We start from the raw sequence: 135,075 nt of genomic DNA on the forward strand, positions 1-135,075 counted from the left end.
ATTCTTAGTAAGACTTAGTAAATTCAGCAGATCCCAGCGCGAATGTGTTAAGCTTTTTCATTCTTGTATTTATGAGAAAGATGAGCCTGATGTGTCCTTGCGATTTCTTCAATGTTTGGGCATGTATTTGAAAGGCAAACTCTCATTTCCTCATCAATACATTGAAGAATTCCTCTCTTTTTACTCTTAATTGTGTTGAGTGCAGAAAACCCCCACCATACATATCATCTTAACTTTACACCAAACAAAGGATAGAAGAAACTTGCCTTTAGTCTTTCCAGGGAACATGGGGGTTAAACAATCCAGCATCACAGCTTAACAGCCTTTTGCAACCTAATCAGGCAAGTGAGGTGGGGGGTTGGGCAGACTGTCAGCTTACAGCCAATTCCCCACACCTCTGTCCCCCAAAAATCTAAACTCTAAAAACTCTGTTGGTTTTTTGGTCCCCAATAGGCACATATTTCTCTGGAATACCATAGGGCACACCTGGAAATCTTCTAGGGCAGGGGTCCCCAAACTATGGCTTGCGGGCCGCATGCGGCCCCCTGAGGCCATTTATCCGGCCCCGCCGCACTTCCGGAAGGGACACCTTTCTTTGGTGGTCAGTGAGAGGAGTACAGGATGCGGATGCACAGGATGCATCTTGTGCTCCTGGAGTACTGTATGTGGCAGCACCGCAAAGCACAACATTGCTCACGTACAGTACTACTTCCGGTGATGCGGGATGCTTGCCTCATGGCTCTGGAAGCACGTCATATCACTTGTTACAGCTAGCAGTGACAAATATGGAACCAGACATTGCCCATCTCATTAGCCAAAAGCAGGCCCATAGTTCCCATTGAAATACTGGTCAGTTTGTTGATTTAAATTTACTTGTTTTTTATTTTAAATATTGTATTTGTTCCCATTTTGTTTTTTTACTTTAAAATAAGATATGTGCAGGTGTGCATAGGGATTTGTTCATAGTTTTTTTAATAGTCTGGCCCTCCAACGGTCTGAGGGACAGTGAACTGGCCCCCTGTGTAAAAAGTTTGGGGACCCCTGTTCTAGAGCGCACCAGTGCACCCTGGCGCATACTTTGTGAACCACTGCTTTAAGGGCTCAACCCCCCTGAGACAACTTCCTTCAGTTTACACACTTCCATATCCCTTATCTCATTTAATCACCCAAACACTTGTGTGAACTGAAACAAACAAACAAACAAACAGACAGACAAACTAATGGTGATACTGAGTCCAGGTGTTGGGAAGAAAGGTGTGAATCCATCCCTCCAGCCCTCCAGCACTGGCAGGGTGGCTAAGTGGATAGAGCGTCCTCCCTGCTCACTGAGGTCACTGGCTGGATCCCAGTCAGGGCACATATATGAGAAGCAACCAATGAGTGCTCAACTATGTAAATGAAACAACTAAGTAGAATAATGAGTTAATGCTTTTCTCTGTTTCTTTTTCTCTCAAATCAATGGGGAAAAAAATGTGGATCCATTCCAGCCTAGTGCGCTGTCCAGGCCACCATGCCATGTGCAGGAGCACTGTCCAGCTCAAATCTTGGGGGAAGGAACAGCATTTTCCTGGCGCCTGGTGAAGTGACATCAGTGACATTGTGTTGGACTATGGAGGGGGGGTGCTGCCCAGATAAGGTGTCACCATACCTCGTGGATCAGGCACGGCAGACCTCAAGAGTCTGGCCATGTATTATGAACCAGAGCCTGAATGCTCCTGCCTCCAGGGAACTGTCCCAGTGCTATTCCTTCCCTCTCTTATGCTCAAGCAGCTAAGAATTCTGTTAGCAGCAAGGTATAATAACAATAACACTGATGTCTCGGGCGACGTAGATTCAGAGCAGAAAGATGGCTAGAGCCTGAGGCAGCAGGTACTGCTGGCTGAGCAGGCACTCGCGTCGCAGAAAGGACGCGGCGAAAACCAATCTCACGATTTGTATATCCGGCCGGGGCCCTGCCGGGAGATAAATCTTCTACGGAGGGAAGTATTTAATACGCATTCAGCACTGTCGGAAGAAACTCCTTCCCGCCGGAGACGGTTTAGTTGGCGCGTGGGAGTTTTCACTTGGTACGCCTCCCAGCCCGCCGCCCGAAGGCAGGCAGGGCGTGCCGAACCGGTTGTCACATGCGAATTATAGTAGTATTTTGTTTGTTTCTGGAGGGTAGGGGGTGCTGTTAAGAATGAAAGAGACCTGGATTGGGAGCTAGGATCTGGCTCCCCCTCCGTCATTTTAGCACAAGATTCCTTCCTGACCTTGACTCGAGGCAAGTCGGGTCTAGGCCCCTCACTGGTTCAGAGTTTACGTGTTCAAAGAACGAGGATTTGGACTATGATCTTGTCTTTGCACAGCCAGGTGGCAAGTTTCACCTCCTCCCGCCCCGCAAAAAGCCATCCTCTGTTAGTAACCTTCAACGCCCGGCTGTTTTGGAGCTCCTCCCCTATGCTTTCTTTTCCTCTCGGGCTTTGGGGGGCGCTAAAAAGGCGAGAGGGTGGGCGGGGCTCCCCATCGCCCCTCCCACCTCCGCTGGTCCCGCCCCTCCCATAGTCCCCTCCGCGCCCCTCCGCCCTCGGCGCTGCGTTGAGGCAATCACGTGATTTCACATCCGGCGCGGGAGTCCCGAGCTCTCGGCGCGCGCTCCCTGTCCGCTCGCCGGCTGTCCCCACGGCGTGATCCGAGCGCCGCCGCGGAGGGGAGGGGGGATCGCTACGTCGCTGGCGGGGGGAGGCCGTTTCCAAGTGCAGACCGCCCCCTCCCCCGCCGCCTCCCCCTGCTGCCCTCCCTTGTTCTCGCTCTGCCAGGCTGCACGCCGCCGTCGCGGGCGCCGCAGAGGAGAGCTCGGACGCCCCTGAGCCCGGCTCGGCCCGGGTCCCGCCGCGGCGCCTCCCTCCCCTCACCCCGAGCCGCAGCGCGCGGCGGCGGCGGCGGCGGCGCCTCGAGCCCGAGCGACCCGCTGCCGCCGGCGCCCGCCGAGGGCGATGGGGCTGGGTTGAGGCGAGGCGGCGGCGGCGGCGACAGCGGCGGGCCCCGGCCCCCGGTGGCCACTGGCTGCTCGGGCCGGGAGGCCGCCGAGGAGACGGCGCAGCGGCGGCCGGTGAGTGCTGCGGGCTTTCTCTGGGAGCCGTAGGGCAGGGCGAGCGGAGCGTGGAGCGGTGGGTGGTGGTGATGAGGGAGGTTGGAGGAGGCGAAGGGCATTGTCAGGGTTGCGGGTTCCAGGTGATTTGACGGTCGGTTTCCTCGGGCCAGAATTGGGCATCACTTCTTGGGGAAGGTGTGTGTAGAGTCGGGCGGCGATCTCGAAGACCGCAGAATGTCCGCCTGGGACAGGTGAGGTGACAGGGAGGGATCCACGTTGTAGGTGTGAGGCCTGATTTGGACACGCTGCTGGGGGGAGGGCGAGCATGTCTCGGGGCTTGGAAGTGGGATGGGGCTCCAGCCCTTGTAGAAAGTTCGGGAGATGGTGTTGAAGGTAGAGGTGTTGGCAGGGCGCTTGATGGGTGTCTGCGGGTACTGACTGGAGGAATCTGGAGTTCGCCCTTAGTCACGGAGTAGCTACTTGCCAATCTCCGCGTTTTACAGATAAACGAAATGAGGCCCAGAGAGGAAAAATGACTTTTGATTTGCCTAAGGCCTCTCACTTTGACTCTCATGGCGAGGACTAGAAAAACCAGGCCCCTTTCCTCCAATACTTAGTGGCTGCTCTCTTTAGGACCTTTCTTTCTCTCTATTCCCTTCAAAAAGTTAGCTTCTGGATCTCCTTTTTGGGGGAACGGGATGATTTATGAATTGGATTGGTAATTGACAGTGGCTTCCCAGTTTTTAAAGGTTTTGTGACAGGTGTTTATCATTCCTCTTCCCGTAGGTCTGACAGGAACATCTTTGGATCTTGGTGTCTGGACATAGGAGGTATGAATCACATAATTAATTACTTTTAATCATCAGTGTCTTAGAGCTATATTTAGTGGTTATATTAGTGCAAAATGAATGGTAAACCTAGAAACAGAAACCAGTGTTTCCCACACATGGTTCTGAACCAAAGGAGAAGAACATTTGTGTATGTAATGACTATTTTAGGTCTGTGAGTCAGAAGTTAGAATTTTAAAATGCAGAACGTTAAAAGATTATTGCAAAATGAACACTGTCTTGTAAAAGCTTTGTTGCAAAAGTAAAGGTGTTCTAATTTGATTGTCTTTTGAAGGGTGATTACATAGTTAAAATGTTTTACCTTTGGTTATAATTAAGCCTCTCTACCAAGGCACCTGTATTCATTTTGTTTCACTAAGAATGTAAGTGGCATTCTTTTCTCAGGAGGCTGGTTGCCTGGCTGAATAGGCTACAGTTGCCAAAATAAATGTATGTGGGCACCCCATTCTGGTTTAGCAACCCTTTTTAAAGGCAAATCAGTTCCTGGAAGTTGTTTGAAATAGTATGCCTATTAATAATTGTTAAGGAAACTTACTTTTGCTACTGTCCTTCGTTTTGCAATAGATCCTTGAAATTTTTTTATGTCGTCCTTAGAACAACAAAGCTTGTTTTGGGTCAGGGGATTGGGTAGGAAAAGTGATGACACTAGTTGTCTCAATTTATAAATAAATAACAATATTAGGTAGCAGTTTATTTTGAAAATAAAGTTGAGAGTCTTCAATTTGATGTAGTGTTCAAATTATGTACACTACATAATTAGGAGGGCTAATTTTGTTCATGCCAACCAGGAAGCTTTATTTGGGGTACCTCTGGTAATTAAAAGTTTAATTTACAAATATTTTTAAGATAAATAGCATAAATTTCTACATAGGAAAATAATTTTACAGTAGTCAGAGCAAAGCTCTGTAAACCTGAATGTCTAAACAGTATCTTTTGTTGAGTTTTATACTTGGTTCTGCTTATTAGATATTAGAACTAATTTACTTCTGCTGGTTTAGTTAGCCTTTAATACTTACCTCATTTAGGTAATATTAGTTTTCCATCTATGTCATGTTTCAAGAATAAATTCTTACGTGGATAATAGGTGTGTTACTGGCAGCTATGGCATATTGTAGTAAAAAAAGCCTGCACTTGGGAATCAGACCTGAATTTGCTTTTTGACTTTTTACTAGTTTGACTTTGACCAATGCTAATTAATAGTTACTAAGTTAGCTTACTGTATACTTGGCTTTGAAGTTAATATATACTTGACATGAAGTGTTTAACTTAAACCTCATTTTACAGATGAGAAAACTGAGGTTCAGGGATGTTAAGTTGCCCAGTCACATACAGTTAACCTAGTAAACCTAGAAATAGATACCTCTGGTCACATACTATATTAGAGAGCTAGGATTCTGGCTGTCTTCAAAGTCCCTTATACTATAAGTTGCTTAACTTCTGTTTTTCTTCTTCCTTTTTTTTCAATTTACAAAGAATACTAATACTTACCTCAGAGTTTTGAGGATTAGCTGAGAACATATGTAAGAAAGTAGCACTCACTGTTCCTGTCACGTAATAAATAATTCCTTTTGCTTTTCCCTTCCATTTACTGAGTCAAGGTGTATCTGTATAGCATGGTGGTTTTGCACCCAGTGTGAATGTAAGGTTTTAAAATGTGAATGTACTTTATACCTGAGGTTAATAGCAGTCCTAGGAGATGGGCTATGGTTAGTGATATGAGGCTATCCTATGAAACTTTTTCTTTATTCTGTATTTTTTCTCTGATGGTCTGGGTGATAATGGAAATAAGAACTTCATGGTGGAAATGACAACAAGGTGGTTGTAATTTCTAAAATCTTGGAAGACAAGTTGAATTTCAAAATGATCTTGGTTACTTGGTTTATCTTAAGCTGGATTCTGTTCACAGGTATACTTGGTAATCTAAACTAACTACTGTCTATAAGTATTAAATGGGAGACCTTGTGAATGGATCATAAGGTGAACAGGAGTTAGCAGCTGATCACTTATTAAAGACAACCTCTTAAGACAATTTAGAGTGGTAAGCTAAAAGAAGATATGTACAGTATCTGACATCTACCTGACACATCATCAGAATGTTTATTTCAGCAATGGAATGTTTTCTGAATGTGCCATAAAGCTTCTTTGGTTAAATCTGGGTCCAAGAGATAGCTGACGGGATTTAGTCTTTGTTTTTAGAATGTAGGTAGTTTGAAATGAAACTAAGTATTCTATAGAGAGATTGTCTGTAGTCATCAAAACCATGTTTTCATGAACTCACCTGGCTAGTCCAGGAAACATGCAGGAAGAAAGGAAAGAGTTATTAGGTTCTTACTTGAATTTTGTTGATCATGTTTTGAGAGTAAAGAAATAAAAGCCCTGGCAGGGTGGTTCTGTTGGTTAGAGTGTATGCGGAAGCGTGGAGATTACTGGTAGATCCCAGGTCAGGGCGCATGTGGGAATAGATTGATGTCCCTTCCTCTCTCACTAAAATCAATCAATAAAAATTTTTTTAATAATAAAAAATAGAAATAAAAGAGAATCAGAATCAGGGCACATATTTTGAGATTTAGGTAAAAAAGTAGAAGGTTCTGGGCCTATTGAAAGAAAAAAGGATGGTATTTTTAAAAAGAATGCCCTAAAGTTAATGGTAATTAATAATTATAAAAGTTATGAGTTAAAAAACATTTGTATTAGTGATTAAAAATAGATGTAATGTGAAATGTCATGGAAAATGGTAATTGGAAAAAATGACCCCTGTTATAATAGTTAAGAATGATTTCATGGTAATCAGTAAGAAGGGGGAAAATGGAATGAAGGAAAGGGAGAGCTGTTCAGATCATCGAATGTCTGAGAGAGGAAAATTGAGGATGGGGATTGGTGAAAGTTCCATAGAGCACTTCTCCAGGGAGAATTGCCCAACACCAGATCTAGTAACATCTTTGACCCAAAGGCTCATATTGGGGCCTTCGCTAGGTCTGAGATGGTAAAACATTAACTCAAATAGCAAACTTTAAGACTGCCAGATTAAAAAAAGGATTTATGTGTTACATCTTCCTAAGGAAGTAGAGAAGCCATATTAGACCTATGGAAACAGAGTTCCTTCCAGACACGTTTCTTTCAAGGTACAGGTGAAAATGTATCTTTTTACCGCTTTCTGTCAACCAAAGGCCACGATACTAGTATAAACTGAGTGCAAGACTACCCTATGTTGGAAGTCTATTTATGTATGTGAGATGAGGTGAATTGAGTTGCAACTAATCTTTTAATCAAAATTCTTTCTTTTGTTGACTCTTTCACTTCTCTATATACCTCACTTTTAAATCACCTATTGGCATTCGAATACTAGTTAGATAAATTAAATTTCCAGGAAAAGTGAGTTAACTACGTTAACTGTGTAAAGTAGCATTTTCTGATTACATGATGTGGAACTTGCTAATGTCTGTGGAATCTTTCTCAGAAATTTTAAATAAAAATAATTATAACTATTGCATTATATGAAAGACAGTTCTAACCTCAATGATAAGTTAGATTAATTGACTCCTTTTTTTTCCAGCTTTTTTTTTTGACAAAAGAATTAGTGATTTGGACATTAAAGAGGTATGAGATTGCTGAATGGTCATAGGTAGGTCATAGACTAGGCATCCCCCCCCCTTTTTAATGTGCATGTGTGTGAGAGAGAGAGAGATAGGCAGGAAGGGAGAGAGATGAGAAGCATCAATTTGTAGTTGTGCTGCTTTAGTGTTTCAATGATTCCTTCTCATATGTGCCTAGACTGGGGGGCTCCAGCCAGGCCAATGACCCTTTGCTCAAGCCAATGACCAATGACCTTGGGCTTCAAGCCAGCGACCTTTGGGCTCATGCCAGCAGCCATGGGATCATGTCAACGATCTCACACTCAGGTTGGAGACGCCTGAGCTCAATGCGTCATGAGCCTGCATCCTGCATTTAAGCCAGTGACCTTAGGGTTTCAAACTTGGGACCTCAGCGACCCAGGTCAACACTTTGTTTACTGCGCCTCTACTGGTCAGGCAGACTAGTTCCTTCTTTTTACAGAAAAGGTAACATATCTGGAGAGGTAATTGGTGCTACTAAAATATCTGGGATTAGAAGCTTTCTCTTAGTTGGGTATTATTTTTTCTCTTGCCTTTATTTTGTACTCTATTAATGGCATGTCTCAAAACTCAATATGTATGTGTTTTATTTTTGCCTACTGAGAACCAACTTCTTTTTTTTTTTTTTTTTTTTTTAATCTTTCTGAAGCTGGAAACAGGGAGAGACAGTCAGACAGACTCCTGCATGCGCCTGACCGGGATCCACCCGGCACACCCACCAGGGGACGATGCTCTGCCCCTCCGGGGCACCGCTCTGCCGCAACCAGAGCCACTCCAGTGCCCGGGGCAGAGGCCAAGGAGCCATCCCCAGCACCTGGGCCATCTTTGCTCCGATGGAGCCTCGCCGTGGGAGGGGAAGAGAGAGACAGAGAGGAAGGAGAGGGGGAGGGGTAGAGAAGCAGACGGCGCTTCTCCTGTGTGCCCTGGCCGGGAATTGAACCCGGGACTTCTGCACGCCAGGCCGATGCTCTACCACTGAGCCAACCAGCCAGGGCCCCGAGAACCAACTTTTAAGGGTTGCTTTTGATTACTTAACAGACTTCTATTACATATTTAGTGTATTTTAAAATAAGTCATGGGCCTGACCAGGTGGTGGCGTAATGGATAGAGCATCGGTCTGGGATGCTGAGGACCTAGGTTCAAAACCCCGAGGTTGGCCCTGGCCGGATGGGTCAGCGGTAGAGCGTCGGCCTGGCGTGCAGGAGTCCTGGGTTCGATTCCTGGCCAGGGCACACAGGAGAAGTGCCCATCTGCTTCTCCACCCCTCCCCCTCTCCTTCCTCTCTGTCTCTCTCTTTCTCTCACACGTCCAAGGCTCCATTGGAGCAAGGTTGGCCCGGGCGCTGAGGATGGCTCTAGAATGCCTCTGGTTGCAACAGAGCAATGCCCCAGATGGGCAGAGCATCGCCCCCTGGTGGGCATGCCAGGTGGATCCCGGTCAGGCGCATGTGGGAGTCTGTCTGATTGCCTCCCCGTTTCCAACTTCAGAAAAATACGAAACAAACAAACAAACAACCCCCCCCCCCCGAGGTTGCCAGCTTGAGCGCGGGCTCATCTGGTTTGACAAAGGCTCACCAGCTAGAACCCAAATTTCTGGCTTGAGCAAGGGGTCACTTGATCTGCTATAGCTGCCCCCCCCCATCAAGGCACAAATGAGAGAAAAGCAATCAATGGCAACTAAGGTACTACAACAAAGAATTGATTTGATGCTTCTTATCTTCCTTCCTGTCTGTCTGTCCCTATCTGTCCCTCTCTCTTGTCTGTCAAAATAAATAAGTCATGGAATAGCTTCTGCGTGTCGCTGTTCTGTTTTTTTCTATTTTGATGGAATAGGTTGAAAAATACTTTAGTTTTTAACTTACTTTGATATTATGACAAATGATTGGGTTCCTAATTCTTTCTGATCTAAAGAGGTGAGTGGGGGCTTTGGACCTAACTTCTCACTTAAGGTAAGAATCTTGTCAAAATTACTCTTGAAACAGCCCTTTAGGAAGGCACCAGTTTGAAAAATAGTTAACTGATTATATTGTTTTTCAATTCCAATAGGCAGTTTTTCCTCTGGCTTTTAGAACAGGTTACTTTTTTTTGGTGAGCTATATTGTAATCAGCTGGGTAGGCTACAATTTGACAGGGACCAGGTTTTTAGGTAGGCTGAGGAACAGCACATTTATAGTCTCCACTGCATGTTTACTGTAGTTCAACGATGTAAGGAGGCATCCTGTCTCCAGTATTTAAAGTTTTTTTCCTCTCTTTTTTCCCTGTAGCACAGATAGTGAATGGGTGTAATTAAATATGTATGTGATATGATTCCACATTGTGAAAAATGGATAATGAAATTAGGTATTTATGGAAATCTGTCTCTCTAGGGTTATACCGAACAAAGAACCTAGCATAATTAAAAAGCTAAGGAATAAAATTGGGAATATTGGGGAACTGTTGATACTTTGTCTAATTCCAGGTTGATGTTCAGCTACTTGCAGTCTTTTTTTATTTTTCTGAAGCTGGAAACGGGGAGAGACAGTCAGACAGACTCCCGCATGCGCCCGACCGGGATCCACCTGGCATGCCCACCAGGGGCGAAGCTCTGCCCACCAGGGGGTGATGCTTTTCCCCTCCAGGGCGTCGCTCTGTTGAGACCAGAACCACTCTAGCGCCTGGGGCAGAGGCCATGGAGCCATCCCCAGCGCCCAGGCCATCTTTGCTCCAGTGGAGCCTCGCTGAGGGAGGGGAAAAGAGAGACAGAGAGGAAGGAAAGGGGGAGGGGTGGAGAAGCAAATGGGCGCCTCTCCCATGTGCCCTGGCCGGGAATCGAACCCGGGTCCCCCGCACGCCAGGCCAACGCTCTACTGCTGAGCCAACCGGCCAGGGCCACTTTCAGTCTTTTTAAGAGCTGTCTTCCTTACTGCTAGCAAAGTCTTCATTATTTTTAAAAAATCATGTAAGTTGTTAATGTTTTTCATGAAATTTAAAGTATCTGAATTTAAACATCATTTTTGAGATAACATAGTAAGAAAATACAAGTCATTTTTTTAGCAGGAGAGGCAGAGACAGAGAGAGGGACAAACAGACAGGAAGGAAGAGAGTTAAAAAGTATCAATTTTTTTTGTTGTGGCACATTTATTGTTCATTGATTGCTTTCTCATATGTGCCTTGACCGGGGCTACAGCAGAGCGAGTGACCCCTTGCTCAAGCCAGAGACCTTGGGCTCAAGCCAGCGACCTTTAGCTTCAGAAAGCTAGCAATCTTTGGGCTCAAGCCAGCGACCATGGGGGGGGGGGTCATGTCTATCATCCCATTCTCAAGCCAGTGACCCCGAGCTCAAGCTGGTGAGCCTGTGCTCAAACCGACAACCTTGGGGTTTCAAATCTGGGTCCTTTGCGTCCCAGGCCAATGGTCCAATCCACCACGCCACAGATTGATCAGGTAGGAAAATACCAATCTTCTTAAAAAAGATATTATGGTGGCTAAAGATGCTGTAGGAGAGGACTTGGTGGGTTAGTTAAAATGTAGGTTTAAGAGCCATTGACAGGTTATTTTGATTCCACCCTCATCACTTACTAGCTCTGCAGTTTGGATCAACTCAATATTTTTTTTAGGTTTTTTACTTGCTGAATAGAGATAATAAAACCTACTTAAGTATTGTGAGGATAAGAGGTTCAGTAAATGGTAATTAACTATTTGTTGATAATGTTTAACATATTATTCAAAACAAATTGTGTGTATGAGAGACAGTGTGAGGGGATGTGATTGAGGATTGCCTTTTTTTTTTAAATGTGTAATTCAGTAGGATTTTATGTGCCTTATTTTTATTTAAAAATAATGATTAATGAAATGTGTCTATATCTTTCCTTTAAAAAGAAGACTTGAAATTTTATTTTACTTCTGTGGCTTTTAGATTTTCTTTAAATGTGGGTTACAGGTTTTTCATAGACCAAAGATTTTTTCATTCATCCCTAGATTTTGCTTTAGCTTCTTAAACCATCAATTTTTAAAAGCTCATTTATAATTAATTTTTGTTTATGATTTCCTAATGTTTCTCTCTCTCTCTCTCTCTTTTTTCTTGTATTTTTCTGAAGTGAGAAATGGGGAGGCAGAGATAGGCTCACACACAACCCGGATCCACCCAGCATGCCCACTAGGGGGAGATGATCTGTCCATCTGGGGCATTGTTTGGTTGCAACCGGAGCCATTCTAGCGACCTGAGGTGGAGGCAATGGAGCTGTCCTCAGCACCCAGGCCAACTTTGCTCCTGTGGAGCCTTGGCTGTGGGAGGGGAAGAGAAAGGTAGAGAGAAAGGAGAGGAGGAAGGTTGGAGAGGCAGATGGGTGCTTCTCCTGTGTGACCTGACTGGGAATCAAACCTGGAACATCTATACACCAGGCGGATGCTCTACCACTGAACCAAGTGGCCAGGGCCCTAATATTTCTCTTTAAAAATGATTTTTTCTGGCCCTGGCTGGTTGGCTCAGTGGTAGAGCGTCGGCCTAGCGTGCAGGAGTCCCGGGTTCGATTCCCGGCCAGGGCACACAGGAGAAGTGCCCATCTGCTTCTCCACCCCTCCCCCTCTCTTTCCTCTCTGTCTCTCTCTTCCCCTCCTGCAGCCAAGGCTCCATTGGAGCAAAGTTGGCCCAGGCGCTGAGGATGGCTCCATGGCCTCTGCCTCAGGTGCTAGAATGGCTCTGGTTGCAACAGAGCGACGCCCCAGATGGGCAGAGCATTGCCCCCTGGTGGGCGTGCCGGGTGGATCCCGGTCGGGTGCATGAGGGAGTCTGTCTGACTGCCTCCCCGTTTCCAACTTCAGAAAAATACAAAAAAAAAAAAATTTTTTTTTAAATTTTATTTATTCATTTTTAGAGAGGATAGAGAGAGAGGGAGAGAGAGAAACAGAGAGAAGGGGGGAGGAGCAGGAAGCATCAACTCCCATATGTGCCTTGACCAGGCAAGCCCAGGGTTTTGAACCCGCAACCTCAGCATTTACAGGTCGACACTTTATCCACTGCACCACCACAGGTCAGGCAAAAAATTCTTTTTTCTTATATTTTCCCAAGCACATGAGATAGAATTCTTATTTACATGCCAACTGTAATAATATAATTTAGTTTACTAAATAAAGTATGAAGTACTACAGGTAAGTTGCTTACTATTGTCTGGAGCACTTAATTATTTGAAAGACGAGAATAACCTAGCAAATTCTTAGTTGAAATAAATTTTTATTTCATGGATCCTTTTGATACGAAAATATACTTTTTAAATAGTTATCACCACTGCGTTAGAGTCAGTTGATGAATAATTTTGAGCCCAGCCCTTCATTGGTTGTTTTCTATTCAGTTTTTGATAAGAATAGAATAAATTGCTTCATTTAGTTAGGTTCAAAAGCCCCTTAATGTGTTGTTTTCCCTGAATCCTTTCTTGTCTCTGGTGCAGCCCATTGAGACTGACCCTCATGTTTTCATTAAAAGTTGTGGCAACTACCAATTATTTTAGTGCATAAGGGTTGTTTGTGATCTTATAGGTAGTAGGAAAGGAGGCTTGGTTAGTGCCTCTTGATTATTCATTTAGGATTGTATTGGCACATTTAACTGTTCAATACTATTTCTGTATGTGCTAAACACAGGGCTAGATTCTGGGTATGTGTTGATGAATGAGTTCAGTTACTATTACTATGGTTAGCACAGCACCCAAATTCACTGATTAAAAAAAATCTTTTGGCCTGACCTGTGGTGGCGCAGTGGATAAAACGTCGACCTGGAAATGCTGAGGTCGCCGGTTCGAAACCCTGGGCTTGCCTGGTCAAGGCACATATGGGAGTTGATGCTTCCAGCTCCTCCCCCCTTCTCTCTCTCTCTCTGTCTCTCTCTCTTCCTCTCTCTGTCCTCTCTAAAAATGAATAAATAAATAAAAAATTAAAAAAAAAACAGCTAAAAAAAAATCTTTTAACAGTAGATTACAGAATGACTACAGAAAGTGAGAAAGTTCAGATTTCTATAATGGTTATACCATGAGAAAGGCCAGCAATTTAAAATGCTGTTTTTGTTTTTAAGAGAGACAGGCAGACAGAGACAGACAGGAAGGGAAAGAGATGAGAAGCATCAGCTCTTAGTTGCAGCACTTCAGTTCCCTGATTGCTTTCTCATAGGAGCCAATGACCTCTTGTTAAAGCTCGTGACTTTGGGCTTCAAGCCGCTGACTATGGGGGTCATGTCTATGATCCCACGCTCAAGCCGAATGAGCCTGTGCTCGAGGTGGTGACCTTTGGGTTTTGAACCTGGGTCCTCAAGAGTCCCAGGCTGACACTCTATCCACTGTGCCCACCACCTGGTCTGGCTAAAGTGCTGTATTTTTTAAGTATTTGTTAAATGCAGATGTTAAGGGCTTTGTACTTCCTTCCTATGCTGAATCAACATGAGTGGGTTTCAAATTGGGAAAAAGAAATAAAGTGGAACAAAAGACTAATTCACATAATTTTAAAAAGTTGATCTAAGTGCCTATCAGTTTTAAGTGTAAATTTGTAGAATTGTAATTTTTGTACAGAATAGTTTCCTAGTGATTTTGTGCCTTGTGTTTGGGTCTTTATGATGTCTGAGAATGAAATGTGAAACACTCTGTAGAATATATCATGAGTAAAACTAATTTTTCTTTCTTGCAAACATAATCCTGAAGTGAACTGTGATGGGTATTAAAAAAAATTAAATTTTTGGTTTGCTATTAATAAGAAAAATGAACATCTCTGGGATCTTTGTGTAACTCCTTAACATACTGAAGACATAGAAGTATAATTCTCCTGAAAGTTTTCTTTTGTTCCTTTCTCTTTTATTCTTTTCTACTCTTTCCTGTCCCCCATTTCTCACCCCACCATCTACTCATCCTGGCCCTTTCTACCCTGCTGCTCTCTTTGTTACTTATTTATTTACACTATTACTTTTTGTTTCAATATGCAACTGTTAGTGTAATCTTTTTGAATAGTTTAATCAGCAATTTTTTTATAGTAATATGCTTTTTTTCCCCTTTTTTTTCTTTTTTTTTTTTTAAAGATTTTTAGAAAGGGAAGAGAGAGAGAGAGAAAGAGAGAGAGAGAAGGGAGGTGGAGCAGGAAGCATCAACTCCCATATGTGCCTTGACCAGGCAAGCCCAGGGTTTCAAACGGGCGACCTCAGCATTCCAGGCTGATGCTTTATCCACTGCTCCACCACAGGTCAGGCCTTAATCAGCAATTTAAACACCATGCATACTACCAATAATGCATTTTACTCAGCTGAAATAGACAATATTATGAACAGTTGAGACCAACTTTGAGCTTGTGCATCAAGCACGCAGTGACCACAGCATCAGGATGGTCACCTGCCAATAGCAACAATAGCTTCATCTAAGGTTCATCCTGTTTTTAGCTGTGCTAAAATATGAAAGTATGAATCTTAGAATTAGTGAATATTTAAGTTTCAAAGACCATCTTTTAAATTGCTCTTTGAAATGCCAAGTTGCTAGGGATTTGGATTAATAGCATTACAGTTTAGAACAAGGGTCCCCAAACTACGGCCCGGGGGCCACATGCGGCCCCCTGAGGCCATTTATCCGGCCCCCCGCTGCACTTCTGGAAGGGGCACCTCTTTCATTGGTGGTCAATGAAAGGAGCACATTGACCATCTCATTAGCCAAAAGCAGGCCCATAGTTCCCATTGAAATACTGGTCAGTTTCTTGATTTAAATTTTCTTGTTTTTTATTTTAAATATTGTATTTGTTCCCGTTTTGTTTTTTACTTTAAAATAAGATATGTGCAGTGTGCATAGGGATTTGTTCATAGTTTTTTTTATAGTCCGGCCCTCCAATGGTCTGAGGGACAGTGAACTGGCCCCCTGTGTAAAAAGTTTGGGGACCCCTGGTTTAGAAGAAACCATCACTAATTTGCATTAGAATGGGACAAATATTTATTTATTAATTATTATTTTTTAAAACTTCATCTTACCTCTGAACTTAAAAGTGTAACTTTTAGTTTGAAGAGTTAGGCTCACTTAGCAATTTGGTTTCTTATACAAGCTGTTATTAGAACTCTTAATTTGCCCATTCCTATTGTATTAGATTCCCATTACACACAGTTTCTTTTGTGCTTGTTTGAAAATACTCTTGTTTCAACTAGATAATTTTCCTTGTAAGAATCCACTGTTGCCCTCAAAGAAAAAAAGCACAATACTTTTACTTACTTCATAAGTCTAACAATACAGAGGAATTTGAAGAAATGGTTAATGGTAACACACATGTATAGGTACAAGTGATAGGAATTTCTAATTGGGATTATTGGATCAAAGTATGTGCGGGTCTTAAATTTTAGTTTACTATTAGTTGGTTTTCTCAAAAGGTAGTTTTATTGATTTTAGAGAGAGGTGGAGTAGGGAAGAGAGAGAGAGAGAGAGAAAGAAACACTGATTTGTGTTCCACGTATGCATTCATTGGTTGATTTTTATGTGTGTCCTGATCCAGGATTGAACCTGTAACCTTGGCATATTGGGATGATGCTGTAACCAGCTGAGCTACCACTAAGGGCAAAAACAGTAGTACCCTCTTAACTACAACATATAAGGGTGCTCCTTTCCTTTCTTTCTTTCTCCCTTTCTCTCTCTCCCTTTCTCTCCCCCCTCCCCTCCCTTCCCCTCCCCCTCCTCTTCTCTTTTCTTCTTTGTGAGCCATGGGCAAGTAATGTTTTACTGTGCAATTTTGTACTTTACCTCATCTTGTTTTCTTAAAGGTTCATGTGCTTTTTAGTTATTACTGTCCTTCCCTCCTCCACAATATTTCAGATCTCTAAATTCTAGTTTCAGACAATTGTGAATTTGGGAGTAATCTATAGTATAAAGGGAATAGTAATGTACCTGCCTTCTACTACCCTCTCCCTATTATCATTTGTTTTGTATTTATTGCATGTCTCATATTCCTGTTGAGACACATGAAACTAAGGCTCTATTACATAGGAAGCTACTGCTTTCCCATATTACTACCTCCAATGATACTAAAAAAAAAAAAATCTGTAACTTGTTATTCATAATTACTGTTGAGCCGTTCCTCTGACAAGTTGTAAGAACTGTCAGCCTCCTTCCTTACCAATGTTGGACCGTCACCTAGTGGTGGAAGAGTGCAACAGCAGACTATATACAAAGGCAATACTTCTAGGTCAAAAACTCAGGGTTGGGCTGCATCATATGAATTATTATTTTAGTGAAGGAGTTGAAACCAAGACAATTGAAGGAATTTGCAAATAGTTCATGTTGAATAGTCATTTAAGGACAAATTAAAGCTGACTCTTGAGTTCTTTGCTTTTTACATTTGTTTTTGCTTTGTATTATTTATTTTGGGGTAAAGTTGTATATCTCCTACTGTTCCTAATGTTAATGAATATGGCATATGTGTTTATTTAGTGTTTATATATATAGTTTGATAAAATAATTTCAAATTTGCTGCTATTATACTTGTATTGCTGGCTCATATATCTCCTCAGTAGAGCCAAAATGTGAAGGGGATTTAAAAAAATATAAACAGCTAGCTGTAGCTTACTAGAAATGTACTTGTTAAAGGAGCCTTCAAAATGACTCCTTGCCAGGGTGATCAGTTTGTAAGTTAATATAAATGTCTAATCACTATGTTGTACACCTGAAACTAATCTAATATTGTGTATCAGCTGTAATTTAAAAATTCTTAAACTATTTTAAAAATGACTGCTTGCTTGGGTTAAAGTAACTTAATTTTAAGAGTGAGAGTCAGAGAATGTGGAGAATAGTCTGACTAGAGCACCATGAGTTTCCTACAGGTTCGGACCCAGGGTTGGCCGTTCATTGTAGAATTAGCAGTTTATACGTAGGCTCAGTCTTTCTTTTTGCAACTCTTTTAAAATATTATTTCACATAGACAGTAAAAGCATTCAGAAAGCACGAAAGTTTCTTCCTTACATCTATCCAAACACTTTCACCACAGGTAGCTGTTACAATGCTTGATGTTCTTAATATTGATTCTATGACAGATAATTGCGTTATCTTTCCTAATTATAACGTATTTTTTATAACTATCACATTGTTTTGTAACATACAAAAAAGTATAATTGCACAAAGACTGCACTTCACCAGTGTAAATACAGTCTTGCTTTGGTGTATGTTGGATACAATGGTCTTCCGTAAGCCTAAACACAGAAACAAAAGCATGCATTATAAGAGAAAGTTCGAGATGGGAAGTGATAAAATGGGTATTGAGTGGAGCTTTGTTAAAATTTAGCTGGGATCCTTGTAAAATTTCCATGTATTCATTAAATTATATTATGTCATTCTTATTGTTAGGACCAGACTTGTAGTAGTAGCTTTTGCCCTCATAAAGAGTTGTCACAATTTGGTTCCTGTAGTTGGGAGACTTGAGGCTTTTTCCTACTCTTTTAATACAAATATGTGTATAGATATTAAAATTGGAGTAGTTCAATGAACAGGGGAAGGATTTTAAATGTATTAAGTCACCTTTATTTCAACTGTAAATGTGGAACAGCTTTTGAATTGCAAGGGGTCATCTTAGTTGCTGGGTATGCTTCAAGTTTGACAGTAAAATAATACTGAAGATGCTGGCTGTGCCATTTATTACTTCAGGATCTTTAAAAAACACCTTTTGCTGAGTGGTCCTCACAAGATGGGTTTATCAAATTTTTATTTTAAATGGGTAGGTTTGCTTAATTCTCAGGAAAATACTATAGAATCACCAAAGTGGAAGGATTCATTCTTTTTCAACTATAAGTGGTAGCACAAACATCTTAGTTCAGTTTTTATTTTTACAACTCTGGAGGTATGTGTTACAAACTATAAAAAATGTCACTTGAGAATTCCTTGTGTACTAACTTATTTACTATAGTTTTTGAAGTTTGAATCAATAAAGTTTTTTTTAATATCAGTCTTGCTGAAGTTGGCAAATACTGACTGAAGTAAATTAAAATGTATTATTATTCAGAATTGTTTTGCTTGAAGTTTTACATCATTCTGTAAATCACCTTGTGCAATTACTTATTTTGGAATACTTGGCACACATGTCGAATATCCTTAAAGAAAACCCTCCATGCACATGTTATTATACCATTTGTACAGCTAATGAGAAATTCACATTCTGAAGCAAAGATGGCTTATCAGTTTGGGGATTTTGATGCCTGTTGAGGTCAACTTACCTTGTTTTAGGAAATGAGATGTGACTGTTGTCCTAGATTAAAGATGTACTTTAAATGGTTCCTAGTAATTATATAAAGTGAAAAATAAGTAGTCTTTAAAAAATTAGTATTAGATTTAGATTTATTTTTGATAGGTTCACTTTTTTCTGTGTTGCTGTGTTCACTCACAAAAATTCAAGTTCATTGTAAATTCAAGGAAGGGTTTGGTTAAGCACAATAGCCTATAAGCTCCTTGCTATTTAGATAACATCAAGGCTCAGGCATGCACTGTGGAATTGGGACTTCAGTGTGGTTAGCTCAGTATGATTTATTCAACTAATAGGAGCTCTAACCAGTGGTAGTCAGATGGCAGACGGGTGTATCTTCTGAAAATCCATTTAAAATTAGTGAATTTAAAAAAAAAATCTAAATTTTAACATCTTATTTTGGAAGCAGTTCAAAAATAACCAAAACAAATATTTGGCAGAAAATTTTTATTTGAATGGATTTTCATGCTTAGTTTTATTACTTTGTTTTCATTATTAAGAGCCAGCTGTTGAAAGCTCTGCTAGTATCAGCAATTGGAAGGAATGATATAGTACTATTGGTAAGAAAAATTTCATGCTTTTTATGATCTAGAAATTAATTTGATTAAAAATGTGTTTCAGCAAACCACCAAAGTTATACTTTTGTAAGTTAAATGGATTTTAGAAGTTTGATATTAATGCTTCAAATGTCTAGTAGTTTTAAATGTATTTTGATATTTATAAGCAATATGTTTTAAAATGTGTTTATATAGATTTTTATTTCTTTTGAAGTCAGATATATTAAAGGATTTCTATTTAGGTATGTTTTTTAAAATTTAAATATGCATTTACAATAAGTATGTTTTAAATGTAAACTTGAAATTGTTGTTTCATTGGATTTTACTGAAAGTTTATGTGAAAAGTGGATTCTTGATAATTTCCAATGAGGTATAATATGTTTAAAGAGAATAATAATTAGTGGTTTTTAGAGGAACTTTTTATTTAAATTATTTTTAATATTTCAACTTTGGTAAAATTTATTAAAAGTTAAGAATTTTGTTTAAAAAAAGGGAAGCTAAGTTTTGAAGAAGTAACACTTGTAAAAAGAGTAAGGAGATAATTTGGTAAAGAATTGTGTATTTTAAACTATGAAAATAGATTGTTATAGGCAGTGCACCATGTATAATTGGTCATTTAAAAACATTGCATTGGGTTTTTTTGTTTGTTTTGGCCAATTTTTTAACTCTAGAAGATGAGATTATAGGTTAAGGTGAACTCTTGTCAAGAGATATCGGAAGTTTTAAATAGTTGCAAATACATGGACTAAGTGAAAACATTAAATTTTAATGGTAATTTTTTTTCTAAAATTATGAAAAGCATGCTTATTTCTCTACTAATGCATTCTACAGTGAAAAATTGGGATTTACAAAAGTGGGGAAACACATCTATATTTCTAGGCAATGGATAAAAAATGAATAAAGAACAGTTAGGTTCAAAACCTAGCAGTATGAGTTTATTGATAATAGGTTGAGTTAGTTGATTTTGGACTTACAGAGGCAGAGCTCTTAAGTTTTATGGCCTTTGGTACTAGGAATCAAAAATTTCTTCATTTTAAAAGCTTCAGTTGGGTATTTTTATTGTTTTAAAGTAATTTACATTATGGCTAATTTTTACATTCTGAAAAGTAGATTAGTATAATGAACTCTCATGTACCTATTTCTCAGCTTTTAACTTGGCTTTAGCAGTATTAACTTATGGCCATCCCCTGACCAACAATGATAAGTTTTTAAGTTAATTTTTTAAATTTAGAAGTAAGTTTAAACCTGCAGAAAAGTTGGTATATTGATGTATAGTTGTTCGTTACATTCCTTAATTATCCTTCTGATATCTGCAGAATCTGTAGTGATGTCTCCTGTCTTATTCTAATTGGTAATTTGTGTCTCTCCCCTACCCTCTTCTCTTTGAGTCAAACTAGAAGTTAGAAATAATCAATTTTATTGACTTCAAAGAATCAGCTTTGGTTTCATTGGTTTATTTTGTTTCTTATTGCATTGATTTCTATTCTGAATTTTATCATTTCCTCTTAGTGTTTTCTACCTGCTTAAGATAGAAGCTGAGGTCATGAGTTGGGACCTTTCCTTGCAGGTACTGGAATGTAGTGCTGTAATTTGTCTAAATATGATACTATTTTAGTGACATCCCACAGATTTCATTTGTTTTTAAAATTCTATTTTATATTTTTTATAAGAGAACATTTATTTAGAAAGTTACAGAGGTAGAAGTGAGCAGTAAAGAAATAGGCTCAGAAAACAAGTTACAGAGGCAAAAGAAGGGGCCCTTGGAGCTTAAGAGAGAAAAGGGTAGAGGTAATGTGCCTGGGTGGGGAAAGGCCATGCTTCTGAGAGGGAGGAGGCTTCCCCACGAATTATAATATGATACATCTTCATTTTTATTCAGCTTAGAATACTTTGTTAAACAGACTATTTTTACGATATCTAAATCTACTTTTCAGTGATCGGTTCCCATCATCCAGCTTAGAATACTTTGTATTTTCCCCATTGACTTCTTTGACTTATGTATTTTTAGAAGTATATTATTTTGTTTCCAAATAGTAAGCCTTTTCTACTAACGTTTCTGTTACTGGTTTCTAATTTAATTTCATTGTATTCAGAACATTCTTTGTATAACTTGAAACATTTCATGTCCCAGAATGTGGTCTTTCTTGGTAAATGTTCTGTGTACACATTAAAAGAATGTATGTTTTCTTTTTAATTTTTTTTTAAATTTAATTTAATTTTATTCATTTTTAGAGAGGAGAGAGAGAAGGAGAGAGAGAAACAGAGAGGGAGAGAGAAGAGAGAGAGAAGGGGGAGGAGCTGGAAGCATCAACTCCCATTTGTGCCTTGACCAGGCAAGCCCAGGGTTTCGACCCGGCGACCTCAGCATTTCCAGGTCAACGCTTTATCCACTGTGCCCCCACAGGTCAGGCCAAGAATGTATGTTTTCTGTAGTTGTTCTATAAAGTACCAATTGGGACCAATTGATTATGTTGTTCAGCTCGTCTATGTTCTCTTTTTTTTTAATTTAATTTTATTTATTTTTTTACAGAGACAGAGAGTCAGAGAGAGGGATAGATAGGGACAGACAGACAGGAACGCAGAGAGATGAGAAGCAGCAATCATCAGTTTTTTGTTGCAAAACCTTAGTTGTTCATTGATTGCTTTCTCACATGTGCCTTGACCGTGGGGCTACAGCAGACCGAGTAACCCCTTGCTCAAGCCAGCGACCTTGGGTCCAAGCTAGTGAGCTTTTTGCTCAAACCAGATGAGCCCATGCTCAAGCTGGCGACCTCAGGGTCTCGAACCTGGGTCCTCTGTGTCCCAGTCCAACACTCTATCCACTGCGCCACCACCTAGTCAGACTCTTCTATGTGCTGATTAGTATTTTTTAATCTACTTGTTCTGTCTCAGGAGTGGTGTTGAAATGAACTCTCCAACAGTAATTGTGAATTTCTCTATCTCCTTCTGTTGTATCAGTTTCTGCTTTGTGTATTTTGAAGGTGTGTTAAATACATATGTATTTAGAATTATTATATTATTTTCATGAAATGACCCCTTTGTCATTGTGAAATGGCTTTATCCTTGGTAATGTTCTTTGCTTTGAAATCTGCTTTGTTTGATATTAATACATTTACTCAAGTTTTATTTTAAATAACTTTTGCATGGTCTATCTTCTTTCCTTTTACTTTAACCCACTTGTGCCTTTAATATTTAAATTGCATGTAGTTTCCTATAGTCTTTTCAAAAATACAGCCACAATCTCTGCCTTTTAATTGATGTTTAGACCATTTTTATTTAATGTGATTATTGATATGGTTAGGCTTTAATCAGTCATCTTGCTATTTGGTTTTAATTTATCTCTTATTTATTTTATTTTGCTTTTCACATCACGGGAGTATTTTTTATGGTTCAAGTTTAAACCCTTTGTTGATTTTTTTTTTTTTTGTATTTTTCCGAAGGTGGAAACGGGGAGGCAGTCAGACAGACTCTCGCATGCGCCCGACCAGGATCCACCCAGCATGCCCATCTGGGGCATTGCTCTGTTGCAACCAGAGCCATTCTAGCACCTGAGGCAGAGGCCATGGAGCCATCCTCAGCGCCCGGGCCAACTTTGCTCCAGTAGAGCCTTGGCTGTGGGAGGGGAAGAGAGAGACAGAGAGGAAAGAGAGGGGGAGGGGTGGAGAAGCAGATGGGCGCTTCTCCTGTGTGCCCTGGCCGGGAATAGAACCTGGGACTCCTGCATGCCAGGCCGACGCTCTACCACTGAGCCAACCGGCCATAGCCCCTTTGTTGATTTTTTAGCTATGACTTTTATTTTAGTGATTATTTGTAGAGTTTACAATATATTTCTCTAACTTATTACAGTTTACCTTTAAGTGATATTATACTACTTCATGTATAGTATAAGAATCTTACTAAGTAGACTTCCATTTCTCCTTGTTCTTTGTGTTTGTTATGCGTATTTATCCATATAGTTACCATTTCCAGTGTTCTTCATTCCTTTGTGTAGATGTATATTTCCATCAGTTATTTTTTTTTTTTTTTACTGCCTAAGGATTTTTTTATAATTGAGAGAGAAGGAGGGAGGAAGAGAGAAAGGGACAGACAGGAAGGGAGAGAGATAAGATTTTTATTTTTAAGTGAGAGAGAGAAAGGGAGAGAGGAAGGAAGGGAGGGACAGACAGACAAGAAGGGAGAGAGATGAGAAGCATTAACTAATAGTTGTGGCACTTTAGTTATTCACTAATTTCTTTCCCATATGTGCTTTGACCAGGGGGCTCCAACTGAGCAGGTGACCCCTTGCTCAAGTCAGCAACCTTGGGCTTCAAGCCAGCGACTTTTGGACTGAAGCCAGCAACCATAGGGTCATGTCTATGAGCTCATGCTTAATCCAGTGACCCTGAGCTCAAGCTGGTAAACCAGCTCTTGAGCTGGCAGTCTAGGGGTTTGAACCAGGGTCCTCAGCATCCCAGGTTGACACTCTGTCCACTGTGCCATCACCTACCTGGTCAGGCAACCTAAGGACTTTTTAAAACATTTTTAAATGGTGTAGGTTTGCTGATGGTGAATATTTTCAGCTTTATTTTACCTTTGAATGTGGAAGATATTTTTGATTGGTATTGAATTCTCTGCATAGTTTTTTTTTCCCCTCAGCACTTCAAAGATACTATTCTGTCTTCTCATCTGCATTATTTTTTAACCAGAAATCTGATATACTTATATGTAACATGCCATTTTTGCTGGCTCCTTTCAAGATTTTTTTTATCATTTGTTTTATACAGTTTGATGATGGCATGCTTTGGTATAAGTTCTTAATGTTTCTTTGCTTAGTGTTAGTTGGACTTATTGGATCTGTGGGCTTATGTACGTTTTTCCATTATATAATAAATTTTTTTCTTTTGGTCTCTCCCATGCTGTATGTATATTAGATTGCCTGAAGTTGTCTCACAGCTTATTGATGGTGGTGGTGGTAGTGGTGGTGTGTGTTTGTTTCCTAGTGTTTTTCCTTTTCATTTTTATTTTGAATATTCTATTACTGTGCTTTCAAGTTCATTGATTTTTCTTCTGCAGTTTCAGACCTCTTATTAATTTCACCTAGTGTACTTTTTATGTGACACATTGTATTTTTTATACAGTTTTGGTTTTTTTTTAATGTCTACTTAACATGCTCTGTTTTTCTTGGATTTTAAACATATAGACTATAATTACAGCAGCTGTTTTAATGTCCTCGTCTACTGATTCTATTATCTGTCACTTCTGGTTTCTTTTTTATTGACTGATTTTTCTTATTATGGGTTGTATTTTCTTTCTTCTTTGCATGCCTGTTAAGTTTATTTGAATGTCAAACATTGTGACTTTTTGGGACTAAATATTTTGTATTCCTAAAGATCTTGAACTTTATATTCTGTGAAGCAGGTCAGTTACTTAGAAACAATTTTCTTCTTTTTCTTTCTTTCTTTTTTTTTTTTGAGAGAGAATAAGAGAGAGGGCGGGAAGCATCAACTTTTACTTGCTTTCCCTTTAGTTGTACATTGAACTTCTTTTTTTCTTTTTAAATTATTTATTTATTTATTTATTTATTTATTTATTTTCTACAGAGACAGAGAGTGAGCCAGAGAGAGGGATAGACAGGGACAAAGAGAGATGAGAAGCATCAATCATTAGTTATTCATTGCGCGTTGCAACACCTTAGTTGTTCACTGATTGCTTTCTCATATGTGCCTCGACCACAGGCCTTCAGCAGACCGAGTAACCCCTTGCTGGATCCAGCGACCTTGGGTTCAAGCTGATGGGCTTTTCCTCAAACCAGATGAGCCCACACTCAAGCTGGCGACCTCGGGGTCTCGAACCCCAGTCCTCTGCATCCCAGTCCGACGCTCCATCCACTGCGCCACCGCCTGGTCAGGCTACATTGAACTTCTTATATGTGCTTTGACCGAGGCTGTGCCAGTGTTCCCTTGATCAAGCTGGCAAGCTTTGGGATCATGTGGACAAATGATCCCCTGCTCAAGTCAGCAACCCCACACAGATGAACCTGCGCTCAGAGCCAGTGACCTCAGGGTTTTGAGTTGACAATCTCAATACTCTAGGTTGATGTTTTCTTTTTTTTTGTTTTTTTTATAAATAAATTTTTATTAATTTTAATGGGGTGACATCAATAAATCAGGGTACATATATTCAAAGAAAACATGTCCAGGTTGTCATTCAGTTCTGCTGCATACCCATCACCCAAAGTCAGATTGTCCTCCGTCACCTTCTATCTAGTTTTCCTTGTTCCCCCCCCATAACCACCACACTCTTGTCTATGCCTTTTAGTCTCATTTTTATGTCCCACCAATGTGTGGAATCATTCAGTTCTTGTTTTTTTTTCTGATTTGCTTATTTCACTCCATATAATGTTACCAAGATTCCACCATTTTGTTGTAAATGATCCGATGTCATCATTTCTTATGGCTGAGTAGTATACCATAGTGTATATGTGCCACATCTTCTTTATCCAGCCTTCTATATATATACTTTTTACAGTGATTAAAGCCTTTAAGTAAACTCTTGGCCAATACAACAAGAATCCATAAAAAAGTAGTGTCCTTAACATGTTCACCAAGTCCAAGTTGACACCAACACCATTCCAAATCCCTGCAAATGCAAACCAACCCCAGTTCAGTCCGTTAGGAGCTATCACAAAGAGCAAGAGTCCAGAAAAAGGTCCACATCCAGGAAAAGTCCGCATAGCACTGGAATTGTTGTCACAATTCTATACTTTGCAGCTCACGTCCAAGTCCCAATGACCGCTGCTTCTAGCTAGTAATGATTCAGGTAGACTGGAAAAGCCATCTGCAGCATGTGTGGAGATGGAGCCTCAGTTCTCCTCTGCCTGGAGAGATGAGACCAGGGTGCTTTTCCCTGGAGCTCTGCGAATGTGGCGTGGTAAAGAGAACCTTGGGATACACTAAGCTGGGTGGCAAAGGTAAATTCACAATAGAAGTTGGCAAAAGGGGGGAGAGAGCTCTAAATTAGGAGTAGGTCCCAGCCTGAAATATGAGTGGGGCATTGAGATAGGAGGAATAAAGGAAACACTATATATTAAACAAAGCAGCAGAAAATAGGACTATCAACACCCACAACGGAGATCTTCGAGGGAAGAATAAAAAACCTGTGACTATTCAGGCAAGACATAGTTAAGTGGCCCTTGTGCAAATGAGATCAGTTTACCTGCTTCTTGGAAGAAATACCCTAGGCTCGTCCACAGTGTCGTAGATGGGGCCGAGGCCCTGGGCACCTGAACCCTTCAGTGGCAAACTCCAGCATTCTGGGCAAGGTTAGGTCATAGGTGGCTGGAGCAGGGCTGGAAGAGACTGAACCCTCCCTTAGAGGAGCAAGGGGGAAGCCTACCTTCCAGTGTCCCTTTTTCCTCATAGCAAAGGCATGTAAGCCTGGCAGGCTTTAGCTCAATGACCTTTTCACTATTGAAGCAGGACCCAGATGGATTCCTATGAGACCCCTTTGGGGCGTTGGAGCCTTTAAGGGCATATCCTAAAAACTGGTAGTTCACCTTATCTCTATTGGGCTTTTTCTGCCTCTAGGTACCTTAAAAGCCATGCTCAGAAGATCTTGCTGAGGGGTTTGAGGATCCCCATCCGCCTATATAAACCTTTTCCGTATTTCTGGAGCTATTTGGAAAAAGACAAACAGTGTTATTAGCTGGATTAAATAAAAGAAGGTAGAAGTTTGCAGGAGAAGAAGATTTGGTGTCTTCTGTTCATCAGCATTCAAAAGAAATTTAAAATTTTTAAGTAAAAAGCATGATATGGTAGACCCATAGGAGTTCCAGGATATGACTCCCCCCTTTTAAATTTTTTAAATTGACCTTAAAATATTTGCTGGGTATGCTTTAATAATACCTTGACTTTAAAGATTGTAAGAAATACCCATAATTTGAAAGGTTTGACAAAATACAGTAAATTTGCTACATATGCAGGAGCATTGTCAGTTTTAACCATTTTAGGAAATCCAATAATAGAAAAATACATACAGACAATGAGCTATAACCTGCTTAGGAGCCTCTCCTGTTCTGGTAGAGGTTACTATGTAGATAAATCCAGAATAAGTATCCACTGTAACGTGGACATAGGGCTGTTTGCCAAATGAAGGTATATGAGTAACCTCCATTTGCCAGAGTTGTCCTGGTAGGAGTCCTTGAGGGTTAACTCCAAACGAGGGGACAGATTATAGTATAGGACCCCTTGGACAGGATTTACCAATCTGCCGTGCTGCTTCCCGAGAAAGTTGAAGCTGTTTACACAGGGCTGCAGTGTTCTGGTGATGAATAGCATGAGACTGAATTGCTCGATCTGTCATGGTTGCTTCAGATAATTTTCTTTTGGGTAGCTTGATCAACAAGGTCATTCCCTTGTGCTAAAGCTCCAGGGAGCATGGAGTGAGCTCGAGTGTGTCCTATAAAACATGGAGCTCTATGTTGACATATAAGTCTTTGAAGAAGGAGGAACTGCTGAAATAGTACATCACAGCAGTTTTTATAGTGGAAACAACCATAAGTAAATATTTGCTGTCTGTATATAGATTAAAGGAGGAATATGGCAAATGCTGAAAAGCCATGATAATGGCATATAATTCTAGTTTTTGAGCTGATTTTAAGTTGACTGTTTCAATATAAAGGTGTCCATTGATTTGCAAAAGTGATTTGCCATTTAGTGGAAGTTTCCCAGAGCCATTGTTGTTGATCCTTTGCAAAAAGGAACAACAATAATTTTGAGGCTCAAAACCTATAAGCTGTAAGGGTCGCCTATGCCCCTTGATAATCAAGGAGGTAACAAGATCAAAATATGAGTGTATTCCATGGGCTATTAGATGGTTCAATGTGCCCAAGCTGTAGCTGCTCTTATACCAATTGAACAGCTGCCCTAAGTTTCTCCTGAGAAAGGGGCCATTGGTCTACCCATACAGGATGATCTGATTTCCAAGTAATTGGGTCTGCACAGTGCATTATTGGGGTAGCAGGAGCTACCAAGGCCCCTATGCTAAATTTTGATATCCTAATCCACACCTTCTGGTATTGGGTGCCATTTCTATGGGGGTGAGAATTCCTCACTGTTCTTTCCCTAGTCCTTTAGTGGGCAAAAATCCCCGATCAAGCATCTGAGTACTGACTAAACCAGGGGTCCCCAAACTTTTTTACACAGGGGGCCAGTTCACTGTCCCTCAGACTGTTGGAGGGCCGGACTATAAGAAAAAACTATGAACAAATCCCTATGCACACTGCACATATCTTATTTTAAAGTAAAAAATAAAACGGGAACAAATACAATATTTAAAATAAAGAACAAGTAAATTTAAATCAACAAACTGACCAGTATTTTTTTTTTTTATTCATTTTAGAAAGGAGAGAGAGAGAGAAGGGGGGAGGAGCAGGAAGCATCAACTCCCATATGTACCTTGACCAGGCAAGCCCAGGGTTTCGAACCGGCGACCTCAGCATTTCCAGGTCGACGCTTTATCCACTGTGCCACCACAGGTCAGGCCAAACTGACCAGTATTTCAATCTGACCAGTATTTCAGTGGGAACTATGCTCCTCTCACTGACCACCAATGAAAGAGGTGCCCCTTCCGGAAGTGCTGCGAGGGCCGGATAAATGGCCTCAGGGGGCTGCATGTGGCCTGCGGGCCGTCGTTTGGGGACCCCTGGACTAAACCATTAGGACTGACAAGCAACGCTCCTGTATTTTTCAAAACCTCTCTAACCTGGGTTGATGTTTTATGTACTATACCACCACCAGTTAGGGCCTTTTAATGTCTTAAAATCTTTGTTAGAGAGGACCACCAAAGTAGCTTTTAGTTTAGGGCTAATTTGATCCCATTGCTGAAGCAAAACCCTTCTAAATATTCTCCCTGATTCCTATGACTACTGAAGTTTTTTCACTGTGTTTGGTGGGTACAGGCACTCTTCCCAGCTGTGTGTGAGCCCTGGTGGCTTTTCCCCTTAGTCCTTTTTGGTGGTTCTTTCCCTAGTCGTGGGTACTTTCCTCACAGACAAGTGCTGATTAGAACTCAGCAGAAGACTTGAGTGGGATCATCTTGCAAGTGTTCATTGTTCCTTCTCTGTGTGGAGCTCTCCTCTGGTAATCTGCCCTGCAATCCTGGTTCCTTTGGTGCCCCCACCCCCCCAGACTCCCAGCTTTATCTCCCCAACTCAGGGAGACTGCTCCGCTCCCCCTGGATTCCCTGCCTCTCTTTTTTGCAGCCTGTAGACGCTTCAGTTTGTAAACTGGGATAATTGTAAAGCTCACCTAGGTCGCTTTATCACCTATTTGGGTATGAGTTTCCTTCATTGCCTGATGCCCGGTTTCTTGAAAACTATTGTTTTATATAATTTGTCCATTTTGTTGTTGCTATCGTTTTATAGGGGGTGAGCCTGGACCCTGTTTCTCCATCTTGGTTGAAGCAGAAGTCTTGACATACAGGAATTTGAAATAGTTTCTCCCCTCAAGACACATTTTAGGTGGTAGTCATCAGAAATGGTGATCAAATTATAAGTTATTCATTAACAAAAATAAGTTTGATGAATCCTGAATGATGAACCTAAGATTCAGTCCAGAACTTGTGGAAGAACTATAGACTAATGGTTAAGAACCACAGACTGGTATTGCTTTATGGGAGCAACATCAGGGCAGAGTGCCTTTGTTACCCTTTGGAAGTAGGTATGTGCACATTTAAATCTTGCAGGATTGGGTTATCTCTTACATATTCGGTAACAACTGCTGATCTTTTCTACAGGGAAGAGATTGGCCTTTTTTATTTTTCCTGTAGTCTTTAGCAGCAGTTTATGGCCCTTTAGAATAACTACCTCCTCAAGTCTTACTGATTTGGTGGGTCATTTGTAACATAGTAGTAGCATGCTTCAGGGCTGTAACACTATTCTACATGGAAAAGAAATTGTTACTAAGTTGCCCAAAGGGTTTTGTATGATGATGTGGCTTGTTTCGGAGAAGTTGGGCCAGATACCTCTAAAGTCTCTTTTCCAAAGATGGCACTAAATTATATATATATGTATTAAAATTCCTGCATTTTATTTCTATAGAAAGCCCTGGCTCTGCTTAGCCCTGACCCAATCTCCAGGGCTACCAGAAGGTAGATAAGTACTAGGTGTTGGTGTAGGCATCATCAATACTTTTACTGGTCATTTTCTGGATGACAAAATCAGGAGATTTCAATAATCATATATGGAATTTGTTTAAGATCCTACAATTGGTTTTACTTGGCTATTCATATCACGTAAACATTAAACAGTTGTTGCTATCTTCGCACAAATTCTTCATTAGACCATTCACTGAACAAGTATTTATTGAATGCCTACCATGTGTCAAGTCTGTGCTACACACTGATAAGGTGAGTTAGAGGTATGGCTTCTGGAACAAGGGAGGTATTATTACCTACCACTGTTCTGCAGAGATCAGCCCTAGTGTAAAGCATTGGCTCTCAAACTCTTTGGGCTCAGACCAGTAACCTTGAAAGTTTGTTATGAATGCTAAAGAGCTTTTGCTTATATGCATTATATCCATTGATACCATGTTAGTTAAACTGCTAATATCTTTGAGAATATTAGTTTACTAAGATATAATTGTAATAAATTTATTACATAGTGTTACATTTTTCTGAAAAATATCTATTTGCCAAAACCAAAAAAATTCATGAGAAAATAGACTTTATTTTACAATTTGCAAATCTCTAATGTTGGCCAAATGTCTAATATTTAAAATTAATCTTTTTTTGAGAGATCCATAGAGGAGGGGAGAGAGATGAGAAGCATCAGCTCACAGTTGCGTAACTTTAGTTGTTCATTGATTGCTTCTCATATGTGCCTTGACTGGGGAGCTCCAGCTGAGTGAGCCAGTGACCCTTTGCTCAAGCCAGCAACCTTGGGCTTCAAACCAGCAAGAGTAGGATCATGTTGATGATCCCATACTCATGCCAGCGATCTTGGGGTTTGAACTTGGGACTTACTTCAACATCCCAGGTCAATGCTCTATCCACTGTGCCTCTTCCAGTCAGGCTAATCTCATTTTTTTAATACTGGAAAATAAACTTTGTTGATGAGAGCTCAATGAATTTTCTCCTCACAAGGATCTTGGGTAGTCAGAAACAATCGTAAAATTGCTTAGTGGACTTGGAATCCAAATGGGGGAGTCATTTGAGCAACCTCCAATAACAGTACACCTGCCATAGGAATTGACTCATGACCAGGGAATGTCCTGTGTGTAACAGATGCTCAGTAAATATTTGTTGGATGATAATTTAATCCCTGAGAGATTTTAGGGTGGTTTCACTGCTGGTCCTTTATCTCTTCACTACAAACAACTAATTGAGTTATGTGAAGCACTTTTATGGCTCAACTAGGTTACTTCTCTGTGTGTAGGGACTGAAAAAGGAAGATTCTGTATCAGTTTCTCCTGGAATTTAAACTGCTTTGTAGCAAGGCTATTGCTAGTATAAATTAATGGAATATGTCAAGCTTTTGATGGTAAGTAATACAGGTTCAAAAACTGTTACACCATTGAAAATGTCATTAGAACCAGCTAGTACTTTGTTGATTACTTAAATGTCAATTAAACTTTGATACATGTTTCACAACAAGAAATGTGATAATATGAATTTATATTGACTGCTAAGATAAATAATAATTCCTTAACATTTGTTCCTCTCATCTCTCAGTTAACATCAACTGTTCTGAAGTACAAGACCTTTCATATCACTGTAGATATGGACAAAGAAGAAAGGAAGACTATCAACCAGGGTCAAGAAGATGAAATGGTAACCAGTATTTATAATTACTTAAAAAGTACGAAGAATTTATCTCTGCTATTAGGGAAGTAGAAAAGTACATTTAGAAGAAACCCCAGCTAAACCAATGTTCTTTTCTCATCCTGACTGTGTTTTTGAATTGGGCTTATGTAACTTTTCTGCTGTTATTTTAGAATAATTCCTGTTTCACTTGTGAACTGTTAAAACTTAGAAAAAAGAAGTATGTTTTTTCATTTGGTAATTTATGAAGTTATGTTAACTAATGCTATAATAGAATCCCAAATACAAGATGTCTAATTTTGATTTATAAATTTTTTTTAAAAATCAGCTTAATGAAAAACAATTTCTCAACGTGTGTGTGTGTGTGTGTGTGTGTGTGAGTGTGTGTGTATGGTAGGGAAGATAGGGTCGTCAAGTAAAATAGTGTAAGACATCCTGTTAAATATTAAATATTAATTTTAGATAATGAAGGAAGACATTTTTAGTTTAAGCGTGACCCAGATACTGCAGAGGGCAACAAAAAATTTATTTATTATTTGAAATTTAAATTTAACTAGGCCCTCTGCATTTTCATTTGCTAAATGTGGCAACACTTGTTAGGGTGTGGGGTGGGGGAAGGTAACAAACAATTGAAACAATTTGGGTCAGGAAGTCAGATTGACCAGTCATAGTGATATTTGGACAATTAATTAATGATTTGGAAAAAAGTTAAAACCTAGTTCATTTAAATGTAATGTGATATTCTCGATTATATCCTGCAACGGAAATAAGACAGTGAAAAAATTGGTGAAATCCTAAAAAAGACTAGGTTTACTTATTATAATGTACAGTGTTAATCTCTTTGATTTTGGCAAATGTATCAAGATGTTAACATTAGGGGAAACTGAACAAAGGCTATACAGGAACTCAGTATTTGTATAACTTTTCTGCAAATTGAAAATTAGTTCAAAATCAAAAGTTTATTTAAAAAATTTTACCTTATAACAACTAGTTCTGGAGGAATTAACAAGGTAAATGTAAAAATGGGATTATAAAAGTTCTAGGAAAGTATACTAAATATGAATATACTATGTCAGTGGGAAAGTGTTATGTCACTAAGGATGACATCAAATATAAAACCATAACATGTAAATATCAACAGATTTAGCTGCTTAAAAATATACCTTTGACAATGAGCTTGTCAGAAACAAAATTTAAAGACACATTATGGGTTGGGAAATTATTTGCAGTTTATCTGAAAAGACAGTAAGAATTATCTGGAAAACAACTTTGGAATTTATCTCTCACATCATTTGATGATTAATCATGATTACTGTTCCCATGCAGGAGATTTATGGCTATAATTTGTGTCGCTGGAAGCTTGCCATAGTTTGTCTAGGAGTGGTTTGCACTGGTGGCTTTCTCCTCCTTCTCCTCTATTGGATGCCCGAGTGGCGGGTGAAGGCAACCTGTATTAGAGCTGCAGTTAAAGACTGTGAAGTGGTGCTGCTGAGGACTACTGTAAGTCCATCGATTTACTTGTAGCTGATGACTTCAGTAAAGTAATGTCTTTATGTGTACTTAGTTCAAAAATAGAGATGAAGAGAACATCACTGCTGAGATGTAATGAGGAATACTATCCTAGAATTTCTAAAGCATCAGTGTTTGAGGTGAATATTACCAGAGCAATGAGAATATAAGATTGTTAACAATGATCAAATTCACCCTTTTCTTTTAAGCTCTTGATGCTCTAATTAAGACTATATCTGAGATCACTCTCTCACTAGACCAGCTGGCATTACTGTGTGGTGCTGCTGCACCCCAGGTGTATGTGTGTGTTATCCTAATTGGAAGCATTTTATAAGATGTTTTAATACCTAGTGTTAGTAGTATATTGGTGGGTAGATGGAGAAATTACCTATGAACTTTTATAAACATACATTTATGTGTGTTTATGAGAAGTGGTGCTATGAGGACTACTGTAAGTTTATGGATTTAATTGTAGCTGATTATTTGAGGAGTAAAATCATGTCTTGTGTGTACTTTTGTTATTGAAGTATGCATTTAAATGGTAAGCAGTGGGAAGCATGTCAGTTTTGAATTTATGCATCTTTATGAAATGGTCTAGCATTTAGTGGGTAGGAAGTGATACTTTCTCAATTAGAGATGAGTAGATGTTATGTAAAAAAATGGAAATAAAAAATATAGGCAGTTATATAATATACATAATGACTCTACCTTTCTCACTTGTAAGGATGAATTTAAAATGTGGTTTTGTGCAAAAATTCGCTTGCTTTCTCTGGAAACTCATCCATTTTCAAGTCCAAAATCTATGATTAACAAGGTTTCAAATGGCCATGCTGTTCTTTTAACTGAAAATCTGGCTGAAGAGAATAGGCATGAGGTAAGTAAATATTCACAGACGCAACCAGAACAGGTATTGTGATCTTAATCTCAAAGTTTCTTTAAAAATCAGAATTGTTATATTTTATGCTGTCATAGATAGTCTATAATTTTGTTTTTGCAGTTATCTGAGATAAGTTTCTATGCATCTAAAATGCCCATTTATCATTATAACAGCTTAGGTATTAATAGAAGAAACATGATCACTTTAATTTTAATATGTTTAATTTTACTATGTGGATAAAGATGGGATATTGTCAAATGCATTAAACCTTGGGCAGGGCAAATTGGAGTAAACTCGTAAAATTTATTTTTGTGGAGGTTTAAGTTATACAAGTACTAAGTTAGGGTAGTACTAAGTACTAAGTTATGTGATAGATTTGTATTAGTAAACTTAATGGATAACAAGCAATGATAATGCTTTTTGATGTAACATTTATGTGTGTTTTACAGATTCGTTATTTCACTCACCATAGTGTAAAATATTTTTGGAATGATACCCTTCACAATTTTGATTTCTTAAAGTAAGTAATTTTCTTTTGTTTGGATTATATTATGAGTATATTGAAAAAGTTCTAAATAGAAAAGAATTTATTCTAGTATTATATAAAATTGAAGAGGTTTTTATTGAATAACTTTTATTCACTCACTCATTAACAGCTTCTGGAGTTATTTGAATACTGATTATATTAGAATAAATCTCACTTGCAACTTGTATCTTGGCAAAGTTGACATAAAAGTTAGAAGCAGTATGATCCTAAAATCCACAAGTTGAGCTCTCTTCTTTTTGAGGGTTCATCTCAAAGTGAACTTGAGATATACCTGTCTGAACTACACCTCCCAGTTTGCTCACAGTTCCATGCATGTGTACTTGAGGAATGAAGAGATAGACAAAGAAATTTAATTTTACTGTGTGGATAAAGATGGGATATTGTCAAATGCATTAAACCTTGGGCAGGGCAAATTGGAGTAAACTCGTAAAATTTATTTTTGTGGAGGTTTAAGTTATACAAGTACTAAGTTAGGGTTCTATTTTTATTGCTTTTAAAGTGATCATTATAAACACTCAAGTGTCACTGCTTAAGAGTGCTAAAAGAATTCTTAATATTAGCAATACAAAGAGAATCACCTTATGAACATTTATAATATTCATTCTTGGAGTTTGTCCCCTGGCACTAAAGAATTAGAATAATCTATAATGGACCAAGGCATTTCCACAAGCCTAGTTCTGAAGACCATTTCAAGTTAAGAATGATTGCCTTATATAATACTGTCCATGAGTTGCCATTTTGATTTTTAAAAAAATGACTTGGAGCTGATCCCTGCTGCCTTTGGAGAAGTCATCAACTTCAATGGGAAAAAATGTCAAACGTTGTTTTGCAGCCTTTGCCAACCGTATATAGTAGACATTTTAGAATTTAAGCTTTTCCCAATGATAATAGTCCATTATAGAGCTTAGTTTTCTTATCTGAAAAAAGTAGAAAAGGATTGGAGTTAAATGATATGTAAGATTCTCTCTTTAGCATTATAGGACTAGTAGCTAAGTTCAAATCAGCGTAATTAAGACATTTTTGGAAGAAAGTAGCTTAGTTAAATTTCAGTTAGAATTGTTACAGATTTTAGACATTGCCTATGGCTCATATAAGTTCTGTACTCTCTGTGTTAGATCAGGGAAGGATTTAGGTAGATGCTTTTGTAGAGAGAAAATAAATGAATAGAATTTCTTAATGTGAAGCTTAAAAAATTGAATAGAGGGAAACTATATAAGTAAAAAGACATTTTTTTTGTTTTTAGTTTGGAATTCTAAGCCAGCCATATTTTCCCTTTAATTTTGTTAGTATAATTATTAGCTCTTACAGCTTGGGCACACAGCCTTAAAGGGATAACAATATTACATAAACTCAAGTGTTTAGAGCCATCTTAATTGTATAATTAGAAGTTGTCACATTTGAGACTCAGACCTTTATTGTTGTTTATCTTAGGAATTTGAGATTTAAAAATTCTTACCCATTACCTCAATTTTTGTTAAGGATTTCTCTTTGTAAGGAGGTTACACTTTAAAATCGGGAATATTGAAAAATGAGGCATTAAGTCATTAAGACATTTGGATATTTTAAACTTTGTTTAAAGTAAAAACTTTGGATTTATTTAGGGGACTGGATGAAGGTGTTTCTTGTACGTCAATTTATGAAAAGCATAGTACAGGACTGACAAAGGGGATACATGCCTACAGGTAATTTTTATCCAACTACAGCCAGATTATCAACATTCTTAACTACAGTAGTATATATAGTCTACCCTTTCACCATGTAGTTGTACATTAACAGATATTTAAATATAGACATAGTAGTTGGCAACTTATTGGTATTTTATTTGGGTAAGGCTGTCTCTCAGTTTAAGAATTGTAAAAATGTTGAAGCTGATGTTTTGAAGTTGATATCCCTGACAGAAGTATGACATTTTATCAGTTCTAATGTGCACATTTCCCCACATTTTAACAGCTCTGAAAGGGGGATGGATGTGTCATATAGTGGGTAGAGTGTCATTCTTATCTTTCTTGATGATACATAAAATAATGGGTATGTCTTATAATTTATAGCATTTTAGATTTTACTGATATATATTGGGAATTATAAGCATGACCTCTAATTTACTACAGTGAAAATTTGTAAATTGGGAGAGATAATCTTTTTTACCATGTTATTATCTGCTAAAGTATAAAACTATATCAGTGTTTTAAATATTTTAAAGATAAATGCCATTTTCAATTTAAATTAGAAATTTTCTTATACTCCTGTAGCATGTTTTTTTCAAAGTGTTAAAATATAAAAGAAATCATTTGTTTAGACTTATACTTCTTTTTTTTTTTTTTTTTTTTGTATTTTTCTGAAGCTGGAAACGGGGAGAGACAGTCATACAGACTCCCGCATGCGCCCCACCGGGATCCACCCGGCACGCCCACCAGGGGCGATGCTCTGCCCCTCCAGGGCGTTGCTCTGCTGCGCGACCAGAGCCACTCTAGCACCTGGGGCAGAGGCCAAGAAGCCATCCCCAGCGCCCGGGCCATCTTTGCTCCAATAGAGCCTTGGCTGCGGGAGGGGAAGAGAGAGACAGAGAGGAAGGAGGGGAGGGGGGTGGAGAAGCAAATAGGCGCTTCTGCTATGTGCCCTGGCCGGGAATCGAACCCGGGTCCCCTGCACACCAGGCCAACGCTCTACCGCTGAGCCAACCGGCCAGGGCCTAGACTTACACTTCTTTAAAGACAAGAATTGCTCTCATATATAAAGTACTATTAAGGGAATTTTAGTGGAAGGATTTAAGCAACTTCTTAGGTGTTTTTTAAAAAGTCTAATGTACAGTGTTTTGAAATAAACATTCTTAGTACAGTATTCTTATTAGAAAAATTGTACAGGGCCCCTTGAATTTATTTATTTTGTCTTTTGCAAAAATTAATTGCAATTCAAAATTGTTGAGCCCTATTGTGTTCAAGAATAGAAAAGAAAGTCTTTGCTAAATAACATAATTATTATAGACTAGTGGAAAAGATACTTGTCTCACAAAAAATTATGAGATATAATGAAACAAAATGATAACAATATAGTTTATTCAGTATTGACTACTTTGATTTAAACACTATAGGTAGAGAACTTGAATTGTAGAAGATACATATTTTGAAATGTGAGTGTTTAAGTTGTAGATTTAGTAGAAGTCTGTGGGTTGAGCCTTATGTAATAAAGTGCCTTCCCAATATACTATTATTATGTATTATAATGTAATACTATTATTATATTTTCTTGTCATAGAAAATTGCTTTATGGAGTAAATGAAATTTCTGTGAAAGTGCCTTCTGTTTTTAAGCTTCTAATTAAGGAGGTAAGGTACCTATTTCACACATTTGTGATCAATAGATTTGTCAATTTGAAAAGGAGCCATGATTTAAGTAATAAGACATTCTTAGTTTTCTAACTTGCATTTTTTTTCCCACTTGGAAGGTAAAGATAGTAACTCGGTAGAGAAATAATTTGGTATATAACTTTCCTTTTTATTTGTCTATTTTTTGGTTTATAAAATCTCTCTCTTGCTCTTTTTTTTTTTTTTTTTTAACTCAGGAAGTAATATATAAACCTTGCCCTGTTTTACAGGTATATATTCCTGCTTTTTGTTTTTTAATTTTTAAACAATTTATCATGTTTTATTCTTCACGTGGGATTTTGTGGTACATTATTGTAAACTATACATTATACCAGAAGTTTGGAATACAAAACATAACCTGATGATATTGAGGAACTTGCACATCATTAATTATTGTAGTGACTGTTCAGTTGTAAGTGCTCTAGAAGAGGTCTGAATAAAGGTTTGTGTGTAAAGGAAGGGAGTAAGTGATATTGCCTACCATAGTTAGACTTTCTAGTCTGTCTTTTAATTTTTTTGCTAAAGATCAGGTTAGCTGTATTGTATTGGGTGAATAGTAGAAATAACAGATTGTTTCCGGTAAGTTCCCAGAGTGGCCATATAATGTTGCTTTAGAACATAGCAAAGTGTAATGATTAGGAATTAGAGAAAACCTGGTTTGTAATATGGTTCCATCAGTAACTAGCTTTCATCATCAGAAAAGCTTTCTTTTTGCTGCTCCTTTATCTGTGAAAGAGGAGTGAGTTCTTTCTGATTATCTCATTTAATTTGGAAATAAAATGGAGCTATATATGTGAAGTGTTTAGAAAAGCATAGAAGCATCACTTTTAAGATACTGAGATGTTATTAATGAAATTGATAGACTACTATATCTGGGTGGATGAAATCCATTGCTGGGCTCCCTTCTCTCTTTTTTTTTCACTCAGGTTTTAATCTGTAATTGTTTCATTAGAGAAAGCAAATCATTATAACTTATTATCTCATGTTTATCTTTTCTTTGGGCTGCAGTGAACCTTTGACTTATAAGTAAATTATATTCAGAGTTCATAAAATGTAAACATTTGTTCCAGTTGATTAAAAGTTTTATATCTTTTAATAGTGTGATATTGTAAGTAAATGTACTTTTATTGCTAAAACAGAATGAACAGCTAAATTCACATTTTAGTTGTTTCTAGGTTTGGTATGAATGAGTTGTATGTAAATAATTTAAGCTTATTCAGCCAAATTCTAGTAATTTAATGGTTAAAAAAGAAAATGCTATGCTAATGTCTTGCCCTCCTCTTTAAGTAGTGCAGATCGGGAGCTTATCCTGTATCTTGTTGGTTACTTCTTAAATGAAAAGGTGGAAAATCTGTATGGCTATTAATATTTCATTCAGTTTGATTTAAAAATCTTATTTTTTCAGGTTCTCAACCCATTTTACATTTTCCAGCTGTTCAGTGTTATACTGTGGTGCACTGATGAATATTATTACTATGCTCTAGCTATTGTGATTATGTCGGTAGTATCAATTCTAAGCTCCCTATATTCCATTAAAAAGGTAAGCCCAATTTATTATGGGTTTCACAACTGTATTTTGCAAGTTGTATAGAATAGTATTGGTGCAAAATAATACTCAATACAGTTTATCTTTTAGGTATATGAATATGTCCGCTTTTTTTGAGGTGGGGGAAGCCATGTTTTTAGAGTCAGATTACCACTTAACTGTTTATTGGCCATAGGGCTCTAAAGTTGTTTATCACAGACTAGAATACTGGTTCTACTGTTTTCAGGAATAAAGTACTTCTTATTTTGTCTTAAGCTTAAAGAATTGAATACCTTTAAATCTTTTAGTCTTGACATTTACAATTATAAAGTTATAGTATATTAACTTACCTTATTTTATAGCACCTTGCCTTTTAATATCTTGAAGAGTGGGTTTATAATAGCTAGTTTTGAATTTTTTTTCAGCAATATATTATGTTGCATGACATGGTGGCAGCTCACAGTACTGTGAGAGTCTCAGTTTGCAGAGTAAATGAAGGTAAGTACTTCAGGTGACTCTTGACAAAAATAAAACAAAAACGACTTCTATTAAGTAAGCACTAACATATGAAGCAAGCCCATGTGTTTTATATATATTCATTCATTTCTTAAATAAAAAATGTGTTTGGATTTGTACTGATCTCTGAGTTTGTATCAAATTCATTCATTTATATGAAATTGTATTTTTCTTTTTCTACTATACTAGGCTCTGTGTGTGAATGTAGGGATTACCAAGGTGGACATAGTCTTTGCCATTACTGAAGTTTGGACTAGTTGGAAAGACAGATTATGAACTGAATATAAAGTATGACAAATGCTATGATAGGGAGAGGTCAGGGAGCTGATTAGATATTAGCTCACTTACTGTCGGTGTCAGAGATGGCTTCTTTAAGTATATTTTAAGTGGTTGAATTAGATAAGAGATAGGTGAGAAGCTGGTATGGTGGGTATAAGAGAGAGAGAGAGAGGGAGAGGAAGAGGGCTCTAAGTGCTGAAAGGCCTGGAGTTTGGTCATTATACTAACTCAGGGGTAGTGAACCTTTTTATACCTACCGCCCACTTTTGTATCTCTGTTAGTAGTAAAATTTTCTAACTGCCTCCCGGTTCCACAGTAATGGTGATTTATAAAGTAGGGAAGTAACTTTACTTTATAAAATGTATAAAGCAGAATTACAACAAGTTAAAGCATATAATAATAATTACTTACCAAGTACTTTATGTCGGATTTTCGCTAAGTTTGGCAGAATAAATCTTTATAAAACAACTTACTGTAGTTAAATCTATCTTTTTATTTATACTTTGGTTGCTCCGCTACTGCCCATTATGAAAGCTGGAACGCTCACTAGTGGGCGGTAGGGACCAGGTTGACTACCACGATACTAACTTAAAGAAATTCAGTGTGGGCTCTGGCCGGTTGGCTCAGCGGTAGAGCGTCGGCCTGGCGTGTGGGGGACCCGGGTTCAATTCCCGGCCAGGGCGCATGGGAGAGGCGCCCATTTGCTTCTCCACCCCTCTCCCCTCCTTCCTCTCTGTCTCTCTCTTCCCCTCCCGCAGCCGGGGCTCCATTGAATCAAGGATGGCCCGGGCGCTGGGGATGGCTCCTTGGCCTCTGCCCCCGGCGCTGGAGTGGCTCTGGTTGCGGCAGAGCGGTGCCCCGGAGGGGCAGAGCATCGCCCCCTGGTGGGCGGGGCGTCGCCCCTGGTGGGTGTGCCGGGTGGATCCCGGTCAGGCACATGCGGGAGTCTGTATGACTGTCTCTCCCCGTTTCCAGCTTCAGAAAAATACAAAAAAAAAAAAAAAAAAAAAAAGAAATTCGGTGTGGCAGATGTGGATAGTAGATGATGGACATCCTTCTAAGGCATGTTGAGGAATCTTTTGTTTGGTTATGCTTATTCTAAGTTAGAGAATATTCTTTTCAGATCCCCCCATTTTTTTCTTTAAAACCAGAAAAAGAAGAGATCTTTTCTACAGACCTTGTTCCGGGAGATATAATGGTCATTCCATTAAATGGGACAGTCATGCCTTGTGATGCAGTGCTTATTAACGGTACTTGCATTGTAAATGAAAGCATGTTAACAGGTAAACTAAATGAAATGATAAAAATCATATGAGTTGTTTATAATGACACTGGATTAACTGGTTACTGATTAATCTGTTTCAGAATTAGCTGTGCCATTTGTATCTTTTATTTATGAATATTATGAATGTCATGGATATTGAAATATTTTTTTGTTTTTATTTTTATTCTGAGGTGACCAAATTGTGTATTATACTCAACTGTGATACTAAATCACTATGCTGGTCATCACATATTTCTTGGCATGTTCTTGGCCATTCTTTGACATGAGGAAATCGTTTCTAGTAAAGGAAGAGGAAGGAAGTCCCTAGCCTACAGAAAATGGCAGCATATTTACTTTCCTATTTGATGTGTAGGAAGTGGGAGTAAAGGCTGTATTTTTCTCGCCCTGGCTGGGTAGGTCAGTTGGTTAGTGTCATCCTGATACACCAAGATTGTAGGTTTGATTCCCCCGTCAGAGCACATAAAATAATTAACCTATAGCCTGACTGGTGGTGGCACAATGAATTGAACATCAGCCCAGGATACTGAGAGCCCTGGTTCAAAATTCTGAGGTTGCTAGCTAGGGTATGGTCTCCTCAGGTTGAGCACGGGATCATTGACATGATCTCAAGGTCGCTGGCTTGAGCCCAGAGGTCACTGACTTGAATCATGAGGTTGCTGGCTTGAGCAAGGGGCAACTGGCTCTGATTGAGCCCCTCTCCCACATTAAGATGCATCTGAGACACAATCAATAAACAACTAAAGTGAAGCAACTATGAGTTTATATTTCTCATTTCTCCACCCCCCCATCCTGTCTCTCTGCCTTAAAAAAAGGAATCAACCATAAATAAATGGAACAGATTTATATTTCTCTCTCTCTCTAAAATTGATAAATAAAAAATAATTTTAAAAGATTATTTTTCTTAAAGTGGGGAGGAATAGACTTCAAAATAATTTTCTTTTGGAAATTCACAACCTGAAGATAGAGCTTTATATCTTTTTTATCACATGAATTTTTTTTTTTTCATAGTCAGTTTGGCAAGAAAGTGATTCCTATTTATGTTTTCAAACTTAAGAATCTTGTCTTAAACACATTCACATACATAAATATCACCACGCACTTGTTGGCTTTGAAGCAAGAAGTGTGGATGCTATATAGAATTAAATTTCAAAGTTAAAAAGAATTTGGCTGTTCATTACTGTTTGGGAGAACTACCATATTACTTGTTCTTCTCTCCCTTCTCCAGATAATTTTTCTTTTTCTCGCGAGCATGCTCACGTGCATGCATACACACGTATGTATGTGTATGTGTGCATGTGCGTGTGTGTGTGCTTCCTGGGAGTTAGGAGTAGGTCTTTACATCTCTGTGTGCTTGAGGTGGTAGAGTGCTTGACAATTCAGTTCTTATGGATAAGAGAGCAGGTGCTGGAGCTGGGGCAGCTTACCCAGTCTTATTGGGACTTGACACAATCATTTCAAAATGATTATTTGTGAACCACAAATCACTTTCAGGAATTATTGTGGGAGACAAGATTGATATTTGGCAAGGAAATTAGTAGACAGAAGCTAATTGAATAAGTTATGTTATCTATTATGAGAACTCTAGTTTAATAGCTATTGAATATTTTAAACAGCATATAATATTTAGGGTTTTTAACACTTCAAGTGATGTGTGTTTGATGCTAATTTCTATGCTTTAAGTTATGATTTTTTTTTTTAAGGAGAAAGTGTTCCAGTGACCAAGACTAATTTGCCAAATCCTTCAGTGGACATAAAAGGAATGGGCGATGAATTATATAGTCCAGAAATACATAAACGACACACTTTGTTTTGTGGGACTACTGTTATTCAAACTCGTTTCTACACTGGCGAACTTGTCAAAGCCATAGTGGTTAGAACAGGTAAAGAACATTTAATCTCTTTTTGCATGGTTTAGCATATTTGATGCCTACTGAATGTTTAAAAAGGGATTCTCTTTTGTATTGTGATAACTGTATGGTGCCAGGCGGGTACAGGAATATCGAGGGGAACACTATGTAAATTATATCATTGTCTAACCACTAAGCTACACACCCCAAACCAATGCATAATAAAAATATAAATGAGATTCTGTTTTGAAAGATAATTTTTATTTTCTTATAAAAATGTCATTTTATTTTTTAATTTTTTAAAGGATTTAGTACTTCCAAAGGACAGCTTGTTCGTTCTATACTGTATCCCAAACCAACTGATTTTAAACTCTACAGAGATGCCTACTTATTTCTTCTGTGTCTTGTGGCAGTGGCTGCTGTTGGGTTTATCTACACTATTATCAATAGCATTTTAAATGAGGTATGTACACAGGACCTTAGTAAGGTCCGATTCTTTTTTTTGTAACAGAGACATAGAGAGAGACAAAGAGAGGGACAGATAGAGACAGACAGCAGGAAGGGAGAGAGATGAGAAGCATCAGTTCTTCATTGTGGCTCCTCATTCTCCTTAGTTGTTCATTGATTGCTTTCTCATATGTGTCTTGACGGGGGGCTACTGCAGAGCGAGTGACCCCTTGCTCAAGTCAGTGACCTTGGGCTCAAGCCAGTGACCATGGGGTCATGTCTATTATCCCATGCTCAAGCCAGTGACCCCACGCTTAAGCTGGTGAGCCAGCGACCTCAGGACCTTGAACCTGGGCCCTCCGTGTCCCAATCTGACACTATATCCACTGTGCCCCGCCTGGTCAGGCAAGGTCTGATTCTTAATTATCACATATGACTATCGAGGATTTGAAAAGTGGCTATTGAGACTGAAGAACTAAAATTTTAACTGAATTTAAATTAATTTAACTTTAAAAAGCCACTTGAAACGAGTAGATAATATATTTGAAAGTACAGATACATGAACATTTTCATCATAGCAGGAAGTTCTTCTGAATGGCTTTGCTTTAGATGGTCTTTGACTTGCTCTCTTGTGACTTAAAAAAGGAAGGGGAAACCACTTGCTTACTAAAAGCTTTATTTTCTCTTTTTTTAACTTCTGGGATATATGGCATTAAAATTATTTGCAATTACTTAATTAAAGGTACTTCTAAGGAAATCTTGTAAAATTTCTCTTTTCTATCCCCTGTAAATACTGGCACAGTACAGTGCTTGTAGTAAGAGTCAATAGCTGACAAATGTTTGTTAAACTTTGAAGTGTGTAGTGTGTGAAGTATGTAGAGCTGTTAAAATGAGAATTTCCTTTAAAAAAAAGCTGTCATTCCACAGTCCATTAACAGTTTATCGAGCTTTCTATTTTGCAGAATCTCTAAAGAGAAAAGATTATAAAGGGCTAATAGATGTAGGTATACGCACACAGTTATTCTATATAAAATTGAAAATAGCTTATAGATTTTTCACTGAAGAAATAACCTGTTCTAGATTAAATATTAGAGGTCTGAAACTTATTTTTGTGTGAATTACAGGTAGAGGTTGGAGTAATAATTATTGAGTCTCTTGATATCATTACAATTACTGTGCCACCTGCACTTCCTGCTGCAATGACTGCTGGCATTGTGTATGCCCAAAGAAGACTGAAGAAAATTGGTATTTTCTGCATCAGTCCCCAAAGGATAAATATCTGTGGACAGCTGAATCTTGTTTGCTTTGACAAGGTTGTTTCAGTTTCATAACCAGTTTCAAAAGTTACTTTGTAGCTTTTAAATAATTAGATTAATATTTTCTACATTTTTTATTAACCAGTTTGCATACATGCTTTAGTGTTCCTCCGATTTTCCTCTTTTTCAGCTTACTTGGTATATGTATCCATTTTGTATGTTCTCATTTTTTCAATTTTTAATACTTTGGATATTGCTTATTTGCCTAACTCTGCAGTTGCTTAATCATTCATATCCAGAAATATGTCCTGTAGCCGTGGTAAAAGCTTTTGTTTTTTTAAAAAAATATATTTCCATTGATTTGACAAAGAGAGGGAAGGGGGTGGTGGAGAGAGAGAAAGAGAAATAAGCATTAATTTGTTTCACTTAGTTGTGCACTCATTGCTTGCTTCTCATATGTGCCCTGACCAGGGATCAAGCCAGTGACAATGCTTTATCCACTGAGCCAGCTAGCCAGGGCCTAGTAAAGGTTTTCTAATCTTTTGTGTTTTTAACAGAATAGGCTCTATACAGATACTGTTATTGAACTTTTTATTGCTATTAAATATATATGCTTAGTGTTGGCTCTATGAGTTTATTGAATATGTTTCAAAATAATGGAAGTCTCTGATTTTTCTGTTTTATGTGAAAGTAACCTTTTGTACCTATATGAAATATACCTTGCCTCTTAAAAAGGGTTCTCCTTTTTTCTACTAAAATTAGTGTTTCTAAAAGTTTTATTTTGAGAATTAAATATAGGTAACTGATATGATATGAATTTAATTTTGTTTTTTGCATTTTGTTTTTTAAATTTTTTATTAAATTTATTAGTGTGACATTGGTTAATAAGAGTATGTGTTTCAAGTGTACAATTCTATAATACATCATCTGTATATTAACAGATATTTTGTTAAATAAAAGAGCTCACATCCCAAGACTAAATTTTATATTTATCTGTTCAGAAAATTTCACTTATGTTTTTTTGAAATGTTAATAAAAATTTTAAGCAGATACAAAAGTGCAGAAAATATCAAGTATTCAATATAATAAATTCTCACATACCCATTATCCAGCTTTAATAGTTATCAGCATTTTGTCAATCTTTGTGTAGTCTCTCATTTTGAGAGTGGCAGCATCAGACATTCTTTTACCCATATACCTCAGTATGTATCTCAGAAGATGTTTTTAAAAAACATTAGGACACTTTTAACAAAATCAACAATTCAATAGTATTATCTAATATCCAGTTCATTTTCAGATGTCCTTGCCTTTCTCAAAAATGTCCTAAAATTTTAGTTTATTTTTCAGTCAGAATCCAGATGATGGTTGCATTGGGTACAGTTAGTCTGTAACAGTTGCTTTTCTTCCCAGTCATTTTATTGAAGAAATCAGGTCATTCACATTCTGGGTTTGGCTGATTGCTTCTTTTGATGTCATTTAGCTAGTTCCCTTCCCTTTTTAGTTTCCTGTGCCCTAATATCTTTTCTCCTATGTAGGCATTCTTTATTAGTTGATATGTTAGTTGGTGTATTTTTCACTTTTTTTTATAGCGTAGGCACATAAATATACAGATGTGCACTTACGCCCTCATACGTAGAGGATCCATCCCATAAGGAGTGCTCTGCTCTCTCCCCATGTTCAGTATTTGTCCTGGAAGTTATTCTCTATCAGTATATGAGATCTGGTTCCTTTTTTTTGTTTGTTTTGGTTTTTTAATTTTATTTTGCTTTTTTTCCCCAGCTGTATAATACTCTGTTGTGTATATGTAGCATAGCTTTTCATGATTTTTGTTATTGGAGGCTTTATTAACATTTTGTATATGTACTTTTTTTTAGACTGGAACTCTTACTGAAGATGGTTTAGATCTTTGGGGAATTCAACGAGTGGAAAATACATGGTAAATATTAGCTAGACTTGAATATTTTTAATAAGTATTTTAATATGAAACATTCAAACATATAGAAAGTAAAATAATAGACAGCTGTATATACACTCAAAGATTAAAAGTTGACATTTTGTTGTATTTGCCTCAGGGCTTTTAAAAGTTTAAAATATAACAGATATTGTTTTAATCTACTACTTGCCTTACCCCACCAGCATTCTGAAGTTGTGTTCTGTTATTACCTTGGCATGTTTTTATATTTTCACTACATACATATCTATCTATAAACAAGATCTATAAAAAACTACACACAGTTGATATCCTGTACGTTTCTGCTTTTTTGCTGCTTGACATTGTTTTGAAGATTTATCAATATTGATATGTATAGATCTAATTTATTAATCTTAGCTATTGTTCAGTATTCCATTATATAATTAAACCATAGTGCTTTTCTACTAGAAGAGTTTCATTTTTTTCCTCCCTTTTCCCTTCTACTTTTGCATATAGTGTTGCAGTTAACATTCTTATATACAACCTCTGTGAGCTTGTGGTTTTCAGTAAACTTGTTTCCTAAAAATGTCAGTGCTGGGTTTATAGTACAAGTGTGGCTACCATCTTAGGTATTACTTAATTGCTGTCTAAGTGATGGTGCTAACTCGCTCTCTCTCAGTAGATGAGAGATCTGTTGCTCCACATCTTGCCAAACTTATATTGTCAGACTTTTAATTTTTGCCAAATGGATAAACATGAAATATTTTGTTGTGGCTTTATTTGTAGTTTCTTTTTTACTTATAAAGCTAGGCATTTTTTACATTTTTTTGGAACATCTATTATTCTTTTGTGTATTGTCAATATATAGCCTAATTTTTCCATTGTGTTGTTAGTTGTGTTTTTTTTTAGCGAGAGGAGGGGAGGCAGAGACAAACTTCCACATGCGCCCTGATCCACCCGGCAAGCCCACTAGGGGTCGATGCTCTGCTCATTTGGGGTGCTTGCTCCAATGCAACTGGAGCCACTTTTTTTTTTAAGCACCAGAGGCAGAGGCCATGGAGTCATCCTCAGTGCCTTGGGCCATTTCACTCTAATCGAGCCATGGCTGAAGAAGTGGGGGAGAAGAGAGTAAGAGAGAAGAGAGAGGAAGGAGAGGGGGAGGGGTGGAAAAGCAGATGGGCGCTTCTCCTGTGTGCCCTGATTGGGAATTGAACCCTGGACATCCACATACTGGGCTGACACTACCACTGAGCCAACCATTCAGGGCTATTGTGTTGTTAGTTTTTATTTTATTCATTTGGTAGAAGTCCTTTGTATTTTCTGGATGGTAATCTTTTTCAGTACTATATATTGCAAAAATATTCTACCAGTCTATCTCTTCTTTGTACTTTGTTTTTGTTGTCTTTCAGTGCTTGGAAGTTTTACTGCTACCGCTGTGTTTATGTAGTTTTTTTGCTCTTAAAAGTCTGTGGGAGTTTTGTTGTCCGTTGTTTCATTCACGCAATTTCACAGTTGTTATATCTTCTGGTAAATAGGTTGTCACATTATGTCCTTATTTATCCCTAATAATGCATCTTGCCTTGAGTTGTATTTCATCTAATGTTTTTATATAGTTACACACAAACTTTTTTTTGACTGATTTTGCTTTGTGTATCTTCTCAATCTTTCTGTGCCTTTGTGTTTACATTTATTATGCTTTCATATATTTTCACACATACATTTTCACATATTTCTTACATTTTCTCAGAATTTATACATCCTATTTTTAACTACTTATCCTTAAATTATTAATAATTTATATTAGGAATTTAAAGTTCATGGGTATCTTAATAGTTTTTAAACACCCCTAAACAACCCATGGACTATAGAATATTTTTACTTTGATTATTCCCCTCCCTTCTTATATATATTTGTTGCATAATATTTGATGATTATGATTTTGGTTTTCTACAATGTGAATACTAAGATTTACATAGGTTTTACAGGTATCTTTGCTAACCATTGCTTCTCGTATCCCATGCCTTTGGATTAAATTGCCATCTTCTGTAACTACATTCATTAGTAATTGTTTCATTCTCACTTTTTTTCTTTTTAAGTGAGATAGAGAGAGGAACAGACAAGGACAGACAGATAGGAAGGGAGAAAGATGAGAAGCATCAGCTCATAATTGTGGCACTTTTGTTGTTCATTGATTGCTTTCTCATATGTGCCTTGACCGGAGGGCTCCAGCCAAGCCAATAACCCCTTGTCCAATATAGTGACCTTGGGCTCAAGCCAGCAACCATGGGATCATGTCTGTGATCCTGTTCTCAAGATAGTGAGCCTGTGCCCAAGCTGATGACCTCACAGTTTTGAACCTGGGTTCTCAATGTACCAGGCTGATGCCCTATGCACTGTGCCACCACCTGGTGGCTCACTCTCATTCTTTTCTTTTCTTTTCTTTTTTTTTTTTTTTTTTACAGGGACAGAGAGAGAGAGAGAGATAGGTAGGGACAGAGACAGTAACGGAGAGAGATGAGAAGCATCAATCATCAATTTTTCGTCGCGACACCTTAGTTGTTGATTGATTGCTTTCTCATATGTGCCTTGACTGTGGGCTCTCAGCAGACCAAGTAACCCTTTGCTTGAGCCAGTGACCTTGGGTTCAAGCTGGTGAGCTTTTTGCTCAAATCAGATAAGCCCGCGCTCAAGCTGGCAACTTCGGGGTCTCGAACCCGGGTCCTCCACATCCCAGTCCGACGCTCTATCCACTGCGCCACCGTCTGGTCAGGCTCACTCTCATTCTTGAATGATGTTTTAACTATAGATTTCTGTGTTGACAGTTTTGTTCTCTTTGAAGATATTATTTCATTTCTCCTGGCTGCTTTTGTTATTGCTGTTGAGAAGTCTTACTTTTAGTCTCTTTAATAATCTTTTTTTCTCCTTTGTTGTTTAAAAAGTATTGCTTTGTCTTTGATATCTGTAGTTTCACCAGCATCTTTTTACTTATGCAGTACTCATTTTGCTTGTTTGATTCCAAGGATTTATGCTTTTCAGAAATTCTGGAAATTTTTCAGCTTCTTTCTGTTTCATATGACCTTTCCCTTATTCTTGTTTTCTACTCACCTGGAAATTCTAACTATGTGCTGAACAAGAAATTTTATTTGGTTCTTTCCAAATCTGCCTCTCCCCATCTCCCACCATGGTGTCTTATTCTGTTTCTAAGTCTTTAATTTAAAATACTTTCCTGCATTATTTTAGGTTATCATTTTAGTATCTGAAATTTATGAAATTCTAATTCTGTGTCTGTTGTCTGTTGACTAGTGAGTGTTGTGTCCTTGTGCATTTTTAAATTATGAGCTCATCTTTAGCAGGATTTTCCTGTGAGACGTCCTCCTTTCTGTGTTGTGGGAGCTCCTTTCTAGAGAGCTTTGACTTGCTTGGCCAAGAGTTGTATCAGTGGGGCCAGACAAGCTTCAATGTTATTTTCCTAAGTTGGGGATGTTTTGGACCTGGTGGTAGCATGTATTCAAACCAAGTCCCATCCTAAGTAGTGTAGTGGTTCAGAGTTTAGGTCTTGATACCAGACCAGCGATTGAATCCTTGTTCTGTCACCTATGTACTGTGTTTCGGCAAGTTCCTTAACTGCTCTGCTTCAGTTTTCTCATCGTTAAAATGAGGAATAGAACACCTTTCTGTGGTATGAGGAAGAGACAAATCAAACCATACACTGCTCAGAAAAATTAGGGGAGATTTTATCGCTTCATATTTATTTTTGAAATATCCCCTAATTTTTGTGAGCAGTATATTAAAAGTTTTTAGAACAGTGCCTAGAGCACAGTAAATATTATATAGATATTAACTATTTTCTTGAACTTTGGGGGTTGGTCAGGGGGTGGGAAGAGAGAGAGGCTTATTCTTTGTTGTGCCTTTGAGTCTGTGGGTGGATTTTTCCTACTATACTGCTTTTCCAAGATGTAGCTCTTAAAGAGCACTGACTGTCTCAGTTTTGTATGTGGTTCAGATTTTGTCTCCTGTTCTGTGTGGGTATTAAAACCCAAGCTGTTAGGCTTCTCTTCCTCTTTGTCCCACACGTAGTCACAGCATCTGCTCCAGTTCATATCTCTCTGATTTTTCTTTCCATTTCTAGCACTTGAAAATTTCCCTTTGTTTCTCATGAGCTCAGTTTTGCATTTAAAAAAAGTTATGTTACACATTTATTTTATGTTTTTGTAAGAGAGTTTTTATGTATTCTAATCTGTAATATGTCCATAGACCAGAGTTTTAATTATTATTTCATATCTAGTATTTTCTACAGTGTTCTATCTGGCCTACTTATTCAGACTGTATTATGGTCATGCATAATTTCATGGAAGAAAATGTTTTTGAATGCCTAAAGCTACAGTTAAAAATATGCAGAAATGCAAACATTTTATTTTTATTTTTTAAAATTACAAAACCTGAATATTGTTGTAATATTGTCCTAAGTCCTGGAATTCATGAATCTAAATCAGTACATTTTCTATTTAGTTTTCTTTTGCCAGAAGAAAATGTTTGCAATGAGGTGTTGGTAAAGTCTCAGTTTGTTGCTTGTATGGCTACTTGCCATTCCCTCACAAAAATTGAAGGAGTGCTCTCTGGTGATCCACTTGATTTGAAAATGTTTGAAGCCATTGGATGGGTAAGTTTAATATTTTAAAGTACAAGTAAGTTTGGGAAATTGGAATAAAAATTACCTTGCAGAAGGATTGTTTCTGTTGGTTGCTTTAACACTAGTCTGTCTTGTACCATGAGAGGAGGAACTGTGTAATTTCTAAAGGTGCATCACTGGAGAGATGGTTATAATTGTGTAAAAAAATGTCTATTTTTGTTAAATTTACTCCATTTAATACCTTGAATGGAGGATGACCTAACTGTTCAGGCCCCTGCTGCATGTGTATAATAGATATCAGCTATCAGTAACTTGGGGTAGTAAGCTTGAGTCAGTAAAATGATCTTCAGTATCATGATTTGTTGGTCAGGTCAAAAGTATAGAGTAGTGATATAACTTCAGTGTTCTTTGTCCCCATTTTCTACTTCCTCTGTCCTTACACACACACATGCGCAGACACACACACGCAGACATAGGTTTGTGTTTGTTCCTTCTGTATGTTTTGCCTTTGATAATTTTAATTTCTTTGTGCTTATGTTCTTTGGTTGTTAACCATTTCACAGCATTCAGTTTGTTTATGGATGCAATAGTTTTGTTTTTTTTAAAGTTCTCTTCTGGCATCTGAATGATTTATTTTCTCTGGGTCAGTATTTTTTTTCTTCCCTGCCCTTTATCCTTGATGCATTTTGGCTTTTATTATACATCTTGATAATACTTTCATATTTAAGAATGAAAGTTTGATTTGATAACTCTGGGTAGCTGCTGTAAGGTTTTTATCCTTGCCCATCTGTACATAAAAGTTTTCTTGTATTGCCCTGACTGGGGATCAAACCCACACCTAATGTATTGGGACAATGCTCTAACCAACTGAGCTACCTGGTCAGGGCTAAAACTGTTTTCTTGAGTTTTCAGCATCTTCCCTGAAAGGGAAGGCTGACTAGGGTGAACTTGTGTGTCCCAGGTGGGTTCTCATAAGCAGGCGTTTGTCAGTTTCAGAGGAGCAGAAAGTCCTCAGGTTGAATTCCTCACACACTCCCAACAGTGCTTGCAAAAGCAGGGCTTACTTTTGGGTGTTAACCCTCATATCAGAGCCCTTCCTCTCCTCCAACAGGAGTCCGTATCTCTAGGGAATGACTCCCTGATTTTGGTTTTTGGTTTTGGGCTGAGCTCAGCTATTCAAGCTGGTAAAAAATATTTCCACCTCTCCTTTAAGCCCTCTTGTATTTATTCTGGGCTCTTGTCATTCATTGCTATATTCATTGATATGTTGCAGTTTCGCCTCTATCTCCATATTGGAAATCTCCTCTTCCAGGTTTCCTTTTTGTTTACTTTTCAGGTTTATTTTGTTTGTGTGTGTTTCATTGATTTTTTGTAAGGGAGGGTGATGAATGAGTGAATAGTGCTCTGCCATATTGTGAAATATCACAGTAAATACCATCAAACTTAATTTCCTAAAGGAGGCCCACTTTATTTGTACAGAATAGAGCAAAGTAGGACTGATTCATTTTGGATGTTCTCTAAAGCTTTTCTCTAACTGAATAGATTTTTCAGTAGATTTTAGTGTTTTGTTTATAAAATTTTAAAAGATGGGTTTAAATAAGTTAGTATAATAGCATAGTTTGTTGACTTAGATCCTTGAGGGAAGGATCAATGGAATGTTTTCATGTAACTGGACACTTGCTATTTGGTATGATTGATGCAAACCATCTTGGAGACATTCAAGTGTGTTTTAGAATTATATAACACTGGCTAATCAGGCCGTTTTCTTCCCCATCATTTTCCTGTTGATTGATTCCTGCAGTTGCAGAGTCAAATTAGTTGGCTTCTTGTGTATGCATATTTTCAGTACAAGTTCTTATTTGAAGTATTTTACCCCCCAAAAGTGTTTTTTAAAGTAAATTATGTGTTTTTTTAAAGTAAATTAGGGGATTATGGTAGTGGTGTCTTAACTAGAAGAGTTCAAACTGAAACATAAACTCGTACCTTTAGACCTCTGTGTGTTCTTGACCATTGGTTCCACTAACCACATCTGAGCTCCATACACTTTTGAATACTTCTCTGTTAGCAGAGAGGAAGCATCCATCTATAGACTGAAAATTTTGGAACTATAAGAACCATTTATCTGTCTGTCTGTTTATTTTTGTAGAACTAGTCCCCTAGTCTCTAAGCCCAACAGAGGTTGTAGGAGCAAAATCAGAGAAAATTTTCTCTTTCTCTGTTCCACTTCTAACCTCTTCCTCTTCTCTCCCATGATTTGCTAGGACTTGAACCCTTTGAGTAGTGAGTTTTTTCATGCTCACTGACCCCTGGGAGTGAGTTGTGTTTTTTTTCAAAAAATGAAATTAGTTCTAGTTATAGTTTTATTAACTTAAAATCATGTTTGATAACCAATTTATGGAAACAAGAAGAACATACATTTGCCTTTTTTAATGTTGCCTTACACGTTTTTGAAATAAATCGATCGTACTCTGGATGGTCAGGAGGCACGAGGACGTACACGAACAATTGTACTACTCAAAGGGTTAACTAGTTTTGTTTATATTTTCTTTTATTTATGTTAATAATTTAGTAGTGTTCATTTATTCCTTGGACACTTAATTTTTCTGACTTCTTTCAAAATAGCCATAGTGTTTTATTTAAAAATCGATGCGTGAATTAAACTTTATGAAGCAATTTGTTGAATATTTTCCTTTCAGATTCTGGAAGAAGCAACTGAGGAGGAAACAGCACTTCATAATCGAATTATGCCAACTGTGGTTCGTCCTCCAAAACAACTGCTTCCCGAGTCTACACCTGTGGGAAACCAGGAAATGGTGCGAAATCACGTTAAGCGATTATACTGTTGATGCTCACGTTTAATCTTCAGTTTGAAATATAACTAAAAGATGAAATCACATGTCCTTTAACTTTCATGCAGATATTAATATTTTAATTGCATTTATTAGAATCTGCCCCTGGGATATTGCAGGTGTTCTTTGTAAAATAGTGAGATTGATTTCTCAGTACCTTTACTTTTCTTAACTATTTACTAAGCAGCTTAGTGCCTTGTGATTTAGATACATGGTGATACGGTGATTAATCCTTTTAAGTTGCATTTGTGAGAGGCTTTATTTTTAGGTCAGTTTTTAAATATGTTCCCCTTAGTTTATTTTAGTACTTAATATGTTAATATTTTTAGGATAGCAGAATATTTGAAAATATTCAAGATTATACTTTTTAAAAGTGGGAGGCAGAGGAGAAGCAGTCTTTAAACATGACTTTGAAATAATTGAAATTCTTTGCTGTTTTCTAAATAATGTTTTGTGGATGCATGTTTTTTTTTTAATCTGGAGTATGTTAATGGCCTTAATTTGTACTATTTCTTTCTTTTTTGTTTTGTTTTCAGGAGCTGTTTGAACTTCCAGTAAGTGAAGAATGTTTACTTGTTACCTGAGTATATTTGCTTTAATTCTCAAAGAATAATAAATGCTTTGTGAATCTTTTGAAATTACACAGGCCATTTATGAGATAGGGATTGTCCGCCAGTTCCCGTTTTCTTCTGCTCTGCAACGCATGAGCGTGGTTGCCAGGGTGCTGGGGGATAAGAAAATGGACGCCTACATGAAAGGGGCACCGGAGGTCATTGCTGGTCTTTGTAAACCAGAAACAGGTAAGGAGCCAGCTCGGCTTTGAATAAAATTCTTATTTTTTATAAGCTTGTATTAGCAGTTCTAACAATACTATTTATTTTTTCCTTTTAAAGTTCCTGTTGATTTTGAAAAAGTTTTAGAGGATTACACTAAACAGGGCTTCCGGGTAATTGCTCTTGCACACAGAAAATTGGAGTCAAAACTGACATGGCATAAAGTACAGAATATTAGCAGGTAAGGTTGATGAATGCTTTCTCTACACTTCTTCTAAATATGTGTCATTTATGTTTATATGCCAGATAGGATAATTTGTTTTTTTGAGGGGGGGGCTTGTTTTTTGTTGTGTTTGTTTTCATTTTTGGAGTGTTTTTTTTTTTTTGTGGCAGAGACAGAGTCAGAGAGAGGGACAGATAGGGACAGACAGGAAGGAAGATGAGAAACATCAATTCATTGTGGCTCCTTAGTTGTTCATTGATTGCTTTCTCATATGTGCCTTGACCGTGGGCCTTCAGCAGACCGAGTAACCCCTTGCTTGAGCCAGCAACCATGGGTTCAAGCTGGTGAGCTTTTGCTCAAACCAGATGGGCCCGCGCTCAAGCTGGCGACCTCAGGGTCTTGAACCTGGGCCCTTCCGCATCCCAGTCCAATGCTATATCCACTGCGCCACCGCCTGGTCAGGCAAGAATTGTCATTTTTACTGTAACTGATACAGAACTACCCTTTGAGGATAACATTTTTGTTTAGGGATCTTTCATGGTAACCCTAGCATTTGTAAACAAAAAGTAATATTCACTGGCTCTCCTGCTAATTCTGCCTGTGAGATAGCCTTCTTTTCTTCCGTCCCCAATGCCATTGTCTCTAATGCAGGGACTCAGCTCTTTTTTATGGGTTTTTATCATCTGTGTTCCACACTGTCTCCAGAGATTGCTTTTTAATGTTCAGATCTAATATCAGTCTACCTGGAATTCATATAAATAGCTCCCATCCCCTATTGGAGGAGTTCACAATCAGGAATATGTATCAGGAAAGAAAACAAAAGCACGTTAATTTTTTAAATGGGCAAATGAAGCAAACATAAATATCAGAAAAAGATATACAAATGGCCTGTGAACACATGGAAATGATAGGATACTTCAGTTCTTGGGGAACTACAAAATAAAACCTCGTTGTGATGTCACTTTTATTTAAGGTTGACAAAGTTAGAAAGATCAGTAATAGCAAGTGTTAGCAAAGGTTTGAGAAAATTGTAATAACATATTGCTACTACCCTATTGTAAATTTTAAAGGATATTTAAATATGCTTATATTATTTGACCTAACAAGTGCAGTTGTGGGAATCCAGCCTGAAGAAATATTTCTATATGTGTGTAAGTTCATGTCTAAATAGTGCAAATGACATGGTACTCACCAATAGGGCAATAAATTATGGATTATTAGAACTTCTTTTAATTATTCCAGGCATATTAAGAACTGTTTGTGGCACAATCATATTTTTCTGAGTGAGAACTAAAGGAGTAGAATGGATAGCCAAATTAAAGGAAAAACTACATTAGGAATTTTAACTATAAGAGTATTTGGGGGATGTGTTCTAAGGATAAATGTTCTTCCCCTCACCCCCCCCCAAAAGTAATAACCAAATGTGATGTATATACATGATTGAGAGCTAAAATATAAAACTTTATATCCTGATTCCTGTGAAGAGCGTGTTAGGCTCTTTTTTTTTTCTCTACAGCTTCACCTTTTGCCATTTCCGTCCTAAAGACTAACTGTTGAATTGCCTGTAGTTGCTGAGCCTGTTAGAGTCAGACGACACCCTTCCATGCCATTGGATAGGCTGTTCCTTCAGCCCAGGACACCCTGTGCCTCCCTGTCAATTTCCTCTGCTCCCTTCATCCTCATCCTTCAACTGAGACCTCTGTGTTTTTATTCTACCTTCCAGGAATAGGTTTTGGCATTTCTGTTATAGCTTTAACCTTTATATCTTCAGTTAAATACTGTACTATTCATTAGAGGGCAGAATTTTCATGACTTGTGTCACAGAAAGTTAGGAAAACAGCTGCAGCCAAAAACTGTTAGCACCTAGTACCTCATAAGAAAATGGCTGCAGTGCTTTTGACCAGTAGTTTCCAATTTGTAGAGCTTTGTGCTTTGAAATGCATTTTCACAGTCCAAGCCTTGTTTCTCCTATTACTATCATCAGCAGTATAATTTGTATTGTTTTTTAACTATTCTTTAATACACTTAACACCCATTGTTGTAGATAATACTTCAAAGATATTTAAGCTTATAGCTATGTGAAGGACCTTTATTGTTGAAATTTGTGTAGAAAAACTCACCTCAATCCCCCTTTCTCCATTGCAAAAAAAATATTTCTGTGATTTAATTTTGGTAGTTTGAGATTTCTTAACACAACTATCACTAAACAGACTTCATCTCCATTATAGTGCCGAAGCACATACTATTTTTAGATCTCTGCTTATTTGTCCATTTTTCCACAAAAGCATATTGAAAGTAGAGATCATACCTCTTCATCTTTGACATTCCAACAACTAACCTAGTATTTGGTACATGGTATATACTCAACAGTTTCAAAGAGTAGCTTCTTGATAACTATTAAATATGAATAAATATTCTAAAAGACTTATCTCTGGGTTCCAAGTAGATCTCATTTTTGGATTGCTAATGCTTCCTAGATCACACTTCAAGGATCAAGAATTTGGTCAAAAATTCTATAAAATTCATCAAAAATTTCCCTGGCATCATCCTCATACACAAAGCTTGCCAGTTCAATCCCTGGTCAGGCCACATACAGAAATAAATTGATGTTTCTCTCTCTCTCTCCCTCCTTCCCCACCCATCTCCCCCTCTCATCACTGCCTCCCATCTTCTCCCCCCTTTTCCTCCCTCTCCCTTTTCTCCTCTCCTGTCCCAGCCTCTCCCCCTTTCACCTTCGGCCCCTCTCCTCTTCTCTCCCCCACCAATTTCTCTAAACAACTAATAAATAAAAAACTTTTAAAAATTTGTCTAGAAGTTGATAGTGAATCTAGTATAATCGTATCAGATGTGCTTGTGGGACAATTTATTCCTTTTAACTTAAATGTTAAGGTATGTTGTAAGGAGAGCAGTAAAAATAGATTTATTTATACTTGCTCATTTGGTGAGGTGAACATTCCTCAGTACTGTAAGTATTTAGTGTCTTACAAAGGTATAAAGTTGTCTCTTAATATCTATGTGGGAATTGGTTCCAGGACCCCCTGGGGGTATGGAGAGCTAATTATACATTTCCAAATAATCCTTATATTCTTGCATTTCAAAGTGTAAAATTTAATTTCAAAATATATTTTTTGGGAATTGTTTTTCCAGTTTTTAAAATTTTTTTGAGATACTAAACTCATAAACACACACGTGGTTTATTCTGCATTTAAATGTCTTACTTTATATATAATTTGTGGATATTTTAAATTGCTTTATCAATGTAAAGAGAAAATAACCTGTTTCATAACTAGACCAGTATGTATTAAAATTTCTTTTTCTGCAGAGATACCATTGAAAACAACATGGACTTTATGGGATTGATTATAATGCAGAACAAATTAAAACAAGAAACCCCTGCTGTACTTGAAGATTTGCATAAAGCCAACATTCGCACTGTCATGGTCACAGGTAGATTTTATAAAAGGACACAGAAAAAATTGAGTGTGACTCTTAGAATTAAAGATATATAATACTGAGAAATGATCAGTTGGTTATAAAAGCATAGTATATACTGGCTCCATCTTCCATTGCCCTATTTCAGCTCTGAATATTTTTCAAGGTATAAGATAAATTTGCAGTACTCTTTTGAAGTCTAAGAAATTTTATTTAAAGAAAGTATAATGAGATATAGTAAAGGGCACACTATAAAAATTTTAACTCTGTTCCTTTTTATCTCCCTCTAATCATACATTTCTTATAGCACTTAACTGCACCTTGCTTTGTGTTAGTTATTTGTAGATTTTTTTCTCTCTACTAGAATATGAGATTTATGAGGGTGAAGAGTATCTTTTACTTACTTGGGGGTTTTCTACTATTTTCAGAACTATGCCACATGCAGGGAAAAGGATAAATAGATGTTTGTTATAATTATATTTTTATGTATAAAATAGAACATTTATTATAATTGCTTAAATCAGCATAAAAGTAGAAACAGCTTTTCTGTTGATAAACTAGATGATTGCCATTCCTTAGCTGTGTGAAATTTTAGCAGCTCTAGTATTCTTTTCTTAGTAAGTAATCAGAATTAAGATACCCACTTTATGGCATTTATATGTTCAGCAGGACTTATATGATAAAGGCTTGAGCATATTTTTATATTTTAGACTCTGAGATTCATCTAGTAGCATACTTATTAGTATATAGCTCAAGTAACTAAAATTTACTAGCATCAGATTGTTTTTAATGATGCCTTCAAAGCACTTTCCATCTCTATGTCTTCTCTCTCTGCCATGGCTGACTATGACTTTGTTGTCCCAAGAGGTCTGTCTGGTCACAGGAAGACACCGTTGGAAATAGTGTGTGGGAGTTGGGAGACAAAATAACTTTGCACTTCAGGTGTGATAGCAGGTGCCTCCCAGGACCTTTGCTGACTTCTATAAGTTGATCCTGCCCTTACAGTGCTGCTCATTTTTCTTTCTCCTGTCTAAGAAGTTGTCTGTCTTGCTTCTCTTTGTATCTTGGAAAGATTATATTCTTATTACCTTGCCTTTTTTATTTTGAGTGAGAGGAGAGTAGATAGACTCCTGCATGTGCTCCAACTGGGATCCACCTGGCAACCCTTGACTAGGGCCAATGCTCGAATAGCTGAGCTACTGGCTGCGAGAGGGGCCGAGGGAGAGAAGGGGAAAGAAGCAGTGGGTGTCTTTTCATGTGTGCCCTGATGGTGGATTAAACCTGGGACGTCAGGACGCTGGGCTGGCGCTCTGTCCTTTGAGCCAACTGGCCAGGGCCAGTTTTTGTTTCTGTTTTGTGGAATCTTGCTTTTGTAATTTCTTCTTTTTTTTTCTTTTGTCTGTGATAATGTTCTAACCAGCTCACCAGTCACTCCTAGGTTATTTCAACAAATACTTGTTGAGCACCTGCTCTGTATGTAGCCAGGTGTTAAGTAAGTACTGCTAATTCAAAAAGACTGAGAGTATTTGGCTTTAAAAATTGTGGGTGAGAATGTTCTGACTTTTTAGTGTTTATGCACTTGAATTATTTGAGGCTTCCTTTATACGTACATCCTAATTTTATTATTTTTAAATTCCAAAAGTAAAGACCATACATTATCTTCATTTTACCTAGCCCAGACATGAGGACTAATAGTCGATTCTCTGTAAGTACTTGGTTGGTTAATACTTTTATATTTCTATTTAATTTTAATGTGTTTTCAATATTTTGAAAATTAGGTGACAACATGTTGACTGCTGTCTCCGTTGCCAGAGACTGTGGAATGATACTACCTCAGGATAAAGTTATTATTGCTGAAGCATTACCTCCAAAGGATGGGAAAGTTGCCAAGATAAATTGGCATTATGCAGACACCCTAACACAGTGCAGTAGTAGTTCATCAGCAATTGACTCAGAGGTAATGTCAAGATGAATTTTACCTTTTGAAACTTGCTTATTTTAATTTAGTCACAAAAAATGCAAAGCCTTAAATATAACAAAACAAAAAGTAAACAAAAACAGAAGCCTGGATTTCTGAGTCACATTAGATCCAGGAATCTCAGAGTTTAAATTTTGATAGTTAGCCAAAGTTGGGAAGCACAGTTTTAAAGTATAAGAATCTCAAAGATTTATCCTATTTTAAAAGTAGTGATAAATGATGCAGGTTCATATTCAGTTCATGGGTCATTTCAATTTGAAGCTGATATTTAGTCTCAAGGTTGTTTTTTTTTTTTTAATAAACATAGATCCACTTAAATTGAGTTTTCCTTTACTTTCAATAAATGTTAAACTTCCAGTGTCTTGTGTAAAATATCAAATATATTTAAAATAGGTTAGTATTTTTTGGTTTGGTGCCTAAATATTGTTCTGAATATTATGTGCACAGGCTATTCCAGTTAAATTGGTTCACGACAGCTTAGAGGATCTTCAGGTGACTCGTTACCATTTTGCAATGAATGGAAAATCATTTTCTGTGATACTGGAACATTTTCAAGACCTGGTTCCTAAGGTTAGTGCTTTGGGTTTATGTATGTGTTCACATGAATACATTGTAAACAGTATTTTAACAAAACACATATTTTTCAGTTGATGCTGCATGGCACTGTGTTTGCTCGTATGGCACCCGATCAGAAGACACAATTAGTAGAAGCATTGCAAAATGTAGAGTAAGTATTTCTGTGTGTTTTCTTCTTGAGTTGCAGTTTCATTTTCAAACCCAAAAAAGTAATGTTTCATGTATATAATATTGTCCCCTATAGCAGTGGTCTCTAACCTTTTTTGGGCCACAGACCGGTTTAATGTCAGAAAATATTTTCACGGACCGGCCTTTAGGGTGGGACGGATAAATGTATCACGTGACCGAGACAAGAATCAAGAGTGAGTCTTAGATGATGAAACAGAGGGAATCTGGTCATTTTTTAAAAATAAAACATCGTTCAGACTTAAGTATAAATAAAACGGAAATAATGTAAGTTATTTATTCTTTCTCTGCGGACCGGTACCAAATGGCCCACGGACCGGTACCAGTTCGCGGCCCGAGGGTTGGGGACCACTGCCCTATAAGATAGATAGGTGATAACTTTAGGTGTCTATTTGAAAGAGGCTTATGTGCTCATGTAGATGCTTGCAGCTAAAGTATAATATCCATAATTTCTTTTCCAGGTAATATCTATAGAATTCATTCATCTCAGTTTGATAGAAGTGACTTTGTAGTTTTAGTAAATAATTATGTTTCAAGGTTTTAAGGGGAACTCTTTACTGATAGCCTTAAAAGTGAGTGTATTAAAGATTTTACAAACCCAAGTACTTTGTTTTATTTTATTTATTTTATTGATTTTAGAGAGAGGAGGGGACAGAGAGTAGGGGGTGGGAACAAGAAGAAACACCAATCTGTTCCTGTATGTGCCCTGACTGGGAATCGAACTGGCAACCTTTGTACTTCGGGACGATGCTCTAACAAACTGAGCTATCTGGCCAGGGCCCAAGTACTTTGTTTGAAAGATTAGGAAATTGCAATGTCAAAATGGTAAGTTGATTTGTCCATCTTGTGTCAGAAATAGGACAATACCCAGGTCGTAGGTCATTTGACATGCAGGCTGGTGGTATTAGCAAAGCAATGCCTGTGATCATTGTAGTGAGAGGATTCATTTGTTTCACTGGGGAATCTTGGTTTCTTAGCTCTGTAAATTAAATAGTGTATATATTTTAAGACATTAATCAAATTCTTAACAATTTTTATTTCCTAGTTACTTTGTTGGGATGTGTGGTGATGGTGCAAATGATTGTGGTGTAAGTATAATTTTTATGATTTATAGTGTTTTCTCTACCCTAACACGTATTCATAAAATTTAACCAGCTTCCTTTTTCAAACTTTTAGGCTCTGAAGAGGGCGCATGGAGGCATTTCCTTATCAGAGCTCGAGGCTTCAGTCGCATCTCCCTTTACCTCTAAAACTCCCAGTATTTCCTGCGTGCCAAACCTTATCAGGTAGTACAGATGGAGAATTTATCTCTTTGTAGCTTGCTTTAATAATACAGGAAAGGAATTATAGAAAGTAATACGAAATTTTTTTCGTGGTTTTTGGGCTATATTTGATCTGTTACTTATTAGCAGCAGATTGATTGTAACGCCTCGTCTCTTCCAGTTCTGCTTTGGCTTAGTTCTTTGGGTAAAAATGTGCTTTATTGTAGCTGTTGAATGTTGATGTTCATCCGTTAAGATATAAGTGTGGTTTGGAGGAGGAGTTTAAAATGCCTTATGATGTTCATCTGTTAAGATATAATTATAGTTTGGAAGAGGAGTTTAATATACACATTCCAACATTTGTTTTCACAGGGAGGGCCGTGCTGCTTTAATGACTTCCTTCTGTGTGTTTAAATTTATGGCTTTGTACAGCATTATACAGTACTTCAGTGTTACTCTCCTGTATTCCGTGAGTACTGATACTGCTTATAGAGATGGCACTTAGCCCTAAGATTTGAATTAGGATTTTAGCATTTATGTTTGATTTTGAATACATTAATTATTGAAATTAAAAGTAACAGCTGTACATTTTTCTTTAGTTACTATGTTTTGTTTGGCAGATTGAAAAATCTCATTAATCTGGAATAGCATTTTCTTGAAGGCTGACAACTGTGGTTGAACCTTGTGAATAAAAGATGATTGTATTCTTTTTTGCCTTTAGCGCAGATTGGACATCTTTCTTAGAATTCTTCCAAATGTCAAGCTGTGACATCAGAATTGTAGTTAACTTTACTATACAATTGCAAGAAAAGGCCTAAATGACAAAAGATGTTTCAGCAGTAGTTGTAGGACATTATGAATTTGGAGAAAAAGCTTAAACAGCAGTGTCCATATTTATTTCGTCAGATTTGTACTGATCTCACTTTAGATATATCTCTAAATGAACATTAGTGACATTCCAAGGAGTCTTTGTGAAACTATACTTTTTTATCATTTGTAGAAAGTATCAGGAGGGATGTTAGATATTAAGGAAGCTTCAAGATACTAATTTTCAAGAATATTGAATATTGTGAGTAAATGTTTGTGTTTTCCTTTTGCCAAAAAACTTTTGAAAGATTTTTATTGAGTGAATTGTTGAGTGATGCCTTTTATACTAATATATTAAATTGAATGTTTGCAAATATGTTATATTTCACTGATTTGGAAGGCAGATGTATTTTATTTCACTCTTTAAGTAGGTCCAAGTGTCATTTAATAGAAACTTTTGGGGGGGAAGAAAACTAAGACCAGGGGAAAGTGGTATAAAAATAGTTCCTGAAAACTAATTATGTTTTTTTAAAATTCCCTTCTGTAGGTGTTGAGTAATCTAGGAGACTTCCAGTTTCTCTTCATTGATCTGGCAATCATTTTGGTTGTGGTATTTACAAGTGAGTATTTTGTTTTGTTACTGATTTCAGTTTTTTTATTTTTTTAATGGATTGATTGATTTTTAGAGAGGGAGAGAGAGGGGAGGGTTGAGGGACAGAGAGGCATCAGTTTGTTGTTCCACTTATTTGTACATTCATTGGTTGCTTCTTGTATGTGTCCTGACCAGGGATCCAACCTGCAACCTTGATGTATCAGGATGATGCTCCTAGCCAGGGCCAGTTTTGTGATTGATTTCAAAGCATATGAAATTCTAAAGTGACTTATTAAACTTTGGCAAATTTACATCAACAGTTATAACACTGTGCATGCCTCTCCAGATTTCCTGTATATATTCCCCTTTATTGCCAATTGCTTATATTTTGCCCAATTTGTTTTATTCTCTCTCCACTTTTTTTAAAAACATTTGAGAATAAGCTTGTGTTGTCATACTCCTTGCCCTCTGAATATTTTAATATATATTACCGAAAAAACAAAGCCATTATCTTAGATAATTAAATATAGTTATAAAGACCAGAAAATTTAACATTGATACAGTGTTATCTAATCCACAGTTGATATTCAAGTTTTGTCATATGTCCCAGTAATGTCCTTTATACCTTCTTCCCTACTCTCCTAGCTCAGAATCTAATCGAGGCTAACAAGCTTCATATAATTATCCTGTCTGTTTTCTATAATCCAGAATATTGCATCAGCCTTTTCTTTGGGCCTCTTGATGTTGACTCTTGATTTACGAAAGAAAATATATCTGTTACATGGCTTTGTCTGATGTATTCTCATTAGACTCAGGCTATTGATTCTTTTTTTTTTTTTTTTTTAATTTATTTTTTACAAAGATAGAGAGTCAGAGAGAGGGATAGATAGGGACAGACAGACAGGAATGGAGAGAGATGAGAAGCATCAATCATCAGTTTTTTGTTGCGACACCTTAGTTGTTCACTGATTGCTTTCTCATATGTACCTTGACCATGGGGCTACAGCAGACCGAGTAACCCCTTGCTCGAGCCAGCGACCTTGGGTCCAAGCTGGTGAACTTTGCTCAAACCAGATGAGCCTGCGCTCAAGCTGGCGACCTCGGAGTCTTGAACCTGGGTCCTCCACATCCTGGTTCGATGCTCTATCCACTGTGCCACCACCTGGTCAGGCAGGCTATTGATTCTTGGCAGGAGTATCACAGACATGATGCTGTGTCCTTCTTGGCATATCAGATCAGGAGACACAAGATGTTGGTTTGTCCCAGAATTGTGATGTTCACATCAAAATAAATAGTTGTGGTAATGGGATCTGACCCATTTAATCAAATAAAAATTTACAAGTTTGTACTGGCAGACAGGCAGGCAGGGAATGAATGAATAAGTGAGTGAATACATGGGAGTGAAAGGAAAGCTCTTCCTTAACTAAAATGCTAACTAATAAATATAGAAGGAACGATGGACTTAAACTATGGAAAGATCCTCTGAAGCCTTATCAGCATCTCTGGCCTCTACCCAACTAGATGCCAGTAACACTCTCCCAGTTCTGACAACCATAAGTATCTCCAGACATTGTCAGATGTTCCCTGGGGGACAAAATCATATTGAGAATGACTTATTTAGACAATCTTTAATGGATGCTAAAACTAGTGAATGAAAGTTTGATCAAGTATGGAATTTTTACATAGTCTTAGTATACGAACTATTTATGTACAAAGAGAAAATAAAGACTTTAGTGGAGAAACTCGGTGGTTACCAGCTTAATAAGCAATCAGCCTTTTTTTAAATGTTACTGTTATGTTCGTATTGCTTTAAACTTTCATTATTGTCTTTAAGAGGAAAAAATACATATTTTAACTGTAGGTTTTCAATTAAAAATTTAGAAGTAAGTTCTTATATAGGACAGTGATTTATCTTAGTTTATATGCTTACATTTAATTTTTTTGAGAGAGAAGGGGCAAGGGAGAGAAATGAGAAGCATCAACTTGTAATTGCGTTGCCTTAGTTATTGATTGCTTCTCATATGTGCCTTGACCCAGGGGGCTACAGCTGAGCCAGTGACCCCTTGCTCAAGCCAGTGACTTTTGGGTTCAAGTCAGTGACCATGGGGTAATGTCTCTGATCCCACGCTCAAGCCAGCGACCCTGTGCTCAAGCTGGTGAGCCTGCATTCAAGTCGGGGGTTTTGAACCTGAGACCTCAGCATCCCAGGTCGATGCTCTATCCATTGCGCCGCCACTGGTCAAGCTATTTAATTTTCTTTTGACTTGTACTAATATTTCTTCAGAATTTGAATAGGCTAATTGAGAAGTAACTCCTGCATCATTTTTGGAAATGCCTAAATTGTTTATACTCTTATTTATTATTTATGATTATCTGACTACTTTTTCAGACATTTTTCATATTAAAGATTTCTTAGACAAAAACAAGTTTTTAAATTCCTAAATGAGTCTGATTATATATTTTATAGTGACTAATTTAGTTCCAAACCTTCATCTTTTTCTTCTCATATAGTGAGTTTAAATCCTGCCTGGAAGGAACTTGTGGCACAGAGACCACCTTCAGGTCTTATCTCGGGGGCCCTTCTCTTCTCTGTTTTGTCTCAGATCATCATCTGCATTGGATTTCAATCTTTGGGGTTTTTTTGGGTCAAGCAGCAACATTGGTATGAAGTGTGGCATCCACATTCAGAGTAAGTTGGTCAATCCATTTAGAAATCTGTGTAAAGTGCTTGTAACATATGTAACATAAAAATAAGTAAATTTATATGAAAGTCTTGCATGCAGTTTGATTAAACATTTAAGTAATTTAGCATGTATTTGACTTTATATCATGATAACTTCTATCTGTAGGAAGATGGTCTAGTGAGATCTTATTACCAAGATGGGATGTTGGACTAGTTTCTTAATTTGCTACTGAGCTTTGCTTTTCTTAATAAGTTGAAATTAATCTCTTGGGCTTCTTCCAAACCCAAAAATGTTGATATTTCTAACTTTTCTAATCCCAGTTTAGGAAATGACATTTTAAAACCTAAATTCTTTTTTAAAATAGTATTTGTTTATGGGTAGAGTGTTCTACAGTTCACAAATCATAACATTTTAATTAAACACATAAACTGTTCACTACAGTAATTTTGTAGATTAAAGTTTTTAGGTGTAAACATTTAGTTTGCTTGTGAGGAAGGTTATTTATCTTTAAAAGTTTTTTAAGAGGTTGCTTATAGGTACATATAAATATTGTGTATGAAAAGGAGTAAGTAGATGGGATGGTTTTCAAGAATCTTTCCAGATTTGTAGCAGATTAACATTTCCACTTGACTGCGCTCATTATAGCTGATGTTTTAGTAATGGATACTAGTTGACACTCCTGCTCACCTGGAAATAGAGATGAGAGAGCCTGTAGCTGGAGAATGTTGAGAATCTGTGCAAGTGTTTTTCTGGGCGTTTATACACATTATCTTACTCATTCCCCACAGTGCCCTTGTGAGTGAGCTACCGTATTATCCACACTGACAGGTCAGGACATGGGCTCAGAAATTAAATAATATTTCCTCAGTTATAGCTAAAAAGTGGTTGAGTTAGGGTCAAACCCAAGGTCTGTTTACTATGCTAAATTTACTCCCCAAATTTAAAAAGTGAGAGGGGCTTATTTTTTTTTATTATTATTATTTTTACAGGGACAGAGAGAGGGATAGATAGGGACAGATAGACAGGAACGCAGATGAGAAGCATCAATCAGTTTTTCATTGCGATTGCTTTCTCATATGTGCCTTGACTGCGGGCCTTCAGCAGACCGAGTAACCTCTTGCTCAAGCCAGCAACCTTGGGTCCAAGCTGGTGAGCTTTTTGCTCAAACCAGATGAGCCCGTGCTCAAGCTGGCGACCTCGGGGTCTCGAACCTGGGTTCTCTGCATCCCAGTCTGACACTCTATCCACTGCGCCACCTCCTAGTTAGGTGAGAGGGGCTTATTGATTAATGAAGTTTCTTCTAGTTTTTTTAACTGATTGGAATGTGACTAAAGCAAAAAAAAACAAAACAAAACAACCCCTAATGTTCTATCTGTTCTATATATCTTACCTTAATATTGTTGGATATTTTGATATATATCTTCTATTTATTTTATGATAGTGATTCAAGGCAATTAAAGTAGAATTGGGTTTTTTGGGGAAATTGGTAATGTGTTTAGTAATGTAAAAATTTTTTTTGTGTGTTTTAGTGCTTGTAATACAACAGGAAGCCTGTATGGGAATTTCTCACATTTGTACAATGAAACTGAAGAGGATCCACATAATATACAAAATTATGAAAATACCACAGTGTTTTTTATCTCCAGTTTTCAGTACCTCATAGTGGCAATTGCCTTTTCAAAAGGAAAACCCTTCAGGCAGCCTTGCTACAAGAATTGTAAGTTTGGCATTAATTGTGATTTCCATTCTACTTACCTTCCTTATAAATAATGTAAGAAGAGTTGGAACTGTATTTTCAAAATAAAATAGATATTTACAGATAGAATAAACCTAGTGATTTAGATGTTTACTGTCTTGTTTTATTCTTATGATAGCTGCCATCCAGAGTTCAAAGCCACCAGTTCTAAACAGTCCTAGTTTTTACATCCTGGTGATTCTGGCTCAAACTTTGATTTTTATAGCTTATTGCAGAGAGTTAGAATTAGAGGCAGGAACAGAGGTTTCCTCATTTGGAAGAGAGGGGATTATAATTTCCTTCTGGGTGGGCTGTACAGCGCAGCTGTCTGTTCATTTTTGACACTAGCACAGCCAGTGTTCACCTGGAATTCTTCAGTTCTGTCACCTATGTATCCTGCAGAGGGGCCAGTAGAATGGAGACTTGTGCCTTGGAGACTTGTGCCTTGCAGACTTATCTGTCATAGCATTATTAAAAAAAAAAAAAAATCAATTATATTTTTCCCTTTTTTAATTGAATTTATTGGGGTGACATTGGTGCTAATGAAACCATACTGGTTTCAAGTGTACAACTCTATAACACATCTGTATACGGCACGTGCCCTTGCCACCCACAGTCAGGTCTCTGCCATTCATTCCCCTTTACCATCTCCCACCTCCCCCACCCCCTTTCCTTCTGGCATTCACCACACAGTTGTCTGTGTCTAGAAGTGTTTGTTTTTGTTTTGTTTTAAAGAACTGATATTTCCTGTCTAATAAATAGAAACTATGTTACTGAGAATCATGTTAGAACCATGTTGTGGGTTCTAACATGATTCTCAGTAACATAGTTTCTATGTTTCTATGTTCATAGCCTTCCACAGAAGGCTTCTAAGAGGACATTTTTTAGTGAGTAAACTTATTATAAAGTGAACTTAATAATTAATGTTAATGAAATGTTTTTATTTTAGTTTCATGTGTTTAAATTTTAAGAAAATATTGAGCATGCCCAAGGGTAGCATTCCCATTTAATTTCAGATGGACTTTTAAACTTAATTATTGGCCAGTGGACTATTTTTAAAACATATTAATAATTGTGTTTTCATAGAAATACAGCCATAAAGCCTTTGTCTTTACTTTCAGCAGCTTGTGTACATCTGTTAGTGGATAAGCAGAAGTGCATGCTGTCATAAAACATGCCTCCCAAAAAACACAATGAGAAACAGATACCTTTTGGCTAATTTTTACATCTTGTCTTTTTGTCTGTCATTAGAGTCCCCTGATGGAATACTGTTGAGTAAAGAAAGAAAAGTAGGGAAGAAAAGAAATGACAAATTATATAAAGTAATATATAATGTAAAGTATAAATACAGAGGGAAACGAATGAGGAGAAAGCAAGGTGTTACTAGAGCTGACAGCTTTTTCCCTACAGAATAGACGGTTCATAGTTCTTTGTTAGGACCTGCTAGTTGCCATTCTTTACATCAGTATGTACAACATCTACTTAGACAGAGTGTAGTATAGTAAATCTATCTTGAGATTATTTTCAAAACATCAATCTTAGGCAGTTAAGTCATTCTCTGTAGTTTTTGGCTTTCCTCTACTAGTTTCGTTGATTCTAAATAAAACCTAATTTCGGTCTGTGGTTGCCCATTTTCAACTCTAGCTTAGCCCAGCTATATTTTCTTGTTTGACTCTACTATTATTTCAAGGACCGTGATGATATGGACTAAAATTTTGTACTCTTATTTAATTAGATATAGTTTCTTGGGGTTTTGGCCTCAGTTTTTTGCCATAGTTTCTTACTTTATCCCTATAACTGATTGCTTGTGAAATATGTACATGTCTTTTCTCAGTCTCTGAGGCATTATTACTTAACTGCCAGTCTCCTATTCTTGGCCTGTGTATCATTTTTATGTTCATCTGCCATGCTTGGGTTGATTGGAGCAGATAACTAGAGTTCCTACGTGATAAGGTAGTCTTCTAAAGACAAGTAATTGAGTAAGGAAGGGGGGAGGGGATAGGGATAAAAAGATGAAATTTGACCTGTGGTGGTGCAGTGGATAAAGCGTCGACCTGGAAATGCTGAGGTCACCGGTTCGAAACCCTGGGCTTGCCTGGTCAAGGCACATATGGGAGTTGATGCTTCCAGCTCCTCCCCCTTCTCTCTCTCTGTCTTTCCTGTCTCTCCTCTCTCTCTCTCTCTCTCTCTCTCTCTCTCTCTCTGTCTTTCCCTCTCCTCTCTAAAATGAATAAATAAAAAATAAAAATTAAAAAAAATTAAAAAGATGAAATTTGTGGAACAAAAGAGGTATATATCAACTAGAGACAAGTATTGTGGGCTTTTTTATGCTATTTTGAATCACTTACTAAAGGGAATATGAAGGAAATCCTATATGGTGCCTTACTTTGGTGTCATATTCCATCAAAAGAATCTGGTATCATTAACAATTCTGTGATGCCATAAGATGGGACATATTTTATAATAACTTGAGTTTTTACATATTACGTTGCATTTTAAGTATTTAAATCTACTCTTTCTTCTGGGATCCTCATTATATCCCTATTTTCTAGTTGAAATAATTTGACTTTGAATGACTTGCTCATGTGCACATAGCTTTGTGGCAGGATTTATTTATTTTTTTATTTTTATTTTTATTTTTTTTTACAGAGGTAGAGAGAGGGATAGATGGGGACAGACAGACAGAAACGGAGAGAGATGAGCAGCATCAATTATCAGTTTTTCGTTGCAATACCTTAGTTGTTCATTGATTGCTTTCTCATATGTGCCTTGACTGTGGGGCTACAGCTGACTGAGTAACTAACCCTTGCTCGAGCCAGTGTCCTTGGGTCCAAGCTGGTGAGCTTTGCTCAAACCGGATGAGCCCGCACTCAAGCTGGCGACCTCGGGGTCTCCAACCTGGGTCTTCCGCATCCCAGTCCAACGCTTTATTCACTGTGCCACCCCCCGGTCAGGCTGTGGCAGGATTTAAAGCAATCTAAATCTTTAACTTGAGGAACATTCTCCCCTGGCCCTTAATCTACCACCAACACAGAATTTGTTTTGATAGTGGTCTTCTGAGGAAGAATATTACTTGCACTTCGATAGGATTACTAAGAAGTTACTGACAAGGCCAGGAGAAGCCAGGGGCTGAGAGCACAGTCCACTAGAAACTCATACCTGTAAAGTGAATACCTGTTTTTCCATGCTTGGTTGAAATCCTTACTAGTCTTTTCATTTGAGCTGTTATATAAATCTGTCAGCCATCCACCTCCCCTGTCAAATTCCTTTGAATAGTGCCTCTTTTTCTCCCCTGGCTAAACAGAGGAAAGATTCAATTACGTACTTATTTTCTCCTTTGCATGGAGATTTTAGCAAAGTTGCAGAGGTGTGATCAAAGGGGGTTGCTTTAGGAGAGAGACATGAAAATTTGAGAAACAGTGTTGAGGTGGACATAAGAAGTTTCTGAGCCTGAGTAAACTTTCTTCTAGCAACATGCCAGGAACTAGATTGCAAATCTGTTTTTACTATAGTTGTGAAAATGCAATAGGATTCGAAAAACATTCAATATGGGTTGTTACTTTTTGAAACAAAACTTCTTTCTCCACATCTTTCTCTACATCTTTCTTTGGCATTTCTGTTTTCACCCATTGCTTTTTGTAAACCCTTTTCTGATTTTTTAAAAATTTTTAGTTTGTATATTTGTGTACTTCCAACTGGCATTTTCTAAATACTTTTTCTATAAAAACTGACCATAACTATTTGAATGACTATATAACTTATGTATTACAAACCTATATATGTAAACATGTTTTTATAGAACAATTAGTATTGGCCTATAATTATTAACTGACAAAAAGTTTATATTTACAAATGACTCCCACATTTAATAATAGTGTTGAGGCCCTGCTCATTTACAGTCCATTAAATAGGATATTGACTCTTTTATTCATAATAAAGGTTTCATGATAAAATTTTGGTTATATGTGGACTTAGTAAAGTTTGAATTTGGAGCTGACCTCAGGTAGGAACTTGTGAATAAATATCCAAACCAAAGAAAAGAGGCAAACATAGTTGAAGGCTGTCAATATATTTGGGAAATTTCTGAGCCTCTCTAATTGCTCATTATATAAGGGTATTCTTGTACACATGCATGCATGTATGCACACGTTAAAAAAAAGGGCCGTGAGGCCCTGGCCGGTTGGCTCAGTGGTAGAGTGTTGGCCTGGCATGTGGAAGTCCCGGGTTTGATTCCTGGCCAGGGCACACAGGAGAGGCGCCCATCTGCTTCTCCACCCCTCCCCCTCTCCTTCCTCTCTGTCTCTTGCTTCCCCTCCCGCAGCCGAGGCTCCATTGGAGCAAACATGGCCTCTGCCTCAGGCGCTAGAGTGGCTCTGGTTGCAACAGAGTGATGCCACGGATGGGCAGAGCATCGCCCCCTGGTGGGCATGCCGGGTGGATCCTGATCGGGCGCATGTGGGAGTCTGTCTTACTGCCTCCCCGTTTCCAGCTTCAGGAAAAAAAAAAAGGGGGAGAGGCCGTGAGTGGAAAGTTTAATTTTGGAGTTTGGAAAGTGATACAGAGTACTATTGCAAGGGATTTACTATTCTTAGCTATCACAGCAGGGCATGGGAGTAGCGCACATTTAAAATAATGAATCAGCTCAGTTTTTAGGTTTTAGCTAATATTTCCTGTGGAAATATTTTCACAGAAGTCAATGAAAAAGTGGGATTCACTTAAGAGAAAAATACTTCCATTCAACATAGAATGCCTCTGTTTAGGAGTATAATATACCTAATAATGGAAATAAATATTCAGCATTTTTTATAATCAATAGTAATTGTCACTGTATACATGTTTAAATGATAGTCTCATTTTGCCATATATAGCCTGGTCTCCTATTTGTGAGTTATGTATTGGCTTGCTTAATTTACAAACTAGCTATTCATCTAGGAGAAATACAGATAAATGTCCATAAAAGTCTTTGTCTTACTTTTTTAAAATGCTGGGCTTTATTATACCACATCAGTGAATCCTTTGGGCCCGAGTAATGTATCATACTCTAGGAAATAACATAGAGTTTACTTTATATACTTCATCAACCTAAATGGAAGCATTCGGTATTCAGAATCAAATTTAAGATTGACAGTATTAACAGTGTACCAGTTATTTATTATATGTCTTTATATAAAGGAACTTCCTAATTTAATTGTTTTACTTTCTTTTTCAGACCTTTTTGTTGTGTCTGTGATTATTTTGTATGTTTTCATATTATTCATCATGTTGCATCCAGTTTCCTCTATTGACCAGGTTCTTCAGGTAAGGCTTAATTTAAGCACATCAGTTATTTCTGGTTGTCTGAGGCCTGGAGGTGGTACCCTGGACAGTAACAGATTTGACACATTACAGAGGGTCCTCAGGTTATGACACAGTTTCGTCCCTACGACAATGACGTAACCCAAATTTTGGGGTAAGGTGAAATACCCTAGCCCAACACAAATGGAACCCTTGCACTTTGAGGAGTCCAAAATGGCGTAGGTGAGCATACTGGGGGACACGATCTCGCTCACTCATACACTGCATTACTGCGCGTTCTTCCTCCGCGCACAACCAAACCAGTTTACCCACGCAGTCCCTACGGATGATGCCAATAGTGTAAGCCGGAACGCTCACGTCTTATTTTTTTTTTTAAAGTTTCTGTGGGAGTGAATGTTGTAAACTCGAAACATGATATGTTGAGACTGTCGTAACCTGAGGACCCCCTGTGGTAGTACACAGCCAAATGAGACTTCTGGATGTTTGCTATGGCTTAAAATCTACCCCTTGACTCTTATGTTACTGGGGAAAGAGACCAAACTGTCTATATTTCTTTTTTCTAGGATCTTTTCTATCTGATTTTTCTAAGAACAGTTTTTAACCCAGAGATACCCTATGAAGAATAAAAAATATAATTCAAACAGCAGCTTTTATTGACTCTACTTGCTATTTAATTTTTTTCCCTGTTTTTTCAGTTTGTTTTTGGTTGAATTTCCCTTTGTCTACAAACAAATGTTTCTTGGTTTTTAGAAATAATAAAGTTTGATCCTGTTATTTGATTTGAGCCTTTCCAACCTACTTTCTGAGTAGCCTGCACACACTGCCTCTTCACTGTCCATTGAGTTCTCCATACTTTTTTCATTAAAAATTTTATGAATGATGAAATACTTATTTCATACAAAAGAATATGGGTATGTATTTAAGTTCTTAATTGTAATAGTAACAAAATAACACCCATGAATCCAGTACCAAACTTAAAAAAGGTATCATTACCAACACCAGTAAGATCTTATTATGTACCTTTGGCCAAACACCCAGAGGAAACCACTGTTCTAAGTGTTTCATTAAACACCATATAGATATGAAGTCATAAAAGATAGTTTTGCTTGCCTTTGAACTTTATGAGAATGGTATCTTACAATCTGTATTTTTCTGTGACTTGCTTTTTTCCCATCAGCACTGTTTCTTAGGTTCATCCATGCTTATGCATGTGTTTCATTTTCAGTGCTATATAGTATTCCACTGTAGGATTATACTATAATTCATTTCTCTATTCCTTGTCAATAAATAATTGGGTTGTTTATTCCCTTTTCTTATATCAACAGGGCTTTTATGAACGTTTTCTGTTCGTGTCTCCGTGTATGGGAATGAGAAATGGCAAACCAAAGAGTGGGGATGGGGTTGGTACAGCCCATTTACAAATAACAAGAGGGTAGTGCATTGCTGTAGAGAATTTAAATACAGCAGTTAAGTTCACTAGAAGTCCATCTTTTAAAATGTCCCCATGTCCTGGGAATTCTAAACAATATCAGTGATAAAATACTTGTGCTACCACCCACTCTGCGTTGCTATACCACTAGGGACAAAGGGTTCCTCTGGTTTATTTCAGTGTAAATTTGAGCATGCACTGCACTATTCAGCTTTTCCAAATGTGCCAAGTTGCTTTCTAAAATGATCATACCAGTTTATACTTTCATCAGTGAATGAGAGCCACTGCTTACTCATCATTGCCAACACTTGTCTAGTGTCTATAAAATGTTATATAATGATGGTTTTACAAATTATTTTAAATTGCTAATGGGGTTGATACTTTTTCACATGTTGACTGGTCATTTTTATTTCTTTTGTGAAGTGCCTATTCATGCTTTTTACCCATTTTTTCTATTAGGATTTTGTCTTTTTATTTTTAGGAGTTCCTAATGTATTTGGCTATCTGTGATAAATAACTTCTTCCAGTTTGTGGTTTGCCCTTTTGTTTATAATCTTTCTCTAAAACAATTTCATAATTTTACAGTAGTTAATTACAGTTTTTTTCTTTATGTTCTGTGCTTTTTGTATCTTAGTTTGGAAGATTTGTCTCTCAAGTTGATAAAGACATTTCTCTTTCATAGTCTTTAATCCATTTGGAATTAATTTTGTATATAACCTTAGAGATAGGCATCAAATTTCTGTTTTTCTCATGAATACCCATTTGTTTCAGCATTATTTATTGAATAGTCTCATCTTTTCCTTGATCCTTTAGTCATATCTCTGCCCTCCTAATTTTCCATAGAGATGACCATTGACCTGATAGGGACTCTATAGTTTCTTCTTTAGTTCTCTTTGTCTTTCTCTCTGTCAGTACCACAGTATCTAGATTACTGTGATGTTATAAGAAATCTTGATATATGGTGGGCAGGACTCCTGTCCTCACCTTATGTTATTGTTCACCTTGATTTTTTTGGCTGCTCTTGAACTTTTCCTCCTTCATATAAAATTTAAGTTTAGCTTGTCAAGTACAAGGAAAAGCCCTCTTGAAATTTTTATTAGAATTACACTGGGTTTATAAACAAATATGAGTGAGAATTGCTTTGGTCTCCCTTTCCATGAACAATATTTCCTTCTATTTTTTTTAGCTCTTCATATATCTTTTTCAATAAAGTCTGATAGCTTTATTCCTGAAGATGTTAATACAAGTTTTTGTTAGATTTATTTCTGGAGTATCACTATTTTTGTCCCTCTGATAAATATCTGTTACATTTTCTAATCCTTTTATGCTGGTGTAAACAGTACAGTTGTCTTATATATCATTTCATATCCAGCAGTGTTGTCAAAATTTATTCTAAAAATTTTTAGATTCTCTTGGATTTTCTGTTTCTAGGTAGTCATCATCTATAACTAATAACAGATGTTTTGTTTCTGACATTTCAATACTTATATCTTGTATTTCTCATGTTTATTGACCTTATTAATGTTGGTTGTAATGGTAGTGATATGCTTGTCTTGTCCCTGACTCAAAAAGGAATACTCCTCTAACATTCACCATTGGATATATTGTGGGCTGTTGGTTTCTGGTATGTACTGCCTGTGAGGTTGAGAAAGCTTCCTTGTATAGTGTTGTTGCCATAAACAGATGATTAATTTTATCTAATGCTTTTTCTACAGCTACTGAATGATCATACAGTTTTTCTCCCTAGAGAATGTGGTGAATGATAGTTAACTGACTGGTATTCAAATGATGAACTAATATTGTATTCAAGAAACCCAATTTGGTCATGATGCATTCTTTTTTATAATCTCCAGATTTGGTTTGCTATGATTTTGTTTACAAATTTTGTATCTGGTAGCATGAGTGAGATCAGACTTAATTTTCTTTTGTTGTGTGTTATTGAGAGGTTTGCCTGTCAGAGTTATATGAGCTTTTGGATTGAGTATTCCATTTCATGGACTTTGTCATAGTTTAATCCCCTTTTATTGGGTACTTAGGTTGTTTAAGTGTTTTGCTATTATAATAAGAAGTGATGTATTGCAATTCCTTGCACACTTCATTAAGGACAAGTGTATACTTAGAGGCTAAATGTGCAGAAGTGGAATTGCTCGGTCAAAGGGCATCTAGAATTATAGTTTTTACAAGTGTGGTGTTGTTGAACTTTGAAGAAGTTGACAGTTTATAACCTTACCAGCAGTGTATGAGTGTGTCTGTTTCCCCACGTTTCATTGAGGGTTAGATAAGCACTTTAAACAAAAGAAGAAAACAAAACAAAACACATTTCTTTCCTGCCACATGTGTCTTTTGCTTCACAGCCAAATTATTTCTTGAAAGAGTACTATGAAATTGAGTTCACCTCCCACATATTCACCCACTAGTCTGAATTCTGCACCTGCCAGTCTGCTGAAACTGCCCTTGACAAGGTAGTTAAGTCCAATTAATTGTTTCATTAATTTTTTCCCATTATTACTTGATTCCTCAGCAATATTTGACAAGTTAGCCATGCCATCATTCTTGAGATAGTTCCTCTAGAGTTTTGTGATGCTTTGCTTTCTTAGGATTTTTTTCTTCTTTCTTCTATATCTCCTCATTCTCATTTCCCATTGTGATTCCAAACCCTCTGCCTATCCCTTAAATGTTTTGTGTTCCTCACATTTCTGTTATTATTCCTCATCTTACTCTACATTCAGGTGATCTCATCTGTATTCATGGCTTCACCAGTAGTTGCCATATGTGTAATGAAGACTCCAGATTTTATACCCTTCACCTAGCCCTCACACTGAGCATTAGACATGTATCAGTATGTCTGTCTATTCCACTAACATACTGAGTATCATCTGCATGGTTCACCTATCAGTTCCCTCACTCAATAAGTTTTGAACTAAGCTCATCATTTTCTTCCTCAACTCTTCTTTGTCTCTGTTTCTTGGTACCATTTACCCAAGTCAGAAGTATGCATGTGTGTCCTTGTCTGTTCCTTCTCTTTTTATAGTCAGTCTGTTAATAGATTGTTTTCTTATTCTGAATTGTTTTTCTCTTTTTACTCCAATCCAATTTGTCACCTAAAAGAAAACTATTTGTTTCCTTTACTCACAACATTTCTGACACCAAATGAGTGGGTGTTGTTCCCACACCAACCAATTCTCCAACTCTCTGGAAACCAACTGGGTATCTTGCAATTCAGTTCTGTCACTGACTCCCTGAAGTTAGTGCAGACCCTACAGATGAAGGGCTCACTCCCACAAGACTATCCCACCACTTTAGACACACAGCTGTAAGTCCAAGGCTGTTACTGGTTCTCACAACCTCCTTTTCAGATTTGATAATTTGCTTTAATAGCTCATAGAACTTAGGAAAACGCTTATGTTTACTGGTTTATTGTAAAGACTATAATAAAGATACAGATGAACAACCATATGAAGAGTTACGTAGGCTGAGGTCTTCTGGAAGGGTCCTGAGCACAGGAGCTTCTGTCCCCACAGAGTTGGGAGGCACCCCCCTCCGAGCACAAAGATGTGTTCAGCAACCCAGAAGCTCTCTCCAAACCTCTAGTTTAGGGTTATTTTTAATGGAGGCTTCATCATAGGCATGAATAATGATTAACTCAGTCTCCAACTCCTCTTTCCTCCCTGGAGGATGAGGAAGTAGAACTCCAAGTTCTAAGTTTCTAAGCATGGCTTAGTCTTTCTGGTGACCAGCTCCCATCCTGAAGCAGTCCAGGAGCCCAACAAATGTAGCTTCATTAGAACAAAAAACCATTTGAGTTGGATAATGGGAAACACAGTGCAGTATGCAAATTATGTATCATAGGAATGTATACTTGAGACCAATGTCACTCCAATAAATTAAAGAACAAAAAACATTCTTGATCCCTGGAAATTCCAGGGCATTTAGAGGCTCTGTAAGATACTCCTGTCACCTTTGTCACTCAGGAAATTATAAGAGTTTTAAGAGCTAAGTGTCATGTCATGAACCAGGGACACAGACCAAATACATATTTTTTATTATAATGCCCATCACTCTTATTCAAGCTACCATTTTCTTTTGCCTGGATCACTGTATGAGTCTTCACCCCTCAAATCCTTGCTGGAGTCATAGATGTTTTTCTAAAACATTGAATCATGTCACTGCTGGCCACCTAGCACAGTATCTTAGGTACTCACTGAGTATTTGCTCTTAAAAGGATAAATACATGAGTGAGATTTTTTTTTTTTTTGGTCTTAGAAATTAATCACAGATTTTAAAGTAAAAAGACTTAGATTGTATTTCTTAAATTGATTTGTATAGTTCTATAAACTTGTCTTTATAACAGTATAGTTTTGAGTAATACTTCATTATTCTATCAGTGTCTGCCTCGTTGTTTAAAGACAGGATTTTATTTAAAAATAGGGACCTGTTTGAAATTTATGATCTAACAGGGCATAGGATATTGAATCTTAGTGATTAGGATTTGACTTGAAGCTTAGCCACTTCAATACTTTTTTAATCTTAAATTTAATCTTTAATTTACACTTTGAATTTTATCATCTAAAAAGTAGACATAATATTTACCTTGCTGTTGAGGATTGAGTAGCTATTCTGTGAGAAGGTACCTGGCATATAATAGGAATTTAATTAATTTTAAAGTCAAGATATAATGGAAATATCAACTGCATGCTTCAATTTTAACTTAAAATTTTTGTCTTACAGCTAGTATGTGTACCGTATCAGTGGCGTGTAACTATGCTCATCATCATTCTTGTCAATGCCCTTGTATCTATCATGGTGGAGGTAAGCACTTCAGATCATCAAGTGGCTGCTGCTTTGGGATTCTTGGTGATTTTAATGGTAATGGGGGAAGAGAACAGCCCACAGTTTCAGTTTTACTTTAGTTTGATTCATTTCATCTTCTGACATTTTCAGTTAACTGATAGTAGTCGTTTTAAGGGATATTACTTAGCTGTACTCCTACAGATAGGAGAAAATAAGAATGAGATAGCAAAAGTTAGTGATTGATAGAAAGGATAGACGAATGGTGCTCAGAATAGCGGGGGAAAGGTAGGAGGCACATCAATAAGGAGGAAAACCACCAAGCTGGACTGTAGTGGGCAGGGATTGGCGCTCTGGTGGCCATAAACTGGTACCTAAAAAATCAGAGTGTGTGGGTACTACTGAGTCTTGTTGGTGTACGGTAAAATATCTCATTTTAGGAAGAAAAAGGAGGGGGGATTTCTCCATTAAATGTGGTAAACATTAATAATAAGAAAGTTTATTGAGAGTATAAAATAATGACCATACCGAATTTACCCAATCTCAGCATTGATTTACTGGAACTTCTTCCTCATTGATATTTACTTTTAAGTTCCCACTAGAGGTCTTAAGTACTGATCCATTCTGCATTGTATAATTTCTCTCCTATTAGGTTTGCCTTTAGGTCCACTTCTATAGAAGGAGCTACTGAGTTCTTACTTGCTTCTTATTATAATTTTGTCTGTTCTCAGAACTATTATTATTCACTCCCACAGTAGCTATATATGAAATGGAAGGAGATAACAGTTATGATTTTTAGTTAAGGGTTTCATAGGGCATGCTTTTGAATTAAAATTAGGTAATTGTGAAATGTATACTTTAGTGATAATAGTTCTAGAATTAGAAATTATGCCTAATTTATCTTTCTAAAAGATGACTTGGTCTTTAAATTGGGGCGATAGTAGGCAGCATGGATATTATGGTACTGCTGCTGATCTTTTTAAGTTGCCCAGTGGAATATATTTTTGCTATTGTATGGACGATAGAAAGCACATCTAAGACTGTATTTTAATAGCCTTTTTCTATAGGATTAGGTCATCTTTATACTCAAATGTTTAAGATAAAATATTTTTTAAAAGATTTTAGAGAATCTTTTTATAATCCCTGGTAATTTGTTAGTTTTGCTCACTATCAAAATAATTATTTGTGTTGGGCTCTGATGAAATTATACTCATATAGATAGGTACATATAGATATAGAATTGTATATATTCAGTGGAAATAACTTGTTAAAAAAAACTTTGGATAATAAGCATTTTAATATGGGAAAGACTTGATTGTTCATATAAAAGTCATGTTTTTATGAAAAAATTAGAGATCCCTTTTTATTAAGGATTTTATGATTTATATTTGTTGTTCAAGTTGTGTTGTTCTCTGTTCTTTTGCAATATTAACTAAAATTCTCTATAAAAATCATTTTTTCACTAATGATTCAGCATTGTGTGATCCTTTTTAAATGTGCACATTAATCAAGAGTTAGTCATTTTTAATTCTTAACTCGCTGGAATATCTCTCAGAACTTCTGCCTTGACATGGTCCTTTGGAAAGTTGTGTTCAATCGAGACAAACAAGGAGAATATCGCTTCGCCACCACACAGCCGCCACAGGTTGGAAATCAGCTCTTGCTCTCAATTCTTCATGTCTCTCTAGACTTTCTGTTGTGTACTCTGCATTCTGTAAAGTGGTGTTCTGTTGTGTGTTGCCTCAATCTTTTTCTTTATGCCTGACATTTCATTTCTTACAAGAAGTCCTAGAAAATTCATGCGGACCTTTGCTATAGGCTTTTCAGGACTTCAGAAATTTCATAATTCTCTTTTCCATTACAATCCTTATCTTGTGTGTGTGTAAAGGTCTTGTCCTCAGTCAGTGATGAGAGTTAATTTTTCCATTTCTGTCTGGCTTAAATGTTATGCTTTTGGTTTTCATGAGTCCCATTAGAAGCTAAATGAGCTCTATATAAACGAAGTTATGAAATGAGAATTAAATGGATCAGAGTCCAAAGGTAAAAATTTTCAGCAATTATTTCTGATTTGTTACTGTATCCTAATTTTGAGTGGTTTTTTAGCTTTCGAAACAACATATGTCTCTAATCATTCAGGAAAATTTTCAGACAGACAGTGTGGATTTATATACAAATCATGGCTTAGGATTTTTGACTTTTTGGATCCATTACGTAGCCTTTTATTTGAAAGATATGCAAGCTCTGTGATAAAAATAGATGAGAATCAAATGAATAAAGCACATTTCCTGGTGTTAGGGTATTGATACATAGTTTTAAATAGAAAATATAAGTTAGTCTTATTTTTTAAACTGATGTCATTGAGTTACATACAGCTCTACAACTTTTTGAGTATAGAGAACTTAACAATGCAGTCTCACCCCCTCATTATCTTACCTGTTTGTTTGTGGATTGGTGATGTATTCTAAATCATCATGAGCTTTTAGACATCATGAGCCACAAGGAAGCCTGTAGAGTTCAAGAAGATCCTTAGCATTGCTGAGTTGGGTCATTCACTTATTTTTACCCCCTCCTGCCCACATGTGTTTTGTTTTGTTTGTTTTTTTTTTGCTTTTCCTTTTTTTACCTAAGTAGCAACTTCTTGAGCTTTATTTTGGTAATTCAGCAGGCTTGATGCTCGGTGTAATATTGCAAAACCCTTTTATTAAAGGTCTGGAGAATGGCATTTTTTGTTCTGATGCTTTGTGATGAATAGTGATAGTTTTGTAATGATGGGATGAGTTTGGAATGGTTCTCTTTCTCTTTCTCAAAGCAGTGGAATGCCCAGCTGTCCCTAGTACTGGGTGTGACCACTTGTATTAGGAACTCAAGTTCTTTAGCTAAATCGACTTTGTTTCTATAATTCTTTTCTTTTGCTAACCTCACTGCATCACTTCAGGGTGTTAAATTTGGGTTATATCATCAGTCCTCATAAGAGATACTCGTATTGGTAAGGCTCAGGGCAAAGAAAACATTAACATTGAGTTCCCAGCTTCTCCAGTGAGATCTCCAACTATTGATCTAAACAGGAAGTACCTGTACGTTCTGAAGAGTTATATACTGATTTAGTCAAAATTGGGTGTCATAAATCTCCTTTAGAACATTTGAATTGGAAATCCCTCTTAACTTTTCAACCAAAATTATATGGCAGAAAATTCTGTTGTTTGCTACATCTCTATTTTTTAAAAATGTGTTAATAAGTATCTGTCCTCGTTTTTAAAAGTTGTATCTGTCATGTGAAGTCCTGCCTCTCAAGTGTTTAGGGGAGAGTGAAGAGAGTGGTCTAGAGCAGGTGGCTCCAGCATGTCCTGTGTGCTTGCCAGTTCTGAGAGTCATTGAATAGACAAGGATTTTAGTCTTCAATCGCTGTTCTATGGCCATGATTAAGAAAGCATTTTTTAAATTACTGGTTTAAAAAAAAGTTTTTATAACTCTTAGCACAGATTGATACTTTCATCTTCAGACATTCATGTGTGCAATGTAGTCACCTTTCAAGAGCCAGTTAGTCATATTACTGTAAGGCTGGGGTTGTCAGTCAGGGGCACCCTTCTTCCCCCCACCCTCCCGGGAGACCTTTGGTAATACCTGGAGACATATTTGGTTGGTCACAGGTTGGGGTTGAGGGGTGTTGCTACTACATGGAGTTGGGTAGACGCAGGGATGCTGCTAAATAAACATCCTACAGCAGTACACAAGACAACCCCTTTAAAGCATTTCTGACTTCATTTTCAACATAAAGAAATAGCGTTTAGTCCATTTACCAAGGTTTTGCATCTAATGAATGGCAGCAGAGTTGGGAGTTGAAGCCAGGGTTTCGGATTTCAAGAGGATTGTTTTTCCTGCTCTGCCACTTTGCCTCACTTACTTGGGGCCATACAGATCACACAGATGTAAATTAACATAACAACCAAATGACAAAATAGAGACAAACAGTACTACTGTTTTTAATACCTACTTTTTATAGTAGACACAGTATGAGGCATTTTGTGTAAATTCTAATTGTTCCAACAAACTCAAGACGTAGGGATGTCTTTAGTTTCTCCCCGTTTTCACAGATAAAGAAACAGTGTTGCCTGACCAGATGGTGGTGCACTGGATAGAGCGTCGGATTGGGAAGCGGAGGACCCACGTTCGAGACCCCGAAGTCGCCAGCTTGAGCGCGGGCTCATCTGGTTTGAGCAAAAAGCTCACCAGTTTGGACCCAAGGTCGCTGGCTCGAGCAAGGGGTTACTCGGTGGACCGAAGGCCCACGGTCAAGGCATATATGAGAAAGCAATCAATGAACAACTAAAGTGTCGCAACGAAAAACTGATGATTGATGCTTCTCATCTCTCTCTCTGTTCCTGTCTGTCCCTATCCCTCTCTCTGACTCTCTCTCTGTCTCTGTAAAAAAAAAAAAGAAAGAAAGAAAGAAAGAAACAGTGTTAGAACTAGAATTCAAATTCAGGTTTATCTGGACCCAGATCTATGATATTTCTATACCAAAGAGCTTCTACCCTTTAAAGAACAAAATAAACTTTTAAGTATTATTTTTATTTAATTGTAGACATTTCAGACATTGTGTTATTACCTGGCCTATTCTTGAAGCTAACATAATTTAGCTACAAGAAGGATTTTTACATAATACTAATTTCCCATAATGATTGTTTTTCTTATTGATACTTAATGGCCTGAATCAAATTGAAAACAGGTTAAGTAAACCACATGCAAATAATTAAAGTGAAAACTTTTTAAAGTACTTTTTAAAAAATACTCATTTCATTGATTTTAGAGAGAAGAAGGGAGATTGAGAAGGAAAGACAGGAACATTGATCTGTTCCTGTATGTGCCCTGACCTGGGATTGAACCGGCAACCTCTGTGCTTTGGGAGGATGATCTAACCAAGTGAGCTGTCTGGCCAGGGCTAAAATTAAATCTTTTATGTAACAAAATATATTTTTTTACCCAGATGTTAATATTTTTTCTGACCAAAATTTTTTTTTGATATATTAGTGATTTTTAAGGAGTACTCTTCAAAACATGCATTGAACTTCACCCTTGGCCTACTGAATGAAAAATTTTCAGTGGAGGGTCCCATCATCTCTTTATAGCCTTACCCCTGTTTGAAAAGATCTGTGCTGCATAAGAAGCATTGGTGTCCGCCTCTGTCTGGTACACCGAGGCTGCTTGGTGGTAGATATGAACTTTAATCATTCTTGCCTGAGGATTTGTCTGTTTTCCTTTTTTTGGGCAAAGTGTTAGCTGTGGTCTTTATGCCATTTAGAATATTGAGTTTATTTTGATAGAATGCTAATTCTGATTGTCCTTATTTGTTTTATATTCAGGATTGGTAAGGAAGAAGACTTTTATGAAAACCATAGTACTATTATAACATTGCCTACAAGCATGGCTTTATATTTTACATGCTCTGCATGAAAACATTTCCTAAAAGGCACTGAGAAGATTAAACTGGCATTCAGGTTCTAGAGTGAACAGCTTGTAATGGTCTAAGAAGCAGGAGAATTTTAGCTATTAATCTTTTGAAAGTTCTTGGTGGTCTCTGCTGCTCCGTGATAGCCTCTTTCCCTTCTCTAAGGGATGCACTTGGTTATTTGTGTCCTTTTAGGAGCAAACCCGAAGCTCCAGTTGTTGTGGCTCCTGTGTTGTGTTCTCCTGCTTTAGACACTTACACCTGGATGTTTGGGGAGCCCTGGTGCTCATCCTAAGCCTGAGATGCTCCCTTCTTCACTCTTGGTGCATGGTGCCTACCTTTCTCCTCTTGCCACTTTCTCTCTCCCATGATTTATTTCTCATTCCAGCATGCCTGTAGCACCTTTTATTTTCTGTACTGTGAATTATATTGTTTGAGGATGTGTGTGGTATGTTTGTGCTTGTAAACTAACAAACCTATACTTCTCTTTTGTGTGATACTTGGGGAGGTGAGGGCACAGGAACAAAATATATGTGTAATTACAGTGGAGCAGGGTATCCCTAGTGTTTCTTGTGACTTTATTTTTTCTGAATTATAATAGGTATACCTTGCTTTAATAGGGACATGAGTGTTTTGCTTTTTTTCTTAAACATGTACCTTAATCTAAAAAAAATACTATTCAGTTGTGATTCTGTTTGCAATGAAATTAATTTTAATTGTATTGCTTGCCTCACTTTCCACAGGTAGGGAACAGTGGATTTAGACATGTGTGGATGTCTTCCATTACTCAGCCTGCTCTGTGCTGCCTTTCAACCCTGTTGACTCATTTGTTCAGACAATCCTATGTGTTTCTACGTTCCCCCCCCCCAAAGTCAACATTCACCATTAACCTTTTCTTGTGATCCTTTAACAGTGCTACATGCCATAAAATAAAAAGTGACAGCTTTCAGATTGATTAGGGAACAATGTTCTTTTCTATAATTAAATTAAAGACTTTAAATACCTGTAGGGAAAAGATCCAAATAGTGAGCCATCACCTCAGATTAAATAAGGTTTCTTGTGTATGTGTCTACACTGAAAAGGAATTATTGGTTATTTGGATCACCTGAAGAATTCTTCTGTATCTTAATGCAAAATTTTCTTGTGGGCTTTTAAGGTGATGGTAGTAACTCTCTTTTTAGCTAGATGAGTCATCTTCAAATCTATACCTCCCTTCTGAATTTTAAAGTATACGTTACTTGTGGCCACAGTTTTTGCCAATAAATTTTTGGTGGCAGTGTTTTGTTGACAAAGTAAATGGGCCTTTAAAAGCACTTAGTTATTATTTATCATGGTCTCAAGCTGCCACATGCACACACCATAGTTTTGGAGAAGGAAAGATTAGTAAAGTTCCTGGCAGTTGTCTCAATGAAATGGGAAGACCTACCAAGTCTAAATACAGAAAAGTTTAAAAGAGATTGCATTTTAAAGTATTATGCTATTCTCTATTGGCAATTTTGGAAACATGTTTTATAACATATGTTATAGCAAATCTGCCTTTCTTGATCATGAAGATACTTTGAATGTTAACATTAGCTCGTTCATCTCAGTTATGTTATGCTTCCATTTTGTGAGATTACTTCAATTGAGATTAGACCTCTTTGTAGCCTGGGTTATGTGTTGAATGCAAAATAGAACAACCTGGGATTTAAATTTTGCTTTGGAGAAGTGGCAGCCAAAATAATTAAAAATTGACTTTTTTAGAGGTGAATATAGCCATTGGTCTAGGTATGGTCATTTAGTTTTCTTTTTTCTTAATAGAGAAACATCAATTTGTTGTTCTACTTATTTATGCATTCATTAGATGATTATTATATGTGCCCTCACTGGGCATTTAACCCACAACCGTGGCATATAGGGCCAGGGTTTATTTCATTTCTTGTCTCAAGTTTCAGTTACGATAAATTCTGGGCCCTGGCTGGTTGGCTCAATGGTAGAGTGTCGGCCTGGCTGTGAATGTCCCAGGATCGATTTCTGTTCAGGGCACACAGGAAAAGCAACCACCTGCTTCTCCACTCCTCCCCCTTTGGCTTCTCTCTCTCTCCCTCTCTCTCTCTCTCTCTCTCTCTCTCTCTCCCTCTCCCACAGCCATGGCTCGAGTGGAGCAAGTTGGCCCTGGGCGCCAAGGATGGCTCCATGGCCTCACCTGAGGCGCTTAAATAGCTCAGTTGCAGAGCAGTGGAGCTACAGCCCCAGATGGGCAGAGCATCGCCCAGTAGGGGGCTTGCTGGGTGGATCATGGTTGGGGTGCATGTGGGAGTCTGTCACTCTGCCTCTTTGCTTCTCACTTAAGGAAAAAAAAGGATAATTCTGAAGGCCTCTGTTGAATGTATATTTCTGTACAATAACAAGGGACTGCTTTATTGATCTTTAAGAATTATTTAAGATCACAGTCATTAAAAACATCAGGATTTATCAGAAGGATTTCAATGATAGCAGAGCTTTTTATAATGAAATAATATTAAGTAGTAATTGCTTTATAGCTTTATATGTATCTCTTTTCAAAGGTGGGGCAGCAAGGGAAACCATCGTTATAAAATAGAACTGTTTTTATATTAATGAAAATGTGATTTTAAAAGAAGTAATTGACATTAAACACAATGTTCTAATTGTGACCTAACAATATTTTCATAATGTTTTATGTTTTGAAAGGTAATATTTATGGTAGTAATGATATTTTTACACTGCTTTCTTCCAAATATGATCAGGTAGCTAAGTTGTTAAGAATCATGGTACTAAAGGATAGTTTGGGATAGAAAATGAGGGTTTTCATATTAAATATTAAAAATATTTTCTCTTTCTGAATAGTCTAGTTATTCTTAATGCATTAGGTACTTTGTGTTATCCAGAAATTTAAGTTATTTTAAAAATATATCCATACACAAGAGAATAAAGTATATAAAATAAAGTAAATTATATTAATAACTTAAAAATCTAATTTTTAAAAAGTTTCTAAATAGCAATTGAAAGCTGACTTTTTTTATATGATTTTTTTTCCCATTTGTTTGTGTTCAGAAGTCAGTTGCTCTTATTTTTTCATGTTTATGTACTGTGCTTTAAAAACTTGTTAAGAACAAGCAGGCTTTAATCTACTAGGGTGTTCTTCTTCCTTATTTCCTTAGGAGTCAGTGGATCGTTGGGGGAAGTGCTGCTTGTCCTGGGTCCTGGGCTGTAGAAAGAAGATACCAAAAGCAAAGTACATGTACCTGGCTCAGGAGCTCTTGGTTGATCCGGAATGGCCACCAAAGCCTCAAACAACAACAGAAGCTAAAGCTTTAGTTAGGGAGAATGGGTCGTGTCAGATCATCACCATCACGTAGCAGTGCTTCAGTCTCAGTGTGCTGGAGCAGGGCTGCACAGAATGTAACCCGAGGACTTTTGGTCCTGGGGGTCAGAATGGCGTCACTTCAGTTTATGTCCCTTACGAATATAGTAGCTGAGTTGAGAGGTTTTTTAAAAAAAAATAAAACAAACAAACAAAATAGATTGGCCTGCCAGTTAAATTAATAATTAATATGTAAAGTCGTTTAGTAATTCTGAATGTTATATATATTTTCACAATTTTCTTAATTATTACCCTCAGTAACACTCTTTATATAGGGTACAGAATAAAGTTGGTCACTGGTAGGTTTTAGACTAGTTTACACCTTAAAATTTATTTTCACAACCCCTCTTACAAGAAGTTCCCATTTTCATTTGATTCCAACATTTCTTCCAAAGAATTGTATTATATATACATACACCAGATTCCTTTGATAGCTTAGAGTTAGGAGTGAATTTTATGGTGTTGCTTATAGAACAACTCAGGTAATTTCCATTTATGGTTTTATATTTTCTGTACAAATTGCCTGGGTTTTATCCTTCTAATCGGCAAGGTGCTTCACTGCTTTCTTGAGATGACCCTCAAAACTATTAAGTGTATCTTGTGCTTTGTCTGGTGTCAGTAGTATAATTTGCTTCAGTTAAATGTTGTGAAAACCTTTTTCAATAGGAAAATAGTTCAATTCTTTTGGCAATAGTTGTGGAGCTATCTTTCTAATATCTCTTCATACCTGTTTTCTCATGTTTTATATTTTTTAAAATGTCTTTTTATTTTCTACTTTTTTAATTACCTAAAGAGATTGGATAATAATGAGTTTATTTGTTTTTAGTTTTTTGAGTTAGACTTTTGCCTTGTAAAATTTTAAAGATTTGATGTATAGCTATCCAATCAATAAGGGTTAAAAAATGAGTGGTTTTGAACGACTGCTATTTTTCAAAGCAGTATGAACTTGGTGAGAGTTTGTTTTATGCCATTAGGTGGCACCAGAGGTCAGAGCTTGCCCATTTTGGATAGGATGACAAATGAACATATTTTGTTTGTCAAACTCTCTGGGAGGAAAGATAAATGGAAATAGAATTAAAAGAGTAGACATTCACTGAACCAAAAGAAATGTGGATAATATTTTTCACTTTTCTGTTTTGCCTAGTTAATGTTAAAATTCTAAACAAAATTAAAGTGACTTAAAAAATGCCTTTATAGGTAAGATCCAGCAGTTTGACAAAGCCCAGTTATGATAAACAAGGAAACATACTGCTGTAAAATGGACACTAAACTAGGTGACATTATCCTTTGTTCTTCCTTGACCAGTAGCATGCGTGTACTTTCCACCTCTAGCTAATCATATACTTACCGACTTATCCAGTGTTACCCAGAACTGTAGTAGAATCAAATGGTTCTCGTTTTTATGGTGCAGAGATATGAATGATGTTTGGTAACTAGAAAAATGTAAGTTACACTCAGGATCACTGTTATTGCTGTTGCCACTGATGATTTTTACAAAAATATAATCAAAGTTTTCCATCAAAAAATATAATATATTAATACACATTAGATGATAAGAACAAGTGTTCCATAAATGATTCTATGAAGCTATGCATCTTAGACCTCTTGAGCTGTGAATTAGCACTGTTTTCTATAGTTAATTATTCTCTTGTTTTATAATTTCCACCTTCATTTTCAACATGTACAAGTGTTATTATTCAATGATACTCCAGAATTGTAAATCTTATTCTTTGATTTAAATACTGAAGCATATAACTAAAGTAATTGCTAAGTAGCAGCTTAAAAACTCAATTATGAGAAGTGTGTTTTAACATCTTTAAGAGCATGATCATAAAGAGCTATATTTTTTACACCCTCCCTTTTTTTAATATTTAGATTTTATAAGGGTTTGATATCTCATCTGTCAATATTGCTTTCAAAGGAATAAGGTAAGGCTTTTAGGTAGGTGGAAAAGCATTTGTAGGAAATTAGATTTGAACATAGAATAAGTGGATTGTTCAAGTTGTAATTGATGGTCTCCGTCAATTTGAAGAATGTCTGTGAACACAGGTGTGGTCCTACTCAGTGCCATAGATAAGACTCTTCTCTCTGTAGGTCACCATTACATAGTAATTTTGATTCTGATTTTCACATTAAATTATTTGAGTGTATACAAACCTAAAATTTAAAATTTGTACATATATTATTTTGGTGTATTAAGATGAATAAATATTGCCGATTTAAATTTTATTTATGCACATACTTAAGGACAGAAATGTCTGGGAAAGTAATTGTTAAATAATGATATGTAACTTTTTAACTTTTTAAATAAATAACAAGATTTTTAATGTATGTCTCCCTCAGGGTTGTTTAAAGTTCTTTTTTTTCCTCCCTCAAATATAAATAGTGGTAACTATGTTTTATATCTTCTAGCACCAACTGCTGTAAAGCAATGCTGCAAATAATGCTTGAATGAAAGTGGCTAAGCCAACAACAAAATAAATACTTTTTATATTAGTTTTATAATCCTTGCATTCGAAAGCTTTCCAAATTGCACTTGCATTTAGACAAAACTGTTGGAGTTTTTACTGTATTTATTTTGTTTCTCCTGTTTATGAAAATACTGCACAGTTTCAAAGGCATGATAAAAAACCAGTGTTTATGTATTCTGTTTCTAAAACGGCTAAACATACAATATTCAGAGAAGAGCAAAATTCAAACTTTAAAAAACATTCTAAGATTTCTTGCATGTAATTTTGCATAATCTGAAATAGGTTTTTGTATATTTATGGTGGGAGGTGGTGGGGAACTTTTAACAAGATATGGGATGTTAATTTTTGTACAGTCTGTGGGTATTTACACCTATTTTTAATGTATTAAAATTTGGTAATCATGTGCACATTAAATTAATAAAATAGTTAACTTCCTGTTATGATTTGTTAATTCCCTAAGACTTTGGAATTTTTTTAAGAAACTTTATATGTCAGAAATGATACTACATCTTTATATTTTTAAAATTGTATTGCTGCTCAAGAACGGTACCCTGCTGTCAAAGAGGCATACATTCATAACTAGACATTCGACACTGTAAATAGCCTTAGGAAAATTCTTTGATTGAAGCTATTCAAAATAAAAAAGTAAATAAAGTAGCATTTCTTTTTCTGTGTCTTTATACATTTGTTGGCTTTTTGGTTGTATGAATACTGCCTACTTTTGATTTATTTTCCTGCTTAATACTTGCCTAAATCCTCCCCCCCACACACACACTTTGGATTTTTGAAGGAAATAAATGTAGCATTCCATATAACATTATGTCTGTGACCATCCGTGGAAACCTATCAGTCAGATACAATGTGGAGCCAAGTGTTAAGCCAATGTGAGGGAAATGGTGAATTGTAAGACTGGGGAGTAAAGTCTATTGGTGGTTGGAAGATCAAACCCCAAAACTAATACCATTAAGATGTAAATTTGAAGTGAAGTGGCATCCACGAGTGCAAAGGAGCCCTCCAAGGAGAGGAGCTGTGGAACTAATTTCTGGTCATGGAAGGCCCAGAGAAGGCAAATTTGTGTTAACTTTTGTGCTTGGGTAGGTGTTTCCTGGTACAGCAGATTCTGTGGGAGGCATATGTTCTCTGCTGGGGGCCGTGTGACTGCCTGCGATGTGATGGATTTGGGTGGCACGAAGGCTTACTTTAAGCCCAACTTCCATGCACTGGTTTATATAGCAAATGATCATGTCCCCACAGCCTACTGGTGGGGGCACAGTCCTTCCTGTCTCTCCTTCCTCTTACCCCTACTTTACTGCCAGTTGCTTTATTCTGAGTATATTTCAGGGAAGGACAGGAGTTCTAGGAGTTTGAATGAGACTCCCTGTTCATAGTTGGGGTTGTGGTTACTCTGCAGCTACAGAGATCCTTGCTGTGTCCTGGCCTCTGAGTCTCCCTGGTGAAGGAAGAAAAGCATATCATCCAGGTAGAGACCTGCTTTTCAATTGCCAAAGCCCTTAGGCCAGGGTCCTGTGACTTCCTCAGAAGCCATTTAGGACAGCAGATTTCTGACCTGTTGGATAGATCCCAGCTCCAAAGGACTTCAACACTAGACCGGTCAACCTCATTGCTCAAAACAATTCAGTGTCTTGTTCGTTTGCTCAGTGGATGGACTCAAAGTGTTCCTTCAGTGTCTGCAACTTCTGTACCCAGTTTTCCCTCCTTGGGCAATTAGACTGTCCTGCTCTCTTCAAAGAACAAACCTTTCAGATTGGAGGTCTCCTTGGGGAAATAGGCTGAAGGAGCTTCACCAGAATTTGACTCCCAAGTCTTACTCATTATTCCACAGTACTTCTTCCCAGTCTCTTACCATATTTGCTACCTGGCAGTTTCATGGGCAAAGGGGCTTCCACTTGGTGTGCCTGTGCAAGACTCACTGTGTCACCAAGGTGTCTGTTCTGGGCTCTGGAGTTCCTTTCCTTGATTAAAGCTGAAAGTTGAATGTCCCACAGAAGCTGGCAGAGGCAGTAGTTTAGGACTTCGTGACTTACAAGGGGAGTTCAGTCAGTTCAGCGTTATTGGGCTTTAACTACCAGACATCTGGCTACATCAAAGGCTGTTTGGGTTTCAGTACTTTTTTCTACACCTGCAGATGTCATGGACTGGGGAATTCTCAACCAGGATAAAATAATTTAAGAACCACTTCTTTACCACTGCACTCAGTGATTCCAGAGGTCAATTCTTCCTCAAATCAAGCATTGACTTTTCTCCAGAATATTTTAGTACCTTTATACTTATGTTTTTTTCTTTTTCTTTTTTCTTCTTTTCCAAGTAAGAGAAGGGGATATAGAGAGACTCTTGCATGTGCCCCGACCAGGATCCAGTTGGTAACCCCTGTCTGGGGCCGATGCTCTGCCCATCTGGGGCCATGCTCACAACTGAGCTTTTTTTAGCGCCTAAGGCAGAGGCTCCAGAGCCATCCTCAGTGCCTGGAGCTGATGCACTCCAACCAATGAAGCCATGGCTGCAGGAGAAGAAGAGTGAGAGAAAGAAGGGGAGAGGGAGGGGTAAAGCAGATGATCACTTCTGTGTGCCCTGAATGAGATTGAACCTGGGACATTCACACGCTGGGCCGATGCTCTACCACTGAACCAACCGGCCAAGACCATGTTTTTTCTTCAGTGATGCTATTTCCCTTCCAAATCACTATTTTTTTGCATTAAAATTTTAAAAATAATATAAGTGTGTTTAATAAAAATTTAAACCTCATAGAAAGGTATGTAAGGAAGTCTACCTATTCCCTGGTTTCTACCTCAAAAGGTAAACACTAAAGTTTCTTTGGTATATCATTGCAAAAAAATATGGATATATTCTTATGTAAAGACTTTTTTTTAAATGCTACACATGTAGAATCCCATTGTAGATGTGACACTGCCCTTGTTTTCTGTCATTCTTTGTATCTTAGAAAGGATGTCAGCACTTAGAGCTCAACTTCATTCACTTTAAAGTCTGCGAGGCAACCCATTGCACGGATATTCTATAATTTAAGCTTGTTCCTTGTTGATGGTCATTTAGGTGTTTATTTTTCTGTTACAACCCTAAAATAAGTGTTTTGTGCACATAGGTCAAAGAGCATATCCATGAGATGTATTTTTTGATCAGTGGAGAGGATAATGTATATTTTAAATTTGGCCAATACTACTAAATTTTCCTTTAAAAATTTGTCTCGATTTATCCCACCAATGTATGAAAATGTCTATTTCTTCACACTTTACAAAACACTATATTTTTAGACTTAAAAAATTAAAAGGTTATTTCGGTGTGGTACTGGTGCAGGGATTATCAAGTAGCCCAGTAAAAGACCACAGAATTGTGAGATGTTGGTCTATGAGAGTGCTGACATTGTAGCTCTGGGGGAATAAGGGATTTATATAAATAGGACTAAGCTGGTTATCCTAATGGAAAAGTAAAATAAAATTGGACTCTACTCATATCATAGACAAAAATCAATTCTAGACAGATGAAAGACCTAAAAGCAAAAGACAAAACTACACAGCTTAATAAGGCTTTATAGGAAAATGTTTTTCTGATTCAGGAGGAAAGGGGGATTTATTTTAATAGACACAAAAATCACAAATTATAAAAGATTGGTAACTTTGCCTACATTAAGAGATATCAAAAGACCTCAAAAAGAAGGTGAAAAGGCAAACCACAAACTAAATATTTGTAACGTATAATCAGCAAAGGATTAGTACCTACCAGGGGTCCCCAAACTTTTTACACAGGGGGCCAGTTCACTGTCCCTCAGACCATTGGAGGGCTGCCACATACAGTGCTCCTCTCACTGAACACCAATGAAAGAGGTGCCCCTTCTGGAAGTGTGTCTGGGGGCCGGATAAATGGCCTCAGGGGGCCGCATGTGGCCCGTGGGCCGTAGTTTGGGGATGCCTGACCTAGACTATATAAAGAATGCCTATAATTCAGTTTTTTAAAAAGACATGAGCGTACATATTTTGCATATAGACAAATGGGCAGAAGAAAAACTCAGAAGTTAAAGAAGTGCTTCTTAAAATACGAGATGTTCAAGTTCATTATTAAGGAAATAAAAAACCACACTAACAATTCATATTAATTTCAAAAATTAAATTTAGAAAATCCCAATTTAGGCAGAAGTATGAGGTACAGGGATTGTTATACAGTGTAGATGGCATCACATATTGGTACAACTGCTTTGGAAATCAGTTCGACATTCCTAAGTCAAATTGTACAGGTGAACACCCTTCAACCAACCCAGTAATGCATAATTGAACATATTTAAGAATGTTCTTAGCCCGATTGTTCCTAAAAAGAAACTGAGTGGAGCATTTGAGAATAGTCTTAGCCTTACCATTCATCCAAGGAGGAGGGAGAAACTAGATGAGAGAACTGGAGCAATGTGGCATGAAAAGTAAGACCCAGGCCTGACCTGTGGTGGCACAGTGGATAAAGCGTCCACCTGGAAATGCTGAGGTCGCCGGTTCGAAACCCTGGGCTTGCCTGGTCAAGGCACATATGGGAGTTGATGCTTCTAGTTCCTCCCCACCTTCTTTCTCTCTGTCTCTCCCTCTCCTCTCTAAAATGAATAAATAAATAAAAATTAAAAAAAAAAAAGACCCAAAGGAAAGCATGGGCCACCTGGGGGTGAGGCTGCTGCGCTGATCTAACCGTGCCAACTTCTCTAGCAACTCAGAGTTATATTGTGCCATCTACGGAGAAAACTCCCTCCTGCTCTTATCATTCAGCCTGGACAGTTGGCTTTAGGTCATATATGGTCTCTTTCAGTTTGAAAATACTTGTCATTAAAAGACAGAATGTGCCCTCTGAGATAGGGCCCTCTCCATGATGTTTATTCTATTAAAGTCTTTATCCTGAGGATGCAAGGATTCCACCCTTTTCCTTTGGAAAGTGCCGAATCACAGGCAAGGCTCCAAGTCTTTCAGTTGCTTTGGGGTGCAGCACCATTTCAGGTAAGGCCAACTATTTAAAAAATTAAGATGGGCAACTGGAGGGCTCGTTTAGTCTGTGTGTGCATAAGAAATAAAATTTAGTTACAAGCAACGACTTGTGTTAAAATTACACTTGAGAAACATTGTTTTGGTAGATTATTATTACTCTGTATATATTTCACAGAGAACTCAATGCCATGAGTATTTTTAACTGAGTATCTTAGAAATGATAGCTTCTTATTTTATGGCTCAATTCAGATATACTACACTCAAATTGTGGCTCTGTGACTCTGGTTAAGTTACTTAAACTTTCCATGCCTTAGTTTCTTCATTCTTTGGGGATAATAATAGTGTCTACCTCATAGGGCTAGGTAAGGATTAAATTAATTGATTCAAATAAAGGGCTGGGAACAATGTATAGCATAAAGTGGTTAGTATTAGTACCTACTTTTTTCAGTGTGGTGTGGCTAACAGGGCGGTTACTATTATGGGGCTGTTCATCGTTTCAGTAGAGTAGTTGGTGTTGCAGATATGGCAAGGCTGTGATAAAAGGAATCAGGTGGTGGTTGTCACTGTTGTTTTAACAGACTCTGCTCTTTCCTTCATGACTTGGTTACAGCCACCCCTGGGTAAGGTATAAAGTCGAGGGCAGAGCTATTTTCATAATGGGAACTGCTCTATGATAGCTGGAGCTTGAATATGAGAATGACTATTTAATGAGTTCTATGTAAAGATTTTAAAGTATATATTGGCTTTTCTATAGCTCGAAACGCTTTGATTTCAATGTTTTATACCGAGAGCAGAAAATCAGTAAAGCAAAAGAATGAGACTTCATTGTGTAGAATGAATGTCTTTTCATGACCCAGGAAAATCTGTACGCCTAAGAGAAGCGGGAGACTTGGTTGTATCTGGATTACATGGAAAGTCAGTGATAATTCTGGCGAAAGAATCATGACTCCGCAAAATCAAATTCCCGGAGTTACAAGATCGATTTTGAACATTTGCCCTTGTGTATTGTCCACAGGTTTCAGACATGCTGAAGAGTACCCTACTGTGTGCGCTGTTCGCGCTCCTGCGCGCGCAGGCTTTCCCCTGCCCACCCGCCTGCAAGTGTGCCTTCCGAGACGCAGCGCAGTGCTCCGGGGGCGACGTGGCGCGCATCGCCGCGCTCGGCCTGCCCACCAATCTCACGCACATCATGCTTTTCCGAATGGGCCAGGGCACCTTGCAGAATCACAGTTTCAGTGGTATGACCGTCCTGCAGCGCCTGAGGCTGTCAGACAGCTACGTTTCCGCCATCGCCCCCGGCACCTTCAATGACCTGATAAGACTAAAAACCCTGAGGTTGTCTCGCAACAGGATCACTCATCTTCCAGGCGCGCTCTTGGATAAGATGGTTCTTCTGGAACAGTTGTTTCTGGACCACAATGAACTAAAGCGCATTGACCAAAACATGTTTCAGAAACTGGTTAACCTCCAAGATCTCATTTTGAACGACAATCAACTGGTTTTCCTTCCTGCTAGCCTCTTTACACATCTGGGGAACCTGAGGAGATTGGATTTGTCGGGAAACAATTTGACTCACCTGCCCAAGGGATTGCTTGGGGCACAAGCTAAGCTCGAGAGTCTCCTGCTCCACTCGAACCAGCTCGTCTCTCTGGACGCGGGGCTGCTGAGCAGCCTGCGCAGCCTGGTGGGGCTGCAGCTCCACAGAAACCGCATCCGCTCCATTGCTCCCGGGGCCTTCGACAGGCTCGGCAACCTGAGCACTTTGACTCTTTCCAGAAACCAGCTCGAGTTCCTGCCCTCTGCACTCTTTCTGCATTCGCACAATTTGACCTTATTGACGCTGTTCGAGAACCCGCTGGAAGAGCTGCCGGAGGTGCTTTTCGGGGAAATGGGCCTGCAGGAGCTGTGGCTGAACGGCACCCAGCTGCGCACCCTGCCCACGGCCGTGTTCCGCAACCTGAGCCGCTTGCGGGCGCTAGGGGTGACCCTGAGCCCGCGTCTGAGCGCGCTCCCGGAAGGCGCCTTCCGGGGCCTCGGCGAGCTCCGGGTGCTCGCGCTGCACGCCAACAGCCTGGCCTCGCTCCCCGGCGGCCTGCTGCGCGGCCTCCGCCAGCTGCGCCACGTGTCGCTGAGCCGCAACCGGCTGCGGGCCCTGCCCCGCGCGCTCTTCAGCGACCTCCGCAGCCTGGAGGCCGTCCAGCTCGACCACAACCAGCTGGAAACCCTGTCTGGTGACGTGTTCGGGGCTCTGCCCCGGCTGGCGCAGGTCCTGCTGGGGCACAATCCCTGGCGCTGCGACTGTGACCTGCGGCCGTTCTTGGCGTGGCTGCGACAGCACCCGGGCCTCGTGGGCCGAGCCGAGCCCCCGCAGTGCCGCGGCCCAGAGCAGCACGCCGGCCTGCCGCTCCAGACCCTGCAGGAACGTGATCTGGGGTGCCCGGGAACCGGGGGCCCGCCTCCCCACTCTGCTGCCCCCACCCCGCCGACCCTGCTAGCAGGCCGCGGTTCCCCGGCCTTGGTGCCTAACAGCTCAGAACCTTGGGCGTGGGCCCAGCCGGTGGCCGAGGGCGAGCGTCCAGACCACAGCTTGTTCTGGGGGCTTTATCTACTGCTTTTAGTCATTCAGGCCGTAATAACCGGGGTCATTGTGTGTGCTATGATTAAACTCGGCCGGCTCTTTCGAAAATTAATCAGAGAGAGAGTTCTTGTTTGAGTACATGGAAACACCTTGCAATTAATTAAAACGTGACCAGAGTATTGTTAGATGTGGCTCTGGGAGAATCCACAAAGGCTGCTGCAGTCTTCCTTTCTCTTCTCTTTGACTCCCTCCCCTCTCCTTCTACCCCACCTCTCTGTCTCCTCCTCCCCCCTCCCCTTTCTCAGAATAACCTTTCCATCTGTAAATTGTGACTGCTAGCTTTGCTTTGTCCTCCCTTTCACTGCATGGTCCTGGGGAGTGGATTGTGTTGACCTCATCCTTGTGCCCCCTTGTGCCGAGTGGAGAGAGGGGTCCTTCCAAGTTTGCTGAGGACGGGTGCAGATGAGCCAGCCAACTCCAGGCCAGGGCCTGGCTTCTGCATATAGTAGGTATGTGGCAAATGTGCAATAAATGAATAAAATGAATATACACAATCCAAGTAATGGTGACATTTCCTTGGGGAAAGGATGGATTTTTCTCTTCTAGTTCTTTCCCTTGTCCTATTTTCTCTCTCACACTTTTTGTATCTCTGTGGGCTATTTGGGAGAATGCTGGACCTGGTTCATTCAGCGCTGATTTTCCGAGTAGGCCTACTCTGAGGTAGGCTGAGAGATCAAAGAACACAGGGCCTTCTGTCCTGGAGCTCAGCACCCAGTGACAGATGCCAGGACAGGGTGGTCAGGGCTGAGTACCAAGGAGCAGGAAGAGGGGCCATGTGGAGAGTGGGTGGAGCAGAGATTTGAGAGAGAAGTGGGAGCTTGCCAGGAAGTCTAAGTGTGTGTGTATGTGTGTGTGTGTGCGCACGTGCGCTCACATGTTGAGGATGGGACATTGATTCAGAGTCCCTGTGTGACTCACAAGACTGCAAAGACTTCTGAAACTACTAAGAGAGAGAAGTATGTCATGGACTCTCCGTCGGTTTACCTTTTCTGGAACTAAATTCCACCTTATTTCACAAGCATTTATGAAGCGCCCAACTTGTGACAGGTGTTCATGAATGTAATGACAGGCTCGGTTTCTATTTTATTATACTTGAATCACGTTCTCATTTATTGTTGCAATTGAAAGCAGTAAAACCCTTGTTGCTTTCAATGGATGTCTGTGCTTGTGAACAGCAGCAGTTAAAACATGGGCTGGAGAGTTGACTATGGTGGGTTCAAATCCCAGCTCCACCACTTACTAACTACATAGGCCTTTGGCATGTAAATTCTCTAAACCTGGGTTTCCTCATTCCTGAAAAGGGATAAAGAAGACCTGCTTCGTGGAGTTGTGAGAGTTGGAGGCAATAAAGCATGTGATGACAGCCCAGTGCCCTGCGAGCAGTAAATGCTCAAATGCTAGCTCTTATTAAAGGGCAAGCAATTACCTGTTGTACTGTTGTCGTGACTTCTAAAGAAGAGTTCTGAGCTGCTCTTTATTCTCTGTGTATATTAAAGGTGAGAACAAACTTTCTCAAACTTAAGGTTACATTCAAACTAGTTTGTCTTTTACACGTAGGTGGAGTGGGACCGGTGTAGTTATGATCTGTGCTCAGTGTAGAGCAATGGATCCTCTGAACAACACCAAATGGACGTGGAGCAGGAATTGCTGGGTTTCTGGCATTTGTAGGTACACTCCTCCTTCAAGGTCAAGTTCAAATGTCTCCTCCTGGTAAAGCCTTTTCTGATTGCCCAGTAAGACTACAGTGTTTCCTGCTGTATGCATCCCTTGAAGGCTGTCGGGCATGAGGCACGCTTCCTACCCCTGTTCCTGGTCACCCTTCACTCTATAGTGTGTGTATACGTTCATGTGCCTCCTTGTCTCATTTATTTCCACTGCTCCAAATCTGGCAACTACGTACAGCATAAAACCCAGGCTGTTTTGATGGACTGTGGACTATAGTCCTAACCACTATCCTCCCAGGCCAGCTACCTAACTCTTTAAGCCTCCATCTCCTTACCTGTAGAGTGAGGATAACAAGGGTCCTTACCATAGTTGCAAGGATGGAATAAAATAATCCAGGCCAAATATTAAGTCAATGGCTGGGGCTTATGGGGATCAATGGAAGTTGGCTATTATTATGATTAGCTCTTTTGAACACGCTATGTTTTAACAGGTCTCATTGCCCTTGCTGGTGTTCATTCATTCAGCAAATATTTGTTGAGTATCTCCTCTGTACTGTCCCCTCTTCTGAGTGGAGGGGTAGAGCAGAGGTTAAAACAAAGTACTGTACACACTTCCATTGGATTTACATTTTGATGTCCTTTTCCAATGAAAACACCTTCTCCAAACTCCTAATTGTTATCTTTAAACAGAAAAGTAAGGACAATTGTGGACACCTCATCCTGCTTTATACAATTTTTATACTTTGCTCTATTTGCTTTAGATATATTTAAAATTAAATTTTTTTATTCACTTTATGTATATATAGAGAAGATAGAGAGAGAAAGGGAGGGGGCAGGAGCAGGCAGCCTCAACTCCTGTATGTGCCTTGACCGGGCAAGCACAGGGTTTCAAACTAGGGACTTTGGCGTTTCAGGTTGACACTCTATCTGCTGTACCACAAGTGGTCAGGCTAAAATTGTTGTATTTACTGATTTTTTAACGAGAAAGGAAGAGTGAGAGAGACAGACACACACAGAGAGATACATTGACTTGTTGTTCTCTTAATCATGCTGTCACTGGTTGATTCTTGTATGTGTCCTGACTGGGGATCAAACCCACGACCTCAGCATGTTGGAATGATGCTTTAACCAACTGAGCTACCTAGCCAGGGCCCTTCACACACACACACACACACACACACACACACACACACACACACACACAACAGAAGGAAATACGACAGATAAAGTTGATGGCTCTTGTACATTTCTCTTTCCTGTTCTCATTGCTCCCCTTCTCTCCTTAGAGGTAACCTAGGTAATAAACTTGGTGCTTCACTTCCCAGGTGTGTTTTTATACTAAGTGTGTCTACAACTCTGAACAAGCTAAAATAATGCTTTGCCTGTTTTCAAATTTTATTTAAATGATTCTACTCTGCACATAGCATTTATCACTATTTTTTTTCTGGGCTAACATATATATATATATTTTTAATTATTTTTATTTTTTATTTTTTACAGAGTCAGAATGAGTCAGAGAGAGGGATAGACAGGGACAGACAGACAGGAATGGAGAGATGAGAAGCATCAATCATCAGTCTTTCATTGCGCCTTGTAACACCTTAGTCCAGGGGTCCCCAAACTACAGCCCCCGGGCCACATGCGGCCCCCTGAGGCCATTTATCCGGCCCCCACCGCACTTCCGGAAGGGGCACCTCTTTCATTGGTGGTCAGTGAGAGGAGCATAGTTCCCATTGAAATACTGGTCAGTTTGTTGATTTAAATTTACTTGTTCTTTATTTTAAATGTTATATTTGTTCCCGTTTTGTTTTTTTACTTTAAAATAAGATATGTGCAGTGTGCATAGGAGTTTGTTCATAGTTTTTTTTATAGTCCGGCCCTCCAATGGTCTGAGGGACAGTGAACTGGCCCCCTGTGTAAAAAGTTTGGGGACCCCTGCCTTAGTTGTTCATTGATTGCTCTCTCATATGTGCCTTGACCGTGGGCCTTCAGCAGACTGAGTAATCCCTTGCTAGAGCCAGTGACCTTGGGTTCAAGCTGGTGGGCTCTTGCTCAAACCAGATGAGCCCACGCTCAAGCTGGCGACCTCGGCGTCTCGAACTTGGGTCCTCTGCATCCCAGTCCGACGCTCTATCCACTGCGCCACCACCTGGTCAGGCTGGGCTAACATATTTTTGAGATTTTTCCATATGAAGCATTTGACTCTAGTTCATTCACTTTAATAGCTGCATGCTAGTCTATTGAATGGATATAGCATGATTTTTCTATTCCCTTGTTAATGGACATTTATTCCCAGTGTTGTTTTTTCCTTTTTCTTCCCCATTACTCTCCGTCCTCCCCAACTCTTAATGTCATAATCTGATAGGTATGAAATGGTAACTAATTGTTGTTTTATCTTTTATTCCCTGATAACTAGTGAAGTTAAATTTATTTTTAAATGCTTGTTAAACATTCAGATTTCTTCTTTTAGGAATTATTTGTGCATAATGGGGCATTATGTCCTTTTTCTTTTGATTTGTAGAAATTCTCTACATATCCTGGACACTAATTTTCTGTAAATTATGTGTTTTGCAACTACCTTTTTTCAGTTTGTGGCTTCTTATTTTACATTATTTATACTGTCTTTTATGAAACAGAAGCTTTAATTTTAATCTAGTCAAATTTAGCAATATAACTTTATGGTTTGGGTTTTTTTAAAAAAAATCTTGTTTAAAAAAGTCTTCCTACTCTAAAGCAGTGGTGGGATTCAAATAGTTTAACAACCAGTTCTCTGCTCTAATGACCATTTTAAGTATAAAAAAAGATATACTGAGCAGTAGTTTATTATTTCATGCATTTAATAGTTAAATAAAAACAATAAAAGAGGTATACAAAACTGGATTATGTTATAATAGTTTTAAAATATTAATTAAAAATATTAAGCCCTGGCCGGTTGGCTCAGCGGTAGAGCGTCGGCCTAGCGTGCGGAGGACCCGGGTTCGATTCCCGGCCAGGGCACACAGGAGAAGCGCCCATTTGCTTCTCCACCCCTCCGCCGCGCTTTCCTCTCTGTCTCTCTCTTTCCCTCCCGCAGCCAAGGCTCCATTGGAGCAAAGATGGCCCAGGTGCTGGGCATGGCTCTGTGGCCTCTGCCTCAGGCGCTAGAGAGGCGCTGGTCGCAACATGGCGACACCCCGGAGGGGCAGAGCATCGCCCCCTGGTGGGCGTGCCGGGTGGATCCCGGTCGGGCGCATGCAGGAGTCTGTCTGACTGTCTCTCCCCGTTTCCAGCTTCAGAAAAATGAAAAAAAAAAAATTAAATAACACCTGACAAGAAATAATAAAATTGTTATTAAAGGTATTTCTATGTTGCTTCTTTTTTTTTTGAGAGAGAGAGACAGAGAGAGAAACAGGAAGTAAGAGAGATGAGAAGCATCAATTCTTCTTTGCAGCACATTAACTGTTCTTTGATTGTTTTCTCATATGTGCCTTGACCGGAGGGCTACAGCAGAGCAAGTGATCCCTTGCTCAAGCCAGCAACCGTGGTGTCATGTCTCTGATCTCATGCTCAGCGACCCGGTGCTCAAGCTGGTGAGCCATGCGCAAGCCGGCAACCTCAGGGTTTTGAACGTGGGTCCTCTGCATCCCAGGCGAATGCTCTATCCACTGCGCCAGCACCTGGTCAGGCTCTATATTGCTTCTTGATTGGCATCCTCATTTGCAATTTTCATTGCCTTTATCTTAACATTATCAGCTGTGTGATTTATTCTTAACCATCTTTTCACTATAGGAGTAGGATCCCATTCCTTTCGAGGTAGGCCAATTAAACTAATAGTCACTGATTTTATATATTAGAAACAGATGACTTCTCTGAACATATGTTCATCTTTGAAAAACCCCTTTCTACTTTTGCTGAACTTACAGCAATTCTTCTGACAATAATTTTAGCTCTTTAAACACTTTCAGGAATTGCATAGTTCTGGAAATTTTTTAAACTGTTTTTCACGAAATCTTGGTAATCATTAATATCAATTTGGTAATTTAAAATGTCATTAAATACTAGCAATTGTTCTTCAGTTGCTTCCCATGGAACTATACTGCTCACGAAAATCAGGGGATATTTCAAAATGAATATGAAATGATAAAATATCCCTTAATTTTTATGAGCAGTATAGTACTTCTATATTCCAGTAATCTGGCTTCAAAAAATTGAGAAATGATAATTTATTACTATCTTGAAATTGGCTACAACTTGCTTTTAAATATTTATGATTCATTAGTCTCTTTTTCAAATTTGTTACGATGTTTTCTGAAAGTCTTTCCCAAGGAAGCCCAACAAATCAATGATTTTCTACAAATTTTATATTTTGGTAGGTTTCTGAAGTAATTAATTCATCAACCTTTTTTTCATATGAACCCTTTTCCTTTCCTAGCATTTGAAATGCTTTAATAGATCTTATCACGAGTTTTCCAGCCTTTATTATGTCTACATTTCTTACTTTGCAGTGCATTTGAAAGAAAAGAAATTTTGTTTAAAATATCAATCATCAATGTCAAATCAGTTATAAAAAACATATTTTCAAGACAGGAGCCATACCTAAGTACTTTTTAATTGAATAAAAACAGTGATGCGGCACCGGATAAGTGTGTCGTGCAGCTGGGGTTGACCTTAAACTATAGGCACCCTGCCATGGTCCCCAAATGCTACCAATCTTTAAGATTTCAATTCCAAGTTGCTCGGATATTTTGGTAAGTTCAATTTGGTTCTTATTAGATTGATGAAAAATAGTATATATCTTATCAATAAATATTTTTAAGATTACTTGCCTTCTTTTCTTTATTGAATCATCTAAAACAAGATGGAGGTGATGGGCTAACAGTGCCATATTATTATTCTTGGGAACTCTTTTGCTATCCTAGTGCTCACTCCAGCTTTTCTGCCAAGCATGATGCTGGCACCATTGAAGCAAAATACAGTACTATTAAGTTCTTTTCTAGGTAGTCATTAGTAAGCCCAACATTATTTAAACTTTCCATAACTGGAGAACACATTGTTTCTGCATCTTGTTTTTCCAATTCAACTAGCTCAACGAAAACTTGGTGATGTAACTGAACCCTCAACTTTTAAGGAAAGTATAATAACTGGTTTGCAAGTTATTGAAGCTTCATCAATAATCAAATGTATTTTCAGATTATTTTCAATAATTTTAGTAAATACTTCTTTTTAAATTTTCTTTGCAATGGAATCAACTACTTTCACAACAGTTTTACATGAATGTAATCCTATTCCCATATCTAATCCATTTTTTTTTTACAGAGACAGAGAGAGTCAGAGAGAGGGATAGATAGGGACAGATAGGAACGCAGAGAGATGAGAAGCATTAATCATCAGTTTTTCGTTGCGACACCTTAGCTGTTCATTGATTGCTTTCTCATATGTGCCTTGACCACGGGCCTTCAGCAGACCGAGTAACCCCTTGCTCGAGCCAGCGACCTTGGGTCCAAGCTGGTGAGCTTTTGCTCAAACCAGATGAGCCTGTGCTCAAGCTGGTGACCTTGGGGTCTCGAACCTGGGTCCTCGGCATCCCAGTCCGATGCTCTATCCACTGCACCACCACCTGGTCAGGCCTAATCCATTTTTAATTTGCACTTCTGTCTCAGCTTCTATGTCTAAAAGTGGTTTACATCTTTTTGCCAGGTTGTAAACTGTATTAAATACTATTCAAGTAGTACTTAAATGTTTTTCATTCATCGTATCTATTACTTTTGTTATTGAATCCTGCTCACATTTTTTAAAGTTCTTTTTATAAATGTTATGAGCTTTTTTATATAAATAAAAATTTATTTTAATGGGGTGACATCAATAAATCAGGGTACATATATTCAAAGAAAACATGTCCAGGTTATCTTGTCATTCAATTCTGTTACATACCCATTACCCAAAGTCAGATTGTCCTCCATCACCTTCTATCTAGTTTTCTTTGTGCCCCTCCCCCACCCCCTACTCCTCTTCCTCCTTCTCTCCCTCCCATAACCACCACACTCTTGTCCATGTCTCTTAGTCTCGTTTTTATGTCCCACCAATGTATGGAATCCTGCAGTTCTTTTTTCTGATTTACTTATTTCACTCCGTATAATGTTATCAAGATCCCACCATTTTGTTGTAAACGTTATGATGAAAAATATTCTTTCATTTTTTTTCCTTGGAGAAGCTTGTTGTACCTCTTTATTTTTCCTTGATGCCTCAATCTGAAAACATTTCCATTCTTTTTTTTTTGTGTATTTTTTTTTTTTTTTTTGTATTTTTCTGAAGTTGGAAATGGGGAGGCAGTCAGACAGACTGACCGGGATCCACCCGGCACGCCCACCAGGGGGCCATGCTCTGACCATCTGGGGCCTTGCTCTGCTGCAACCAGAGCCATTCTAGTGCCTGAGGCAGAGGCCACAGAACCATCCTCAGTGCCCAGGCCAACTTTGCTCCAGTGGAGCCTTGGCTGCGGGAGGGGAAGAGAGAGACAGAGAGGAAGGAGGAGGGGTGGAGAAGCAGATGGGCACCTCTCCTTTGTGCCCTGGCCAGAAATCGAACCCAGGACTCCTGCACGCCAGGCCAATGATCTACCACAGAGCCAACCAGCCAGGGCCTCCATTCTTTTACACATGAACACTTTTATCAGGTCATGTTTTTATTTATTTATTTATTTTTAATTTATTCATTTTTTTTTTAGAGAGAGAGGAGAGAGAGAAGGGGGGAAGGACTGGAAGCATCAACTCCCATATGTGCCCTGACCAGGCAAGCCCGGGGCCTTGAACCAGCGACCTCAGCACTCCAGGTCGACGCCCCATCCACTGTGCTACCACAGGTCAGGCCAGGTCATGTTTTGCAAATACTCGCAACCTAACTTTTTGTTAGAAATTACATCATATCTGTCTTTAAAATTGTTATATTGTTGCACTGTCCAGTATTCAGGAATACTATATTCAATTTTGGAGTTGTTATAATTTTTTATTTCAATAGTTGACGTGCTGCTTTCTTCAAGTTGGACTGCTTGCACTTGTGACTGTTTTGTGCCACCCAAGGCCAATTCTGATATAACAGATTCTGATTTTGGTTTCTTATTGAAAAAAATCTGTCAAACTCTTTTGCCTTTTTTTGCTACTGCAAAAAAATTTTTAAATGTTTTATTTTAATATATTATAATAATAATATTATTAACAGACATTAATACCCTTTATTGAAGATTACAAGATATTGTACAAAAACTGAAAAGTATATGCATCAATAACCAAGCAAGGACATGTAATAATGAATGCAAAGTTTTATAACATATTACTACAATCACCAGAGTAAATTATAGAATAAGAGTAGGCAATAGTTAGAATCAAAAGAAAAAGGAAAAATTCCAAGGTAAATCAAACCAGGGTACAGTGCAGGATTCTTAGTACATTAATGTTACAAAGACCCTTCAGGAAGTGATAAACAAACCCGAACATTTACTGGTTTTGTTAACAATGCCTTGAATGTGCAGTGCATCTTTAGGGCATTTCAGCTTGACCTACCTGGACAGGATGCGTTTTGTTTGCAGCTGGTTTACCCAGTCTGTGATCTGTAATCTCAGATCAATAGAATTGATTTTAGAGAGCAAAGACTTTACTTGTTCAGTATTCTTCGTTTGATGTGGTGATTCCCGAAAATTAAAAATTGTTACAATGTTTGCTCTTAAACATCTGTCTTCAAACTCTCAGTAGAACTTTTTGTCCACATGTGGTCACATCATAAACGTCTATAAACAAAGCACTGTGCTTATACTACTGATAAACATCAGTCAGAACATACATTTTCTTCATTTTATCAATACTAAATAAAAATTTCTAGGTGGAATTGATAAATGGCATAGGCTATGCAGATTAAAAACTTTCCCTGCTTGTCACGGGAGAACTGTGCGCATTCTTCCACGGCTTCCGAAGTGGGCACTAAGGTGACCCTTGAGATCTACATTTCTCCTGGTTCATGTGTCCTAGCTTCCTACTGGTTTCACCTTTTGGGGAAACATCAGTGCACTCATAATTATCTCGAGGGGATTTTGGGTGTAACACAAAGCTGAAACAAGTGACAGATTGTCACCCCTGGTTGTTTGGTACTATATATTTGTTTATAGAATTAACAAATGCACAAGAATTAAAATGTAGTATTTCATCAAAGGTATGATGAGTTTTATGAAGTGAATAAATAAATATTACAAGCCTCGTTCTGTCATTTTTTTTTTTTGCCTATGAATGGAATGAACATTACTACGAGTGCTTAGAATACACTGTTGCACAGATGAACATTAAAAAAGTGTAAGAAATGTAAGTTTGTGATTTCCACATTAGGTGGCTGCCCAGGAGCCCACTTTAGAGAGAACCCTGGATTATAAATTTCATTTTAACAACTGGTTCACTGAACTCAACAAAAAATCAGTTATCGGTTCTGCCAAACTGGTTCGAATCAGCTGATTCCCACCACTGCTCTGAGGCAGATTAAGGTCTGCTGAGGCCCAGGGCACAGAAGAAAATATTGGGCCCCTTAAAAAAAAAGAGAGAGAGACAGGAAAAATAAAAATACATGTTAACTATATTTTTAAATAAATAAAAAATATTATGTACTATTAATGTTAAAATTTCACATATGCAACCAAACTTGGTGTTATTAGAAAAAGTGTAAAGTTGGGGTTTTGCGGGGCCTTTCAGAAGCCGGGGCCCAGGGTGCGCACCCGGTTCACCTGCCGTTAAACCCGCCTCTGTCTCAAGTCATAAAATTACTCTCCTATGTTTTCTTCTGAAAGTTGTCAAGTTTTGTTTATCAAATTTAGGTCTTTAATCCCTATGGAACTTGTTTTTGTATATGGTGTGATGTGGTAACCAACTGCATTTTTCCAAATGCACATGATCTCCTATTGTCCCGGACCATTTATCTGGTCGTCATCCTTCCCCACAGATTTGCAAACTAGCTCTGTCATGTTCGAAGTTTCCAGATATGCATGGGTTGGTTTCTGAGTTCTGTAGCCTAAACCACTGGCCCATTTTGCTATTCTTATACTACACTCACTGTCGTCATTATCATAGCTTTAATGCTTCTTGGTATGGCGTGCCACTCCACCTTGTTCTTCTTCAGGGAAGCCTCCTCTAGTCTGAGCCTTTTGTAATTCTATGCACACTTGAAGATCAGCATGTCAAGTTTCACTGAAGAAATTCTGCTGGATTCTAATAGAATTGCGGTGAAGATGTAAACTAGTTTGGGGTGGGTGGGGGAATTTACATTCTTCACAATACCTAGTGCCCTTGTCTGTAAACATGGTTCATCTTTCCATTTATTTAGGTCTTTCCTACTCTTTCAATGAGGTTTCAGAATTTTCAAATAATACCTTGTGCAAATTTAATTATTAATAGATATATTCCTAGATATGTTTCCCCTATTTTGAGTTCTTGTTGCTATTGTTAGATGTCATCATTTTTTACATAACATTTTCTAATGCTTATTACAAGTATATAGAAATGAAATTTACTTTTACATAATTATATCTGACAATAATTCTAATTATTTGTTTCTTCCTATTAAAAGCTTATACCTTTATTTATCTTTCTATTTTAAAAAATCTTATCTGCACTGGCTAAAACATCCAATATAATGTTGAACAGAAATGGTGATAATAAGTGTTCTTAAAAGCATCTGATTGCAAATAAAATGGCTCTAATGTTTCATCAGTAAATGTGACATTTCTAGCTCTAGGTTGCGAAGTATTTTTAAAATCATGAAGAGATGTTCAATTTTATCAAGATTTTTTCATTTACTGGGATGCTCATGTAGTTTTTCCTTTTGGATGTGTTAAAATGGTAAATAAAACTTGTAGATTTTGAAAAATAAATTCATTATTGCATTCCTGAAGTAAACTGAGCCTGGTCATGCATTTTAAAAATACATTGTTAGATTCACTTTGCTACTGTTTCATTTAGAATTTTTATTACCTGTTCATTGGTGAAATTCTCTTGTACATCTTTTAAAAATAATATCTTTGTCTGATTTTGACTGTATCATCCAAATTATACAGCCTCATAAAGTGAGTGGGGACAATCTCTCTGGAATAGTTTATAAAAATGGGGTTATCTTGTCCTTGATTTTATTACAGAACTCCTTTCTAAAACCATCTTGGCCTGGTTTTATTGTGTATGAGTATTAATTATTTATTGCTGCATAACAATTCTCCAAATCTCAGTGGCTTAGAACAGTAACATTTATTATCTCACAGTTTCTGAGGGTCAGAAATTTGAGAGCAGCTTGATTGGGTGGTCCTGGCTTAGGGTCTTTCACAGGGTTATGATCAAAATGGTGGTTGTGACTGTAGTCATCTTGACAGGGGCTGGAGGACCTGCTTCCAACATATCTCACTCGCCCAGACCTTGGCAGTTCTTTGCTGGCTGATGGCAGGAGGCCTCAGATCCTCACCACATGGACCTCCTCACTGGGGTGCTTGAATGTCCTCATACGTGGCAGCTGGCATCCCTGAGCACAAGGAGTCAGAGAGAGATAGCGGGGCAGAAGTAACAATGCATTTTACAGTGTAGCCTCAAAAGTCACACTTCCTCATTTTTACAATCTTTTGTAGGCAACATAGAGTGGGATTTTCCTAAATTTTATTTAGATAACATCTTTCTGTTTATAATGGAAACTGATCTGCTTGTCTTTATTGTAGCTGGTTGTAATGCCACCAGGCTGATGTAATGCCATTATAAAGTTTTTTTAAAAAAAATTATTGATTGAGTTTTAGAGAGAAAGAGAAACCAATTTGTTGCTCCACTTATTATTGCATTCACACTAAAAAGTTATTTTTGTTTTCTATTTTCCATTTCCTCTCTGCCTCCCCCCCTCCATTCCTTTGTGCCCTCTGGTGGATTGGCAAATTTATGTAACTCTCGTATGTTCTGGGTTTGTTGTTGTAGTTGTTATGTTTCCAGTGGTTAGCTTTTTAAAACATGCATATTTAATTCTATTTTTTTTCTAGCATTTTTTAAAGTATTCAATCTTTCTTTTCTTTTCTTTTTTTTTTTTTTTTGTATTTTTCTGAAGCTGGAAACAGGGAGAGACAGTCAGACTCCCACATGTGCCCGACCGGGATCCACCCGGCACGCCCACCAGGGGCGACGCTCTGCCCACCAGGGGGCGATGCTCTGCCCCTCCGTGGCGTTGCTCTGCCGCAACCAGAGCCACTCTAGCGCCTGGGGCAGAGGCCAAGGAACCATCCCCAGCGCCCGGGCCATCTTTGCTCCAATGGAGCCTTGGCTGCGGGAGGGGAAGAGAGAGTCAGTGAGGAAGGAGGGGGGGGGGGGTGGAGAAGCAAATGGGCGCTTCTCCTATGTGCCCTGGCCAGGAATGGAACCCGGATCCCCCGCACGCCAGGCCGACGCTCTACTGCTGAGCCAACCAGCCAGGGCCTTTTTTCTATTTATAAACATAGCATGGATTTTACTGTGTTAACTGCCCAGTGAACATAACCATCCTCAGTATCTTGTTATCTAACTTTTGGTTTGATCTATTAAAAACTTGGTTTAAAATTTTTTTTAAACTTTTTTTTGTAATTAAATTTAATTTATTGATGTATTATGCATTTCTGCTCATATATATTAGGTTGAATCGTGTGAAATTTCTAATATTCAACCATCTTTTGACCCAAAAAACAACAGTTTTATGTGATTCAAACTTAAGGTTCTAGCACCATATATAGTTCTTCTAATGATTACATTTGTAACTTTAAATCTCACCTTTATGTCTTGCTCTATTAACTATAAATGGTCTCTGTTAACACCTTGCTCTGGGAGTTGACATCAGTGTTTCTATTTGTCCCAAGTTCTCCTTTTCCCTTCCACCTCCCAATTTCTGTTGAGATTGATGACTTCTATATTCTTTTTTCAAATTAAAGTTTTGGGGATTGTTGAAAAGTCTTTAAAATAATAAAAAAGAAATTGATATCATTGTGCCTTTGTAAATATTATTTACTGTAGTGTCAGGTGGTTGCTTCTACTGTTTTTTAAATTCCTAGTTTATGCCTTCATTTTATAACTTCTTGGGAGAAGGAATACAGAGCATATCCTCTTTCCTGAGTCTTTTGCCTGAAAATGTCTTTATTCTCTTCTTACACTTGATTGCTAGTTTAGCTGGGAGTAAATTCTAAATTCATATTATTTTCTCAGACCAAGATTACTGGTGAGAATTTGTTGTTATTATTTATATAGACTCTTTTTTTTTTTTTTTTTTGAAGCCTTTCAGGTCTTTTCTGTTGTCCTTTGTGTTCTGGGTTCAGCGAGAAATACCATGTATATTGCTCTTTATTTCATTCATGCTGCTAGAGAGTCAGAGTCCTCTGGAGACCTGTGTCCTTAAGTTGTGTAAAACTCTTTTATACTATTCTTTTGATAAATTTTCACCTCTTTTTAAAACCTTTTTATCTTCTCTTTTTTCTTACTTTTTATGGATCTCTCTTTTCTCCTTTCTGGAGACTTCTACACTCTTCCAACAATTTAATTAAATTTTTAATTCTGTAATTGTATTTTAAAATTCTGTGACCCTTGTTTTTTTTGTTGTTGTTGTTGTTGTTGTTTTAAATAGACTCTTCTTCTTGTTTTATAGATGCAGTCCCTTTGGGTTTTTCTTAAAATAGTAGAGTTTAATATTTTATAGTTTTTAATCAATGTCACCACATTAAATTTAATTTCTAAATTTAAAAAAAACTAAAAAATTATACTTTTTAAAGTTTCCTTTTACTTTTTGAGCTATGTATCTGTTTTCTTTGGGATTTTTCTTATTATTGTTGCTTGCTTGCTTCTCTTAAATCCTTGATTGTTTGTTCATATTTTTAAAGTGAAGTAATAAAAATAACCAACTTTGAGAGATGGATGCACATGGGCAAGTGTTGTTGACTGGCAAGCTTCATTTTAAGATCCTGGGGTAGCAAGCTGAGTATTTACTGGGAACTTCTACAGGGCAGAATATTGGTGGAGGGTTGTTTTTTCCAGGACCTTGAAATTTCTTTTTTCTCAGTCTTTTTTTTTTTTTTTTTGTAACAGAGACAGAGAGAGGAACAGACAGGGAAAGACAGAAGGGAGAGAGATGAGAAGCATCAATTCTTCGTTGTAGCACCTTAGTTGTTCATTGATGGCTGTCTCATATGTGCCTTGACTGGGGAACTACAGCAGACCGAGTGACCCCTTGCCCAAGCCAGCAACCTTGACTCAAGCTGGTGAGCTTTTGCTCAAACCAGATGAGCCCATGCTCAAGCTGGCGACCTCAAGGTTTTAAACCTGGGTCTTCCATGTCCCAGTCTGACGCTCCATCCACTGTGCCACCGCCTGGTCAGGCTTGAAATTTCTTTAAATAACTTTTTTTGTTTGTGTATTTTCCTAGGGAAACAAAGCAGAGGCAACTGTTTCATATACTAGCTTTCAAATAACTTGTTGGATTTTTTTACTCCTAGATCTCAGACCTGTCCTGAATTGTACCTAGTAATTAATTTTCAAGCCTCTTTGGGGATTTGTTAAGAAAACAAGATCTCTGTTCATGCTATTTGTGGCTTCCTGATCCTCACCTGCCTTTCATTGTTCTGTTCCATAAACTTGCTGAAATCTCCAGTCTATCGATAATCCTTGTCCACTCTCTGTGGTGTTGTACCATTCCAATTCCAATTCCTTTGCCACCAGCTAAGTAGGGTTCAGGGAGGGAGAGGTAACGATGGAGTACAAACAATTTACATGTTTAACTGAAAGCCTATTTATTTCTATTCTTCAACTTCCCAGTTCTGGAAGTTTCTTTGACTTCCTCTGGGCAAAATTTTTGTACTGGGTCCTGGGTTCTTCCTGCCCTTTGGGCCTCTCACCCACTCCACTTCAGGTTGTAATTGTCTTATTTTTCTGTAGCGTTGGGCTCTGAATCTCTGCTGACACTGGGGATGACCAAGGGTGCTTTGGGGAGAAGTCACTCTGGGCTTCCCCGCTGTTAAAGATCACTATTACTACCAGGGCGTGCCGAAGGCAGGGAGATGCCAAGACTCAGTGCCTAGCTGCTGTACACACCCTCATTACGCATCTGGAATGCTGCACAGATGATTTTATCAACATCATGAAGAGACAAGCCTTAACTGAGTCCAGTGGCTGCATCCAGAGTATCGGAGCCTGAGGTGCCCAGGGGGAAACTCCAGTAAACAGCCTCTTCCCAGTGACACCCCTCCTCTTCCTAGTGACACCCTCCTCCATTCCCTTCCACCTCTCTGTCCGCGCTTCCAGTACTTCCTTGCTCTTTACTCCCCCGGCACAGATATTACTATTTCCACATCCAACCCTCGGGAGGGTTCTGTGTTCCAGCTGCTACTGTATTCAACTCACCCTTATTCAACATCTGGCTGTGGCTAGCACCCAGGATTCGATTTTCCTAATCCCCACGACTGCTCTGGCAGTTAGGTATTATTACTGCACTTCACCAGTGAGAAAACTGGAGCAGTAATGTACCTATTGTGTGATTGGCAGACCTGTCATGTGAGCTCAGGTCTCCTGGCTTCTGCCTGAGCTGTTCAAGCCCTCTCCCCCACTGCTGCTTCTGAGGTGGATGGTTTGGTCTGTGCCCAACCCTGGGCTGCTGAAAAGGGGGATGCAAGCCCCAGGAGGACACGTGCACACGCGTGGGTGTGAACATCTAACCGAGGGTTTCCAGTCCCGTAAGCCCAGCGGAGGCTCCCCGAGAGCTGAGCTCTAGCTGTGCAGGCCTTGGCTGGTGAGAAGGAGGCCAGAGGGGACTAAGAGAGTGACATACAGAAGAGAAAAGGGTGGGGAGAGAGGTCCTTTACAGGGGCTGGACAAAAGAGAAAAGAGGTAGAAAAGTGCAGGCCTGGCCTGACCCAGCAGGACCACCCAGAGCCTACAGGCAGTGTCCCCAGTGCTGGAAACAGCAGAGTTGCTTTCAGGGGTGGGTCTCAGCTCTGCCATATCTCAGTTTCTCCACCTTCTCTGGGTCTTGTAAAGTCCGAGTAGATAATGCATGCCAAAGTGTGCTGTACACTGAAGCTCTGGTCAGCAGCGAAGGGGTCCTTGTTGCTGGCACATCACGAGGGCAGAGGAGCGTCTGTGCCATTGCCTCCACTCCCCAGAGAGTAACGGAGAATAGTGCCACCTCGCACAGAGGAGGCCCAGGACCTAAGGACACCAGCAGAGGATGCAGGGGGATAACAGGGATGCAGCTGTGTCTTCTTGGCAAGCCTGTCCTTGTCACTGTCCTCCCTGCACCGGCCCCACGGCCCAGCGCCCCACCCCTCCTCCTGACGGCCTTGGCGGTGGCCCTCACGTGAGGCCTGCCGGAACTCCAGCTCGCCTCTGGCAGGAGGCAGAGAGTTGGGCCTGTGCCCAGCTCCTGATCCTTAACAATTTATGTTCACAGTGACCTAAAAAAAGAAACAGAAAATGTCAGTATTGCTGAGTTTTTGCCCCTTGAAGTTCAAGTTCAAATTCAATAATGGTTCAAGTTCTTTTCAATGGAATTTTAGGACTGGAATAGAGGAAATGGCATTAATGAAATTCTGCAGCACGTCCCATCTTTGGAGTGATATTGCCCTCATAAATGATTGGCCTGGAGACCTGCCCAGGGGCATGCGGGTGGGACACATCTATCTGAGGGCCAGAGCCAGAGAACCTCCTGGACGAATCACACCCAGGTGGGCCACGATTACTCTCGTGGCTCAGGACCCCTTTCTGGTCCAATCACAAGGTACTGTGAGATCTATAACATTTCCAGTGATGATGAAAACTTAAGGTTCAACTTAAGGAAGATTATTCTCTGTTCATATCTGTCAACAGGAAGAAACAAGCTGCCTTGAAAGGTAGTGAGCCTCACAACCCTAAAGCAAGCAGGCAGAGACTGGCTTTTTCTGGAAAAGAAAGAAAAGCAAGCAAAGAATAAAGAACAAAAACTAGCCGTGCTTTTTGTCTCTGTGCCTTGTATTGATAAATTCTTCCGGTAAATGTCTTTTCCCTTCCTTGCCAGGTCCTCCTGCATAAAACTCAAATGAAATGTCTTGTCCCTCAGACAGAGTTAGCTGTTCCCTGTGGTAGGCTGCATAATGGATGCCAAAAATGTTCAGGTCCTAATCCTCAGAACCTCTGAATATGCATCTTACTAGGTATCTTCCACGGCCAAAGGGACTTTGCAGAAGTGATCAGGTTAAGAACCTTGAGCTGGGAAGATGATCCTCGACTATCCAGGCAAACCCAGCGTAATCACAAGTGTCCCCTTAGTGAGAGGAGGAGGCAGGGGTTGAGAGAGATCTGAAGATGCAGCAACATTGATGATGACCAAGGACGCGGTGGCCTCTAGCAGCTGGAAAAGGCAAGGGAAGCGCCTCCCCTCCTAGAGCCTTCAGAAGGAATCCAGCCCTGCTGACACGAATTTTAGCACAGTGAGACCCATTTTGGGTTTGCGTTAATTTATTATAGTAGCTACAGGGAACTAACCGTTCCCATTCCCATGCCTCAGCTATAGCATCTAGCACGTTGTACTGTAATTCTGTAAGTACTGGTCTCCTTACCTGGGCTGCTTGGAGTGAAAGCTATATATAAAGTAGCCTTTCTACCATGGTGTTGCAGGTAGAAACTCAGAGTTAGTGCTCACTTGAATGAATATATACTACAAAAGCAGGTCTTCAGATGAGCCTGAGCGAGGTTAGCTTCAACGCACCTACTATTGGGTAGTTTCACCTTTGAGCCCATTTTCCTTAAACACTCTTCCTTATTAAAGCTTTAGGAAATCAGGATTTGCCACACATATTTTGTCACAGGCCCAGGAGCCCATAACTTTGCTCTTTCTGAGTAAATGTGGCCTTCGCCTCTGAAGGGCGTGTCCGGGAGTCCAAACACTAGATAACAGGGTGGGGAAGGGCCACGTGTATAAAATGTGTTCTTAGGTCTCTAGGTCTCTAGAAGGCAGGGGATCTGAGACGCTGGCTTCCACCCTGAATGTTACGTTCAATCCTGGGAGCCACATTAGTCGAGTGCAGAGAGTGTAGCAGAAAGTAGTTGGGAGGGAGCTGGGTGAAGAAGTGGACCCCAGGCTGGAAACTGGCTGCGAGTCAGAGGCGCTCAGCCAGGAGCAAACAGGATTGGAGAGTGTGTGGGTCACTGCGTTTAACCAGGGTTGTTCTGGGGGAGAGGAAGAGATTTGTTTCACATGGTTTTCAAGGGGTAGAATGAAGGACAATAGATAGGAAACACAGGGTGAGCAGGGAGGAGATTTTGGCTGAGTCCAAGGAAGAACCTGGTCAGTGCCACCCGGGGTTGAGCTGTCTCTGGAGGAGCCCAGGCTGTGGCCAGCGACTCCAAGATGGAAGACATCCCAGTGTCTGGCGACAGGTGTGAGGTTTTTAAATACTCTTTAGGATCCCTTTTCTCTCACACCATCTGTGATTCCTCAAACCCTACCCTGGGTTCAATGGGATGGATATGGGCGTAAGCAGCTGCTGGGCGCTGGGCCCTTCCAGACAGTGGCCATGGCTTTGCTGAGCTGCCTTGTGCAGACATGGTGTTGGTGTGGGTGCTCCCTGCCCCCGGCCCGTGTCTTCACACACACACACACACACACACACACACACACACACACACAGCCGCCCCAACAACAGGCTCTTTGTGGCTCGTTTCCAGGAAGGGGAGCTCTCACTGGCTGTGGAAGCCCCCTGGGGTTTCATATGCTCCCAGATTGCTTGTGAAAAGCTCAGTCTGAGTTCCACACCCAGTCCTCCCAGGCTGCCCGCTCACCAGAGTGTGGGCCTGGTTCTCTCTCACCTCCTTCCCAGTCTGAGTTCCACACCCAGTCCTCCCAGGCTGCCCGCTCGCCAGAGTGTGGGGGCCTGGTTTTCTCTCCCCCCCTGTGCCCTTTCCCCTAGATGCCCAGGCTCCCCACCCAGCAGCCGGGTAACTGAGCGAAGTCTGTCCTCTCTCTGGGCCTTAGTATTCCCAACTGTAAAGTTGGGGTCTGAATCAGAAGTACTTCCCGCTCTGATGCTACAGAAACCCGGAGTCGAGGTGGAATCACTCTCCCTCCCTTGTCCATTAACCTATGTCCCTTCAAAGACAAATCCCTGTTACCTGTCCCTCTCCCTAACCCCACGCTGTACGTGAGTGGGTGACCCTGATTATCTCCCTCCCAACACTTACGTGGCTGTAGAAGAGCCCTTCCCCAGATCGGGTGGAGAATCAGTGCGCCTCCCTGCTGTTCTGGTCCCCTCTGTGCTCCTCCCCCCGGTGCCATGCTGTGCAGAAAGACATTTTGGCTGGTTGTTCTCATGACTCCTGGTTGGAGGGAACCCTGGTGAGGTCCTCTCCAAGTCCATTCTCTGTCTGGGTCCAAGGCTCCTGGCTAACTAGGAACACTTGCTGCATGTTCCTCAGCAGCGACCCACTGCCGAATCCCTGCCCACAGAAAAAAAGGCTCATCCTCTGGCCCCAAGCATAGAATCTCACTTTTCCTAGTGCAACACCAAGAGACCACCGGGCTGTTGTGGCACTCTGTAACCTCTGTGGGTGGCTGCAGATAAGACAACCATGGTGAGACATGGGTGAAAACGTGCTCTGGGCCTGGCAGAGCTTTGCGTGAGGAATGGACATATCCAGCAGGTCCACGGGGCACCCACGGGCCTCGACTCAGGTTCTCCCGGGACTCGGCCTCTTCTGGGAGAGCCTGGGATGCATGTCAGGTCAGCAGGGGCTCCTGTACCTGGGGTCAGAGGTGTTGAGTTCAGGTGCTTCTTGATGAGAGAGGTAGAGTGAAGGGAGAGGAGAAGATAAGAAATAGAGACAGAAGGAGGGAAGGAGGGAGCGAGAGAATGAGTGAATGCGGACTCCCGACTTGGCTGTGCCCCTCACTTCACCACTTTGGGCAAGTTCTCTTTTGCACGCAGTTCCCTCAGCTGTCGAGTCAGAAGGTTCCTTTCAGTGCCGCAGACACCTGTGAACTCAGGATCTTTCCCACCTTCCCGGCACTCCTGGACCACACAGCCTTGAGTCACCAAGGCTGAGGCAGTGTTCGGATGAGGGAGGCAGTGTTCGGTCGAGGGAGCCAGGAGGGCAGTGAGTCCTTGCTCGGGCTGCCTCTCCCCGGGGCCTCCCTTGCTGAGAAGGTGCCTCTGGTAGAGGTGGGGCTGACTCACAGGGACCCATCCCCATCCTGGGTGACAGTTTCCCACGCATGCCATCCTCCTGACAGGCCTGCGGTGCTAGCCTCTTAAACAGTGCCCAGCCCTTTGGGCTTGGTTTATAGATTGAGCTATAGAATGTCACTTAAATACTCAGTTGAAAACCAATTTCTTTTTTTAAATTATTTTTTATTTTTCAATTACAGCTGACATGCAATATTATATTAGTTTCAGATGTACAACCCAGGGACTATCCTCATTTGTTTTTCTTAATTCTTTTTTCATTTTGCTGTTCTGATTGGGTGTTTTTTTCCTTCTTTATGTTCCAAATCACTGATGTGATTCTCAGCTTCATCTACTCTACTGTTGATTCCCTAAACATTACATAATTTACTAAATGATCATACTGATGAGTTTTGTACCCATCTGACACCATACGTAGTTATTAGATTATTATTGATTATATTCCTTGTGCTGTACTTGACATCCCATGACTATTCTGTAACAACCAATTTGTACTTCTTTTTTTTAATTTTTTAATTTATTTTTTATTTTATTTTTATTTATTTTATTTATTCATTTTAGAGAGGAGAGAGAAAGGAAGAGAGAGAGACAGAGAGGGAGAGAGAGAGGAGAGAGAGACAGAGAGAGAAGGTGGGGAGGAGCTGGAAGCATCAACTCCCATATGTGCCTTGACCAGGCAAGCCCAGGGTTTTGAACCGGCGACCTCAGCATTTCCAGGTTGACGCTTTATCCACTGCGCCACCACAGGTCAGGTCCCAATTTGTACTTCTTCCTCCCTTCACCTTTTCCACCCAGCCCCCAGCCTCCAGCCCCTCCCACCTGGCAGCCATCAAAACGTTCTCTGTATCAATGAGTTTCTGTTCTGCTTGTCCATTTATTTTGTTTTATAGATTCAATTGTTGATAGATATGTATTTATTGCCATTTTATTGTTCATATTTTTTATCTTTTTCTTCTTCTTCTTCTTAAAGAAGGACCCTTTAATATTTCATGTAATACTGGTTTGTTGGTGATGAACTCCTTCAGCTTTTTCTTGTCCGGGACACTCTTTATCTGTCTTTCAATTCCATATGATAGCCTTGCTGGTTAGAGTAACTTTGGTTGTAGGTCCTTGCTTTTCATCATTTTGAATATTTCTTGCCTCTCCTTTCTGGCCTGTAAAGTTTCTGCTGAGAAATCAACTGACAGTCTTGAGACCTCCCTTGTAGGTAACTAACTACTTTTCCCTTGCTACTTTTAAGATTCTCTCTTTGTCCCTTTGCATGTTAATTATTTATATGATGTGACTTGGTGTGGGCCTCTTTAGGTTCATATTTTTGGGGACTTTTTGTGCTTCCTGAACTTGTATGTCTATTTCCTTCACCAAGTTAGAGAAGTTTTCTGTCATCATTTTTTAAAATTGGCTTTCATTTTAAAGAAAATTTTATTGAATTTATTGGGGTGACATTGGTTAATAAAGTTATATAGGTTTCAAGTGTACAATTTTGCAATACATCATCTGTATATTGAGTTGTGTGTTTACCAGCTCAAGTCAAGTCTCCTTCCACTCCCCCCCACTAAATAGATGTTCAATTTCTTGCTTTCTTCTCCGTCAGCACCCCCATGATGTAGATGTTTTGATGCTTGAAGTTGTCCCACAGGCTCCCTACACTATCTGCATTTTTTTTTTCATTTTTCTGAAGCTGGAAACAGGGAGAGACAGTCAGACAGACTCCCGCATGCGCCCTACCGGGATCCACCCGGCACGCCCACCAGGGGTGACGCTCTGCCCACCAGGGGGCGATGCTCTGCCCATCCTGGGCGTCGCCATGTTGCGACCAGAGCCTCTCTAGCGCCTGAGGCAGAGGCCACAGAGCCATGCCCAGCGCCCGGGCCATCCTTGCTCCAATGGAGCCTTGGCTGCGGGAGGGGAAGAGAGAGACAGAGAGGAAAGCGCGGCGGAGGGGTGGAGAAGCAAATGGGCGCCTCTCCTGTGTGCCCTGGCCGGGAATCGAACCCGGGTCCTTCGTGCATTTTTTTTTCCTTAATTCTTTTTTCTTTTTGCTGTTCTGATTGGGTGTTTTTTCCTTCTTTATGTTCCAAATTGCTGATTTGATTCTTGGCTTCATCTACTCTACTATTGATTCCCTAAATTAGTCTTCATTTCAGTTACCATATTCTTCATTCATGACTGGTTCTTTTTTATGGTTTCTATGTCCCTTTTCATGCTGTTGAAGTTCTTACTAAGTTTCCTGAGCATTCTTAGAACCATTGTTTGTATCTAGTAGTTTGCCTGCCTCCATTTTGTTTAGTTCTTTTTCTGGAGATTTGTCCTATTTTTTCATTTGGGACATGTTTCTTTGTCTCTGCATTTTGGCTGCTTCCCTGTGTTTATTTCTATGTATTAGGTAGAGTTGCTCCGTCTCTGAGACTTGGTAGAGTGGCCTTGTGTAGTAGGTGTCCTACCAGCCCAGTGGCACAGCCTCCCCAGCCACCCGAGCTGGGTGCTCCAGGTGTGCCCCTGTGTGGACTGTGTGCACTGTCCCATTATAGTTGAGCTTTGATTGCTGTCGGGGACACTGGGAGGGACTGACCTCCCCAGGCTGACTGACTGTGAGGACTGGCTGTGACTACAGTGGAGGAGCTGCTGTGCAGGAGTCAACCCAGCGGAGCAGGACTTGCTGCAGCGGGGCTTTGGTGCTCACCGAGTCCGCCCCCGGAGTGTGTCACTTGTGCAGGTGGTAGGGTTGTAATCCAGTGTGGTCAGAAGCTGTCCACTGTGTGTACTGGCTCTGGGACCTCCTGGGAGGTGCAAAGTCAGCCACCACCTCTGCCCTGCCTGGGGCCATCTCGCATGAGCTACAGAGCAATGTGCAGGTGGCTGCTACTGGTGCTGGCTTCAAGGTGTCCAGGAAAGGATAAGCTGTAAACCAAGGTCAGCTGCTGCTAGTGCCAGGCCTGGGACCACTTAGCCAGAGGTATAGGGTATGCAGAGAGGCCAACTGCTGCTTGTTTGAGAGCTTTTTAGGCAAGTCCAAAGCATGAGGCAAAAGAGGTCATTTGTATGGAAAACCCACTGGAAACAGCTTGGCTGGGCTGGCAAGTTGGGTGGGGCAGGGTCTCAGGGAATCACCTGGGTGGGGCAAACAGTGTGAGCCAGGTTGACGGAGACTCAGATGTGGCACCTGCCTGCTAGCTCTGTTGTGGAGAGGGGGGTGCTCAGCAAAGGAACAATGACCTTAGTAGCACTGTTGTCTGGCAGAAAGATGCTCTCCTTCCTCAACTCTCGTCCTGATGCCGGACAGTCCAGTTCCTCCCCATGTGTTCCTGGTTCCTTTCAAGCCACCGCCCTAGCGCTCGAGCTCAGAGGGAGTGTGACAGGATAAGTCTACGCGTGGACTCTGAAAGAGTAGCTGCCTGGGACTCCTGTGGCCCTCTGTCTGCCTCAGCCACAATCCCTGCTGGTTTTACAGCCAGAAGTTATGGGGACTTCTCTTTCTGGTTCAGGAACCTCGGGTTGGAAGGCCTGGTGTGTGGCTGGACTCCCTCACTCCTCAGAGGGAATCTCTGCAGCCAAGATATCCCTCCCGAGTTTTATCCACCACACGTGGGTGTGGGACCAGCCCATTCCATGTCTCCAGCCCTCCTCCCAGTCTCAGTGTGGCTTCTTCTTTAAATCCCTAGTTGTAGACTTCCATTAAGCTACATTTTAGGCAGTTCTGAGTGATGGTTGTTCTGTAGTTCAGTTGTTTTTTTAAAAAATATTTTTATTGAAATTATTGGGGAGACATTGGTAAATAAAATTATATAGGCTTCAGGTGCATGATTCTACAATCCGTCATCTGTAATTGCGTTGTGTTGTGTGTTCTTCCGCAGGACTACAGTCTCATTCAAAATTCTTGTCCACAGTCCCCCCAGCTTCCCAAGAGAAGCTTCTGCATGCTCAAGAATCTCTTTTGCCTTCTCCCATTCCTGATACACACGGCCGCCATCTTGGTTCACTCTATGCCCTGTGCAGTGGGAGAGGGCCAGAAAGAGGGTATGACTTAGCACTTATTAAACAGCTACGTGGTCTGGGCACTGACGTGTATCATGGGCAGTGCAAGATGTCAAGAGAATCTAAAATTAGTCAAGGTGGATGCAAATATGAGTTGTGAACACGTTTTTCCTGCCTCCTCCCCTCCCTCCATTCCTCCATTCCTGCCTTTCTTCTTTACCAGATGAGATAAGGTGAAAAGTTATGATTTTTTTTTTTCATAGAACAATAGGCTGTCATAAATGGTTAACTCATGTAATGTTCCCACTCTGTGGATGAAAAAACTGATAACCAAAGGAGGAAGTGACTGGCTAAAGTCCATTTTCTGGGCACCTAGCCGTCCATGTGTTCTTGAACCTGTTTATCTGGGTAACAACATTTAACTGTTCCTTTTGGGTTGTACACTGAGAGGAACTTGTAGAAGGAGTGATGGGCAAGACGGGTTTCTCAGAGTGGGGAGCAAGGGGAGAGTGGGTTTCCTGGCTGAGTCCGTGTGCCCCTGTGTAGGAGTCTGTGACCTCCGGTCGTGGGGCATCCGAAGCAGACCTGTTCATTTATGTAGTAGTTAAGAAAAATGCAGCAACTCTTACAGCACCCACTTCTGACCTCTAATTAAGTGTGGTGACGCCGTGGAAGCCGCTCTGGCCGTAAGGACTGCGAAGTTCCTAGTTTAATCATTTCAAAGGTTGCTGTCTTATTGTGGCATAAAATTTGGAAGTCTCATATTAAAATGTACAATGAAATGTAACTCAAATAAATTGCTTTGGGCCAGAGAGAACTTTTCCCTTCCCCTTCCTGAAACTAGCCCTGTCCCCTTTCTCACCCCCCAGTTATTAACTGTCTATTTTCAAACTCATTTAGTCTCTTTGAGGACAAGAGGTGGATGGGCTCTTTAACAAATGATGTTTAAATAGATATTTGGCAAGCTTGCTTGAATTAGTCTCAGACTGTCCTCAAACCTGGTTGGAGGAGAAGGAAGACTCTGAGGTCATTAGATCCTGGTGTACATGTCCCTTGATAAAATAAATGAAAAAAATAATAACCACCACTGTTCTTGGTTCCCAGTGCCCTATGGAAAACAGTCCAAGTTACTAAGCCTGGCAGATGGGGCTTCATAATCCATTTTCCTATAAAATCTCACTCTTCCAAACACAGCATCTTTTTGCAACCGAGCTTTGTTCGCCCCATAGCCCTGGTCTGGAGCACCTGCCCACCCCTTTAAAACCTTTCAGAACCCCATTCATCCTCCAGAGCCCTGCCTCTGTCCCATGACGCTTTCTGTGATCTCTCCTGGCTGGACAAGCCTGTCCCTTTAGGACGCATTGCGTGCACGAGGTCAGGTCTAGTTTTAGTTTGGGGTGTTTTTCAACTTCATTAAACAGTATCTCAGTCCCCTGAACCCTGAAGGTGGGGGCTGAAGACCATCCCAGCTTGTTTTTGCAGGCCCTAGCTGAACGCCTGCCTGGAGCCAGGTTGAGGGCCACGGAGTTTGCTGGGACATTTGCTTATGTAGACTGAAGACCTAGCCCAGCCATCTGATCCTTCCAGCATGACTTCCCTGAGAAAAGAGATTCCACTGCGGGGCTAATCCTGGGCCGGGAGGTCTTTCGTGAGAAACACTGAGCTCTTGGTCACGGGGGCCAGAGGAAGATGAGGTCTTTAAGAAAATTTAAAGAATGTTTTATTCATTATAAAATCATCAAGTCCATTACAAAATATGTGGAAATGTATAAAAGACAAAATTATAGAGAAGGAAGAAATGGCTTGTGCTTCCATCTCTCAGACAGGCCAGCCTTCGAGGCCAGCCTTCGTTACCAGCTCAGATACGCCTGCTGACCCAACGGGCTGAGCTGAGCCCGGAACAGAGGAGTAGGTTCAGCGACCTGTCCACATCCAGGTGACCAGGGACCAGCTCACTCAGATGGGGTTTCTGTGTTCTGTATTTTTGATAATTTTTTCAGAAAAGCCTAATTTCTAATTTCATAGAAAAACATTTCACTAGCTAACTAATGGTCTGCAATTCTCCAGTATAACTTGATGCAAGGATTACTTTTTTATGTGTGGTAAAATATACATAACATAAAATTTACCATTTTAATTTTTTAAATGTACCGCTCGATGCCACTAGGTATATTTATATTGTTATGCAGCTGTCCCGATCCTTCTCCCAAGCATTAAACATAACTTCCATTCTTCCTCCTTACACCCCCCACCAACCACCATTCTACTTTCTGTCTCTATCAATTTGAATAATTTAGGTACCTCACGTAAGTGGAGTCAAACAGTATTTGTCCTTTTTGTGATTGGCTTATTAAATTTATCATATTGTCTTTAAGTTTCATCTATGTTATAGCATGTGTCAGAACTTCCTTTTAAAAAATTTTTAATTTATTAATTTTAATGTGGTGACATTGATAAATCAGGGTACATATGTTCAGAGAAAACATCTCCAGGTTATTTTGACATTTGATTATGTTGCATACCCATCACCCAAAGTCATATTGTCTTCCATCACCTTCTATCTGGTAGAATTTCCTTCCTTTTAAAGGCTGTATAATATTCCATTGCATGTACATACCACATTTTGTTTATCCATTCATCTGTCAGTAAAAACTTGGGTTGCTTTTGGCTACTGTGAATAATGCTGCTGTGAACATGGGTGTACAAATTTCTCTTTGAGGCCCTGTTTCCAATTCTTTTGGGTATATACCCAGAAATAGAATTGCTGGATTATATATCAAATCTATGCTTATTTACTTATTTATTAACTTATTTGAGGACCACCAGGCTGTTTCTCATAGCAGCTGTGCCATCTGACACTCCCACCATCAAGGCACAAGGGGCTTCAACTTTCTCACATCCTTTCTAATCTTGCTATTTTCTACTTTTTGGATAGTAGCTATCCTAGTGGGTATAAAATGGAATCTCATGGTGGTTTTGATTTGCACTTCTCTGATGACTAGTGATGTTAGGCATCTTTTCATGTGCTTATTGGCCATTTATATATCTTCTTTGGAGAAATGTCTACTCGAGTCTTTTGCCTGTGTGTTAATTAGGTTGTTTGTTTGAGGATTGCTTTTTCACGTGTGAAATCCTCTCCTCCACCCACTGCTCCCAGGCTTGACAACCTCCGACCAAACAGCCTCCTCGGAACAGTCATGACTCTAAACACATCATCATCAGGGACGGAACGCTGGGGACGAAGAGCAAGCTCATGACACTCGTCTTCGCAGAAACACCACTAATAACCAGGTGTGAGTGGATGTGAGTCTGGGAGCTGTCACTGGGGATTTTTAGAAGGTGACTGTCTGCTTGGTTGTCCCATTATTATTGCCTTATATATCTTTTAGTGTTTCTGGCTTTATTCTTCCCATATGAAGTTGGTATGCAATACTGTAAATGGACCAAAGTCTGCCCCTTTGGAGCAAATTGGGAGATTATAAACTCATTTCCTCAAAGACTACCCTTTTCCTGCAAGAAACCATCCTGTAAGAAGGGGAGGGTGGGGAGGGGGGAGGGCGCTCCCACTCCCTGAGCACCTGCTGTGATGGGCATGTTACACAAGGTCTTCTTCTCAGCCTGTCGTCATTCACACGACGCAGGGTATTATCTGAATTCACACACTGAGACAAGGAGGCTCTGAAAGGTGGATTAATTTTCTGAAGTCCCAGTCAGTGCCAGGCAGAGCTGGGATTTGGGAACCACCCCAAATGTGACTGAGAGCAGTTCTGCTCCAGCTGCTGGGACCACACCCTAGTGCTGAGGCAGGTGTCAGGAGCCTGTTTCAAGAAGAAAATATCATTTCCTCCATCTCTCCCCATTTCAGTGCCCCCATCTCTGCTGGACATTTCCACTCAACTCATAGGCATATTTAATCCTCTGCCATCCTAAAAGCTCCACGTCCGCTCCAGGACTCCTCCTGCACCTGTTCCTCCTACTCCCCATCTCCACCCCACTCCCCACCACCCACCCCCAGCTGGGCCTCAACCACAGGCCACCACATTCTTCTTAAATGTCTGCCCTCCCAATTCTGCAAACACCCGTCCTGCTGCTCCTATACCCCCTCACTGCTTTTTCTTGGTCCCTTCAGTCGGCTCCTCTTCCTCTGCCTGTCTGGGTAATCTTGGGGGGCCCAGGCTGCCATTTGAACCCTTTTCTTACCTCACTCTACATCCAGACCCCTTGAGAGGCTGTAGGCTGTCTTGGGATGGCTTCCCAGGAAAGGGCCCCAGCACAGCATGCTTCCACATACTCTGACACGCGGTTCCGGGAAGTTCATAGGCTGCTCTCCAGCTCAGTCCTCTCCGGGTAGAAAGCCTGCTTTAACAGCTGGGGTTTGTTGACTCCAGATTAAGCTCCATTTCTGGACAATCTTCTCGTATCTGTGGCTTCTTAGATCCCCTCTCCCCACCCAGAGCCTTTCCCTGAGCTCAGATTTGGTTTCAGACTCAGAAGTCCACATGGTGGTTTGACAGGGTTTGAATGCAGCCTGTTCAAAACGAGTCTGCCACCTCCCCGCCCCCCAGTTCCCTTGCCCTCTTAATAGTATCCCCATCCCCTCCGTCACCCACACTGAAAAACTGGCCACTTCCCTGCCTGAGATTTTCTCTTCCAGCACCTGCGGCACGGACTCCTAATAGCCCCTAAAGGCTGCTTGCCCTACTCCTCTAGTTATGAGAATTTTAAACTTGTGCTTGGGGCTCAGCTCGAGACTACATTTCTTTTGCAGGTAGGGGCAGCCGCATGACTGCGTTCCGGCCAGTGGAATGTGGGCGGAAGTGATGGGGTAGTTTTAAGTGGAAGAACCGAGCCCTTCACTTCCTCTTTCCTGCTTTACCTTTGGCGGGAACGAGACTGTGAAGGCAGAAGCTGAGGCAGCCATTTTGTTCATGAGATGCCAATCGTGGGTTTAGGATGCCAGGCTGAGTAGAGAGTTGGGGTGTTGGTCCCTGAAACAGTCAAACCACATCCCAGTCCTGGGTAGAAACAATATCCACCCTGTTTAAGCTCTTGCTAGTTTTGGCTCCCTTTGTTGGGGTGACCTAAACCCATATGATGGCAGTCCCACTGTGTTACCCCACTTACTACCATAACCAATCTGCCATCATGTTTTACCAATTTCAGTCCTTATGTTACCTCTTGGTTCAGCCCTCTCTCTGTTCTCACTGCCCTGTCTTAGCTCAGGCTTTCTTATCCCCCATCTGAGCTGTCACTAGAATTTTTTATTAGGTCTTTCTGTCCCCATCTGTCCCCGTCGGCCCTCTCTCCCCTGAACCCATCCTCTATAATGCTTCCGGAACTATCCATCTCACATGCTGAATGCCACATTCTGAATGCACCATGGTCTTTCATGTTTTTGAGCCTTTGCAAATGTTATTTGTTCTTCTCAGATTGCCCAAACACTTGCTCATTTTACCAGGCTTAGGCCAAGGGTTACATCCTGGCTGGGAGAAGCCTTTCCACAGCCCAGGCAGGCTCGGTGTCTCCCTTGTGGTCCCATCCCACGTGTGACTTACACTTGACTATGACTGTTCATGGTCTGACCCTCCCCCCCTCCACACACACACACAATGAATTCACTTCTGTGTGATACCTAGCCCAGGCCCTGCCACTTAATAAACTCTCAGTTTGCTGAGTGGAGGCTAGGCCTCTATAGTGAGCAACCAGCATTGCTGAGGGGAGGGACTGTGTGTGGTGTGCCCACAGTGCAGGAAGGGAGGAGGCTGTGAAATTGGGTGAGCCTGTTTGTGGATGTCCGAGGGCCCGGCCCAGGGTGAGCCAGGCACTGTGGGGCCTGAAGCGTGGAAGAGAACCACGTGGGGAGGTTCCAGGGAGGCAGTTTCAATGTCGTAAAAAGAAACATTTAAAAAAATAGAACTTTGGTGTTTGTCTTTTAAAATGGTTGTTCTGATTGTCAATTGAATGCAATTCAGGAATGCATCTAATTTTTATTTAAATGGAACATAAACAACACATAGTTATAAAAATATTTTTATTTAAATGAAACATGAAACAACTCATAGTTATAAAAAATTCTCATCTATCACTGTCCCCTCCCCCTACTGTTGAAGCAGTTTTGAGTGTACCCTTCTGTATTCTTTTCTAAATATTGCTATACAGATGTAGATGAAGGTCTATGTGTATATATACGTGTAGAGATGCATATATGTGTGCCTATGCATGCATATATATTTATGTATATATACATACATGTGTGTATAAATATACGAGTACATTTGTTATGTGTCCATACGTGCACATACATGCACATCATACAGACATGTAGCTGGGTGGAACTTTCTCCCACCTGCACGGTTCTTTTTTGTTCCTCCCCATCTGTGTTGGGGCGGGTTTTTGACAGAGATCCTGGTGGTGCACTCTTTTAGTCCTGCTGTGAGAGGCTGTCCACATGAACATGAGGGATGCCTGTTGGTCTCTGCTCTGAAAACCTAAAATTCCTCTCTCAGAGAACAGCCAGGGCCATGAGAAGGAGATGGAACCACGGCTGCCCACGGGGACCTTGGGGGCCCCATGGCCCCCTCTGCATCCAGAGTGGCCAGGCCACTGCGAGGGGAGCAGCAGGCGAGAGTAGGGGACCTTGGGGGCCCCAGGGCCCCGTCTGCATCCAGAGTGGCCAGGCCACTGCGAGGGGAGCAGCAGGCGAGAGTAGAGGACCTTGGGGGCCCCAGGGCCCCCTCTGCATCCGGAGTGGCCAGGCCACTGCGAGAGGAGCAGCAGGCGAGAGTAGGGGACCTTGGGGGCCCCATGGCCTCCTCTGCATCCGGAGTGACCAGGCCACTGCGAGGGGAGCAGCAGGCGAGAGTAGGGGACCTTGGGGGCCCCATGGCCTCCTCTGCATCCGGAGTGGCCAGGCCACTGCGAGGGGAGCAGCAGGCGAGAGTAGGGGACCTTGGGGACCCCAGGGCCTCCTCTGCATCCGGAGTGGCCAGGCCACTGCAAGGGGAGCAGCAGGCGAGAGTAGGGGACCTTGGGGGCCCCAGGGCCTCCTCTGCATCCAGAGTGGCCAGGCCACTGCGAGGGGAGCAGCAGGCGAGAGTAGGGGACCTTGGGGGCCCCATGGCCTCCTCTGCATCCGGAGTGGCCAGGCCACTGCAAGGGGAGCAGCAGGTGAGAGTAGGGGACCTTGGGGGCCCCATGGCCCCCTCTGCATCCAGAGTGGCCAGGCCACTGCGAGGGGAGCAGCAGGTGAGAGTAGGGGTTCTTGGGGGCCCCAGGGCCCCCTCTGCATCCGGAATGGCCAGGCCACTGCAAGGGGAGCAGCAGGCGAGAGTAGAGCAGGTGACCTAGGAAGCAGAGGAGTGGGCCCCAGGTGGACAGAAGACCCCCAGATGCCCATCTGCAGCTGATCCATGGGCGACGAATGGCCATTTGATGTCTTGTACTGTCTTCTGACTTTTTGTGTGATTATGATCGATAAAGAGCGGGACTGTTTTTCTCACTATGTTTCCCATATGTTGAAATACAACTAAGGAGTTATACATTTATGGTTTCCCCCCATGAAACCAATAAGTGCAATTGTATTATATAAATAAGGTGGGACAAAAGGAGGTTCACAGCTGTTGTATAGAAAATAATAATTAATAAATAATAAGATCAAAAACTGTTCTATGTGCTCACAACTATAAACATACTTTTGCCCTGCCCTGTATATTAATCTGCTTAATACATTAGATTTATTTTATTCCTCAGCAAATAAGGATGTATTCTATCTTTTCAAATTGGCTACTGGGCATGGGTTTTCACAGCACATGGAATCACTGTCTTATGGATGGACATATGCATTACTTACAATGTCCTGTTATTATGAGCCATGCTGTGCCGAGCATCTGTGAGTGCACAGCTTTGTATACACACACGTGGTCATGTCTGCCTATTGGCAGTGACCCCAGTGAATGGGTTTCACATTTTGAATTTTGATAGCCACTGCTCTAGCAATTTATATTCCCATCAGTAGAGACCACCCTTATCCTTACCAACTCTGGGCGTTCTCCATCTTCTTTATTCTGCCAGTCTACCGGGGACCTCATTCTGTGATACTGCCCACCCCATCTCTAAAGTGGGTCTAGCAACATCTTCACTCCATCTTTCCAGGGTGCTATGGAAGGATATTTTCCTGGTGGGGGAGGGGCTAGATCACATGACCCCAGCTCCCTGGATTCTGTGCTCACTAACTGAACTAAAGAAATGTGTGGGTGGGAGGGGTCAGAGTTCTCGAAGCACGAGGCTGAGGCTCGAGGCTCCTGGCCCTTCTGGTTCTCCACAGCAGGGAGGCTGGAAAGTGAGCCTTGGGGTTTAGGGCCTGAGGGCAGTGAATCAGGTTTTTACTTTCACCAACAATAGCTCACTGGGGCCATGTTGTTTTCTCTGTGGGAGAGAAGTCCTTCCTTATAAAAGAGGGGCATCTCAGTGGGCTAAATCCCAGAGGTCCGGTAGCTGGAGCCCCACCACCACCCTCATTCTGGGAAAGTGGCCCCTCTTGCATGACCTAGTTACTGTGTTAAAACCCACATCCAATTGTGAAGACCAGAAAGGATGATAAAAGTGCTTTGAAGACTGTATGCCCTGTGGATACCCAAAGGTCCTCCATAAAGCCTGGAAGCCCTGCCATAGTTCACTTTCATGTGGCTCTGACTGTGTCTCTCTCCTCCTCTAAAACCTTCGTTGGCTCCTTACTGCCCGCAGAGGGACACTGCACTCCTTAGGGAGGTATCCCAGCCCTCCCCAGTGAAGCCTGCCACACACTTGGGCTCCAGCCAAACTCAGTCTTTGGTCCAGAGCCCTCTATTCTTGCTCTGATTTGATGATTTTCCTTAACTCACTCCCCCCACATTTCCAGGTCCCACTCACCTCTTGAGACCACCTTCTACATGAAACTCAAGCCCCATCCCTTCAAATGCACCCATATTTATCAACTTGACCCTGAGGAAGATTCTACCAGTAACTTCTCTCCTGTGTCCTGTCACAATCCTTAATCTGCACAGCCTCACTTGTTTCCAAAGTAGTTATGTGCATCGAAGCACACAACCCAACAACAGTGCTGGAAATAGCATACAATCAATGCACAGGCTTGGGATTGAATCCAGATATTGTCACTCAGTGTGTGACCTTGGGGGAATTAGTTAACTGCCCTGGGCCTTGGTTTTCTTATCTGTAAAATGGAAACAATTACTCCCACTCACAGGATTATTTGATAGACCAGTGATCTTAATTTGGTGAGTGTGTGTGCGTGTGTGTGTATTCCCCAGAGGACATTTGACAATATGTAGAGACATTTTTGATTATCGTCACAACTTGGAAAAGATGCTACTGGTGTCTGGTGGATAGAGACCAGGGATGCTCTAAGGATCTTACAATTCACGAGATAGCTCTTCACAACAAAAACCTCTCTGGCCCCAACTGTCAATAGTGGCAAGGATGAGAAACTTGGTAGAGACGGAATGGTGTATAACTGTAGTCTGGGACCTGTGGGCCCTCTGGTTCACAGTAGATGCTTCCTCAGTGTCAACTCGTCCTCCCCCCACACTGAGTATCAGCTCTTTACGGTCCAGAAATACACCTGACATCCCTGTATTGTACACAGCTCCCAGCACAGTCCTAGTACAGGGTGGCTGAATGTTAGGATTCGGAAGAAGGGAAAGAAAGAAAAGAGACATTCCTTATTCTTGCAGGCTCTATAAAAATGCAGTTGAAGACACCAGCGTTGGGATGTGGCGGGCAGTAAGAGGGGAGGAGTTCTCCACATGGAGCACCATTGGGAAGGGAGACTGGGTGGAAGTGTGTGGGCTGGGAGCTGCGGGAGACCTAGTCCAAGCAGCCTGTTTCTCGTGGGCATGTGTCACTTGTGCTCATGGACAGGGCACTTTTTGTTTCTGGCTCTGAATTATGGTGCCATGGTGAGGAGGAATGTGGCATGATTCAGGCGGTAGGGCTTGACCATGGCAAGCCACCCCAGTGATTGTTTCAGTAATAACACTATGCACATTTATGTCTTCCTTTCATCACGGATCTCAAAGCATGCTGCAAACATTAATTAGGGCTCCTGGTATTCCGCGAGGCACTATGTGTAAATATCACTCTCTCCAGTTGGCTGGGAGGGTAAACTGCGCCATAGGAGGGAGGATGGCTTAGTCAAATGCAGTTCAGACCTAGCTGAGGCTCCTTCCTGGGGGACAAGCAGTGGCATGGCAGCCGCCTGCCCAGTAACTATGACTTGTTCTTCTCCTCCCCAGCCCTCCAGGGGGCACCACAAAGAGAAATGGTTTCTGGTTCTTTATAGGGTTGGCAGGGTGTGTGCTCCCATGCAGAGGTGAAGGGAACCCCTCACTTCAAATATGCCCCGTGACTGATGTGTGTACGAGGGGATGCTGGGTTTGGTCAGAAGGAAATTGAAATCGTTTTTATGAGGGACACCACAGGTCCAACTTTTTCTTTGGAATGAAATGATTTTTTTTTCCAAAATGTTAACAATAAACGGGTTGTTTTAAGTGAATAAAAGTGTTCCTTGTATTATTCTTGCAAATTTTCTGTAAATTAGAAGTTATTCTCAATATAGTTTAAAAGAAAAGAATGAGTCCTGGCCGGATAGA

At 39.6% G+C, this 135,075-nt stretch overlaps 2 protein-coding genes across 6 annotated transcripts; both read left to right on the top strand.

Moving 5' to 3' along the window:
* The first annotated feature begins 2,995 nt into the window (after positions 1-2,995).
* ATP13A3 (ATPase 13A3) lies at positions 2,996-92,629 on the top strand. 5 transcript variants are annotated; one of them, XM_066241763.1, is made up of 35 exons: positions 3,021-3,091; positions 3,860-3,903; positions 21,523-21,694; positions 31,999-32,097; positions 33,415-33,588; positions 34,322-34,471; positions 34,924-34,994; positions 36,623-36,703; positions 38,274-38,343; positions 39,788-39,922; positions 40,333-40,405; positions 41,854-41,985; positions 43,688-43,867; positions 44,140-44,297; positions 45,406-45,594; positions 47,412-47,473; positions 51,959-52,109; positions 54,776-54,892; positions 55,465-55,482; positions 55,575-55,728; positions 55,822-55,942; positions 59,247-59,371; positions 61,135-61,313; positions 61,782-61,904; positions 61,982-62,061; positions 63,142-63,184; positions 63,273-63,382; positions 63,731-63,827; positions 64,713-64,785; positions 67,269-67,446; positions 68,971-69,158; positions 74,386-74,474; positions 80,629-80,709; positions 82,244-82,333; positions 89,296-92,629. In XM_066241763.1, exons 4-35 carry the CDS (start codon positions 32,047-32,049, stop codon positions 89,491-89,493), a joined length of 3,741 nt encoding a protein of 1,246 aa, XP_066097860.1. In that variant the 5' UTR covers positions 3,021-3,091; positions 3,860-3,903; positions 21,523-21,694; positions 31,999-32,046; the 3' UTR covers positions 89,494-92,629. The 5 variants fall into 5 exon arrangements, with proteins under 5 accessions (XP_066097858.1, XP_066097860.1, XP_066097859.1 ...); XM_066241761.1 differs by lacking the exon at positions 21,523-21,694 and having other exon boundaries at positions 2,996-3,091; XM_066241762.1 differs by lacking the exons at positions 3,021-3,091; positions 21,523-21,694 and adding an exon at positions 3,267-3,324.
* A 5,349-nt stretch (positions 92,630-97,978) lies between these two features.
* On the top strand, positions 97,979-100,071 carry GP5 (glycoprotein V platelet). Its single transcript, XM_066241216.1, has one exon. The coding sequence runs from the start codon at positions 97,982-97,984 to the stop codon at positions 99,668-99,670; it is 1,689 nt and encodes a 562-aa protein (XP_066097313.1). The 5' UTR covers positions 97,979-97,981; the 3' UTR covers positions 99,671-100,071.
* Positions 100,072-135,075: the final 35,004 nt, after the last annotated feature.

The sequence above is a fragment of the Saccopteryx bilineata genome, chromosome 8 (genome assembly GCF_036850765.1).
Source record: "Saccopteryx bilineata isolate mSacBil1 chromosome 8, mSacBil1_pri_phased_curated, whole genome shotgun sequence".
In the NCBI taxonomy this organism is placed as follows: domain Eukaryota; kingdom Metazoa; phylum Chordata; class Mammalia; order Chiroptera; family Emballonuridae; genus Saccopteryx; species Saccopteryx bilineata.

Coding starts and splice junctions, on each gene's coding strand:
- GP5 (XM_066241216.1), top strand. CDS start 97,982: ATGCTGAAGAGTACCCTACTGTGTGCGCTGTTCGCGCTCCTGCGCGCG.
- ATP13A3 (XM_066241761.1), top strand. CDS start 32,047: ATGGACAAAGAAGAAAGGAAGACTATCAACCAGGGTCAAGAAGATGAA. Junction 33,589..34,321: donor TGGTGCTGCTGAGGACTACT/GTAAGTCCATCG, acceptor CTCACTTGTAAG/GATGAATTTAAAATGTGGTT. Junction 47,474..51,958: donor CAACGAGTGGAAAATACATG/GTAAATATTAGC, acceptor TTTTCTATTTAG/TTTTCTTTTGCCAGAAGAAA.